This window comes from Aquarana catesbeiana, linkage group LG11 (assembly GCF_042186555.1).
Source record: "Aquarana catesbeiana isolate 2022-GZ linkage group LG11, ASM4218655v1, whole genome shotgun sequence".
NCBI lineage: Eukaryota > Metazoa > Chordata > Amphibia > Anura > Ranidae > Aquarana > Aquarana catesbeiana.
In genome coordinates this window covers 25,963,569-26,095,699 of record NC_133334.1, presented here as the reverse complement: position 1 = coordinate 26,095,699, position 132,131 = coordinate 25,963,569, and the positions used below count along the sequence as shown (strand labels likewise).

Below are 132,131 nucleotides of genomic sequence, written 5' to 3'. Positions count from 1 at the left end.
TTAATAGCCATAGTATGTGGTTGTTAAAAAATGGGACTGTTTTCATATGTGCTTTATATTGGCCATTAGACATGTGCATGATGAAATATTTTGTTTCGGAATTTCGGTTTCATCCGAAAAATGTATTTATTTAGTTACCCCCGAAATTCATTTTTATTTATTTTGTTTCGTTAAAAAATGCATTAGTACGAAAATCCAAATTAATTAAGGTCGAATCAGTCAATTGAAGGCTTATGGTGTCTGTCGAATGTTCTAAGAAGATTCGACGAAGCAGCTAAACTGTACGATGCCGCGATCGTACATTTCCGGTCCAATGCTCCGCCCACAAGCTATAGAAGAATTCTAATGTTTGACTAGTAATAATTAGAAATATTTTTTATTACTGATCAAACAACATTAGAATTCTTCTATAGCCTATGGGAGAAGCATTTGATTGTAAATGTCTGCTTGCGGTGATCGTATGTTTTTAGCTGCTTCATCGAATCTTCCTGTCGAACGGTATTACACATAAAGTAAGTTGGCTGTACATGTGTACTTAAAGTGATTGCAAGGGTTCGCGTTTTTTTTTTTTTAAATAACAAACATATCATACTTGCCTCCACTGTGCAGCTCGTTTTGCACAGAGTGGCCCCGAACCTCCTCTTCTGGGGTCCCTCTGTGGCTCTCGTGGCTCCTCCCCACATCAGATAACCCCCTAGGAGAAGCGCTCTCCTGGGAGGGTTACCTTGCAGGCTCGCTCCCGAGTCCAGAATTCGCGTCCATAGACACAAATGCCGGTCTTGGGCCCGAAACTCGTGTCATGAGATTTGATTGACAGCAGCGGAAGCCAATGGCTGCGCTGCTTCAATCTATCCAATCAAGACCCCGTGGAGAGAGGGAGCGCATGTCTCCTGCCGACAGAAATATGGCGCTCAGGTAAGTAAAACGGGGGGGGGGGGCTGGGGGGGCTGTGACTACAAGGTGTTTTCTCACTTTAATGCATGGGATGCATTAAGGTGAAAAAACACGAGGGTTTACAACCCCTTTAAGTTCTAGCTATTTTACTGCTCCTCCTCTTTGGTTACAATCAGCCAATAACATTCATCTTCATCATTTTACTTCCCCCCACTCATTCCAGCAGCGACCACTAACACCTCTTTTACTATTGTCTCTACAATGTCAAATCTTTTCTCTATATGTCGAATAATCTTGGACTAATAGATTTAGGTTAGGTTTATTCGACCGCAGGTTCGATAGACACAGATCGCTATTGTCACCGTCATGTCGACTCTTCTATCTATCTATCTATATAGAACTGTTGTCGTGACGATACGAAAATATAATGGATACGAAAATAAAGCATTTTTTTTATTACGGATCTTTCGGATTTCGGATTCTGCGCGTTCGTTATCGTTTTGTTAAAACGAACATGAAAATCCCAGAAATTCGGGCGAAAATGCATTCAGACGATAACGAATACACATGTCTATTGGCCATTACCCAACTGAGAACTCTGGAAAGTGTGGATTCTGAACCCTAAGTGGCCCTAAGAGAGTCAATAGATGGCTCCAAACATGTCCATATACATTCACAATGTGCAGTGTGTGTGTGTGTGTATATGTATGTATGTGTGTGTGGGTGTATATATATATATATATATATATATATATATATATATATATATATATATATATATATATATATATAGATGAGCTCCTGCGTGTTCACACAGCCCACGTGCAGAGCCCGCCAGGAAGTCGGCACGGCGCTGCGCTAATCACAGGCAGTAAGACATTTTCCCGATGCGCGGCTGCTGAGATCGGGAAATGTCTCATTGCCTGTGATTAGCGCTCGGCTGTGCGAACACGCCGGAGCTCATCCGTAATATATATAGAGAGAGAGACCGAGACCAATAACATCTATATTTATTAAGTTTAAAGATTTGTTTGTTTGGATACTAATATTATGAACTATTTTCGGCACTATCGATAATTTGATTTAATATATCTGCTGGGGCTAATTGTGCAGTATTTTATCTCGGATAAAAAGCTTTAGAGCATTGGTCCCCAACCTTTTTTTCACTTGTGTTTTCTGTGGAAGCTCATTTTCATTAAATTGAAACCTATATTAGGGGAGGGACACAGGGTGAAGTAGGGGGTGGGGCTAATAGTGGCACATGTAATGTGTTATGGCAAATTGTGGGTGTGACCAAAGTGCACTAACAGTGAAGGGGACTGGATTGCCTAATGCACAGAGTACAGGGGTATGGAGTGTGTATTGTAGGGGTTAGGGGTGTGTAACGCACAGTGTGCAGGGGTCAGGAGTTAGTAATGCACAGAGTACAGATTTTACAACATGCCACCCACCTCCTTCTGATTGTTCTCCTGGATGGCTGGTGGCATGGCATTTCCAGCTTGTGCCACCCAGGTTACCAGGTATTTTTTTTTTGGGTGGGGGGTTAGTAGTACCCACTTTGTGGTGCATGAGAAAGGGAAGAGGGAAAGTAGGTGCAGATAACATGGAGACTGGCATTAAGGTGGTGGATGGGGAAGACCAAGAGTGGTTTCCAACTAGGGGTATACATATACCCATTTTTCACCAGTATAACCACTTTTTGCACATTTGGTTTGTACTTGATAAATCAGAATATTTAAGTATTAAATAAGACTTCTGTATTGTATTTACACTGCTTGTAAATGGAACTTGCTCAACGGCATATTCACGGCTGGCCCAAGACATTGTGCTGCCTGGGTCCAAGAATAAAATGCTGCCCCCACCCCCTCAAAAAAAAAAATACGCCCACCAAAAGGCCCCCACATTAATTATTTTATATCATAATTAAAACTAAAATTTAATTCATCAGGAAGTCAGATTTACAGTAAATGCAAAAGCACCTTGTCTATATGCAAAATTATATGACATACCATTATGAAGGGAAATGCCTCAATCTGAATAAATAAATAGAGGTAGGGGTGGGTACCATCATCCTATGCTTACAGTGATAAAGGTATGGGGAATGCCAGGAGCTACTCCAAAAAATGCCCCATGACAAAGGGAATGTTGATGGACTATCTCGGTACCCAGGGAATGGACAATTGGATATAAAAAAATATATATTTTGTTAAAGAAAACAAACTTGATACACATTAATACAAGCAATATATAAAAATTGGTTACATACAATAGCAAGATAATACAGACTAAGCAGTGGGAACCCCACAATGTAGTGGAGCCTCCGGAGATGTAGGTCCAAAACGTGATCCTCTACATGTTTCGCAAATTTATTCGATTCTTCAGGAGGAATTGACCTTATACATCTATGAAGAAATAAAGTCTTACAATTAAATTTGTCACAAAATAGTAAAAGGAGGGGGGAAGGGGGAAGAAAGGGGAAAAATATACTAATACAAAATAGATACATTGATGCTTGGAGTAAGTTTGTTACAGTCGGGACTGGCTTACCAATGGGAACCCAATTCGGGGTCACGGACGGCACAAATTTGAGGCACCTAAAAAATGGGTAACCCCCCCCGCAGTGAACACGGGGGGCACTGAAGGGATACGGTAAGGGAAAAAAATGTATTGATATTGTATGATATAATATAACTGATGTGAATAGGACCAAAAACACACAAGTAGAAGAGAAGTAAAGAGAAAGAGTGGGAGGGAGGGGAGAAAGGAAAAGGGAGGGGAAAAAAGACACTGAGTATAGGTGGGGATGTGATGGGGGATAGGGAAAGGTGGGGGAAGGAAAGGCAGGGGTTGGGGAAAGGAGGAGTTAGGGACAGGTTGAAATAAAGGAGGGAAAGAGAGGGCAGTCGGGGAGGGGAAGGGGGGGGAGGGAAGGGAAATAAAGGGGGGGGTAGGGACGGACAGGAGGGGGGGTGAAAAAAGAGCGAGGGGAAAGAAAAAAAGGGGGGCGGGGAAGTGGGGGGATAGGTGGGGGAGGGAGGGGGAGAAATGAGGAATAGGAGGGAGTTGGAACGTGAATAAGAACCATATAAGCACTGAAATTTAGACCCACCCAATGAATGGCGTATGATGAGTGAAAACCCGGGGATCAGGAACAATGTTCAACTCAACGCCACTGCAGCAATAATGGGGAGAAGGACTATGCCCCAGGCAGGTCCAACATTCAGGACACTGCCACTTGGTAGTATCCCTGCAGAGGTAACCTGAAAAAAAATAAAATAATAGATATAAGCAGGAGCACTCCTACACATACAGTACCATCGTTAACAAGGGGAAAAGTAGCATCACAGCGGGATGCCGAGTTAAAAATCTACCTTAGTGGTGCTGGATTGGGTGATGTCCCTGGATGGCGGCCATCTGCAAGTGAGGGCCGCCATGGACGCATCCTTATAGTGCCTCCAATCAGGAGCACAAGCTTGGCACACCTATTTTTGTGCAGTTTCTCCCATTCTTCTTTGCAGGACCTCTCAATCTCCATCAGGTTGGATGGGGAGCGTTGGTGCACAGCCATTTTTCAGATCTCTCCAGAGATGTTCAATCGGGTTCAAGTCGGGGCTCTGGCTGGGCCACTCAAGGACTTTCACAGGGTTGTCATGTAGACACTCCTTTGATATCTTGGCTGTGTGCTTAGGGTCGTTGTCCTGTTGGAAGATGAACCTTTGCCCCAGTCTGAGGTCCAGAGCGCTCTGGAGCAGGTTTTCATCAAGGATGTCTCTGTACATTGCTGCATTCATCTTTCCCTTGATTTTGACTAGTCTCCCAGTTCTTGCCACTGAAAAACACGCCCATAGCATGATGCTGCTACCACCATGCTTCACTGTAGGGATGGTTTTGGCCAGGTGATGAGCGGTGCCTGGTTTCCTCCAGACATGACACTTGCCATTCGGGCCAAAGAGTTCAATCTTTGTTTCATTTGTTTCATCAGACCAGAGAATTCTGTTTCTCATGGTCTGATAGTCCTTCAGGTGCCTTTTGGCAAACTCCAGCCGGGCCGTCTTGTGCCTTTTACTGAGGAGTGGCTTCTGTCTGGCCACTCTACTATACAGGCCTGATTAGTGGAGTGCTGCAGAGATGGTTGTTTTTCTGGAAGGTTCTTTTCTCTCCACAGAGAAATGCTGGAGCTCTGTCAGAGTGACCATCGGATACTTGGTCACCTCCCTGACTAAGGCCCTTCTCCCTCAATCACTCAGTTAGGCCAGGTGACCCGCTCTAGGGGGAGTCCTGGTGGTTTCAAATGTCTTCCATTTACGGATGATGGAGGCCACTGTGCTCATTGGAACCTTTAATGCTGCAGAAATGTTTGTGTACCCTTCCCCAGATCTGTGCCTCTATACAATCTTGTCTCAGAGGTCTACAGACAATTCCTTGGACTTCATGGCTTGGTTTGTGCTCTGACATGCACTGTTAACTGTGGGACCTTATATAGACAGGTGTGTGCCCTTCCAAATCATGTCCAATCAAGTGAATTTACCACAGGTGGACTCCAATTAAGTTGTAGAAACATCTCAAGGATGATCAGTGGAAACGGGAGGCACCTGAGCTCAATTTTGAGTGTCATGGCAAAGGCTGTGATACATCTGTACATGGGATTTATTATTATTGTGACAAATGAGAAAACTCAGATATGCGCGCCCCTCTGGAGTCTTCACCACTGCGCTCAAATGCCAGGTAGAAGGGTGCTTACCCCCTACAAAAGAGAAAGTCCTAATAAAATGACTATAAAGCTGCCACTTTAAAAAAATATATATACTGTGCAAACCTTTCTATTGCTAACAAGTAATCCTGGGCTGTAATGGTACTTGCAAGTCAGAAAAAGTGGCGCTAAATGGCGGTGTAACTCCTAGCTGGTGCGAAAAATAATAATCTAGTGTTCCAACAAACAATGTGTGCACATAAAGTGACAAACATTCATGGAAAATCTCATCAGTGTGAGAAAAATGAAAAAATACAAAATCCCTGTAAAGGTGTATCATACACACAGCAATATATATTGTATGATGATATAAAACGTGAACTATAAATAATAACAGTCCATAAATATTCCCAAGGCAGGACACCGTGCAGGAAAGGTGAGGTATCTGGAAACAATCCACCAATTCACTCAGTGTTAGTGATTCCTCTCCCCTTGAATTCAACACTCACCAGCTCCATATGCCTCACACTCTCGTGTTTTGGCAATAAGGCATAAGTATAAGGTTGGTCAATGGAAGGTCAAAGGATCCAGATTCTTTAATCATCCAAGTGTCACCTCAATTCATAGAAAGAACTCAAAATAGTGTGATACCGTAAAACATATAAAATTTTTCAACTTAAAACTTCAATCATTACACTCACAAGAACAACTCTTGATTCAAGCCAAACTGACACTGCAAAGCAAATCCAAATCAAACCGAATCCTCCTCTGTGAAACGCCCAGCACCACTGTGAAAATGAGGGTCACGGCGGACCTCAAGAAGCAGCGATGGATAAGTTCTCACCCCTCTCCGCTGACAATCTAAAGATGTGGATCACCTGCTGGCAACACAGCCCGGGGGGCAGCTCCTCTGAAGCGTTTGAAGGCTCCCACCGATGCACGGAGATCCGCAGCCAAGTCCCGTCCGTCACTACTGATTACTGATAGGTGCCGTACAGCCACGCCCCGACATGTTTCGTCATATCAGACTTCCTCATGGGATTGGCTGTACGGCACGGCACCTCCTACCCTTATACTCCTTGCGTCTTTCGACGTAATAGTATGCAAATCTGTGTTCGCATTCCCAGATGCCTCTGCGGCCCTCAAAAGCAGCGATGCTGGGCCGATCACGTACATCAGAGAGCAGCTAAACTGTACAAATATCTTGAAGGTAACTAAGCAAAATATAATCAAATATAATGCATAGATCGGGTATTGAAACTCAAAAATGGTGAGACAAACTCATTTAAATCATAAATCTCATTCGTTGAGTCATAATCGGCAGTATATCACCAACCCATTGATTGAACACTCCCCATATGAAGTATAGAATCATAGATCAAAAGTGTTGCATAATAGAGTTACCCTAGCGGTTTGTAATATATGGTCAGACGAAGCAGCCCATACATTACCCGACCATGGACATACATCGGGGCATTTTCCTGAATAAATCCATCATTCCCCCTAGCTAGTAATAAGAACTCACATGAGTATAATCATAGCTCATTCCCTATATCTACGTTCATAGGTGTGCGCAGCCTAATGCATTAGGGTGTGCACCCTTAAGCTCAAACACACATGCGTGTGTATGTATCTACATATATATGACTCCAGCACATTGATCTCCCTGCTGGCACAGTGAAAGAGAAAAAGATAAACGCTTCTCTTATGGCAGATCCGGTAAGAGGGAGATCTTTCCCATGTTCCTGTTGCTACACAGAACGATAACACTAATGCGCATGGGGGGATTAGGGTGTGCCTGGGCACACCCGGCACACCCTGTGCGCACGCCTATGTCTACGTTGTATACCAACTATAGTGTATAAATAATGTTAAATCCTTAGTGAATAGTTGTGAATCACTAAAGAGTTATCATGCTGTTGACCAGTAGAGTGAGTCCTCTAGTGGTGGAAGTGAAAAATGTCTCCTCCGTGTTTCAAAAAATGATTTCCATTAAACTGAGCCACACAATTACCCCCCCTTTTTTTTTTTTTTTTTTTTTTTTTTAAGTGAAAACATAGCCCCCTAAATATATTAGTGAGCTATGCCACTGTGAATATTAGTGATGGCGCACTGTGCCTAAACATATAAATATTAATTGGCCACTATTTCAGGTGGCGCTTATATATAGAAAACAAAAGTGAGTGATAAAACAAAACAACCAAAAACCGTTATAGAAAAAAGACAGTTGTTTCTCTCAATAATAATCGAGTGTAGTGAGTTCTATAGAGGAATGTGTAGAGAGAGATGTAAAGACAAATTCCCTTGGGTATATGGTTCAAACGTCACTGATGAAGCAGTTCAAATCTACCTCAATATTCAGGCCCCTAGGGGCAAGGCTTTTCAGACGAAATATCCATAGGGTCTCTCTTTGTGAGAGATCCCTAACTCTATTAGACCCTCTCCAAGCTGGATAAACACAGTCTAATCCACAAAATTGTGCTAGGGAGGGGTCTTGATGGTGTTTCTCTCTGAAGTGTAAAGATACACTATGGTATTTATAACCATTTTTGATGTTCGTGAGATGCTCAGATATTCGAATTCGGAGTAGTCGTTTCGTCCGACCAACATACAGTAACCCGCACGGGCACCATAAGAGGTAGACAACGTGTGAGGAATTGCACGATATGTATTCCTTGATCTCAAAGTTTTGCTGGTCTGTGCTAGTGACAGTTGTCATCCCCCTATTGGACACCCTCACAGTTCTGCAACATACACATTTCCTACATGGGTAAAAACCCTGTAGGTTAATTCTTAAAGTTTGTTGCCCTGGTGGGTCCAGAATCTTTCTTACCACTCTATCCCCAAAGTTTGGAGCTCGTTTGTAAACGAACCTGGGTGATGAGGGTAAGATTTGGCCTAAGTGTCTATCCCTTTCCAAGATGTGCCAGTGCTTCCTAAATATTGCCTCAATGTCCTTGTACTGGAAATGGAAGCCTGTGATGAACCTAATTTGTTGTTGGGTACTTTCTTCTGGTGGGCGCCTACTTCTAAAACACTGGTCTCTTGGTATAAGTGCTACTTCCTGTATTGTATTATCCAGTCCCTGTTCACGGTAACCCTTTTGCATAAATTTGTCCTTTAGTAATTTGACTTGGGTGTAGTAATCCTCCAGCTCGGTACAATTTCTTCGTACCCTGAGTATTTGTCCCTTCGGTATATTACGAATCCAAGTGGGGTGGTGCCCACTAGTGATGGTTAAATAACTGTTGCGATCCGTAGGTTTGAAATACGTCTTAGTTTTCAGACCGTTGGTGTGTATTTCTATAGTTAAATCCAAAAAGTTGACAGAAGTGTCGCTAATTTGGAATTCTAATTTAATGCCATTGGGGTTATTATTCAAATGTCCCAGAAATTCGATCACTGACTCTCTGGATCCCTCCCAAATGAACATTAAATCGTCTATGAAACGACGATAAAACTTCAACTGAGGCCTATGGGTGCTGAAGACTCGTTTGTCTTCCCACTCAGCCATAAACAGGTTGGCGAGGCTGGGAGCATATTTAGCTCCCATTGCCACGCCAACCTGTTGTGAAAAGAAAAAACCGTGGTACCAAAAATAATTATGGGACATGCAAAAATCCAGGGCATGTCCCAAAAAACGTTTTTGCGTGTGGGGGACTTCATCCCTCCTGCTGAGTGCCCAATTAAGTGCCAACAGAGCATCCTCATGTTTTATGATGGTATATAATGAGGATACATCAGCCGTTACCAAATAAGTCTCTATTCCAGGGTTGATGACTACTTCCCTTAAGAGTTGTAACAGGTCTGATGTGTCCTTCAAATAAGCTTTGGTAGTTAGAACGCTGGGCTGCAGGAATTTGTCTAAATATTCACCCATACGTGCCGTGACAGAACCAATCCCGTTCACAATAGGACGGGCCGGTGGTGTTTGTGCGTTCTTGTGGATTTTCGGCAGTGTATAAATGATGGGGATCCTGCATGTTGAGGGCACTAAGTAACGTTTCTCTTTATCATTCAGAGCCTTAATCTGGTGACCCCATTCGACCAGCGCATTCAATTGTGTTCTGTAAGCTTCCGTTGGGTCTACTCCCAGTTTCTTGTATGTGATTTTAGGCAGGCAGACGGAGACAACCCAAGAAAAAGACCGAGGGATATGTAGAAACGGGTATATATAACTTGAGTGAAGCTAAGCTAAATGAGAAGGAATTAAATATCTTACACACTGGCCTTAAATGTGCCCCTAGGAGAGTGATGAATAAGTTTGAAACCTACATTGATACACATAAATTTATTAGAACACTCAATCTAAAGAAGTATTTCCTCAGCCACCCTGTGGAATCAGGGATTAGAGCCAATGTAGGAGGGCAGAAAATTGACAGTGGGCTTAAGAACAAGTCAATCTTTAATCCACAATTATCGAACAACCACTTCATAGAGGTATTCAAGCATTTGGTGTTGAAAGACATTGATGAGCTCCCTGTTCAGAAAACGGTAAATCCGAGGTATATCAAAGATGGACTAAAATCATTGGAAGATAAGAAAAATATCATCATCCGCCCGGCGGATAAGGGGGGAGGAGTCGTTCTGTTGAATAAAGAGTTCTATCACCATCAGCTTATGGAACTCTTGGGTGATAAAATCACATACAAGAAACTGGGAGTAGACCCAACGGAAGCTTACAGAACACAATTGAATGCGCTGGTCGAATGGGGTCACCAGATTAAGGCTCTGAATGATAAAGAGAAACGTTACTTAGTGCCCTCAACATGCAGGATCCCCATCATTTATACACTGCCGAAAATCCACAAGAACGCACAAACACCACCGGCCCGTCCTATTGTGAACGGGATTGGTTCTGTCACGGCACGTATGGGTGAATATTTAGACAAATTCCTGCAGCCCAGCGTTCTAACTACCAAAGCTTATTTGAAGGACACATCAGACCTGTTACAACTCTTAAGGGAAGTAGTCATCAACCCTGGAATAGAGACTTATTTGGTAACGGCTGATGTATCCTCATTATATACCATCATAAAACATGAGGATGCTCTGTTGGCACTTAATTGGGCACTCAGCAGGAGGGATGAAGTCCCCCACACGCAAAAACGTTTTTTGGGACATGCCCTGGATTTTTGCATGTCCCATGATTATTTTTGGTACCACGGTTTTTTCTTTTCACAACAGGTTGGCGTGGCAATGGGAGCTAAATATGCTCCCAGCCTCGCCAACCTGTTTATGGCTGAGTGGGAAGACAAACGAGTCTTCAGCACCCATAGGCCTCAGTTGAAGTTTTATCGTCGTTTCATAGACGATTTAATGTTCATTTGGGAGGGATCCAGAGAGTCAGTGATCGAATTTCTGGGACATTTGAATAATAACCCCAATGGCATTAAATTAGAATTCCAAATTAGCGACACTTCTGTCAACTTTTTGGATTTAACTATAGAAATACACACCAACGGTCTGAAAACTAAGACGTATTTCAAACCTACGGATCGCAACAGTTATTTAACCATCACTAGTGGGCACCACCCCACTTGGATTCGTAATATACCGAAGGGACAAATACTCAGGGTACGAAGAAATTGTACCGAGCTGGAGGATTACTACACCCAAGTCAAATTACTAAAGGACAAATTTATGCAAAAGGGTTACCGTGAACAGGGACTGGATAATACAATACAGGAAGTAGCACTTATACCAAGAGACCAGTGTTTTAGAAGTAGGCGCCCACCAGAAGAAAGTACCCAACAACAAATTAGGTTCATCACAGGCTTCCATTTCCAGTACAAGGACATTGAGGCAATATTTAGGAAGCACTGGCACATCTTGGAAAGGGATAGACACTTAGGCCAAATCTTACCCTCATCACCCAGGTTCGTTTACAAACGAGCTCCAAACTTTGGGGATAGAGTGGTAAGAAAGATTCTGGACCCACCAGGGCAACAAACTTTAAGAATTAACCTACAGGGTTTTTACCCATGTAGGAAATGTGTATGTTGCAGAACTGTGAGGGTGTCCAATAGGGGGATGACAACTGTCACTAGCACAGACCAGCAAAACTTTGAGATCAAGGAATACATATCGTGCAATTCCTCACACGTTGTCTACCTCTTATGGTGCCCGTGCGGGTTACTGTATGTTGGTCGGACGAAACGACTACTCCGAATTCGAATATCTGAGCATCTCACGAACATCAAAAATGGTTATAAATACCATAGTGTATCTTTACACTTCAGAGAGAAACACCATCAAGACCCCTCCCTAGCACAATTTTGTGGATTAGACTGTGTTTATCCAGCTTGGAGAGGGTCTAATAGAGTTAGGGATCTCTCACAAAGAGAGACCCTATGGATATTTCGTCTGAAAAGCCTTGCCCCTAGGGGCCTGAATATTGAGGTAGATTTGAACTGCTTCATCAGTGACGTTTGAACCATATACCCAAGGGAATTTGTCTTTACATCTCTCTCTACACATTCCTCTATAGAACTCACTACACTCGATTATTATTGAGAGAAACAACTGTCTTTTTTCTATAACGGTTTTTGGTTGTTTTGTTTTATCACTCACTTTTGTTTTCTATATATAAGCGCCACCTGAAATAGTGGCCAATTAATATTTATATGTTTAGGCACAGTGCGCCATCACTAATATTCACAGTGGCATAGCTCACTAATATATTTAGGGGGCTATGTTTTCACTTAAAAAAAAAAAAAAAAAAAAAAAAAAGGGGGGGGTAATTGTGTGGCTCAATTTAATGGAAATCATTTTTTGAAACACGGAGGAGACATTTTTCACTTCCACCACTAGAGGACTCACTCTACTGGTCAACAGCATGATAACTCTTTAGTGATTCACAACTATTCACTAAGGATTTAACATTATTTATACACTATAGTTGGTATACAACGTAGATATAGGGAATGAGCTATGATTATACTCATGTGAGTTCTTATTACTAGCTAGGGGGAATGATGGATTTATTCAGGAAAATGCCCCGATGTATGTCCATGGTCGGGTAATATATGGGCTGCTTCGTCTGACCATATATTACAAACCGCTAGGGTAACTCTATTATGCAACACTTTTGATCTATGATTCTATACTTCATATGGGGAGTGTTCAATCAATGGGTTGGTGATATACTGCCGATTATGACTCAACGAATGAGATTTATGATTTAAATGAGTTTGTCTCACCATTTTTGAGTTTCAATACCCGATCTATGCATTATATTTGATTATATTTTGCTTAGTTACCTTCAAGATATTTGTACAGTTTAGCTGCTCTCTGATGTACGTGATCGGCCCAGCATCGCTGCTTTTGAGGGCCGCAGAGGCATCTGGGAATGCGAACACAGATTTGCATACTATTACGTCGAAAGACGCAAGGAGTATAAGGGTAGGAGGTGCCGTGCCGTACAGCCAATCCCATGAGGAAGTCTGATATGACGAAACATGTCGGGGCGTGGCTGTACGGCACCTATCAGTAATCAGTAGTGACGGACGGGACTTGGCTGCGGATCTCCGTGCATCGGTGGGAGCCTTCAAACGCTTCAGAGGAGCTGCCCCCCGGGCTGTGTTGCCAGCAGGTGATCCACATCTTTAGATTGTCAGCGGAGAGGGGTGAGAACTTATCCATCGCTGCTTCTTGAGGTCCGCCGTGACCCTCATTTTCACAGTGGTGCTGGGCGTTTCACAGAGGAGGATTCGGTTTGATTTGGATTTGCTTTGCAGTGTCAGTTTGGCTTGAATCAAGAGTTGTTCTTGTGAGTGTAATGATTGAAGTTTTAAGTTGAATAAATTTTATATGTTTTACGGTATCACACTATTTTGAGTTCTTTCTATGAATTGAGGTGACACTTGGATGATTAAAGAATCTGGATCCTTTGACCTTCCATTGACCAACCTTATACTTATGCCTTATTGCCAAAACACGAGAGTGTGAGGCATATGGAGCTGGTGAGTGTTGAATTCAAGGGGAGAGGAATCACTAACACTGAGTGAATTGGTGGATTGTTTCCAGATACCTCACCTTTCCTGCACGGTGTCCTGCCTTGGGAATATTTATGGACTGTTATTATTTATAGTTCACGTTTTATATCATCATACAATATATATTGCTGTGTGTATGATACACCTTTACAGGGATTTTGTATTTTTTCATTTTTCTCACACTGATGAGATTTTCCATGAATGTTTGTCACTTTATGTGCACACATTGTTTGTTGGAACACTAGATTATTATTTTTCGCACCAGCTAGGAGTTACACCGCCATTTAGCGCCACTTTTTCTGACTTGCAAGTACCATTACAGCCCAGGATTACTTGTTAGCAATAGAAAGGTTTGCACAGGATTTATTATTATTGCAAGGATTTCAAACAAGCTTCTTTCACCCATACTGATCCTAATATTCTTATCATCTCTAGTAACCATGTCCTCCCTTAATATCATTTCCTGGAACACCAGGGGATTGAACTCCCCGGTTAAGCGCTCCCTGGTGTTCCATTTCATTAAAGCTTATAACCTACATATATGTGTGCTCCAAGAAACGCACCTAATATGAAGTAGGGTTCTGGCCCTTAAAAAACCATGGGTGGACTACCACTACTACTCCACACACTCCAGTTTCTCCAGGGGTGTTACTATCCTGATACTGAAATCCCTTCCTTTCCGGCTCTTGGATTTGGCCCTGGACCCTGATGGACGGTATGTTATTATTCATGCTAAAATATACTCTCTAACGTGGACCATTGTGGGCTTGTATTTGCCCCCGCCGGCTTCCTTGTTGGTGCTCAATCAGATCACCGGCAAAATGGCCGACTTTGCATCTGACAATAATATCATACTGGGTGACTTTAATTTGGTCCCTGACGCGGTTCTTGACAGATTGACGACTGCGGGACATCATTGCCCTGGGTTGGCTGAGTGGGCGGATACCTATGGCCTGACAGATGTTTGGAGGTGGAGACACCCCCAGGCCAGGGCGTTTACATGCCATTCGGCCTCTCATAGAACCTTTTCCCGTATAAACTTAGTCTTTGCTGGGAGCCCGGTCCTCCCACGCGTCACAGACATACAAATATTGCCTAGGGGAATCTCCGATCACGCACCCTTGCTGTTGTCATTGGACCTCTCCCTGGGCTCAGTAGACAAGATATGGAGGCTCTCTAGATTCTGGATTTCAGACACTGCTGTGGACTCCCAATTCAGAACTGAATTGATTGACTTTTGGGCGGTTAACGTAGGCTCAGCTGACCCAAAAGTTGTGTGGGATGCCTTTAAGGCCACGACGAGGGGACATTATAAGACCATCATTGCCAGAGTTCGCAGGGAGCGTAAGGCAGACTTGATAAAGGCTGAGAGAGAGGCGAGTAGTGCTGAGGTTCTTTTTGTTCGTACTCGAGACCCTATACACTATTCACAGTTACAACTTATGACGAAGGAGGTTATTCGTCTCCATACCTCTCTTACCCAGAAGAAAATGCTGGCTCAATCCCAACGGATCTTTGAGCAGGGAGAGCGGTCAGGCCGTCTGTTGGCCTGGCTCTCTAGAGAGCAGGCGGGAGGGATGAGCATCTCACATAACAGGGACTCCTCGGGACAGCTGACCCACATACCAGAGGGGATCAATAGTTGTTTTGCAGAATTTTACGAATCCCTCTACACATCCAGGGTAGACTATGAAAGGGAGGATTTGGTGGCATATCTAAATGACATCGATATCCCAATTCTTACGGTAACGTATTGTGACAAACTCGACGCCCCAATTACGTCCTTAGAGATAATCCAGGCACTTAAATCAATGCAAGCAGGGAAAACTCCGGGACCCGATGGCATCCCTGTGGAGTTTTACAAACAATATGCTATAGAACTAGTTGATAAACTTCAGGGCCTCTTCTCTGCATCGACGCGCCTCGAGAAACTCCCGGACACAATGAGTGACGCGATTATAGTGGTGATCCCCAAGCCAGGGAAAGATCCCACATTATGCTCCTCATATCGCCCCATATCCCTTCTGAATGTGGATGCAAAAGTACTGGCAAAAGTTTTGGCCAATAGGCTTAATTTGGTCATTACTGCCCTGATTCACAGGGACCAAACAGGCTTCATGCCCGGAAGAGGCACTGACATCAATATCAGACGCCTTCATACACACATAGACAGGTCAGACGAGAAGACTAAAGGAATGGTGGCCTCACTCGACGCGGAGAAGGCTTTTGACTGCATCGAGTGGGGCTACCTATGGGAGGTGCTCTCACGATTTGGGTTTGGCCCGGGTTTCACGAACTGGCTCCGTATGCTATACCGTAGTCCTTCAGCTAGAATTCGTACCAACTATCAATTCGTTCCCTATCAGGGAAGTTCCAATTATCTCGGGGCACGAGACAGGGTTGTCCCCTCTCCCCGGGCTTATTTGCTCTGGCAATGGAGCCCCTGGCTATATTGCTGAGGGCGGATCCTGGTGTAAGGGGTCTCCAGGTAGGTCCAATCGAGGAAAAGATATCGCTGTATGCGGACGATGCTCTGCTTTATTTAGCGGACACGTCGTCCTCTTTACAGACTGCACTGGAACTAATTAATCGATTCGGCAGGTACTCAGGGATTCGCATCAATTGGGACAAGTCGGTTCTTTTCCCGCTCCATCCCTCGACCCCTAGGGTGCCACATCCGCAGCTCAAATGGGTAGATGACTTCAAATACCTAGGGATTAAAATTAGTGGTAAAGTCCAGGACTATTTGGAAAACAATCTGCGACCACTCATGACACATCTAACGGATGGTGTGCTGCATGGCGTTCCCTTCCATTGACCCCCATCGGCAGAGTCAATCTGCTAAAAATGATTTACCTTCCCAAATATCTATATTTCTTCCGCAATACCCCCATTCACATCCCCAAGGCTTTTTTCTGGAGGTTAGAGAGTCTGCTGATATACTTTGTCTGGGCGGGGAGGCCGCCCAGGGTGGCCAAACAGATCCTCTATCTACCACTTTCGGGGGGTGGACTGGCACTGCCGAATTTTCAAATTTATTATTGGGCGGCTGTCCTGGTCACGATTCGGTGGTGTTTCTCCCAGCCCGCACAGAACCCAGCGGTCACTCTGGAAGCAGCCATTCTGGGATCCTTCGCTGCCCTGAGCAATCTCCCGTTTCGTGGACTTAGGGCCAGTTCATCCATGACAACTCTAATGCGAACCCCCGTGAGGGTCTGGCAGGAGGCTAGGAAGAAATATGCAAAACCTAATCACATTTCACCACACATGCCCCTTTGGGGTAACCCTATGCTTCCTCACTTTTATAGTATACCGGACCCCTCTCTGTGGGCAAAGAAGGGAATCCTTACCTTAAAACATATAGTTCAGGACGGTAGGCTTATGACTTTTCAGGCTTTGAGGCAGTCGTTTGCTATCCCGTCCTCCTTTCAATTCAGGTACTGGCAGCTGAAGCACGCCTTTGAAGCCCAGTTCCCTGCCCCCCTCTCTTTGGAACCTGACTCCATTGAACGGGTCCTGATTTCCAGTGTGATGGGGAAACCTCTCTCAACTCTATATCTATACCTTACAGTGGAGTATGACACCAAATTGACTAAAACCTGGGAAAAGTGGAGGATGGATATTCTTTCTTTGGACGAGGAAGAGTGGAAGGAGTGTTTGATTTCCTACATTCCTTCCATGATCGCTGCAAAAGATAGATTCGTACAATTTAAGTTCCTACACAGAGCGTATTTCACCCCACAGAGATTGGCGTGCATTTACCATCAAAGAGATCCCAACTGCCAAAGATGCAGGCAGGAGGTGGGCACCTTCTGGAACATGGTCTGGTCCTGTCCCAAACTCCGACCCTTCTGGACTGAAGTGGCCTCCACACTGGGCAATGTCACGGGTTTAAATGTACCGGTTGATCCTCAAATATTATTACTCCATTTGGAAGATGTTGAGGGAGATAGGTATAGTAAATTGTGTCTTACCTTCTCATTATATTATGCTAGACGTGAAATTTTACTCAGATGGAAACTGGTAGAGCCTCCTACTCTAGCCTCATGGAAAAGGTCGGTTAACTTGGTACTCCCTCTATACAGAATGACATATGAAAGTAGGCAATGCCCAGGGAAATTTGATAAAATCTGGTCCTCTTGGGTAGATGCTTCCGGGGACCCTGAACCCCCTACGCCTTAATTATGACGCAAAACACCTTGGAGCACATTTTCTATCCCATGTTTATTCTCCTTCTGTCCTGGTCCCCCCTGGTCCCCCCATTGTTTGTAGAATTTTGAGGAAAATAATGAATTTAATCCATTTTGGAATAAGGCTGTATCATAACAAAATGTGGAAAAAGTGAAGCACTGTGAATACTTTCTGGATGCACTGTACTTTCTCCTTAGGTTTATTTCTCGGGTTAAAGCGTTCCACTCAAAAGGGAAAGCTCCACTTGTCTGCCTTCTCCCCCTCCCTGCCACATTTGCCACCATTTGGGGGGGGAGCAGGTACCTGGTTTTGACAGGCACCTGCTTTCACTTTTCGCTCAGTTTGCCCCCCCACTGCCAGGCCCATTCACAAAGCCCAGCACACTTCCTGCATGCACAGTTGGGAACCCACATGGACAGTAGGGTTTCCCCTTAGTCAAGATGGTGAGGCCAGCACCCGATAGCCTTGGGTGAGGACATTGTGGGATCCCTGGACAGGTAAGTGTCCTATTGTTGAAAGTCAGCAGTTACATTGGAAGGAGCCTGGAGCTCCACTTTAACTTTAATTTGAGTTTAAGTTTTTGCAGACGCATAGGCAGATATTGTGCAGATCATGTTCCCGGATGCGAGTATAGGCAGTGAAGGGATCGCAATCCTTACACTGGCTTTCAATCACCCAATGAATACAATTCAAATACTAGCAACAACTTACAAAGCCATTCACAGCTCTGCACTGAGCTACATCACCAACCTCATCCCAAAATATAACCCAAATGTCCACTCTGCTCCACCCAAGACCTCCTGCTTCCTTGTCACATCCTCCTATGCTCACCTCCAGGACTTCTCAAGAGCCTCTCCCGTCCTCTGGAACTCTCTCCTCTTTTGTCCTCCTTTTTAGGCGATTCTGAAAACTTTTCAGGTAATCCTATCTCACCTCCACCTAATAACTGAACTGTTACTTTCTCCATTAACCCATCCCTCACAGTTACTACCTTTTACATCACTTGCCAGATTTTCTGGTTGGAAGCTGAACAGTGGGAACTTTGAGTGGGAAGTGAAAACCAGTTTTTCGTTTGACTGCTGAGTGCAACACACTCCTGATCCCTGTATTCTGAGCAAAGTGCACTCTTGATCCCTACATTCTGAGCACAGTGCACTCCTGGCCCCTGCATTCTGAGCACAGTGCACTCCTGGCCCCTGCATTCTGAGCACAGTGCACTCCTGGCCCCTGCATTCTGAGCACAGTGCACTCCTGGCCCCTGCATTCTGAGCACAGTGCACTCCTGGCCCCTGCATACTGAGCACAGTGCACTCCTGGCCCCTGCATTCTGAGCACAGTGCACTCCTGGCCCCTGCATTCTGAGCACAGTGCACTCCCGGTCCCTGCATTCTGAGCACAGTGCACTCCCGGCCCCTGCATTCTGAGCACAGTGCACTCCGGGCCCCTGCATTCTGAGCACAGTGCACTCCCGGTCCCTGCATTCTGAGCACAGTGCACTCCCGGTCCCTGCATTCTGAGCACAGTGCACTCCCGGTCCCTGCATTCTGAGCACAGTGCACTCCCGGTCCCTGCATTCTGAGCACAGTGCCAATCCAATGACAGCTGATCACGTGATGTAAACAGAGAATCGGTAATCGTTTTTTTCTTCTTCTGTTGCTGACAGCGTGAGAAAAAAAAGCTGACCACCGGCTCCTGCTGAAGGGACATCGGTCCCGAGCAGGGAGAGGCGAAGCCGCCTCATATGTACCCACCAATCAGTGCCCACAAGTACATCAGTGCCACCTATCAATGCCCACGAGTGCCACCTATCAATGCCCACCAGTGGTGCCTCATCAGTGCCACCTAGCAGTGCTGCCTATCAGTGTCGCCTACCAGTGTCGATCAGTGCCCATCACTACCACCCATCAGTGCCCATCACTGCCACCCCTCAGTGCCATTGCCAGCTATTAGTGCCACCTATTAGTGCCCTTCAGTGCTGCCCATCAGTGCCACCTCATCACTGCCCACCAGTGCCGCCTATTAGTGCCCATCTTTGCCACCTTATCAGTGCCCATCAGTGCAGCCTATCAGTGCCCATTGGTGCAGCCTCATCAGCGTACGTCAATGAAGGAGAAAAATCCCCTGTTTGCAAAATTTATTAACAAAATATAAAACGTTTTTTTATTTATTTTTTTTAATTTGTTTTTTTTTTATTTAAAAAAAAACCAAAAACCCAGAGGTGATCAAATACCACTAAAAGAAAGCTCTATTTGCGGTGGAAAAAAATGATAAAAACTTCATTTGGGTACGGTGTTGTATGACGGCACAATTGTCATTCAAAGAGTGGCAGCGCTAAAAGCTGAAAATTGGCCTGGGCAGGAGGGGGGTTTAGGTGCCTGGTGTTTAACTCGGCAAGTTGAGTTTGGTACGTGGCATTGCCCATCGAACCTGCCCACTGAAGCCAATGAGACTGTGTTTCAGCCGCAATCCAAACGCTCCTCTTGTGGTTGTGGCGTGGTCTTTCAATGCATAATGCCCGTTTGGCTGCCAAGAGAAAAAAAAAACAGGCATCAAGGAGGCGGCAGTATCACCTCATGAAGCCTGCTAACAGCCTCTGTACAGCAATCCACTGTGGATCCCTTTTCAGAGGGGCAGTAGGGAATGGCAGTTGTGTGAATGAGCCTTTTTTCCTGTAGTGGAGTTCAATGCTTATCTATGCAGCAACAAAGCACAGGCATGCCATGACTATCAGCAGCTGCATCAGATATCATGAAGAGGTACTAAAGCTGCCGATTCTGTAGTTGGATCCAAATGCTGCAAAAATCTATTTCTTGATGACAAATCACTCAGAATTTCAGCAACATGGTTTTTAAATTGAGTGCAATTCATTTTATTTAGCAACAAACACTGCTATGGCATTGCTAATGTAACAAGGATCTTACTGTCACAGCCGCAACATCTTTTACTCAAAGTTAGATATTCATTAAGGGTCCTTTCACACTGGGGCTTGGGCGTTGTCGGTGGTAAAGCGCCGCTATTGTAAGCGGCGTTTTACCGTCGGTATGCGGCCGCTAGCGGGGCGGTTTTACCGGGGGGGGGGTGGTTGAACTGTGCTGGCATTTTATGGCCTTCAAAACTGTGATAGGCAGTGAGGAGTGAAATCAAAAATTCACACCCTTAGAAACCCTGAAGGCAGTGATTGGTTTTTGGGGTCCCGTATGCGGCTAGGCTCCCAAAAAGTCTCGCACATGTGGTATCCCCGTACTCAGGAGAAGCAACAGAATGTATTTTGGGGTGTAATTTCACATATTTCCATTGCATGTTTGAACAATATATCATTTAGTGACAACTTTGTGCAAAAAAAATAAAATAAAAAATTGTCTTTTTCCAAAACGTCTTTCAGGACAGCACCCTCCTCCCTCCACCCTCCTCCTACAGGAAACACCTCATTAATTAAGTCTTTAATTGGAGTCCTCCACGTTGCCTCGTTCTCGCCCTGATCTCTCAGGGCTTCCTGGGAGGTTCTCACCTGTTAGGTCTTTTTTTGTGCTAGGAGAGTGATCCTCTCACTTGCCTCCCAGATGGACGGTCCCGTGGGTTCCCTCTCCCTCTTCCGTGCTTGGGGAGAGCCTGTACGCCTGGGAGTGCTGCTTCCATTTTTTTTAGCCAGATAGGCGGTCGTCCTCCCTTCTATGCTGACTGCATTTGGGAAAGAGCGGTGGCGGCCGCCATATTTCTGGTGGCAGAGGAGCGCCTCAGCCACGTCCTGTAAGGAAGAAGCAGCACTTCTGGGTCGGCGTGCGTGTCATTTCCAGCCGCAAAGCGTAGAGGGCAGGGTCACCTGGTGCCCTAATTCCAGTTCCAGGTCAGTGCAGCGGCGTTTTTGAACCTGGAACCGTTCGTTTCACCACGTGTCTGCAGACAGCTATGGATAGCGATGCAGCGGATAAGGGGGCAAGCCAAGGCGTCAGCAAGGCTAAGGTAAGGGACTGTGTCCTCCTATTACTCTGGGCCGTTTTCTCCTGTGGGGGGGTTACTTACCCTTTCCCTCCCTCCCCCCACCCCCCATCTCCCTGGGAATGTATGTTGCAGTGGCTAGTGTTAGTATATCTGCCCAGCAACAGGAGATTTTTAGGTGGTGGTGGCTTGCTGGGCACATGGAAGTAAGATGTTATCTTCCTTAGTGCACCTGGGTGTTTTATTTGCGCTGTATAGCAGCCTTTTAAGCGTGGTTCCTTGTCTCTTTTCTGTTTGTCCAGGCCAAAGGTTCTGCCCAACCAGTCAAAAAAGGTGCCCTGTCTGCAAAGAGAAATTAAGCGATGTTTGGAACAAAACGCTTTGTGCAGATTGCATTGCAAATCTAGTCAGAGAGTAATCACTATCCTTGTGTGGCGATTTGGTTACTCAATAAAGGATGAGCTCCGGGCCACCTTTCAAGCTTTTAGGTCAAACCTAAGAGAGGAACCAGGTCCCTCAAGGGATCCTTCAGTTCCACAGCCATCTTCAGAACCCCAAGGCGGCTCTCAAATAATTTTGGGGGGTCCGATATCCCAGGACACTTCCCCAGGGTCAGTTTCCCTCGCTCCAGATGAAACAGATTCTGAGGAGGAGGAAAACGAAACAGATGCTGCTTCTAAGTACAAAATGTCGGTAGATGCAACTTTGGGGATAGAAGAGGAAAAGAAGGAACTCTCCCTGCATGACCGCATGTATGCTGGTTTAGGAGATTCAAAAGGCCGTTCTTTTCCAGTCCATTCAGTTATTACCGATATGATCAAAAAAGAGTGGCTGGAACCTGAGAAAAAGCCATTCTTTTCCCGGGCTCACAAGAAAAGATTTCTATTTGAGGAAAATCCTGATTCTAAAAGGAACAAGGTTCCAAAATTGGACTCTGCCTTTTCTCAGGTCTCAAAGTCTACGGACCTCGCCTTTGAGGATATGGGCACTCTAAAGGAGCCCATGGCTAAAAGGATGGACCTGCTTCTTAAAAGAACCTGGCAATTGATGATGAACAATCTAAAACCGGCAATGGCAACAACTTGTGTTGCAAGGAATTTAGATCACTGGGTTAACCATCTGAAGGCCCATCTTACAGCGGATTCCTCAAAATAGGAGATTCTAGACTCCTTTACAACTCTGTCGGCAGCAATATCATATATTGCGGATGCGTCTGCGGAGTCTATCCGCTTGTCAGTCAGATCAGCAGCTTTAACTAATTCTGCCAGGAGGGCCTTAGGGCTGAAGACTTGGCCAGGGGATGCTGCGTCTAAAAATAGACTGTGTGGTATTCCTTTTGCAGATAATCTGTTATTTGGTTCAGAGCTAGAGTCCATTCTTGACCGGACGGCAGATAAGAAGTAGTTTCCGGTCAAGAAGAAACAGGTGCAAACCCGTAAACGTTTTTTTCGGCCCCAAAAAGGGCAGCAGGAAAAAACGCAGGGCAAGAAGAAGCCATGGTCTTCTCAGAAACCCAAAGGTAGGAGTGAAGTGCTCTTCAATCCTCCTGCGACCTCCGGAAAATCACAATGACTCCGTCAAGGTCGGGGGAAGACTCCAAGAGTTTCTTCCTCAGTGGAGAGCCATCACTTCAAACCAGTTTATTGTAAACATGCTCTCCCAGGGGTATGTGATAGAGTTCACAGAAGAACCTCCAAAAAGATTCTTGATGACAAGCGTCCCAAGGGATCCGGTCAAGGCTTTCGCCATGAAGTCCCTAATTCAGGAACTGAAAACCCAGAAAGTCATGTTCCGGTCCCGACAGGGGAGTTCTTCTAGGGTTTCAACTCGCATGTATTCCTCGTTCAGAAACCTTCAGGAAAGTTCCGCCTCATCTTGAATCTCAAAATGCTCTACAAATCAGAGTACAGAAGGTTTTGAATGGATTCAATTTTTTCAGTAAGAAACCTCCTGTATCAGGGGTGCTACATGGCATCAATAGATTTACAAGATGCCTACCTCCACATTCCTATTGCCGCCAGGTCACAGAAATATCTGAGGTTAGCACTGAAAGAAGGGAAGAAGGTGGTACACCTGCAATTCAGAGCACTCCCGTTTGGTCTGTCATCATCCCCCAGGATGTTCACGAAAATAATGTCCGAAGCTTTGGCGCCCCTGCGTCTAGAAGGTATCTCAGTTATTCCTTATCTGGACGATCTGCTGTTCTTTGCTCAGACCAGAGAAGGTCTTCAAGAAAACTTGCTCAGAGCTCGTCTTCACCTAAAGTCCATAGGGTGGATCTTAAACCTTCAAAAATCAAGTCTGATTCCCTCACAGGAAGTGTTATTCCTGGGTTTCCGTATCAATTCTTTGGAACAAAAAATTTTTCTTCCAGAGGAAAAGCAGAGAAAGTTGGTACAAGTGGTGTCACTGCTACAGTCCAATCAAATTCTGTCTATCAGGAGCGTCATGTCAGCTTTGGGAACCTTGACCTCTTCCATACCGGCCGTTCAGTGGGCAAAGCTCCATTTCAGACCTCTGCAAAGTTTCTTGTTAAAAACCTGGAATCACCAGCAGGATTCACTAGATTCTAGTAAAGACACTAGACACTAGTAAAGATCCCTACATCGGTGAAAAGGAGTCTTTGGTGGTGGAAGAACCAGACAAGATATTCAGAGGGCCTGTTATGGTCCTTCCCAACACAGGTGAGGTTAACAACCGATGCTAGTTCCTGGGGTTGGGGGGCTCATATGAACAGTCGGTGGGCCCAGGGCTCGTGGTCCACAAAAGATGCACCGAGGTCCTCAATTTGGAGGGAACTAAAAGCTATAGAGATAGCCTTACTGACCTTTGCAAAAGAAGTCCAGGGACAGCATACTTAGATCCTGTCAGACAACACCACGGCGGTGGCCTACATAAACAGACAGGGGGGAACCAGAAGCAGACTTCTGCAAAACCTAGCAAGAAGCATTCTAAGTTGGGCAGAGCTCCATACTCTATCCTTGTCCGTGGTCCACTTAAAGGGGACCATAAACAGGGTAGCGGACTTCCTCAGCAGGAACCAGGTATTAGAAGCGGAGTGGCAATTGAATCCAGAGGTCTTCTATTTGATCGTGAACAAGTGGGGGCGCCCAAGAGTGGATCTCTTTGCGACCCAGGAAAACTCACAAGTGTCTCGTTTCTTCTCCCTGAACAGGAACGAGGAATCACTGGGAGTGGATGCTCTGGTGCACAATTGGAAATTTCACCTCTGTTACGCACTCCCCCCGTTTCAGCTTATCCCTCGGGTCATAGCAAAAATCAGGAAGGAGGATACAACAGTGATCCTCATCACTCCTTTCTGGCCTAAAAGGCCTTGGTTTTCATCCCTTCTTCAGATGCAACTAAAACCGTATTGGCACCTTCCGTTAAGGAAGGACGTTCTGTTACAAGGTCCTCTGCTTCACCAGGAAGTAGCAAAGCTAAAACTCATGGCTTGGCTACTGATGAACAGCTCTTGAAGAGAAAAGGTTTCTCAGATAGATTGGTGGCTACCCTCCTATCCAGCAGAAAGAAGGTTACAAGAACAATATATTCCAAGGTTTGGAAAGTCTTCAACTCCTGGTGCACAGCATCTGACAGATTACCAAAACAAATTTCCTCTGTTCTGGAATTTCTGCAAGAAGGAGCGGACAAGGGCCTAGTGGTCAGCACCCTCAAGGTTCAAGTTGCTGCGCTGGGGGGATTTCTAGAAAAATCTATTTCATCAGAACCCTTAACGATTAGATTCTTCAAAGCTCTCACCCGGTCTAGACCAGTGGTGATCAAAAGCTGTCCAGCATGGGACTTATCAGTTGTTCTACAGGCCCTGACCAGGGAACCTTTTGAACCCATTAATTTAGCCTCCCTGAAATTAGTTACTTTAAAAACAGTTTTTTTTAGTGGCTGTTACAACAGCTCGAAGAGTCAGTGAGCTGCAAGCCTTATCAATCAGGGAGCCATTTTTTTCCATTTTTTTCAGACCGAATTGTTCTGAAGACGGATCCTAATTTTTTACCGAAGGTCGCTTCGGTCCAGAATCGAACGCAGGAGATAATACTTCCTACCTTTTGTTCTAATCCATTGGGTAAGAAGGAAGAATTCCATACTCTGGATGTTAAAAGAGCAGTCTTGAGTTACTTGGAAAACACTAAAGACTTTAGATGTTCAGATGCTCTGTTTGTTTTATTTTCCGGTAATTAAAAAGGAAGACAAGCTTCTAGAGGAACCATTGCCAGATGGTTGAGAATGGCTATCTCAGAAGCCTATTCCCTTACAGGTCAAGACAGTCCAGTGAATGTCCGGGCTCATTCTACAAGAGCTTCGGCAGTGAGTTGGGCAGAAAAAGCTGGTGCCACCCCCAAACAAATCTGTAAGGCAGCTACTTGGACAAGTCTGACAACCTTTGCCCATCATTATAGGTTAGACCTCATGACGGCTGGGGACCAGGCTTTTGAAAGAATAGTCTTACAGGCTGTTGTCCCACCCTAAATGGAGTAAGTCTCGATTATCCTCTCGGGTGCTGTCCTGAAAGACGTTTTGGAAAAATGCAAGTTAGACTTACCGGTAACTTGTTTTCCAATAGGCTTTCAGGACAGCAGTAACCCGCCCTTTTGTTATGCTGTTGCTGTAATACTATGATATAACTGTCGCTTATGTGTTGCAGCTGGGGCTGGAGTTCTCTACAAACAACTGACGAGGCAACGTGGAGGACTCCAATTAAAGACTTAATTGATGAGGTGTTTCCTGTGGGAGGAGGAGCCATGATCTCTCGGGTGCTGTCCTGAAAGCCTATTGGAAAACAAGTTACCGGTAAGTCTAACTTGCATTTTTCCTGCAACTTGTGTCACAATATAAAATATTCCATGGACTCGACATGCCTCTCAGTAAATAGCTTGGGGTGTCTACTTTCCAAAATGGGGTCATTTGGGGGGGTTTTTAACTCTCCTGGCATTTTATGCACAACATTTAGGCCCCTTTCACACTGGGGCGGTGGGGGCGTCGGCGGTAAAACAGCGCTATTTTTAGCGCTGCTTTACCGTAGTTTTTGCGGCGGTATTCAGCCGCTAGCGGTGCGGTTTTAACTCCCGCTGGTGGCCAAAAAAGGGTTAAAACCGCTCGCATATCGCGGCTATAGCTGCGGTATTGCCGCGGTATAGCCGCGCTGCCCCATTGATTTCAATGGGGAGGAGCAGTGAAGGAGCGGTGAATACACCGCTCCTTCACCGCTCCAAAGATGCGGTTTGCAGGAGTTTTTTTGCCAGCGCACCGCTTCACCGCTTCAGTGTGAAAGGGGCCTAAATGTTGTGCATAAAATGCCATGAGAGTTAAAAACCCCCCCAAATTACCCCATTTTGGAAAGTAGACACCCCAAGCTATTTGCTGAGAGGCATGTCGAGTCTTTAAAAGCCTTTACATGTTACCACTTTAGACACTTTAGATTTACAGAGGAAGTATACTGCAAAAATTACTGCCCTCGATCTGACCTTCGCGGTGATACCTCACATGCATGGTGCAATTGCTGTTTACATTTGACGCCAGACCAACGCTTGCGTTCGCCTTTGCGTTAGAGCAGGGGGGGGCGGTGCTTTTTTTTTTTTTTTTTTGCTTTTTTTATCTTATTTTTAAACTGTTCCTTTCATTTTTTTTTTAAAATCATTTTTATTATGTCAGGGAATGTAAATATCCCCTATGATAGCAATAGGTAGTAACGGGTACTCTTTTTTGAAAAAAATGGGGTCTATTAGACCCTAGATCTTTCCTCTGTCCTCAAAGCATCTGACCACACCAAGATCAGTGTGATAAAATGCTTTCCCAATTTCCCAATGGCGCTGTTTACATCCTACAAAATCTAAGTCATGAAATGCTCCTAGCTTCCGGTTTCTTAAGCCATAGAGATGATTGGAGCCATTCTGGTCTCTGATCAGCTCTATGGTCAGCTGGTGGAATCACCGGCTGCATTCTCAGGTTCCCTGTTGGGACAGGAGAGCCAGAGAAAAACATGGAAGATGGTGGGAGGGGGGGCACATTCCCTCCCACTGCTTGTAAAAGCAGTCTAGAGGCTAATTAGCCGCTAGGATTGCTTTTACATGAAAGCCGACCTCTGGCTGAAAATGATACCTAAACCTGCAGGCATCATTCTGGTATAACCACTCAAAGTCCATACCAGTATGTTGCTGGTCTTTTTTGGGCATATATTGTAATCTTTTTTTTTTTTTTTTCATGCAGCCTGTGGGCTGCATGAAAAAAAGAGATTGATTGGTGGGTATGTCCACCATTAGAATACCTCCCTTCATCCACCCACTTCTAATGATGGGCATACATGCACCATTTATATATGCCAAAGCATGGGGGTATCCGCCCCAAAAGTTAGGAGCAAATCGCTCCTCTGCCAATGCTGCCCCCACGCTTCGGCATACATCACCTCCGCTGGAGTCACGGCTTTATGTATCGTGGGAGAAAAAATGCTGTCAAGATAAAGAAATCCGCGCTGCAGCTGAATGGCGTACCTGAAAACAAAAAAATGGTTAACAATAAAACACAGTAAACAGTAAAGTATAAAAAATTGCATACCTGAAAAGCAAACATGATAAAACATAATAACAATAAAACATTGCAGAATAGAGTACAGTAAAAAAGAGCAGAACAATAGAGAGAGAATAGAGAGAGAGAGAGAACAATAAAACGACAACTATTTTTGTTTTTTTTTATTTTATATATTTTTTGTGTTTTTTTTTTTTAACACTTTTTTTTGTAACTGTAACTTTTATAACTGTAACCGGTTCCAGGTTCGGGTCTCTCAAAATGCGATGGCATCTTGGGAGACCCTGTGAAAGTGTGCCTAGTCTGTGCAATGCTGTACCCTACGCTAATACTCAACTAGTGAATGGTAGCGTTCAAAACATTCACCAATGCAAAGACCAGGATTTGTCAGGACAGGAGGGACAATAATAGCGGGTATCACGCCTATATCCGCGCTTGCTGCAGACACGACATCTTTTTTGGGGGGTTCGTTGGGTAGGGGTACTCGGGAGGACATAAAGAAAATGGCTCTCATGTCGCCGACTGCATTTGGTTGGGGATGTGAATGGGGGAAGTACGGGTGCTGCAGAAGTGGTGGGTTCCCAATTAGGATTGGTCGATGCAGCAGGAAGGGCACTATGGGCACGACGGCCTGTGTTTGTCTTTTTCTTGGTGGCAGCGGGACACTACTTGTGCTTGCCACCTCACCAGCTTGAACTGCACTTATGGGACTCGCCACGTCACCAAGTGTTACTGCAGTGCTGGTTTGACTACGACCGGGGTGTACTAAGCCGCTGGTGCTTGCCACTTCACCAAAACGCTACCAAAAAAACTGATAGCGATCGCAGGGATCAGGCCTGACTCTGCGAATGCTGCAGTTATGCGTTTAATGTTTTGTAAGTGACAGTGATTGATCGATACTGCACTTGGGTGGGCTGGGCTGGGCCGGGCAGAGGGGCAAAACGCAGGTGCTAGCAGGTATCTGGGCTGATCCCGCTAACACTGTGTTTTTGGGGTCCCTAAACTGCTGGGGACACTAGTATAGATCTGATCGGATCAGATATTGATCCGTTCAGATACTATACCACTAAGGGAGGTGTATGCTGCGTGCGTGGGTGTTAGCGGTACTGGCGCCAACCTGACGCTGCCTGGGGCGACGCAGACCCTATCTGACCCTAAAACCTAACTTATATCACCGCCGGGCGATCAGGGGGCTAAACCTTTATTAGGTAATAAACGGCGGGTGCCCTGACACTATAAAAGATAAACTAACTAACCAGCGTCACCCGTAACAGTTATACGGTGATCACTTTTGAAAGGGTTAACTAGGGGGCAATCAAGGGGTTAAAACCTTTATTAGGTAGTATATGGGGGTCCCCGACGCTATAAAACGCTGACGGCGAACCTAAATATTTACCTCCCTAACTAGCGTCACCAGTGACACTAATACAGCGATCAGAAAAACGATTGCTTAGTGACACTGGCGACGGAGGGTAATCAAGGGGTTAAAACTTTTTTAGAGGGGGTTAGGGGGGTACCTTAGACCTAAAGGGGGCTAACACTAACTGCCCTACCACTTCTAACTGTCACAAACTGACACCAATGCAATAATCAGAAAAAAAATAAAAAAATGCTATTGGTGTCACTGTGACGGGGGGGGGGGGGGGGTTGATCAGGGGGTGAAAAGTGTGCCTGGTGTGTTTTACTGTGTGTGTTGTGTTGGTGCACTCACATCGATGTCTTCTCTCCTCTGCGCCGGAACGGAAAATACCGAGCCGAGGAGCGATGACATCACTTCCTCTGCCGCTGTTTACTATACAGCAGCAGAGGAAGAATCTCATTCCTGGGGAGCGATCGCGAGGGGGTGGCCACAAATGAGTGGTCTCCCCCTCAGCCTGGATAGCTCCCCTAACGAAGCCGACCGCCTCGGGCACTGGGGGGGCGCGATGCGCCCCCCGCCCGCGGGAGGCAGATCACGTACCAGGTACGTGATTTTGCCTGCCCGTGCCATTCTGCCGCAGTATATCTGCATTAGGCGGTCGGCAAGTGGTTAAAGCTCAAGTTTATTCTGTTTATATTTGCCTTTTCCAGTCCCCCCTCAACAAACAAATATATATTTTTTAGGCTCAGTTTTAGGCTCAGTGATATCACTGGTTCTTTATGGTTCTCTATGCAATGCTGGCGGATCATGGCTGGTGGGAGGGATCGGCAGGGTTTTGTAAATACTATAGCTTCCTGAAAACATCCCAGCACCCCCTGCCTCAGTAAACCTCTTTAACCAAGCCTCTTTTTTAGATGTGGTGTTAACAATTTAAAAACTTTTTTTGTTGCTAGAAAATTAGTTCAAACCCCCAAACATTATACATTTTTTTCTAACACCCTAGAGAATAAAATGGCGGTTGTTGCAATACTTTCTGTCCCACTGTATTTGCGCAGCGGTCTTACAAGCGCACTTTTAAAAAAAAAAAAAAAACACTTTTTTTAAATAAGACAACAGTAAAGTTAGCCCAATTTTTTTTATATTGTGAAAGATAATGTTACGCTGAGTAAATTGATACCCAACATGTCACGCTTCAAAATTGCGCCCGCTCGTGGAATGGCGACAAACTTCTACCCTTAAAAATCTCCATAGGCGACATTTAAAAAATTCTACCAGTTGCATGTTTTGCGTTACAGAGAAGTTCTAGGGCTAGAATTATTGCTCTCGCTCTACCGATCGCGGCGATACCTCATGTGTGTGGTTTGAACACCGTTTTCATATGCGGGCGCTACTCACGTATGCGTACGCTTCTGCACGCGAGCTCGGCGGGACAGGGCACGTTTACATTTTTTTTTTTCTTATTTATTTTACCTGTTACTTTTTATTTTTACACTGTTTTAAAAAAAAAAAATGTGTCACTTTTATTCCTATTACAAGGAATGTAAACATCTCTTGTAATAGAAAAAAAGCATGACCGGACCTCTTAAATATGAGATCTGGGGACAAAAAGAGCTCAGATCTCAAAAAAAATTTTTTTTTTAAAATGGCCCTTTTAAGAGCTTTGGGCGGAAGTGACGTTTTGGCATCGCTTCCTCCCTGCAATGGTATGGAGACGGGTGGGGGCCATCTTCCTCTCACTTGTCTCCATGTCAGCCCAGGGGACATACGCGATCGCCTCTGCCACTGCCGACAGGCTCCGGTAAGCGGCGGAGGGCACCGGATCGCGGCAGGAGGGGGGCCTTTCTCCCACCGCTGATAAAAGTAATCTCGCTGCGAATCCGCTGCAGAGACCACTTTTATCTGGCGGTGCGGAAGTGGTTAATTGGAGTTCCACCCAAAAATGGAACTTCCGATTTTCAGAATCCCCCCCCCTCCGGTGTCACATTTGGTACCTTTCGGGGGGGCAGATGCCTGTCTAATCCAGGTATTTTCTCCCACTTCCGGGCATAGATAGCCGCAGTACCTGCAGATATCTACGCCATATCCGGCCCCTCCTCTGCCCCCCCCCCGCTGTCTTCTGGGAGACACACATGACCCAGAAGACAGCAGGGACCTGTGGGATCGCACAGCGCGAGTCGCACATGCGCAGTAGGGAATAGGGTTACCACCTTTTCTTCAAGCCAAACCCGAACACTTTAGCAGCGCATGGTTAAATTTTTTTTTTGTAGTACATTAAATTCATTACCTGCAATGCAATGAACGGCAATTTTTTATGTCGTATACACTATACATATAGTTTTGTGATTAAATAACATTTCTGGAGGGTATGATGGGGGCAGTATGTACGGGAGAGGAGTGCGGAGGGTATGATGGGGGCAGTATGTACGGGAGAGGAGTGCAAAGGGTATGATGGGGACAGTATGTACGGGAGAGGAGTGCAGGGGGTATGATGGGGGCAGTATGTACGGGAGAGGAGTGCGGAGGGTATGATGGCGGCAGTATGTACGGGAGAGGAGTGCGGAGGGTATGATGGGGCAGTATGTATGGGAGAGGAGTGTGGAGGGTATGATGGGGGCAGTATGTACGGGAGAGGAGTGCAGAGGGTATAATGGGGATGGCATGTATGGGAGAGGACTGCGGAGGGTATGATGGGGGTAGCATGTACAGGAGAGAAGTGCGGCGGGTATGATGGGGGTAGTACGTACGGGAGAGGAGTGCGGAGGGTATGATGGGGCCAGTACGTACAGGAGAGGAGTGCGGAGGGTATGATGGGGCCAGTATGTACAGGAGAGGAGTGCGGAGGGTATGATGGGGGCAGTATGTACGGGAGAGGAGTGCGGAGGGTATGATGGGGTAGTATGTACGGGAGAGGAGTGTGGAGGGTATGATGGGGTAGTATGTACGGGAGAGGAGTGTGGAGGGTATGATTGTGAACAGTATATACGGAAGAGGAGTGCGGAGGGTATGATGGGGGGTAGTACGTACGGGAGAGGAGTGCGGAGGGTATGATGGGGGTAGTACATACAGGAGAGGAGTGTGGAGGGTATGATGGTGGCAGTATATACGGGAGAGGAGTGTGGAGGGTATAATGGGGGCAGTATGTAAAGGAGAGGAGTGTGGAGGGTATGATGGTGGCAGTATATACTAGAGAGGAGTGTGGAGGGTATAATGGGGGCAGTATGTAAAGGAGAGCAGTGTGGAGGGTATGATGGTGGCAGTATATACAGGAGAGGAGTGTGGAGGGTATGATGGGGGCAGTACGTACAGGAGAGGAATGCAGAGGGTATGATGGGGGCAGTATATACGGGAGAGGAGTGCGGAGGGTATGATGGGGCAGCATGTAAAGGAGAGGAGTGCGGAGGGTATGATGGAGGTAGTATGTAAAGGAGAGGAGTGTGGAGGGTATGGCGGGGGCAGTATATATGGGAGAGGAGTGTGGAGGGTATGGGGGGGCAGTATGGGGAGGGATTACTTGCAGTGTCTGTCGGATGACCAGGGAATGATGTCCCTCAGCTGGGGGGTAAGAAGCAGCTCTGAGTGATATCTGTATGAAGTGGTCTGGGGTGATGTAAGCTGGGGGGGAGTTGGGGGCTGAGAAGTGGTCAGATAGTAATGTCTATAATAAAAAAAAGCTATTGTGGTCATCTACTAAAATATACAACAATACTACTCAATGAAAACAATCTGTTATAAGATGCTATGATGTCATTTACAAGAAATCAATGGACGTAATTTTCAGGAAATAATTGGTGTTATGTTTAATGTTTAGAATGAAAAAGTTATATTATCGAATTAGAAATGAAATCAGGAGAGGAGATGATTTATTGCAAAATAAGCTTAAAAGAAGAATGGGTTTTGGAGTTGCAAACTCAAATATATTTTTAATAATTGTTACAAATGAAAATACATCTGGAAATATTAGATCAAAGACAGAGTATTTGTGATAGCAATTACGTATGGGTGATTAGATATGAAATATGGTAATTATTCATATTTCAGAGGGGAATGTTATATTCTTAATATTCAAAATTTAATTTAGTTTAAAAAATATATCTCTGACGAGTTCCCCTGTAAAAAAATAGTGTGAATGTGAGTTTTCTGAGCTAATAATCTACAGATGGTGACATTTGAGTCCTCAATTTCAAGAAGTTGTCAAATTATTTTTGATTGATATAACTGATTGTATTTTCATGAAGGAATTTCTATGTAATGGATATCTATGTTTAAAAAATTATATGTATACTCAGCCTGTGAAGGGTCGATTCCCATCCCCCTCTCTTCCCGTGTAAGAGTCTGGAGCTAATTAGACATGATGGTCAAATTTTACACACCCTTGACTCCCACCCTTGGATGGGAGGAGAAGGGAGAGTTTGGTTTTGGGCGCATATTTTGACAAAGAAAACAGACTTGATATAAGGAGAGATGCTCTTTGGAGAAGCTCTCTTTCACAGCTCTTCCATTTCTTACACACTTCTTCCAACATACAGACAACTGCTCTCAGAACAAAGGAAACAGCAGCCATCTTTTAAGCATCTTTTAAACACGTTTTGAACTTTATTTTGAAACAAACTAACTTTATCTCATATTTTTAATCATATTTTAAGCTGCCTTAATTTTGCATGTTGAACATACAACTATTGAAAGCATTTTTGTAACTTTTTGTTTGAAAATAAATCACACATTTTGATTCAAGCTGACTCAGAAATATAATTCAGAAATTTGTCGCACAATCATCATTTCAAAGCTTTTGCAATACTAAGCTATTTTTTCACTTGGCTCAGCCAGCCTTACTCAACTTGGCGGAAGTTTTTTTTTTGGAAACAGTTTCATATTCGGTGAGTAGAAAGCCATGGATTGTGTTGATTTTTTAGCAAATGAAAGTAATTTGGAGTTTAAAGGTTTAGCCAATCATGTATCAGATACTCTTTTGTGGAAATCTATGTATGAGCAATGCCTACAGGCAAGTACTGAAATTGATAAGGCTAGATTCTCATTAGCTAAAACAAAAAAGAAATTGCGTAATGTAATGAAGTTAGTTACGGTTTTTAATTCAATGGTTTTTGATGTGCCAGAAAAACATATGATTTGTGTAGTGAATAAGTCAGGAAGTCAAAATGTATCAGAAAATGCACAAACACATGAGAATTTATATATTAACAATTATTGACTGAGAAATGTGAAGTGGAACAGAAAATGAATGAATTATTGGAATGGTTTAAACAAAGAGAAAGTTGTATTGCCTTTTTGACTCAGAAAGAGGTTGAAAATGAGAATATTATAAATTTGTTTAGAAAGGAATTAAAGGAATTTCAGTCTTCTGCACTTGCTCAGTGCCTCTTGAACGTGAAGGAAAGTCAGATGCGAGTGTTAATGATGTTGCTATGGTGGGAATCAATGTTGGAGATATGATAAATGAAAGTGTGGTAAATGCGCTTGACATTGATTCAGGAGTTGAAACAGTGGAGACTTCTGAGGATTCTATTGTTGTTAGTATTTCCTCAGACAATGAAAGCGTGAAGTCTGTTGATTCCAATAATAGTAATGTTAAACAGAAATGTAAGTTTTCATTGCCATATGCTCAGGGAAAGGTTTATGCAGGAAGACCAGCTCTCAGATGTTTTGTTTGCAAACGAGGGTCACATAGCCAGGTTTTGTTTGATGGCTAATAATGATATCCAAAGAGGTTGTATTATCCAAAAACTATACCAAGACGTTATGAGGTTTATTGTGTGAGATGGTGTAGTAATTTGAAGTATAGAGGCCATAATAATCAAACCTATTTCCCTTTTAAGACCCAAATGCAGAGATTGCAAACTGAAAATAGTCAATTAAGACAGCAAAGGCATCACTGTGTAGAATATAGCACTTGGAGAAACAATGTTAGTAGTCCTTAATGAACTGCATGGATGGTAAGAATTTTATGGTTAATGTTTCTTTGCTATGAATAAGGTTTTGTAGTGAGTTTCAGAGATTTGGCTTTTATGTTTGGAATATTATAGAGGACCTTGATATATTTTTAGGAGGATCTTGATATATTTGTAGTATTTTCAAGGATAATCCTCTGAATTATTATTTTTGTTTTAAATTGTTTCCTTGTTATGATTATTATGTTTTTTATTTTTGTTTTGTTCAGGTGGATAAATTGAGAGGTTTAGTCCATCTGAAAGAGGGGTTAATTAGCAGCTTTGTACTCAATTAGCAGTTGAATACATTTTGTTTAAGACAATAGTGAGTTAGCTGTAGGCAATAGAACAGCAGACACATTAGCTAAGGAAGCAGCTTTGTATGGAGAATTAGTGATTCAACCTGAATTGGTTTCAATTAATGCTGTGAAGAAAACAGACACACAGATTTCATCATTTGCAGAGGAACAGAAGAAGTGTCACTTTTTCTTCTCTTAAGATCTTCTTTTGTTTGTGAAAACTGGATCTTGTGTCATTACTTAGATGGGTTTCTGCGTCCTGTTATACCACAACACCTACAGGTGGAATTCACTAAATTCAATCATGACAGTTTAGGTCACATTGGTAAGCAAAAATTGCTTGAAATTCTTAAAGAGAAATTATATTGGGACAAAATGGAAGAGACAGTAGACAGTGTAATTAAATCTTGTCTAATTTGTGCACAAGTGAATTCTAGACCAAAGGGTCAGAAACCTCCTTTACAAAGAATTCCTCCAGCAGATGGACCTTGGTGTTCTATACAAATAGATTATATAGGGCCATTACCATCAGGGAAAAATGGATTCAGATTTGCATTTGTTTTAGTTGACATTTTTTCAAAGGGGATCGAGATTCTTGCAGTACGCAAAGATGATGCTTTAACAACTACTGGGGCATTGATTAGTCATGTTTTTCCAGTTTGGGGTATACCAGCAAACCTCAGTAGTGACAGAGGATCCCATTTCACAGGTAAAACCATGCAGGCAATGTGTAAAATCTTGGGAATAGAACAGAGATTTCATGTACCATATCATCCACAGTCTGCAGATATTGTGGAAAGAATGAATAGAACTATCAAATCCAGAATTGCAAAAATGTTGTTAGACAGGGGAAATACTTGGGTTGATGTTGTTCCATTCATTTTAATGAGTGTAAGAAGCACAGTTTCTTCTGCTACAAAGTTTTCTACTCTATTGTCTATGTCACAAAGAGAGGCAATAGAGAAGTCAAAATGGTTGCAGATGTTACAGGACAATCTGAACAGTATTTTGCCACAAGCAGCTACTGTATGCAAAAAATGGTCTCTCCACACATTTCTAAGTTTGAGAAAGGAGTTCAACTTATGATAAAAAGTTTCAGGAAAAGTGGACCGTGGCAAAGTAATTGGGAAGGTTCATTTGACATCTTGGATGTTCAAGGTGTAATGGTACAGGTCCAAAGACCTCTCAATTCAGTGAAAAATGCACGTAGACAACAAAAAATGTGGGTACACACTGATCAATGCAAATTGTATATACCGAGATAATGATGCTGCATTTCTTTTTTCAGGAATAAATTCTAAAAATCTAACCTGGAGAAATCGTGGATTCCAAAAAGAAGACTTATCATCATCCCAGGATTCATCTTTTCTCTAGTGACAATTTTATCTGTGGTAAAATATATCAAACTATTCCAGCTATGCAGAGGTTAACAGGATTGAAGATTTACACAACAAAAACATTACATTATTCAGAAACAAAAGAGATGTAGACATTGATATCAATATAGATGACAAAAGTGATAGACATTGATATTAATATAGATGAAAAAAATGATAAAAACACTGATATCAATACAAAGGACAAAAATGATAAAGATATTGATATTAATGCAAATGACAAAAATCATGATTTTAAATATGTTGATATTAATACAGCTGAAGATTTGTATTGATATGTATGCGTAGGACAGGGATATGATTGCTGTATGCAAACAAATTTTGTTAAAATGCAAGGATCTAATGCATTATAGACTAAACAACAGAACCGGAACTTTTAAATGTAATATATTGGGAAGGAGTTTCTGGTCAATATTTGTAAAAGGTAATGTAATTCAACAATTTGGTCTGCAGATGTTGATAATAATATGTCAAGATCTGGAAAAACACTTTATCCCTTAGATCAATTTTATTATCTTTTTCAGAGTTTTGTAAAAATATTATATCCAGAACATTTAAATATAATAGAAGATGAAAAAGGGGACATTGTAAGAACATGGGATTTTAAAGTAATAAGGAAAATAGCTTAAATAAGGGTAGTAAAATTAGTATTTATGTGGTAGATATGATTGTTCCAGAAATAAATGTGTCTCCACAATCTTTAAAAATCATTGAAGACAAAGATAGTTTGCATATGATATGTAATACAGAAATATATTTACCTCAAAATTCATTGGTAACTGATAGGAATAGTGAATTTTTGGGAAGCTGTCTTCACAGTTCTACTATTATAATTTATAAAGGGATTTTTGGTAGTGTGAATTGGATCAATGATACATGTGTTCATCAGTAAATGAGTGTATCTTTGAATGTTGCATATCAATAGGAAATTATCCGGTGAAATGTGCTAAGGCAAGTGTTGTTGTAGTGTCTCCAAGGAAAACTCCATGTATTAATAAGGAAAGCGTACCTGCTAATCCATTTCAGATTGACTGTTTCCAATCCAGAACTCTTTTGAGAGAGGGAAAGTTTATCATTATATTGTGGAACTTTAATGTTTCAGAATGGAACGTTTCTACAAGGTTTCCACCATGTCAAGGACATTTGGTTAATATGGAATTTGGTATTGAAAGATGGTTTGGAATTTTAAAATAATTGCGCAAGCATTTCAGAGTGGAATAACTCCTCTTGGCATTTTACAGAATTTACCCAGAGAGAATGTATATGCTATAAATCATACAGATTTATGGGTAAATAAATGGATAGGATGCAATCAGGATGTATGTTATAGTTCTTCTATGATTCCAATAGCAGGGAAAGAACAAATATTGGTTCCAGTTACTGTCTTGGGATTACCTGTCAGCAATACACAATTATTATACTATAAATTACAGTATACAGATTTTGCATTTAACAATGAAAATTCTGAATTAGAACAATTAGATCTGTCATCATGTTTACAATTCCAGTCTACTGTTATTTGTCTACCCAATCAAGACAAAAGTATATTTCATTTTTGTTATCATAATCATACATTATGTTCAGCAGGAATAGTAAAATTTGAAACTATTTCTGAATTAATTACTCTTGTAGATAAAAAGAAGGTTTGTTTTCAGATCATGTCAGATACAGAAAGGGTTAAAACTTTTTTCTCAAATCAAGGCTTGTATTGTATAGAAGGAGACATTGTAGCAATCAGTGTTAATGGGTTGAGAACAAATTTAACAAATATGCTTATGAAAAATATAAGTGCTCTTCCCACACAATACAATATATCTCAGATAGATGAATTTCCATGGGGAAAATGGGCAAATGTAATTTAAAAGGATAAAGGTTTATTGATAGCTTTAGCTAATCAACTTCAGAATGCAGAAATATTGTTTAAACATGAACAAGGTCATTTACAAGAAATATCTCATCAATGGTCAGAGTTTTCAGGAAATAATTGGTGGAAAAAATTCAGTAATAGTGTATCAATTTGGGGAAAAACTTCAATAACTTCAGCAGCAGGAAATATTTGATCACATCCTATAGGTATTCTTTTTATTATTATTATGGTATTCATTATATTCCAGTCATGTTTAATGTTTAGAATGAAAAAATTATATTATCAAATTAGAAATGAATTTAGGAGAGGAGATGATTTATTGCAAAATAAGCTTAACCACTTGACAACTCGGCACTTAAACCCCCTTCCTAACCAGACCAATTTTCAGCTTTCGGGGCTCTCACAATTTGAATGACAATTACTCAGTCATACAATGATGGTGACAACCTCTATTGGTCAATAAGTTACCTGGGTGTAAACAATAAAGGTATACTTTGCAGTGTACAATAGTGGTGATACCCTCTATTAGTGAATCAATCACCTAAGTGTAGCACGCCTCTATTATTCAATAGGTTACCTGGGTGTAAACAATAAAGGTATACTTTGCAGTGTACAATAGTGGTGACACCCTCTATTAGTGAATCAATCACCTAAGTGTAGCACACTGAATTAACAGTGAACCACAAAAGTATATAAACCTGTAAACTTAAAATAAAACATTCAAATGTATAGTGTGACCATATGAATTAATACACACATATAAATGTGACAGCAACTTGAAAAATGAACACGTGCAAATATTTCAATTCATGCTTCAAAAGTTAGAAACTCCATATACAGTCCATGAATGAAAACAGCCTCCAAACAGGCTGCAGGTGATGAAAAATGGTGACGATAAAATATAAATCAAATGTCCCACACAGATGATTCCTCAGTGATAAATGTCAAATGATGAGTAACTTTGTGCTTCTTCCACCTCACCACCGTGCCAGTGAATCACACTCTCCAGACATACACTCACCGAGATACAATGCCAGCATTCTCATGCAAGGCAAAACACGCTCTCTTTACCACACTCCAGGGTAAATAGGGTATACGAGGTTCATAACGATGGTATTCAATGGATCCACATAAAAGAAAATAAATGCTCCAATAGTGTAATTCAGCAACAACAATTTATTAAAATCACTGCAATCCTCACACATAGCACTCACATTGTGTAAACGTAAAAAAGGCACAGAAAGTGTAATCAACAGCAAGCCTCAACTTTGTGGATTAAACAATAACCAATGGTCACGGCGGACCCGAGGTGTGCAGCTGCTGGGTATGCTCTCACCCCTCCCTCGGGATACCTCCATCCCTCCGTGCGCTCGTAATCCTATCCTCCTGTGTGGCCGAAGGCATGTACGTCACAACTCACAGCCACGCCCCCGACATGTTTCATCATGGATAGACTTCTTCATGGGATTGGCTGTGTTCGCTGCCACTCAACCCTTTTATCTGCTCTAAAATACACGCCCACTGGGTTACGTACTGCACATGCGCACACCTCGCGTCCCCGTGCGCTGGATACAATGATGTCTCGTACAGCAGATACAAGTAGGAATCAGGCACATGAGAAAATTCTAATAATGATTAATACAATAAACGGAATCTAAGCAGTCTACCCAAATAATATGCTTATATAAGTGTAAACCGCAATATCCTAAATACATAAAAATGCCATTACAATACCAGCCAGCAGTTACAGTGATCTTTCACACGGTTAACCCGCTGCCTAACTCAGAAGGTGGTTCATATAGCAAACCCATTGCAGGGTACGGAGACTGAGATCGAATATTAACTGGTCTGGGCCCACTCATTTCCCAGTCATAATACATAAAAAATATAAATAAATAAATAAATAAATATAAGGCTACATTCCTCCTGTATACCACGATTTCAATTATATTCAAATTACATAAAAATGCTGAACTAAAAGAGAAAAAATTTAAAAAATCCATAAGAGTTAATATAGATCCTCTAATAAAATATAAACCATATGATCCGATGTTGAATTCCACTTAAGGGATAAGTGTAAATGTAAAATATATAAATGGACTTCTAAAAAAATGAATAAATATCTATGTTACATAAATATTCTATAAGGATACCAATTAATCAAAACAAACGAAGGTTACATACAATTATAACTAACCCCTCAGGTAAGTACTGAACGACGATCCATAACCCACCTTATGTAGGTATTCAATATTCAGTGATTACCAGGGTAATAACCGAAAAACGTATAACACACATATGAAATGTCTGTTTAAAAACAGGCTCCCTTCTCTCCCCTGCTCTTTGGGACTACTACCTTTCCAAAAACTATGAAGTATAACACCAGACGTATATTCTGTGATAAACGGGATCGAGGTTTTGGAGTTGCAAACTCAGTTACAAATGAAAATACATCTGTAAATATTAGATCAAAGACAGAGTATTTGTGACATGAATGACATATGGATGATTAGATATGAAATATGGTAATTATTCATATTTCAGAGGGGAATGTTATATTTTTAATATTCAAAATTGAATTTGGTTTTAAAAAATATGTCTCTGAGGAGTCCCCTGTAAAAAATAGTGTGAATGTGAGTTTTCTGAGCTAATAATCTACAGATGGTGACATTGGAACTGAGTTCTCAATTTCAAGAAGTTGTCAGATTATTTTTGATTGATATAACTGATTGTATTTTCATGAAGGAATTTCTATGTAATAGATATCTATGTTTGAGAAATTATATGTATACTCAGTCTGTAAAGGGTCGATTCCCATCCCCCTCTCTTCCTGTGTAAGAGTCTGGAGCTAATTAGACATGATGGTCAAATTTTACACACCCTTGACTCCCACCTTTGGATGGGAGGAGGAGGGAGAGGAATGGGAGTGTTTGGTTTTTGGTGCAAATTTTGACAAAAAAAACAGACTTGATATAAGGAAAGATGCTCTTTGGAGAAGCTCTCTTTCACAGCTCCTCCATTTCTTACATACTACTTCCAACATACAGCAAGCAACATACAGACAACTGCTCTCAGAACAAAGGAAACAGCAGCCATCTTTTAAGCACATGTTTTGAACTTTATTTTGAAACAAACAAACTTTAATGTAACATGTGTGTAGTAGAGAGAGTACAGCAATGTAACGTGTGTAGTAGAGAGAGTACAGCAATGTAACATGTGTGTGGTAGAGAGAGTACAGCAATGTAACTTGTGTAGTAGAGAGAGTACAGCAATGTAACATGTTTGTAGTAGAGAGAGTACAGCAATGTAACGTGTGTAGTAGAGAGAGTACAGCAATGTAACGTGTGTAGTAGAGAGAGTACAGCAATGTAACATGTGTGCAGCTGGAGTACAGCAATGTAACATGTGGCGTGCAGTAGAGAGTACAGCAATGTAACGTGTGTGCAGCTGGAGTACAGCAATGTAACATGTGGCGTGCAGAAGAGAGTACAGCAATGTAACATGTTTGCAGCTGGAGTACAGCAATGTAAAATGTGTGTAGAGAGAATATAGCAATGTAACGTGTGCAGCTGGAGTACAGCAATGTAACAAGAACAGTGATGGAATATGGGGGTAGAGGTGTGTGTGTGTGAGGGGGGGGCACTGTACTTCATATAATGGGGCGCCTCTGTGTGTCCTGAGCAGAGACAGTGTACTCATAATGGGTGCCCCCTGTCATGTGGATTAGGGGGGCTGCGCTCATATTGAGAAACCCCTGTGTATCCTAAAGGATGGGGGGCACTGTACTTATAATGGGCACCACCTGTGTGTCCTCAGGATGGGGACCTCAGTACATCTTGTAATGGGGGACCCCCTATATGACCTGGGGATGGAGGTTTTATACACCTTGTAATGAGGGGCACACTTTGTGACCTGGGAACGAGGACTTATTGTGCTTTATAATTGGGAATCCCCTCTGTGACCTGAGGATGAGCATATACACTGCCACTGTATACATGGGCAGGGAAAAGGGTGGGGGGGGGCAGAAAAATTAGGTTTTGCCTAGGGTGTCAGAAATCCTTGCTCCAGCCCTGTGTAGATGTTGGATGTTTGATTCTTTGCGGCCTTGCAGTCTCTGGTGAGTGCTACCACTTTGACAACCTGCGCTGAAAGTGATGAAGGGAGTAGCTGGGTTTCAATCACTTCCTCCAATGTTATTATCGCATATGCCATTCTTGGGTACTCCATCTTTGTACAGGCGTGAACCCTCTGCAAACAGGATCAGATCAGATTTTTCAAGAGGAGTGTCCTTTACTGGGAGATTTGCTGCATTTCTTCTTCCATTTCTTCTCTCTCTAGGAAAAAGCTGGCAGGATTGATTGTAGTACATATTTTCACTTCTATTTCTCCTAATTCAAGCAGGATTGCTTCATACTTGCTAAGCCTTGCTGATGACAAATGTTTTGTCCTTGCTCTTTTCAAGATTTAATTAGCAAATTTTTTCATAACATCCGTTCTAAAGCATATCTTCCCTTTTGTACAGCACTACTGGCACAGGTTGCAGCTGCAGTTTTCTTTGTGTTCTTGCCACGACATGGATCTTGGTGCATCCACCAACCAGATCTATTTCATGCACGGTTTGAAAGGGTTTGTGGTCAACAGGGCAGGATGAGGAGGTTTCACACCATTTAAGAATGCAGGATATACAGAGCATTGCTCCCTCTAGAGCACGAGCATTGACTTAAAAATGAATGGAGGTCAGGTCAGTAAAATTTTCTTCTAGCAGAGGTCCAAATCAAATCAAATCAAATCAAATGTTTGCCCGATGGCTCATAGTCTTCACAGCCTCCCCTTTCCTCTTATATCGCAATACCGTTCTGACATCAGTGTCCTCAGTTGTCCCTGCACATCACAGTCCCCCTTTCACTACAGTGTCCTCGGCCCTCTTTCAATAAAGTGTCTTCAGCCCCCCTTCACTTCACCCCCCCCCTTCCTTCACTGCAGTGTTCTCATCCCTCCTTCTGCTAACACTCCCCTTCACAATACTGTTTCCAGCCCCCTTTACACCACCCCTCCCTTTCACAGTAATGTCTTAAGTACCCCTTCATATCACCCCCCCCCCCAATCCTTCACAGTAGTGTCCTCAGCCCCTTCCCATCCCCCCCTATATCCTTCACAATAGTGTCCTAAGCCCCCCTTCACATCACCTCCCTCTCTTCACTGTCCTACCTTACACAGGGGGCGGAAGGCAGAGCAGATCTGGATGGAAGGTGGGAGCTGCACAACTTTTCATGTTAACAAGCTGGAGATTGTTTCCTGCACCCTAGCATCAAATCACATATTTGTTACCTTGAAAAGTTAACTTGGACAGCTTCTGCCCTCTGTCCAGAACTGTCCTGCCTCCCGCTATCTGCTCTGCTGTGAGAATGACAGCAGTGATGGCTAGTGGGGAAGAACCACCTCCTAAGTGGTGCAACTGTGGCAGTCCAAATGGGACTGTTTTGGATCAAAACTTTGTTTCTGTCCCCCTGGCCAAATTAACCTTCAATGTAAAAGTGTGCACACTTGAAGCAAATTACTGACACATACACGAGTTCAGTAGATTGATACTTCTGCTTTTATTACTTCCTGGACCCCGGCTAGTATACCGTGAGCTGGATATTTTGTTATCAAATATCAAATAAGACAAGCGTATGCAGACCACAAGATATACATATTCATTATTGTGACAAAGTATAAGATTTTAGCTGGCAGACATCTAATTGAATATGGTTAAGGCTAATAGCTGAAATCAGAGATAAGCACTTATATCTACACGGTTATATTTGAAACAGGCATTTCACCATAACACTCCTAATCACATCCATTACAGTTCCCCCCTTGAAATGCTTATTTCACAAGAAACTGTCCCTCACACTGGAGAATCACCTATACCCGGCCCATTTCCCTCTGCAACTCTTTTAAGCTGTATGTAGAGAAAGGGCAGTGACTAGCTCACCACCCCCCTCGATACAACTGGCGAAATGCAGCCAGGTGCTATCTGTCCCTATAGCCCTACGGTGTTGCATCTCGGAGGAGGGTGACTGTAACGGAGTGCAACACGTAATTCTCATCATAGGTTTCATCAAGCCTTACATAGACATCATTGTCATCATCTGGGATCTCTTGATTCACGAATGTGGGGGTAGTTTGATCAACAGCCTTTTCTACACACTTCCTGATACAGGGGAGAACACAGCAGGTTATGGCAGCCATTACCAGGATAGCTATTCCTATCTGGGTCAACAATCCCTGCCATCCTCCCTTTATCTAGGTAAAGTACTGATCCCAGGGGTTGTGAGCCCTGAATTCTGTTTAAAATCTTTGGACAGGTCCTCTAGTTTCTGGATGGCTAAAGTCACTTTACTATTTGGGCCGGTGTTGTCTGGGATGTAAGTGCAACATGTGCTTGTCTCGGGGATCATTTTACATACACCCCCCTTCTCAGCCAGGAGCATGTCTAAGACCATATCATTTTGGAAGATCATGTGTGAGGCCGCTTCCAACTGTTCGGCTAAACCCTGGAGTGCATCTCTGGTGGAATTGACAAATCTTTGTTAGTTATAGTAGATGTAATTTATCCAGTCTACATTCCTATTCACAGTGATAATGGGAATCAGTGACTCAAAACCTGCTGCTACTTGGTCTCTTGCTTTAAACTCATCTGGGACCCCCCTTAGGACCCCCATGGCATCTATGTATACATGGGGGTCAAAACTTCCTGCTGGGGCACTGCTGCATCTTCTTTTGGGTTTGGGTACATCGCTTGCTTCTGGCTCTGGGTTCTCTGAGAGAATATGCAGGGGCATTATGGCTTTAGCCATTGCACATTCTCCTGTCCACTGTCCTGTCATTCTTCTTCTAATTGTCATGCCTCCACAGATCCAGTACACGTCCCCTAAGGACTGAACTTGATTTTGCGCTAGATCTGCAGACACCTCACTGTAAGACTCACAATAACCTTTGGTGAAATTTCCAAGGGGCTTTCCCGCTCCATGGTACTTCCCATAACATGTGTAATTGCCAGGATATATGGTGATACCTTCCACTGGCTTGGGAGCCTTAGTGACTATGGGGTACTCTTTTTTTCCAATGCTCACACAGGGAGTAGTTAGTGGTTGTGTTGGTAAATAGGCTAAAGACACAGGTCTCATGTTCTGGGAGTATATTAAGGGGCACTGTTCCTAAATGTGGTTTAGCCCCCCCACACACATAACAGTTGGTCTTATTGTGCTTCCCTGCATTGTACCTCATCCATTCGAGCCACAAGTTGACATCTGAGAAACCGGTTTCTGAAGCCATGGTGTCCTCAAAAGTAGGGTCTGCTATGGCCACCATGTCCCCTAATGTTTGCATGTGAGGCTTTAGGGGGTTAGAGTTGGATGTAGATTGGGGAACTGTCCACTCTGGGTTATTGAATATGTCTTTCAGTTGGAAAGGTTTTCTAAAACCGTAATCCCCATTTCCCCACCATAGGCCCAATACACAGGTCCCACTGTCTCCTAGGCTGGGATTCTCAATGGTCAGTCTGAACTCTTTGGTGAAGTATTGATCTGTGTGCTTGTTGATTGTCATTCTTATGCCCCGTACACACGGTCGGATTTTCCGATGGAAAATGTCCGATCGGAGTGTGTTGTCGGAAATTCCGACCGTGTGTGGGCTCCATCGGACATTTTCCATCGGATTTTCTGACACACAAAGTTGGAGAGCAGGAGATAAAATTTTCCGACAACAAAATCCGTTGTCGGAAATTCCGTTCGTGTGTACACAAATCCGACGGACAAAGTGCCACGCATGCTCAGAATAAATAAAGAGATGAAAGCTATTGGCCACTTACCCATTAATAGTCCCGACGTACGTGTTTTACGTCACCGTGTTCAGAATGATCGGATTTTCCGACAACTTTGTGTGACCGTGTGTATGCAAGACAAGTTTGAGCCAACATCCGTCGGAAAAAAATCCTAGGATTTTGTTGTCGGAATGTCCGAACAAAGTCCGACCGTGTGTACGCCCTATAAGAGTGACTTCAATATGTGTCAGTGACACATACATACACAGTCATGGGACCTAATGCTCTTTCATTGGACCGGACACTGTAATCAGTACCTGGAAGTATCTTCCTATAAGGGGATATGAAAGTGGCAACGTGTGTTGGATGAATTATACCAGAATTGGGTTATGCCATCTTTCTGTTTGATGGCTACTTCTTTGTGCCTGAACAACAATCACAATAAAAAGGATAAACTGGATCATGGCTTGGTCTCCTCAGCCTCTTCCTCGGGCACAGGACTTGCGGTGAGAGGCGTGTATCCGCGAGTTCCTTCCGGCCACTTTACTGATGTGGTAGTTGTCAGAAGGACTTGGAACAGACCATCATATCTGGGTTCGAGGGTGTGTTTCCTCACAAACTTCTTTACCAGGACCCAGTCACCTGGGACCAGCTTGTGCAATCCTATACCTAACTCAGGATCTGGAATGGAAGAAAACACTTGCGAATGGATACGGGTTAATTCTCGAGATAAAGCAGTCACATAATCAGTTAATACTTCAGATTAGAGCTTCAACTGTTGTGGGAAAAAACAACCTAGACTGTGTACTGAACCAAACAATATCCCATAGGATGACAAACCAAGATTTCCCCTTGGAGTGTACCTAACACTGAACAAGGCAATGGCAAAGGCAATGGGTAGGCTGTCTGGCCAACTCATTCCTGTTTCCTGAGACATTTTCAGCATTCTAGACTTTATTGTGCCATTCAGTCTTTCCACCTTCCCACTACTCTGAGGAAGGTATGGGGTGTGGAAAGCTAGTGTGACCCCTAAGGTTGTCCATATCTCCTTGGTTACTGTGGCCTTAAAAGCCGGCCCCTGGTCACTCTCTATAACCTCTGGGACACCATATCTGCACACTCTATTTCTGTTAAAAGTTAGCTGTGGTCTTCGCTGTCATGTTGGTAACGGGATAGGCTTCCGGCCTATGTGGCAGACACAGTCTCCTGTTTCTCCTTGAGGTGAGTCCTGTTTACAGGAAGGTTTTGTAGAATCATGGCAGCTTGCACAGTCTCTTCGGGGCTGTCTATTGGGTCATCCAGGATAGGTGCATCCATTAAGTCCTTGATAGCTGCACTGTGTTTTACAGGTGTTCCTGCTGCTGCCAGGAACCCTCTGGTTTTCCGGATGATCCCAAAATTTCCTTCTGCCAATTTGCATGCTGTTTCACTGACTGTCGGTAAGTCAGAGGTTCCCCCCTCGAGAAGAGGAAGGAGTGGATGGATTAAGGGTATCACATCGGTGGATGGTGATGTTATTGGGGAGAAGCAAGGAACACTGAAGTCTGAGGTGTCTTGCTGAGGACAGGTGTTTGGGCTGTACTTGGTTCAGTATGGCAGTTATGTCATGAGGGGCATTGGGCTGCACAGACGGCTTTAAGGCAGGAGGGTCCCCCCCTGGCCACTGAGTCCAGTTGACAGGAGTGATACCCTGAGTCTGATATCATGGGCCTGAGCCAAAACTCCTGTGGCATGTCCTTGACTCTCTGAGACAAACAGTTTGAAAGTCTTTTAGTCCCAAAGCAGAGGCTGTTGAGAGTCTCTTTCAGAGTTTCAAAATTGTCCACAGCTTCTGGAGAAAGCAGGATAGATTTCAGGGCATCATAAAGGGATTGCTTGACCTTGAGGCAAAGGGATGCCCTTGATTGCAGCAACTCTTTCTTCAGTGAGATGTCAGGTGCCTTGGGAGATGTAGAGGCCTAGGAAAATCACCTTCTTTCTGGACGTTTTGCTTTTTAAGGCCTTGCAACCTTGCTCAACCAGGTAGTGGAGGAGGCTTTCAGAGTAGATTGAGGCAATCACAAGCGGGAGGTCATCTACATACTGAAAGAGTACTATGTCTGGGTGTAACTTCATCCAGGTGTCCAGAATGAGGGCCATTGCTTTGGCAAATTGGGAGGGGGAGTTCTGGGCACCTTGTGGTATAACAGTCCAGGTATAGCTGGCAGGTGAAACAGGCTTGCCTGAATCCTTGTGGAGAAGCTCCATGTGATCCAGAGAGGTAGGCGAGGTGAGGGGTCATGTCCCTGGTACTGGGCGCTTTCATGTGGACCACGGTTGGGGCATGGTTGACTGTGGGTGAATTTCCATGGGCTTCGGTATTCCCTTCTGAAGTGGCTGGGTCTTTCGCAGTTGTAGCAGACACGTGGAGTTGGTACTGGTGGGCGCAGATAGGGTGTGTCAGAGGCCACAATGAGAGGAGCTACTCTCTACTGCTCTGTGAGGATTCTGGACCTAATAACTACTAATAACAACATCTCAAGCGCCAAGGTTGTGGGTTCTCTATACTCAGACCCTTTCGGATTGACTCTTTAAGACCTGAAATAAATGCGGCAGCTAACATGTGTCTATGCGCTCTGTTCAGCACGCTAAAACCCAAATCAGTAAACTTCTTGTACACATATTGGCTTCAGGCGTTTTAGAGTGGAGATGTGAATCATCTCCATACAGAATACATTTTTTTTTTGTTTTTTTTGTAGACTACAAAACGCTCAGATGTGAATGGGGCCTAAGTCTAGCACATAGATTTAAGCAAGGAAAGCCCTTCCTCTTTTGCTCTTCTGGCATAACGCCCAGAATACATAAACTTTATTTATAATACTGTTAAATATTGAAATTGAACATTTTAAACTCCCCAATTATTGCTAATACAGCTTAAACACAATTAAAACCAAAAGAAACACCTTTTAGCTTGAATAATGCAAGGGTAAGCAATCACAACTAAATTCAGACTCTGACTGAAATATTCAGAAATATAAAAAACTACGAGAACCCCCTATCGGGGCTTTAAAGCAGCCAATGAAATGCAGTATGAGTAGTCAAAAAAGTTGGTTTTATTGGTAGATGTTTAAAGTGGCTCGTTAAATATCAACTGCTGGTGTTTCATGTCTGCTCATTAAGTGTTTTATTAGAGATCTTTTCCGTTCTCTCTCTCTCTCTCTCTCTCTTTCTCTCTCTCTCTCTCCAGTGTCTTATTAGAGATCTTTTCAGTTCCTCATCTCTACATTACTACTGTGTATTTCTATTCAGTTCTCTCTCTCTCTCTCTCCTTTTTCCTGTGTCTCATCTTCTGTTCATATACCAAGAACTGTGACATGGGAAACAAGTTGGCTAAGCCCGCAGAAGGCAGTTTGGCCTGTGATTTGGTTTTAGAAGGGGAGGGAGAGGATGCTGTGAAAAAGGTAAAGAAATTAGCAAAAGTGTGGGATTGATATGCATTTGGGTGGGAGATTACAAGTAGATGAATGTCGTACTGTTTTTGAAACGTAAATAAAGTCTGTTGTCACATTATGGGTTGCTACGAGCAGCAGATGCTTGGTTTAAGGTTGCAAAAGCCATTCATGAGGAAGGCTGGATGGAACAAGAAACAAACCAAAATGGTGAAATTGTATATGTGTATAGAAAACTAGAAAAGAGGAAACCAAGTAGTCAGCCACCGCCCTATAATAGCGTCTGGTCCCCAGGAAGTAGACACTGCCCTTCGTCTACCGCCCCTCTGTTCTAAGTGACACCTCCCCCTGTAGCCACACGCCCTATGCCACCCACATGTTTCCAGTGATGGAGCATAGTAGCAATCAATGTAGCATTTTAATTAAATAAATAATTTATGTATAGGATGTAGAGGTCGACCGATATATCGGCCGGCCGATATATCGGCCGATATTTGGCGTTTTTTAATTAATCGGCATCAGCCGATTGTGCTGATAAAAAAGGCCGATTGTAACTTCAGCCATGACTTGCAAATGACTTCTGTAATAGAGTCAATGCAAGTTGCCTGAAAGTTATCTTCTCTCCTCCTCTGGGCAGCCTGCCAAGTCTGATAAGAAGATACATTTGTATCTTTCAGGTTCTTTTTATCAATAGACTGAACTCTGTGTGTAGAAGTTCTCAGTTTAACTATTTAAAGACTAAATCTTTTCTGACACTTGTTGCTTACAGGTAAAAATCCTGTATTTTCTGCTAGAAAATCACTTAGAACCCCCAAACATTATATATATTTTTTTAGCAGAGACCCTAGGGAATAAAATGGTGGTTGTTGCAATATTTTATGTCACGCGGTATTTGCGCAGCGGTCTTTCAAACGCAATTTTAAAAAAAAAAAATACAGTAATGAATTAAAAAAAAACTAAGCAGTAAAGTTAGCCCATTTTTTTTTTCATCCAAAAGTTTTGATTACCTGTTTTTGTGTATTTAATATTTAAGATTTTTCTAAATTATACATACAAGTGAACTGATTGGAGGTTTGTTTTGTTTAATGTTTAAATGTAAAAAATTTTCTGTATCACTTAAGGTTGCTTTCACACTGGAAAAGGGACAAAGAGGGGAGGGGGGAAACATTTTTCCCTTCCCCTCTTCCCCTCCCCCCTCCCCTTTTTTTCCCCGTTCCCTTCCTTCTTCTGCCTTTTGCATCCGTTTTCCCTGCATACCCATGGACCCACATTCCAAACAGAATTTTACTGCCCCACAACAGGGGAACTTCTAATCATTTGGAGGAGTTAACTGACCCCTCGCTTCTTACCTTGTTTTTAGCACCAACGCAAATTCACCTGGGTGCAGTTCGGGCCGTCCGCTCTCCCTTCCCCCCCCCCAGGGTGTGGGGGGTATGTAGGCGTGATCCCTCGCAAGGCACATTTGGTCTACTGCATTTTGCATTGTTTCTAATCACGGGTATTGTCCATTGCAATTTTTATGCTGTATCCAGTTCATGTCCTGACTTGAATAGTCAGAATTTTATAGTACCTTACCAATATATTTTTTGTACCAATAAAACCAACTTTTTTGACTACTCATACTGCATTTCATTGGCTGCTTTAAAGCCCTGATAGGGGGTTCTCATAGTTTTTTTATGCACTTATGGGGTGTGCATTTGTCTACACTCATGTGAGTGCCTTTCGTTGATCAAATTCAGAAATATTCAATACATCCTATACATAAATTATTTATTTAATTAAAATGCTACATTGATTGCTACTATGCTCCATCACTGGAAACATGTGGGTGGCATAGGGCGTGTGGCTACAGGGGGGGGTGTCACTTAGAACAGAGGGGCGGTAGACGAAGGGCAGTGTCTACTTCCTGGGGACCAGACGTTATTATAGGGCGGTGGCTGACTACTTAGCTTCCTCTTTTCTAGTTTTCTATACACATATACAATTTCACCATTTTGGTTTGTTTCTTGTTCCATCCAGCCTTCCTCATGAATGGCTTTTGCAACCTTAAACCAAGCATCTGCTGCTCGTAGCAACCCATAATGTGACAACAGACTTTATTTACGTTTCAAAAACAGTACGCCATTCATCTACTTGTAATCTCCCACCCAAATGCATATCAATCCCACACTTTTGCTAATTTCTTTACCTTTTTCACAGCATCCTCTCCCTCCCCTTCTAAAACCAAATCACAGGCCAAACTGCCTTCTGCGGGCTTAGCCAACTTGTTTCCCATGTCACAGTTCTTGGTATATGAACAGAAGATGAGACACAGGAAAAAGGAGAGAGAGAGAGAGAGAGAGAGAGAGAGAGAGAACTGAAAAGATCTCTACTAAAACACTTAATGAGCAGACATGAAACACCAGCAGTTGATATTTAACGAGCCACCTTAAACATCTACACGTCCCAACACGAAACCCAAATTCCTCACTCTAGCTTTCTCTGTCTCTTCGTACTCTTCTGGTTGCTGAGGTTGCAAGGAGCACCTTTGGGTTTCCTGTCCTCTTATTCTAGCCTCAGCCTCAATAACTTCCAATGACTTGCCAAATGAAAATTCCACTGGATTCCACTGGATAATGTACCATCAATTGCGGGGGCTTCCGGCATCAGAGGTTTGTAGCCAAGAATGGACCTCTTATAACCTGGTTCTACTTTTTTGAGTGCCAAATAGTCCACAGACACACCTAGGACATGCCATTACCAACAACAATTAATGCGATGACTGGAATGAAATTTGGGATTGTTCAGATCCTCACAGGATCCCCATGCCACCGCTGGGCGTATTCCTGACGCCCCCTCCTGATCCCCCGTGCTTTGCCACACAATTATTTATTTTTCCCCAGGAGGAGTTTGACCACGTCCTGACGCCCTCTCCTGATTCTAAATTAAAAGAGTTATTCCCGCGCTAACAGGTATAAAATCTAATAATAGTACTAAGGAGAAGCTGCATGCACCGGATACAGGTGCAAACCGAACCTTAAAGGGTCATAAAAATATTAAATGGTGCTGCGCTAATCCTGGACACCCTTATTAAAGGCCTTAGGGTGATAGTAAGTGACTAAAAAGTGGTAAAACAGCAAAGAAGTGTTGGCAACAGCCATAAAAAATCTCATAAATAAACATTAGCAGTGCTGAAAACAAATAGATGTGAAAAATAAAATCACTACAAATTCACTCATCATAAATAGTGCCATAAAATAGATCATTAGTCCATAACTGTAATCATGTGCAAAAAGAAACAATGGTGTCAACAATCATCACATCATAACACGGAGTCTGTGTGACTCAAATTAAGTAGCACAAAAAATAGCACATAAAGTGACAAGGTGCAAGGTGAAGGGGATGAAAAAATAAATAAATATAAACCAGTGCAATGTTCAGGGATTGTCCGGAACTATGGCAGGCAATATTAATAAATAATGTGACTTGGATAATTAGGCATGCACCGGATGTGACAGTAAAAAAAGTCCTTTTTAAATAATAGTGGTAGCGTCCTGGCATGCAACAGTCGCTCCGCGGTGCTTGACGTAAATCACACGGTGCTCAACTTCGTGTAAGACCACTCATGTAAAAGATGGCCCCTTACCTTGAGGCAATAGGGCAAGCTCATCTAACCAAGGTCTTTACAAGGGTCCTCCTTGAAGTAATGGAGCAAGCACATATGACCAAGAATCTTTTAGGGGGGTCCTCCTAGGATGCAGAGACCTGTCCTCGCGGTCCTAATTACAGGGGGTGGTTCCCTCGGTAATACAGGGGGATAAAAAACACGGGGAGCCCCAATAGTGCAATACTATTTAAACCAGTAGCTTTATTAGGTAAAACAAGGGTACTCACATAAAAACACAAAATATTGTTCCTATCTCCGACGAGCGGCGAGCTCGTATCACTATCACAGCATGTAGAGCCTGTCCCGTCCTTACGCGTGACGTCACACCACACGTGACTTCATCAGAGGATGTCACATAAAACTCCTCCTGACAGAGATGGATCGAGCACCAGTCACTTTGCCCTTCCTTGCTGACAGTGCGGGAGATGAGGGAAGGCATGTCCCACCTAATTGGCCGCTTAGATCAGCTGGTATATAGGATGGGCGGGCGCATAGTACACCCAAACATGGCCGCGCCGTACGATCCCCAGGAAAATGGCCGCCGTAATGTTAACCATAGGACTCCGGGAAAATGGCCGCTCATTAGCGCCCATTATAAGACTATTTAAAGACATGATTCTAGCCTGTACTTATCCTCTGATGAAGTCACGTGTGGTGTGACGTCACGCGTAAGGACGGGACAGGCTCTACATGCTGTGATAGTGATACTGTGATACTGTTTGTTATAAAAAAAATCCAATAAACTCAATTTTAGTCATACATTTAGGCCAAAATGTATTCGGCCACATGTCTTTGTAAAAAAAATGTCAATAAGCATATATTTATTGGTTTGCGCAAAAGTTATAGCGTCTACAAACTTGGGTACATTTTCTGGAATTTACACAGCTTTTAGTTTATGACTGCCTATGTAATTTCTTGAGGTGCTAAAATGTCAAAATCAAAAATTACGCCCTTAGAAAGCCTGAAGGCGGTGCTTGGTTTTCGGGTTCCCGTACGCGGCTAGGCTCCCAAAAAGTCTCACACATGTGGTATCTCTGTACTCAGGAGAAGCAACAGAATGTATTTTGGGGTGTAATTTCACATATTCCCATGGCATGTTTGAGCAATATATCATTTAGTGACAACTTTGTGCAAAAAAAAAAAAAAATGTGTCTCATTCCCGCAACTTGTGTCACAATATAAAATATTCCATGGACTCGACATGACTCTCAGTAAATAGCTTGGGGTGTCTACCTTCCAAAATGGGGTCATTTGGGGGGGTTTTGAACTGTCCTGGCATTTTATGCACAACATTTAGAAGCTTATGTCACACATCACCCACTCTTCTAACCACTTGAAGACAAAGCCCTTTCTGACACTTTTTGTTTACATGAAAAAATTATTTTTTTTTGCAAGAAAATTACTTTGAACCCCCAAACATTATATATTTTTTTAAAGCAAATGCCCTACAGATTAAAATGGTGGGTGTTTCTTTTTTTTTTTTACACAGTATTTGCGCAGCGATTTTTCAAACGCATTTTTTGGGGAAAAAACACACTTTTTTAAATTTTAATGCACTAAAACACACTATATTGCCCAAATGTTTGATGAAATAAAAAAGATGATCTTAGGCCGAGTACATGGATACCAAACAAGACATGCTTTAAAATTGCGCACAAACGTACAGTGGCGACAAACTAAATACATTTTTAAAAGCTTTTAAAAGCCTTTACAGGTTACCACTTTAGATTTACAGAGGAGGTCTACTGCTAAAATTACTGCACTCGATCTGACGTTCGCGGTGACACCTCACATGCATGGTGCAATTGCTGTTTACATTTGACGAAAGACCGACGCTTGCGTTCGCCTTTGCGCGAGAGCAGGGGGGACAGGGGTGCTTTTTTTTTTTTTCTTTATTATTTTTTTGCTTTTTTGTCTTATTTTTAAACTGTTTCTTTCATTTTTTTTTTTTTTAATAATTTTTATTGTTATCTCAGGGAATGTAAATATCCCCTATGATAGCAATGGGTAGTGCAATAGGTAGTGACAGGTACTCTTTTTTGAAAAAATTGGGGTCTATTAGACCCTAGATTTCTCCTCTGCCTTCAAAGCATCTGACCACACCAAGATCGGTGTGATAAAATGCTTTCCCAATTTCCCAATGGCGCTGTTTACATCCGGCGAAATCTAAGTCATGAAATGCTCATAGCTTCCGGTTTCTTAGGCCATAGAGATGTTTGGAGCCACTCTGGTCTCTGATCAGCTCTATGGTCAGCTGGCTGAATCACTGGCTGCATTCTCAGGTTCCCTGTTGAGACAGGAGAGCCAGACAAAAACACGGAAGACGGTGGGGGGGGGGCATTCCCCACTGCTTGTAAAAGCAGTCTAGAGGCTAATTAGCCATTAGGATTGCTTTTACATGAAAGCCGACCGCTGGCTGAAAAGAATGATACCAAGATGATACCTAAACCTGCAGGCATCATTCTGGTATAACCACTCAAAGTTGTGAATGGCGTACCTGAAGACAAAAAAATGGTTAACAATAAAACACAGTAAACGGTAAAGTATAAAAAATTGCAGACCTGAAAAACAAACATGATAAAACATAATAACAATAAAACATTGCAGAATAGAATACAGTAAAAAAGAGCAGAACAATAGAGAGAGAATAGAGAGAGAGAACAATAAAACGACAACTATTTTTTTTATTTTTTATAATATATATATATATATATAAAAATTTTTTACACTTTTTTTTGTAACTAACTTTTATAACTGTAACCGGTTCTAGGTTCGGGTCTCTCAAAATGCGATGGCATCTTGGGAGACCCTGTGAAAGTGTGCCTAGTATGTGCAATGCTGTACCCTACGCTAATACTCAACTAGTGAATGGTAGCGTTCAAAACATCCACCAATGCAAAGACCAGGATTGTCAGGACAGGAGGGACAATAATAGTGGGTGTCACGCCTTTTTTGGGGGGGTTCCTTGGGTAGGGGTACTCGGGAGGACATAAAGAAAATGCCTCTCATGCAGCCGACTGCATTTGGTTGGGGATGTGAATGGGGGAAGTACGGGCGCTGCAGAAGCGGTGGGTTCTTAATTAGGATTGGCGAATGCAGCAGGAAGGGCACTATGGGCACGACTAACCTGTGTTTGTCTTTTTGGTGGCAGCGGGACACTACTTGTGCTTGCCACCTCACCAGCTTGAACTGCACTTATGGGACTCGCCACGTCACCAAGTCTTACTGCAGTGCTGGTTTGACTATGACTGAGGTGTACTAGGCCGCTGGTGCTTGCCAGTTCACCAAAACGCTACCAAAAAAACTGTTAGCGATCGCAGGGATCAGGCCTGACTCTGCGAACGCTGCAGTTATGTGTTTAGTGTTTTTTAAGTGACAGTGATCGATTGATACTGCACTTAGGTGAGCTGGGCTGGGCCGGGCGGAGGGGCAAAACGCAGGTGCTAGCAGGTATCTGGGCTGATCCCGCTAACACTGCGTTTTTGGGAACCCTAAACTGATGGGGACGCTAGTATAGATCTGATCGGATCAGATATTGATCCGATCAGATGCTATACCACTAAGGGAGGTGTACGGTGCGTGCGTGGGTGTTAGCGGTACTGGCGCTAACCTGATGCTGCCTGGGGCTGGTGCTTGCCAGTTCACCAAAATGCTACCAAAAAAACTGTTAGCGATCGCAGAGATCAGGTCTGACTCTGCGAACGCTGCAGTTATGCGTTTAGTGTTTTGTAAGTGACAGTGATCAATCGATACTGCACTTGGGTGGGCTGGGCTGGGCCGGGCGGAGGGGCAAAATGCAGGTGCTAGCAGGTATCTGGGCTGATCCCGCTAACGCTTCGTTTTTGGGAACCCTAAACTGCTGGGGACGCTAGTATAGATCTGATCGGATCAGATATTGATCCATACAGATACTATACCACTAAGGGAGGCGTATGTGGGTGTTAGCGGTACTGGCGCTAATCTGACGCTGCCTGGGGCGATGCATATCACCGCCGGGCGATCAGGGGGCTAAACCTTTATTCGGTAGTAAACGACGGGTGCCCTGACACTATAAAAAATAAACGAACTAATCAGCGTCACCCGTAACAGTTATACGGTGATCAGTGGTGAAAGGGTTAACTAGGGGGCAATCAAGGGGTTAAAACATTTATTAGGTAGTATATGGGGTCCCTGTCGCTATAAAACGCTGACAGCGAACCTAAATATTTACCTCCCTAACTAGCGTCACCAGTGACACTAATACAGCGATCAGAAAAATGATCGCTTAGCGACACTGGTGACGGGGGGTGATCAAGGGGTTAAAACTTTATTAGGGGGGGTTAGGGGGGTACCCTAGACCTAAAGGGGGCTAACAGTAACTGCCCTACCACACTAACTGTCACAAACTGACACCATGCAGTAATTAGAAAAAAAAAAAAAACTGCTAGGTGTCAGTGTGACGGGGGGGGGGGGGGGGTGTGTTTTGTGTGCCTGGCATGTTCTACTGTATGTGTGTGTGTTGTGCACTCACATTGCAGTCTTCTCTCCTCGGCGCCGGAAAATACCGAGCCGAGGAGAGATGACATCATTTCCTTTGCTGCTGTTTAGCATACAGCAGCATAGGAATGATTCTATTGGCCGGCTACAATCGCGAGGGGGGGGCCACGAATGGATGGTCTCCCCCTCACCTCCGATTGCCGCTGGACAATAGCGGACCGCCTTGGGCACAGGGGGGGTCTGATCGGACCCCCCGCCCGCGGGAGGCAGATCATGTGTATGTATGTGATTCTGCCTGCCCGTGCCACCTTGCCGACGTACATCCGCGTGAGGCGGTCCTTAAGTGGTTAACTGGTTCTTAACTCTTGCAATTCTGTTTCACATGAAGGGATAGGGTAAGCTGGCAGACATCTAATTGAATATGGTTAAGGCTAATAGCTGAAATCAATATGGAAATAAGTACAGCGCTGCACCAAACAATATTAAAAAAGAAAGAAAAATGTAGTATACAATTAGCAGCTGACACACCTCTAGACACAGGCAAAGGCAAAAAATAGTAAAAAATATAGTGTAGCGCTATGTGTATATGTAAACAGTGAATCAGTTTTACCTTATCGGACAAAAAAGTGTTGAAACACTAGGTGATACAAATTAACATAAGAAGTGACTACAGTGAATAAATGACGTGAATCAATAATATGAAATTAGACAATGAGTTTAAAAAAACATACATATGTGGCAAATCAAATAATATAGTCCATAAAAAATTGACAATTATATTGATGATAAATAGTGGAATAGAAAACCACCACCAAAAAGTCCATAAGAGTTAAAGTGCTAAAAAATGAAAAAACTCCCAGGGTTTCCACATAAACAGAATTGTTCACTTCTGGCAGATGAATAGGTAAGAAATCACAGATGGGTGGAGGATCAAAATAAGTGGCAGGACCATCACCGGAGCATCAAAAGAGGCTTACCAAAATCAGATGACTTGAAAAGACATACGTCTTACAAGTCTCAGAAAGCTTAATGACCACCAGGTCTGGCGAGATGAATCGTCAGATTATCCTCAGCTTCCAAAAGGGGGGGGGGGTCTCACCACAGCTTTAATTGTCCCCAAGACAGTCCAACAGGCCCAGTGGATGTTTCAAATATCATGCGAGAAAAAAAGCTCACATGGCATGATAACGTTTAAAAACATCAATTTATTAAAATAGTAAAAAGAGAACACTCACATGGTAGGAGATCAAAAACAGCTCATATAGAATCAATCGCGGTAATCGTGAGGGGTCCACCCGACATGTTTCAGCTACAAAGCCTTCATCTGGGCCGACCTTTGTAGCTGAAACATGTCGGGTGGACCCCTCACTATTACCGCGATTGATTCTATATGAGCTGTTTTTGATCTCCTACCATGTGAGTGTTCTCTTTTTACTATTTTAATAAATTGATGTTTTTAAACGTTATCATGCCATGTGAGCTTTTTTTCTCGCATGATATTTGAAACATCCACTGGGCCTGTTGGACTGTCTTGGGGACGATTAAAGCTGTGGTGAGACCCCCCCCCCCCTTTTGGAAGCTGAGGATAATCTGACGATTCATCTCGCCAGACCTGGTGGTCATTAAGCTTTCTGAGACTTGTAAGACGTATGTCTTTTCAAGTCATCTGATTTTGGTAAGCCTCTTTTGATGCTCCAGTGATGGTCCTGCCACTTATTTTGATCCTCCACCCATCTGTGATTTCTTACCTATTCATCTGCCAGAAGTGAACAATTCTGTTTATGTGGAAACCCTGGGAGTTTTTTCATTTTTTAGCACTTTAACTCTTATGGACTTTTTGGTGGTGGTTTTCTATTCCACTATTTATCATCAATATAATTGTCATTTTTTTATGGACTATATTATTTGATTTGCCACATATATATGTTTTTTTAGACTCATTGTTATATTTCATATTATTGATTCACGTCATTTATTCACTGTAGTCACTTCTTATGTTAATTTGTATCACCTAGTGTTTCAACACTTTTTTGTCCGTTAAGGTAAAACTGATTCACTGTTTACATATACACATAGCGATACACTATATTTTTTACTAATAGCTGAAATCAGAGATAAGCACTTATATCTACACGGTTATATTTGAAATAGGCATTTCACCATAACACTTTAATCACATCCATTACAGGGACAGTGACTCAGTCTGGACCTGAACCGTGGTCCGCCATTTAGTGATGCCTGCTCTAGGGCAATATCCTGACTTGTTGCAGCAGTGGTCAGAAATGCACCCTGCACCCTCCACTGTGTATACAGGCTGGAGAGTGACAGGCAGGATCAAGAGTAAAATTCCCCTTCTGAGCAGTCTTTGCCCTTCTGGTAGGCATACCCCCTAGGAGGCCTTCAGAGAAACTTCTTCTCTAGACAGGTGGACAACAGTACTGGATCTGTAGAGCACAAATCAATGTTTTGCATCCTATGCGTAGGTAAGCACCTAATGCGGAGTCCAGTGCCCAGGCAGCAACATTACAGGCTTCTTCCTGGCGAGGTTTGAGTATGGTTCCTCCAGGACAAACCAAGAAGTAACTTTTTAAGAAGCTGCTATTATAGAGCCCCAGTGATGAAGACTTTTGCAAAATAAAAAAATGTCTTCATAAAAAAAGAATTTGATTCCAAGAAAGGTATCCTGAGACATTGTCTATAAGTGGCATGTGGCCATCTCTCACCACTAAAATTTGGCCGCTGTTTTTTTTACCTTTTTCAGCTTTTAATGCCAATCGTTCCTGGGAGGATAAACAAAAACACAAAAGTTTAGGTATTATATCAGTTGCAAAGCAAAACAACAGGCTCACTTTAAATAGTAGCCCCACCAGCTGTACATGCTCCCTTTCCTTTAGTTTCCCCTCCACTCTGTTCAACCACCTGCAGCAAAGAGAAGGAACCCTAGACCAAGTTGCAAACTGGAGTGTGCACAGAACTTAGCAGCCAATCACCAAGCACCAATCCTGTCACTTGAAAGGGAGGAGAGTGTATTGGATACAGCATAGGTGTGCGCAGCCTATTGCATTAGGGTGTGCACTCCAAAGCTCAAACACACTCTACTGATCACTCACCATGTTCATTCAGATAGGGAAGGGTTGATAAATTACATATTTGCCAGCCCCTTCTCCCATTCATCCTAAAACATCCCCGCAGCAACATCCGGTGGTAGAGGAGAGCAGGAAGCCGGAATCGCTGCGGGGGGAAGGGGGGGCACAAGGGCAGTAGAAAGAATCTGTGCTGCACACCCTATGGGATACAGGGAAGTAGTGGGTAATTTCTTTGCTCCCAATGGCCAACCAGAGGAGCTTGAGTTTGAAGGGTGTATTTCTCTGGGGTTGAGTTACTACAGGTAAATAGGCTGTTCTCTTTGCAAGGGAAGTTGGATGAGGTGAATCTTTGCTGATCTCCATTTTCCAATCATGTGCAAGCAAAATGCTATTTTTTTACATTTTCCTTGATTTCCATGATTGGGTATCCTTTGCAAAATGAAATTTCACCACATTCACTAAGCTCTGAGCAAAATTACCTCACATTGTAAACATCCTATTTAGTAGATCAACCCCTGTATGCTTCAGGTAGAGACTTTTGGATATGTCAAGATACCTGCATTCCTTATGAATACTAAGAGTGCTGCACAAATAAATTGTCCGTTCAATAATTAGTAGGTAGGAGATGAGATCACCAGTGGATAGTCAGACGCCTAGGATAAGATCAGAGGTGACTAAAATCCCTTCACTATATATGGATGGCCCCTCACCTGCAATCTTCGACCTGAAACAGGTCACACAGCATGTAAACCATACATAAGGTAAGCTGAAACAGGCGATAATGACTTCTAAAGTACTCCCACTCTCATCAGATGGCATAGATGGAATATGTAAATAAAGCATAGACAATATAGTGCTCTCTGTTTCTTATACTTTATTGCTAAAATAGAAAAAGACTATTGCACTCACAAATCGGAGCAATCAGAACCGAGTGTCGGCTGGATGGCGTGTGATCGTGAACAGGCTGACAGCCGCGGGTGACGTCATGCGCTCCTGGCCCCCGTACGCGTTACGTCCTGTGGGTGGGACTTCATCAGCGTGGGGCGGGATACACAACGACGGCCCGCATTGTTGATAAATAATGGCATGGTAACCAATGCTCCAATCACAGCACTGGTACAATTATCCAGAGGACGCAAGCCTGCACGTCACTCCGGCTACACCTACTGAATTAAAAAGTTTAAACCGCTCAACCTCTCACAGGGTAAAGGGGCTATGAAGGGATTACAGCCCAAGAATATCGCTGGAATGAAAAACCCCCCACGCACTAGAGAGGCAATCAGAGCTGGTTAATCATCCCTTACTTAAAGGGAAAGTTTAAGCAATTTGATTGCACAAAATCGCTAAAAATCGCTAAAAATATGCATTCCTTGCCATACACTTTGGTTCCTCCCTCTGGTTACTACGTCACTATAGTGCACAGCAGATATGTATGGGCCAGTGGAAGGAACCACAGCTCACAGTGGTGTCCTTTTATGAAGCAGTGAAATCTATTCACTGCTTCGTTCTCCGGCATTCACAGTGGAGATCTTTCTCCTCTGTGTGATGAATACAGGAGGGTTTCCGCGCTCACGTACTTAGGTGTGCAGCCTCCCCTTGAACAACCCTACTAGAGGGTGGTTAATAGTATGGAGAATTTTAAGATAGGGGTAAGTGGCGCTACCTATAATGGGGGATCTATTGTGATAAGTTGTGCTAAATATGTAATTAAGGGCTCCCGCTCAGCAGCAAGAAAACTTTTGTGCATAAAAGTGTCCTCACCTCTTGTGTGAAAGGGATCTAATCTGTAGAAGTCCCCTCTACATTCTGTATAGTAAACCAATTATTCATCAATACATAAAAGGTGAGAGCTCATAGACCCGACAAGCATATGTTCAGTACCCTCCAACCATCCAAAAACGTTAATGTTGGTGATGGGAGGTATATTAAATAATCAATACTCCATGTGGGTGATTAGTGAAAAAATATTATAAAATCATACGGGTGTGAGGATCTAGTCCACATATGAAAAAAAATATATATATATATATATATATATATATATATATATATAATTCCAACAAAAAAAACTCCAATTCCAAAAAAAAAAAAAAAAAAATATATATAAATAAAATACAGTTCCAAAAATATATATGTCTATATAAAGTTCCAGCAAAGAAATGAATTTCTAGTGTTCCAACAGTGTTCTTTATAATTGGTGACTTTCGTGCAGATAACCAGCTAGTATCCAGTGACTTGCGGTGCTCCCCCTCAAGGATCCCCACTCACCAGCTCCCTGCACCCCTGCAGGGTTAGTAGGCATGTAGTATTAAGCCTTGGTATGGTGTCCTTGATTCCAGTGAGGTTGTTCCTGGGTACTCCCGCTCCAGACACAGAACCGATCCGTAGTATGGTCATCCACATAGGAAAGGAAACAGGGCTCCCGTAGTGTATTACGTTTTAAAAAATTCTTTATTAAAAAAATTGATTGCCCAACAACTCGGGCTAATATATAAAAGTAAATAAACTAAAAAACTAAATAAACCAAGCCAGAAAATCACACTGCGTATAATGGTAAGCGCAGAGAGAGCTCGTGGATGCCAAAGCCATCAGCTGAGCGGCGTGCGCCTCAGCTGCGTTCCACACTCTCTTCCACTTCTGCGTGTGACGTAATCGCGTAGCTCCGCCTTACGCGTTTCATCATCGACGTTATCAAAGGCGTAGCTAGCGTACCTCATACTCAGCTATATGTAGGCAAGCGGGCATACCGAGTTCCCACATTGCTCCTCCCATGGGCGGATTGTTTGCTTGTATTACAAATCCTTTCCTAACGGGTTGGCCCATTGTGGTTAAGGGGTTTTAAAGAATTAATAAAGTATGAAACCTTATATCCCCGCTTGCCATCATAAGGGGCAGACATGTATATTAACACAATATGCTCTTATGCAAGAATGATAAGGTTAATCCATGTACTGTTATCTTTCCACCTCATTCAAACTATTCATTTGGGATATACCACTTCCTTAGTCCATAGAGCTGAATTATAAAATCATAGGGGAAACCAATGAAGCCAGCATGGGGTTGGCATTGTGCCCCTGTTTCTTTCCTGGGTGACCCCACCCCTATGGGGAGACAAGAGCCCGGAGAGAGAACACACCCCAACAATAGGTGGGAGCATACCCAGGAAAGAAACAGGGGCACAATGCCAAGTTACCCGGAAAGAAGAGGCAGACAAGAGGAAGGAGAGGAGGTAGGAAGAAAAAGAAGGAGAGTATATTAGGGAAAGTGATTTTTAACCTTAGCAACTCCACTTTTTCAGTTGAAGAAATCAGGGTGTTGGATTTGGGACTCAAGTTTGCCCCTGAAAAACGTTAGATAAATTTGAAATTTTTATAGACCTGCAGAAGTTTATGAGGAAACTCAACCTCAAAAAACACTTTGCTCTAAACCAAGAAGCCAATACTCGGGAGGCTCCTGAGTATATACAAACTAATTTAAAAAATAATTCCATCTACAACCCAAAAACACCAGAGAGTCAATGCCTGAATGCATTCGAGAAGATGGTGGAAGAAGACCTAAGAAACTTAAGAAGGAAGGACAGAAAAGGAAAACATGTTTGGGATGCCATTAAGAAAATAGGGGAACGACATGAAGTAGTCATAAGACCAGCGGATAAGGGGGGAGGACTGGTTGTCCTGAACAAAAAGGACTACCAGGAGGAAATGGAAAATCTGCTAAAAGTAGAAAATACCTATAAGAAACTAAAGAGTAACCCCAAGAAGAAATATGAGAAGAAATTGAAGACCTTCATTGAGAAAGGGAAAAAAATGGGGATCTTAAATGTAAAAGAAGCTGAATACCTGTTTTCAAAATCTACTAAAACCCGAGTCATGTATTATACGCCAAAAATACATAAAATATAAGTAGAGGGGTCCGCGCTTAGGACAGTGTGAGAGCTGCTGCCTATTCCTGATTGGTATCTCAAAGGATCCAATAATAGAGTAAAGTGGTAAGGGAATAAAGACGGCGCTGCCCTCAATATGATTGGGTGCTATAACCTAATACGGTAAATGAACCTGAACTAGGTGTTCATAGTGCAATTTCACCAAATTTTGCAGAAGTAACCAAAAGCGAAAGATCCAAAAGATCAAAAAACAAAAGACAAATGCCGTAACCTCAGTGCATACGACACTGCTACATAAAGTGAAATAAAATAAAATAAAATAAAATAAATTCCCCCAGTGGGTTAAATAGTTATTTCAAAATAGAGTAGTACAGTATAAGTGAACAGTGGTTGAATAAAAAATTAAGTTTCCTCAAAACTCAAAAGTTTTGGGACAAAATGGCGCCAGGGGTGCTGTGAAATAAGTGATAATAAAAAAAGTTTTTAAATTGAATATATATGTAGTGTTACTATGGTCTCCGTGTGCCGTTATCATGTGTATATAAGATAATGCTACAATTTCCAGAAGTATTAAGACACCATGGCGTATCTGAACCAAAAAAACAACTTTTGTGAACCATAAAAAACTTAATTGTGGCACACTATTAGCACACTCCCTGTGAGTTAAATGCAGTTATATAGAAAAGCATACAGCAGCCATAAATCCAGTTTAACAAATGCATATGCAGCAATCATTAGCTCCTAAAAGGTCCATGCAAGGGGTCATACATAAATGACCAGGTGGGGAAGACAGAGTCCAACAATATAAATGCTGTTAATTGTATCCTTGGGGACACACTGCAGTGACTTCCGTGCCTTTCACTCAAGACGGTGACTTTCAGGTGCTCACCCCCCAATGATATCCCACTCACCAGAGATGATCACCCTTGCAGGGGTACCGAGCGGCAGAGTGGGTGTCCCACGGCAGGTGATATTCACTCCGAGTGTGCTTCCCTTCCTCTACAGCTTTCGGTCCTTACAGCTACTCCAGGAAACAGATGTATTCTAATGTGGTCAGGATATTCCAACGATTTGCCAACTTCAACTCTCCAGTATACCGGAGAAAAAGAAACACAAGGGGGCCTCCTTGGTGAAGTACGTTGTATAAAATTTATTGCACATAACCGTTACAGAAGAGTCCCATTGCAAATGTTCACAGGCTACAAGCCAAAAAACCAAAGTGAAAATTTAAAACAAGCACCGCTGTGTGCAGGGTTGGAACCGGCAGCGAGGATGGTCGTGCGTTCCACCGTGCGTTCCAGCCAGCACTTCCGGGTATGACGTGTGAGCGTGACTCCGCCTTACGCGTTTCGTCATAGGACGTTTTCAAAGGCAGGTTTTCAAAACGTCCTATGACGAAACGCGTAAGGCGGAGTCACGCTCACACGTCATACCCGGAAGTGCTGGCTGGAACGCACGGTGGAACGCACGACCTTACTCGCTGCCGGTTCCAACCCTGCACACAGCGGTGCTTGTTTTAAATTTTCACTTTGGTTTTTTGGCTTGTAGCCTGTGAACATTTGCAATGGGACTCTTCTGTAACGGTTATGTGCAATAAATTTTATACAACGTACTTCACCAAGGAGGCCCCCTTGTGTTTCTTTTTCTCCGGTATACTGGAGAGTTGAAGTTGGCAAATCGTTGGAATATCCTGACCACATTAGAATACATCTGTTTCCTGGAGTAGCTGTAAGGACCAAAAGCTGTAGAGGAAGGGAAGCACACTCGGAGTGAATATCACCTGCCGTGGGACACCCACTCTGCCGCTCGGTACCCCTGCAGGGGTGATCATCTCTGGTGAGTGGGGTATCATTGGGGGGTGAGCACCTGAAAGTCACCGTCTTGAGCGAAAGGCACGGAAGTCACTGCAGTGTGTCCCCAAGGATACAATTAACAGCATTTATATTGTTGGACTCTGTCTTCCCCACCTGGTCATTTATGTATGACCCCTTGCATGGACCTTTTAGGAGCTAATGATTGCTGCATATGCATTTGTTAAACTGGATTTATGGCTGCTGTATGCTTTTCTATATAATTGCATTTAACTCACAGGGAGTGTGCTAATAGTGTGCCACAATTAAGTTTTTTATGGTTCACAAAAGTTGTTTTTTTGGTTCACATACGCCATGGTGTCTTAATACTTCTGGAAATTGTAGCATTATCTTATATACACATGATAACGGCACACGGAGACCATAGTAACACTACATATATATTCAATTTAAAAACTTTTTTTATTATCACTTATTTCACAGCACCCCTGGCGCCATTTTGTCCCAAAACTTTTGAGTTTTGAGGAAACTTAATTTTTTATTCAACCACTGTTCACTTATACTGTACTACTCTATTTTGAAATAACTATTTAACCCACTGGGGGAATTTATTTTATTTTATTTTATTTTATTTTATTTTATTTCACTTTATGTAGCAGTGTCGTATGCACTGAGGTTACGGCATTTGTCTTTTGTTTTTTGATCTTTTGGATCTATCGCTTTTGGTTACTTCTGCAAAATTTGGTGAAATTGCACTATGAACACCTAGTTCAGGTTCATTTACCGTATTAGGTTATAGCACCCAATCATATTGAGGGCAGCGCCGTCTTTATTCCCTTACCACTTTAAAAAATACATAAAAGAATGCACAAACCACCAGGTAGGCCCATAATAAGTGGGATCAACTCCATTTTTTCAAGATTAGGAGAATATTTGGACAAATACCTGAAGCCACTAGTCCAACAAGGAAAATCCTACTTACGAGATAGTCAACAACTTATCCAGGAACTGCAAGAAATCAAAGCCTACATATAGCTGAGTATGAGGTACGCTAGCTACGCCTTTGATAACGTTGATGACGAAACGCGTAAGGCGGAGCTACGCGATTACATCACACGCGGAAGCGGAAGAGAGTGTGGAACGATGCTGAGGCGCACGACGCTCAGCTGATGGCTTTGGCGTCCACGAGCTCTCTCTGCGCTTACCATTATACGCAGTGTGATTTTCTGGCTTGGTTTATTTAGTTTTTTAGTTTATTTACTTTTATATATTAGCCCGAGTTGTTGGGCAATCAATTTTTTTAATAAAGAATTTTTAAAAATGTAATACACTACGGGAGCCCTGTTTCCTTTCCTATGTGGATGACCATACTACGGATCGGTTCTGTGTCTGGAGCGGGAGTACCCAGGAACAACCTCACTGGAATCAAGGACACCATACCAAGGCTTAATACTACATGCCTACTAACCCTGCAGGGAGCTGGTGAGTGGGGATCCTTGAGGGGGAGCACCGCAAGTCACTGGATACTAGCTGGTTATCTGCACGAAAGTCACCAATTATAAAGAACACTGTTGGAACACTATAAATTCATTTCTTTGCTGGAACTTTATATAGACATATATATTTTTGGAACTGTATTTTATTTATATATTATTTTTTTTTTGTTGGAATTATCTATATATATATTTTTTTTTTTTTCATATGTGGACTAGATCCTCACACCCGTATGATTTTATAATATTTTTTCACTAATCACCCACATGGAGTATTGATTATTTAATATACCTCCCATCACCAACATTAAAGTTTTTGGATGGTTGGAGGGTACTGAACATATGCTTGTCGGGTCTATGAGCTCTCACCTTTTATGTATTGATGAATAATTGGTTTACTACACAGAATGTAGAGGGGACTTCTACAGATTAGATCCCTTTCACACAAGAGGTGAGGACACTTTTATGCACAAAAGTTTTTTCTTGCTGCTGAGCGGGAGCCCTTAATTACATATTTAGCACAACTTATCACAATAGATCCCCCATTATAGGTAGCGCCACTTACCCCTATCTTAAAATTTCTCCTCTGTGTGCCAGCTTATGAAGCGGAGTAGATCGCTTCACCTTTGGAGGAGTGAAGCAATCTACAAATGCTTCAAACATGCTTCTAACGCCCCCTGATACTGGAATCTCGTGAGACCTTACAAGATTACAGTACCAGAAATTCACAGAAACACAGAGATGTCAGTTTATTAAGCAGTGATAAATTATCACCGCTCAATACACTGACAGACGGTGTGGTTAATGTTAAAAAAACGAGTCCCCCTACATTATATATTTATATATGTATACATGCATATGCACACACATTATATATATATATATATATATATATATATATATAAAAATGTATACACATAAATATGACAGGGGACATGCTAATGAGGGCTTTGTTTAATAGCCCAGCCGGTATTTATTTAGGTTTATTTATTAGCAGAGGCGGCTCTCTAATTAGGCGAAATAGGCGGTGGCCTCAGGCCTCGCAGTCATAGGGGCCTCGCACAGCTGGCTAGTTTACCTAATTAGAGAGCCGCCCCTTCCAGCAGCAGAGATCGCCGCCATCACACAGTCCTGTATCCCCTCACTTTGCTACAGGGAGAGATACGGGCTGCGAGTGAGACGTGTGATCGGAGCTCCGGATCACAGACACGGAGAGCCGCTCAGTGTAGAGCTCTGACAGATCTCCCCCCTCCCCCTGCTGCCCGCACAGCCAGACAGAAGAGGAGAGAGAGCTTCTGCTCCTCCTCCTCCTCCCGCCCTCTCCTCCTGTGTCTGCCCCGCCCACTCTCCTCGGCAGTGTTCTCTGTTCTGCCTCAGAGAAGGGGATGTGTGGGCGGAAAGATTCAAGCTGAAGACCAGCAAACAGAAAAGGACAAGGGGAGTCTGATCCATCCATCCATCCATCCAGTCCCTCATGCCTCCCAGTGATTACACTGATGTAGGGGATGTTCTTCCTTCCCTTCCGTCTCCACCCCCTTCTCTTTCTTTCTTTCCTTCCTTCTATCTTTCTATCTATCTATCTATCTAGCCTTCCATCTTTCTTTCCTTCTTTCTATCTCTTTCTTTCCTTCTTTCTATCTATTCCCTTTCCCTTTTCCTTCTCCACCCATCCCCCTTTTATTTCTCTCTTTGTGACAGCCTACCAGAATAGGTAGGATCTGTGAGAGCAGCTTCCCTGTGCAGCTCTGCTTGAGGAAAATATATCTTTATTATGCCCACTTACCTACCCCCTGTACTGTCCACTCCCCTATACTGTACCCTCCTAATACAGTTCATTTTCATCCCTTGAATTTTTTTTTCCCATTATGGGAGTGAGTGGGGCCTCATGTCTAAGTTTTGCCTAAGGCCTCACAAAGTCTAGAGCCGCCTCTGTTTATTAGCACTATATCAACTCTGTTAGCACATGTATTATTTCACTAGCAATTGGGCAAGTACCGATTGCAGATTTATTGTAAATTGCACTTTATGTATAAGGTTTATGGGGAACTAGCAGTTTATTTGTGGATTGCACCCAGTGTACACCAATATTCACTACCCATGTCATTTATGGATTTAAGTATTTCAGTATTGCACAGAGCACTTTACATATAGGATATTCATGGTATAGCACATTTTTTACCAGCGCTGTATATGTTTGTTTTATAATTTTTAAGTACTTGTACTTTCTTACAGCAGCAGTGACATATTATTTAGTTTATTGTCGCTAGCGCTGCTCTATTCACATATTTCATGACAGGGGACATGGTTACAGTGTTGGGGGGTCTGAACGAGGTAGAAAGAAGTTAAAAACCTTCTTCTTTCCTCCTCAGATCCCCTGGGATTCTCTCTTCACTCCCCGATTCTCCACCTCTGAGCTGGTGAATCTGGGAGTGTGAACTCTGACACAGATCGCCAGTGAAGCGCTGAGATCGCAGCTTCATAAACTGCCCGTTACTGTGTCATTCAATGAGGATTCTCCATGTGCAGAGATTATCGGCGAAGAACAAGTTCAAACACTTCTCCCCATGATTATCTCTGTTTCATAAACTGTTTATGGACTGTGATCAGCGGCGATCCTTGGGATCACTGCTGATCACTGCTTCATAAACGGACACCAGTGAGTGAGCAGGCATCCAACACAAAAGTGTTGAATGGTAAAGATTCTGCCAGAGGCAATAGAATCACTGCCTACAATCAGAGAAAAATGCGCTGCGCTTAGGTATATATCATTGTGTACATTCACCCTACTGGTACCATGTGCACTTAATAAAAAAGTGCCATGTGCACGTGATGCAGATCTAAAATCAATTCTGCATGTATAAACCAATATATCAAAAAAGTGAAAATAAGTGCTATATGTAATAAATCCAAAGTGCAATGTGCAAAAGATTGATAAACTCTACATATACAATTAAATAAATAAACGCAATGCACATTTGTTAATCAATCATAATGAAATCAACTCAGCATGTATCAATCAATGTGCCAGAGAAGTGCAACAAGGTGCCATATGTAATAAATCCAAAGTGCAATGTGCAAATAATAGATAAACTCTGCATATATAAATGTAATGCACACTCACTAATCGATAATATTCAATAAAATTAAAACGTGCACTATAAATATTATATCATATACATAACTCCAATAAAATCATATAAGTGACAGGTGATAAAAATATATATACATAGAACCATATGAGTGATATGGATATGATGAGTGCATAAAGTGCTTCGCAGAAAAACATCCAATTGCTGAATCACAGTGCCCAGATCATGCCGTGATGTGCCTCGGTGACCCCCAAAGTGGTTGCGCTCACCTTAGAGCACCATAGTTTTTCTTTTGGAACTTTTTCACTACACACTGCTATGTGATGTTATACTGGAGGAATTTTCACAAATAAGGACAATAATTGTCTCAAGCATCACATATCACTCATATGGTTCTATGTATATATATTTTATCACCTGTCACTTATATGATTTTATTGGAGTTTTGCATGTGATATGTATATGATATAATATTTATAGTGCACGTTTTAATTTTATTGAATATTATCGATTAGTGAGTGTGCATTACATTTATATATGCAGAGTTTATCTATTATTTGCACATTGCATTTTGGACTTATTACATATGGCACCTTGTTGCACTTCTCTGGCACATTGATTGATACATGCTGAGTTGATTTCATTATGATTGATTAACAAATGTGCATTGCGTTTATTTAATTATATACGTAGAGTTTATCAATCATTTGCACATTGCACTTTGGATTTATTACATATAGCACTTAGTTGCACTTTTTTGATATATTGGTTTATACATGCAGAATTGATTTTAGATCTGTATCACGTGCACATGGCACTTTTTTATTCAGTGCACATGGTACCAGTAGGGTGAATGTACACAATGATATATACCTAAGCGCAGCGCATTTTTCTCTGTTTGTATTTACTGCACGGCCATGAATACGTGATCTGCGTTTGCAGCTGGGCATTTATATTCATATTTAGTTGATTCTCCATTAAGGCATTGGATTATTGTGGCTCGCAAGATTTCTCTTTTTTATTTCAGAATCACTGCCTGCTGGAAAAGTATGTCTCCTTTAGCGGGCAACTTTTTGCCAAGGGCCCCTCTACACCCTTTTCCCTAGAGGGTTGAGCCTAGGGAGAGAGAGGACAGTAGAATATCCAGAGCTGGGCAAAAGCTGTTTCACAGATCTGGGGCTGTCTGTGTTTATCTGCCGGTCTGTGGCCTATAACTAAGTGAGTATATAATGGGCTAAGCCAGGAAAGAGGCTGGAACATGATGTGATGCATGGATTTGGTGTTGTGAAATCTTTTTGAAACTGTTAGTACTCCTTCTGGACACTGTCGTATAAGGAGGCCTGAAGCCTGCTAGTGGTACCTGGGCTGGTAAAGTATTCATCTCCTTTGATTTTTCATTTAAAGCAGGAGAGTGTCGAGAAGCCACCCCATCCACTTGTGTATGGCCAGACTTGCCTGTCTGTGAAATCTGAAGAGATTAACGTTTTGTTCCTGAATAAATGTAATTTTTTTCTTAAGGACATAGAAGGTACCGTATATACTCGAGTATAAGTCAAGTTTTTCAGCACATTTTTTTGTGCTGAAAGTGCCCCCCTCGACTTATACTCGAGTCAAGCACTTTTCTGCAGCAAAAAATTTCATTTTCCGAACTGACTTTGGGGCCCCTTATCTCAGGGCCACTTCCGAGATACAGGGCCCCAAAATCGGTTCGGAAAATGTCATTCTCTGCTGCAGAAAAGTGCTTGACATTTTCTGAACCGATTTGGGGCCATGTATCTCAGGGCCACTAGGTGCTAGGAACCCCAAATTTGGTGTGCAAACCCAGTGGAACTGGTACCATAACATATCCAAAGCTGGGGTTTCTAGGACCAAGTGGCCCCGAGATACGGGGCCCCAAAGCCGGTTCAGAAAATGTCATTCTCTGCTGCAGAAAAGTGCTTGACATTTTCTGAACCGATTTTTGGGGGCCTGTATCTCGGGGACACTGGGTGCTAGAAACCCCAGCTGGATATTTTATGGTGCTAGTTCCACTGAGTTTGCACACGAAATTTGGGGGTCCTAGTACTAAGTGGCCCCGAGATACGGGGCCCCAAAGTTGGTCAACTGTGTCCATCTGCAGCAATGTCATTTCGGGACCATTTGGGTTCAGAGACCCCAAATTTTGGCTGCAGCTAGGGGGCATCTAGGAACCCTTAACTACGGAGTTTGAAGTTCGGGGGACCTATGGCTGCAAACGGGCACAGTGAGGCTGCAAATGGGCATTGTTGACCCTCTTTTTCCACTTACAGTAGCTGTGCATTTCTCACCCTCGTCTTATACTCGGGTCACTAAGTTTTCCCATTTTTTTGTGGTAAATTAGGGCCTCGACTTATACTCGGAACGACTTATACTTATATGGTATTTATTTAGTATACTATTTAAACGGGAAAAAAAAGATATTTTTTAGTTTTTTTTTTTTTTTTATTACTGTAATTTGTATCTGTAAACTACGGTATTAAACAAAGGCACACTGCCTTCTGCAGATCAAAGTTTCAAGCCCACATTTGATTACTATGTGCTCTTTTCCCTTTTTGGAGACCTAACTCCAAATACTTTGTAAGTTCCCTGTCACTCCTTTACCATGCTTACTATCAGAATAGCATCAGAATATGGCACACTCATGTGTATGCTTCAACATGCAGGCAAAGGTCTGCCACTTAGACCTACTTTTACCTTGCATTTCCCTTGCTGACCTAGCTAGTTCCTGAATTTGGCTTGTCTCTGCTGATTCCCTGCTATCACCTCAGCTAGTCTTCAGACCATGACTAGTTGCTATCCTGCTTGCTGTCTGTCTTGACAGTTGCCAACCTTTGTTTCAGACTTTGCTTTCAGCTTTCTGTGTGTTCCTGCCAGCTGCTGTGCCAGTCTGTACCTCTGTAGTGACCACTATGCTCTTCAGTGACATCCTAATCATTCTGAGCATCTCACACTCGAGCTACATCACAGCTTCTACCAGAATTCATCATCTGCAGATGGGACATTCAACACTTGTGCCACTCTGTGCCCTTTTACCCCCTAGCCTCCATTTTAGGTACTTTTAGACCAGCAATGTAAGGGAAGCCCTCATCATTTTTTTACCTCTAACCAGATACATAATTACAGAAGTTTAATGATAACCTTTTCCCTGCCACTTTCTAACAATGTTTGGACATGATGATTGACTGCTCAAGCCAGAGGACTGTATATTGAGAGTAGAGGAAGGAAGTCATATGTTCCCCCATAGCTAGAATTTCTGGCTTTCTGAGGGACCCTACACGCTGAACGGATTGGCAACACTAAAGTCCCAATAACATGAAATTTGACCTCCAACCCCCTTCCCATGCCACTCCTGTCCTGCTCTACTTACTCTGCTCTTCCAATTTCCATTCACGAATTTCTGGATTTAGGAGACTCGTGTGGTCAACTTGACACCTCAATGTTTTTCCATTGTCCTCCTTCTCTGGTACATACATTAGAATGGACGAAGCGCTGTACAGACCATCATCATCAATATGTAATTCAGAGTCCGTTGTAGGTAACTCATCTTTCTCCTTGAACCATTTAATCTCTATAGTCTTTGGGTGGAAGGAGTGGACTCTGCAGGAAAGCTTCATCTGCTGACCAACATTTTCAGAGGTGATCTGTTCCACAACAGGCTGAGCTGCAAATATAAAACAGAAAATTTGGAAGGGTTTTTAGTAGGTACTCTGTGCTTTGCTGTTTTTACACATCACCCACTGGTGTGAGGAAAGTTGCAGCATATAGATTACAGAATGGCATTAAAGAAAAATTCCAAGTATACATATTTTTACATAGTTACATTAGTCCAGCTTGGATTAATGTAACGATGCATATACCTATCTCTGTGGGATCCCTATATTAGCTGGAAATCGCCATAGTAGACACCACATCTACAGTGATCTCCACTAGCTTCTGGGTCCCGTGCTGAGCGGCTGTCCTACTGAAAAGTGAACACAGGAGGCGGTTCGCTCCGCACTTGCGCCATGCTCGATTGATGCAAAGTGTTCTTCAATTGACTAAGGTGGCGAGGCGAGCAGTTGTGTCACCCTTGTCTTCTCGTTCAATCAGAGAACGTTTTGCATCCACTGAGAACATGCAAAGCCTTCTTTGAATAGTGCCTGTGTCGAGCGAGCAATCTCCTGCATTCACAATAGAGCAGGGCAGCCACTCAGCACGGGATCCGGAAGCTAGTGAAGATCACCAGAGTAGTGGTGCCGACTACAGTGATTTCCAGCTTACACAGGGATCCCATAGGTAAGCTGTAACTATGCTTATACCATACCTGTAGTAATAATAATTGGCTCTTCTCAGAACTACACTCTAATGCCCCGTACACATGGTCGGTTTTTCCGACGGAAAATGTGTGATAGGACCTTGTTGTCGGAAATTCCGACCATGTGTGGGCTCCATCACACATTTTCCATCGGATTTTCGACACACAAAGTTTGAGAGCAGGATATAAAATATTCCGACAACAAAATTCGTTGTCGGAAATTCCGATCGTGTGTACACAAATCCAACGCACAAAGTGCCACGCATGCTCAGAATAAATAAAGAGATGAAAGCTTTTGCTACTGCCCCGTTTATAGTCCCGACGTACGTGTTTTACGTCACCGCGTTCAGAATGATCGGATTTTCCGACAACTTTGTGCGACCGTGTGTATGCAAGACAAGTTTGAGCCAACATCCGTCTGAAAAAAATCCTAGGATTTTGTTGTCGGAATTTCCGATCAATGTCCGACCGTGTGTACGGGGCATTAGAGTGTGATAACCTATCAATCAGTTTTTGACTATTTGTGAACTATGAAGATGTGTTTCCTGGAGTGTGATTAAATCTGTGTGAGTTTACAGTTTATGCTCTTTTCGATTTTGCTGCTGCTCTGGAGTTTCCTTTGTCATATGACCTGAAAGTAACTATTGAGTTATCCATAGCACTGTGTCAGAACTGTAATATTGGTTACCTTATTTAAAGTTAATCCCTTGCTTGCAACCGTTAGGAAGGGTCTTGAGTGGTGGGATCATGGGAGTAAGCCTAGACCTTGAGGGCTATATCCTCTGAGCTGGAAAGGGAGCTGCTGATCTATTGAAGACCTACCCCATGATGTTTTCTGAGGGACAACAGAACTGAGGATACTGGAGCTGAACTAGCACATTTAATGGTCTTTTTCTACAGTCTCATACATGGTGCAGAGAAAACATAGGAACCCCTGCTTTGTTAGCAACCATCCAGGGACTGTTGGCTTTGAAGAAATAATACAACTTTGAGTATTGTGTTTACTCCCTTCTGTTCTACAAGTACTGATATAATTGTAAAATATATCCAAAGCAAAAACCATAGGTGTGCGCAGGGGGTGTGCTAGATGTGCCTGGGCAGAGGCGGCTCTCTAATTAGGCAAAAAAGGCAGTCGCCTAAGGCCTCGCGCTTCCAGGGGCCTCACAGCCGCCTAATTTGCCTGATTTGTGCGTGGGAGAATGGGAGGGAATGTCCTTGGTCCGTGTCTTCAAGCTGGCAGGGTGAGCGGGCCGGACTGCTAAAGGATCGCCGAGGAGGTGGAGGCGGAGCTGCCGGCCGCTGCTGAACATGCCAGGAGGTAGGGGCGGACTTGCCCGGGGGGCAGGGGAGGCCTCGTAAAAATGCACGTACTCCGTGACACCCGCCGGCTGGCGCTACACTGTCTGGGTTATATTTGCAGCACAGAGCGGTGCGACCGTGCGAGTAAGCAGCTTAGTGATATGACATGAGTCCAAATGAACCGATGCATTCACTGTCTTCCCTGTCAGGTGGAGTGATCTCTGCCCGACAGGAGTTTACTAGTCCCGCCCGGCGTGATGTCATTCACAGACCGGGACGCGGGAGAGTGCTGCTGCAAAGACCTGCGAGGAGCCAGTGAAGCATCTGCAAAAGCAAGTAAGTTTTCAGAGGCTAAAAACCTAACCTAAGGCAGTGTTGTCACAGTGGCTTTGCTGTGCTAACTGCCTGAAGTGAGTAACTTTTTTGGGGGGGGGGGTTAATTTACAATGGTATTTTTAATATGCAGCATGGAGGGGGTTAATGTACTGCCACTGGTCACTGATGCATTAGTGATCAGTGGCAGTTAATTAACCCCTTTGTGCTGCATTAGTGACACCAGCGTCAGTGTTAATTGACCCCTATTTGGTACAGCATGAAAGGGTTCATAAACACTGATACTGGTGTCACTAATGCAGCACAAAGGGGTTAATTAACTGCCACTGATCACTAATGCATCAGTGACCAGTGGTGTATTTGATACTGCTCACCTCCATACACTCCGCACCCCTCTCATATACATACCACCCACCGCCAGACACTCCGCACCCCTCTCATGTACATACCACCCAACTCCATACACTCCGCACCCCTCTCATGTACATACCACCCACCTCCATACACTCCGCACCCCTCTCATGTACATACCACCCACCTCCATACACTCCGCACCCCTCTCATGTACATACCACCCACCTCCATACACTCCGCACCCCTCTCATGTACATACCACCCACCTCCATACACTCCGCACCCCTCTCATGTACATACCACCCACCTCCATACACTCCGCACCCCTCTCATATACATACCACCCACCTCCATACACTCCGCACCCCTCTCATATACATACCACCCACCTCCATACACTCCGCACCCCTCTCATATACATACCACCCACCTCCATACACTCCGCACCCCTCTCATATACATACCACCCACCGCCAGACACTCCGCACCCCTCTCATATACATACCACCCACCGCCAGACACTCCGCACCCCTCTCATATACATACCACCCACCGCCAGACACTCCGCACCCCTCTCATATACATACCACCCACCTCCATACACTCTGCACCCCTCTCATATACATACCACCCACCTCCATACACTCTGCACCCCTCTCATATACATACCACCCACCGCCAGACACTCCGCACCCCTCTCATATACATACCACCCACCGCCAGACACTCCGCACCCCTCTCATATACATACCACCCACCGCCAGACACTCCGCACCCCTCTCATATACATACCACCCACCGCCAGACACTCCGCACCCCTCTCATATACATACCACCCACCGCCAGACACTCCGCACCCCTCTCATATACATACCACCCACCTCCATACACTCTGCACCCCTCTCATGTACATACCACCCACCGCCAGACACTCCGCACCCCTCTCATATACATACCACCCACCTCCATACACTCTGCACCCCTCTCATGTACATACCACCCACCTCCATACACTCCGCACCCCTCTCATGTACATACCACCCACCTCCATACACTCTGCACCCCTCTCATGTACATACCACCCACCTCCATACACTCCGCACCCCTCTCATGTACATACCACCCACCTCCATACACTCTGCACCCCTCTCATGTACATACCACCCACCTCCATACACTCCGCACCCCTCTCATGTACATACCACCCACCTCCATACACTCTGCACCCCTCTCATGTACATACCACCCACCGCCAGACACTCCGCACCCCTCTCATATACATACCACCCACCTCCATACACTCTGCACCCCTCTCATGTACATACCACCCATCTCCATACACTCCGCACCCCTCTCATGTACATAGCACCCAACTCATACACTCCACACCCCTTTTGGTTTCTTTAGTGAGATATCAGGGGTCTAAACGGACCCCTGAAGTTTCACTATTGAGACAGAGAAAGGGACTGAGGAAACACATTCCCCAGTTCCTTTCTCTGTAACCTCAGCTGCACTGCAGATGAATAAACAGGAGACAGAGGCTCCTGTTAATTAATAAACTAAAGCATAGTAAACACAGTTTATTGTGCTTCAGTTATGAATGAACACAGTAAGTGATCAGTATTGATCACTCACTGTTCTTTTAGTAAAGATAGGGGCTGGTAAATGACATTTACCAGCCCCTTTTTCCCGCCTCCATCCTGAATATCCCCGACAGCAGTCAGCAGGAGAGCAGAGGAGGGAAGTCGGCAGCGCTGTGGGGGGGCACACCGTTATTTTTTATCGCTTGAATTATTTTTCCCATTATGGGCGTGAGTGGGGCCTCATGTCCAAGTTTTGCCTAAGGCCTCACAAAGCCTAGAGCCGCCTCTGTGCCTGGGAACACCCTAATCACTCGATTGAGAAGATTTGCTGTAAACACAACTGGAAGTGTTAGGAAATCCCCCTCTCTAGTTCTGTCTTGATGACCATTTATAAATTTTGTATTTCCCATCACCTCAACAGAGACAATGATAACCAGGACACATAAATTGAGTGAACTTCCCCAGGTGAGCCTTCAAAAAAAAAGGAAAACAGAGATTCCAACCCTCCTATACCTTATCAAAAACTATTTAAAAAGTTTTGACCTAGGATACATTTTTTTTTTTTACAAGAAAGACCTAGGATACACTCAAAAGAAAAAAAAAAAAAATCCAAGGACAGGACAAGGTACGATGCATGCCAACCAAGGATTCCTTTTGAGATTACAAAACCCCTCTTGTGTGAAGACAGAAGTTCTTACACCAGTGGTGGCCCGTGCATTTAGGGTGTACGGCCCCCCCTCTCTCCTGCCACCCCCGTCTAGCACCAATAGATAGATTCATGAATTGCATGAATCTATCTATCGCCGCTGCTGCCACCCCCTATTTAGGCGCCCGGCCCCTTTTCGGGCGCAGGGCGCCTGAATTACAGCGGCAGGGGGTGTTTTTGAAGCACCTGATTAGAGCCATAGGCTCTAATAGGCGTAAAAAAGGTGACCTGCGAGCGCCATGTTGGGCGCTCGCAGGTCACTCAGCTGTGTTAGAAAAGTGAATGACTATTTGCTTTCCTAACACTAAACCGCCTCTCCACCAATCAGGTGCTCGGATCTGTTAACCGTCACCTGATTGGCTGAAACAACAGGCGCTGTGATTGGACGCCAGGCGTCCAAGCATAGCAGAGAGTGGGAGAAGAGATCGAGGAGCTGTCCCACCGAGACAGTTAAGTGCAGACGGCAGGCATGGCGGAGGGCACACTGGCATTATTTGATTTGGCACAGTGGCTGCGTTTGATTGGTCACAGTGGGAGCAATTGATGGGCACATTGGCTGCATTTTATGGGGCACAGTGCCTGCGTTTGATGGCACAGTGGCGGCAATTGATGGGCACAGTGGCTGCGTTTGATGGCTGAGATTCATGGTACAGTGAGGCTGCAATTGATGTTTTTTTTTCAGAATTTTTCAGTTTGTTTGCGCCCCCCAAAAATTTTGAGCACCAGCCGCCACTGTCTTACATGTAGATCCCATTTTTCTTAAATAGTGGAGGTTCGGTTACTAATCATTTGCAAAGAAGCCACAAAGAATATTTCCATTTGTGATAACAAAAGGTCTTCAGAAATAGATATTTACTGACTCAGCTTCTTACCTGTAATTAATGTCTCATAGCAGGGCTTTAACATTTTTCCTATTGCATTGTAGGAGACCTTGCAGGTGTACTTCATGCCGTGATCCTCTTTAACCTTCGCCCTGAACTTCAAAGAGCTGGATGACTTGAGCACATTACCCTCGTGTGGTACATCTCTGGTTTCTGTATGTGTATATCTTGTGTCTTGTATATTTCCATCTTTATATATAACTTGTTTCTCTTTCAGCCAAGTAATCAGTAAAGGTTCCGGATCACATTTAGTGATATCACAAGTCAGAGTCACCTCTTCCCCGTGTTTTAGACATTGCGGGGCCGTAATATGAGCTGCGAAATAATCTAAAAAAGGAAGAAAAGAAACTTATAAGACACAATGCACAATAAAGCAACGCCAGTTATCTGAAACTGTCTTATAAATATTCAAGAATTTCAGCCAAGAGCAATTCATATTCTTCCACAGTGCTCAGGACCCTCTCATATTGGGGTTGATTACTAAAAGCAAATAGACTTTGCGCTTTCCATAGTGCAGTTGCACTCTGGGAAATCAGTTGCACCAAAGCTTAGTAAATGAGGAGAAGCTCTGCTGACTTCCATCATCTAATCATGTGCAAGCAAAAATTCAGTTTTTTTTATTTTTCTTGCATGTGATTGGGTATTCTTTGCAAAGTAAAGCTTTACTTCATTTACTAATCTCTGGAGTAACTGCACTTGCAAAATGCACAGTCTATTTGCCTTTAGTAAATCAACCCCACTGTGTTTGAGGCCAAACACTGCACTGATTAATGTGCTGTGTTACATCAAATAAAGCTCCCAGTACATTGCAGGAATTTAGCACGTTACTCCATAGTTGAGACTCGGGGGGGGGGGGGGGAATGATCTTCTCTGGAGGATAAAGTGACCATAACGGGGTCATTATACTCATTTTAAAGCTGAATTCTAGGTAAGGATTGTATTGCATAATTACATTGATTCTGTATGGAGTATTATAAGTATGCATGTGCCAGACCCAGTGGCAGCCTGTAATGCAGGGCGTAGGGGTGCCGCCCCCCCCATCCATGCGTTCGTCCCCTTAATCTACATGCGGGGCTCTGGACGCATGGATTCCAATGGGATTTTTTTTTTTTTAGAAGCACCAGAGGCTCTAATAGGCTTCAAAAAAAGGGTGGACTCTGGGTGCAGTGCACTTGTGTGACAATAGCGAATGAGTATTTGCTATTGTCTTCCTGATTCTCCTCCCGGCCAATCAGGAATCAGCTCCTGGGACCTGATTGGCCAGGGAGTCTTAGGACTCCCAATCGTGTCTCAGGACAATTCCTGTTCAGCCCGGAGGAGAACGAAGAGGAGGACTGGCTTTTTATTCCCCCTGCCTCCTAAAGGTTAGTCTCTGCCGCAGTCCAGGGAGGAAGGGGTCCGGTGCTTGCCTTCTGCTGTTTATCTCCTGTGGGGGGGGGTGTTTGTGGCGATCACCGCCTTCCCCCATCCGCCGTTCATCTCCCGCCTACAGGGTTTTTTTTGCGGCGATTGTTCACCGTTCGTCTGCCACAGGGGGGAGGGGGTGGGGGGTTTGCTTGCAGTGATCGCCTGTCCAAAGGGGGGAGGGGGGAGGTGGCTGGTGTTAGTTTGCCATTTAGCACAAGTCGCCACTGGTCAGACTTGAGGGACTGCTTTGGAAGTGGAGAATCACTGTAGCAATCACCCCACTACTACAGTGAATTCCGGTTCTGTCTTCCAGGTTCTGTGACCACATGGGATCGCTCACTCAGCATGGATGCCATTCAGAGAATGCTTTGTATTTTTCTTAATGAATGCAAAGCGTCCTCTGTTAAGACGAGGTGGACAGGTGGGGTGGTGATATCACAAACTTCATCTCAAGGAACACTTTGAATTCATTGAGAAAATGCAAACTGTTCTGTGAATGGTGCCCATGCCAAGCAGATGACCTCCTGTGTTCAGTAAGCAGCAGGAGCTCAGTGGGCTGAATAACTACAAGGAGCAATTGTAGTGAAAGTGAGAGAACTGTTACACTTTGTGTTAAGAACTGTTAAAGACTGTTGCCATAGGAGACAGCATTCCTACACATGCAGATGTGGCGTCTTGCTGGATGCCTTTCCCTGCATGGCTATCCTCTTATTGAAGTCTCCGAGTCTGCCAATTAATCTTGCAACTATCTAAGGGTTTCCTGGCCCTAACCCTCTCTCCCTCAAAAAGTTTGTTAAGTAGAATAAACTTTCTTTTGAATTCAAGAAGTGTCTGGCGCCCAATAACTTTAAGTACTCTGCACCCACCATGCCTCACAATCTACTACAGAAGGATGTCAGCTGTCTTTGGCCCTGGAGGTTCTCATTAGACCGAAGGAGGCCTGGGACCTGGCTACAGAAGTTGAACTAGTAAATTCTGCTGGATAAAACAAAAACTGTGTCTGTCTTCATTTCAGGCTGCAAAGGGAAAAACATTTGATTTCAAAAGGGGGGGGGGGGGAGTCTTTTGGTTTATTTGCAATTTCACTTTTACTTCCAAGCAGCCACGGGTAAAAAAATAGGGGGGAGTTGTCTTTGGGAAAAAAAAACCTATAAACCATGCGCTTACTCCAAAAAAGTCATAGATGTAAGCAGCTAACACAACAAATAGAAAATTTGTAATAAATCATATGTAACCAAGTGTAGCGCTAAAAAATGAGAAAGAGAATATTGCTATACCACATATAATAGCAAAATGAATTGTGAAAAGATAGTGTTTTGTATACTTTGTGAACATTCATACATATAGAACACTTATGTTATAAAGCCTTAGGGTCACCAAAAGTGATAACAGGATGTAAAAATGGCAATAAAGTCCAAAACTGAATGTGCAGATACGATGAACATAAATTTTGCAATGGTGATAAATTCCAAAACATATACTCGTGAGAGATTTCTGTATGTAATCCAACATGTGCTGACAAACACTTGTGCGAAACCGCCACCTAGGATGACTGGAGGCTTACCAGAAAGTTGGGACCCACCTAGCATACGCTATATGGGTCAAACAGGCTTGGATTGCTCACTGGCAATGAAGGTAGGGAACCAAGGGCTGGTGAATGGTGAAGTTGTAACGTTGCTATCCCAAAGAGGTCTTCTTCATATGGAAGCTCGGACACCAACGGACATTACCCACATGTACCCACATCTCTCACGAGTATATGTTTTGGAATTTATCACCATTGCAAAATTTATGTTCATCGTACCTGCACATTCAGTTTTGGACTTTATTGCCATTTTTACATCCTGTTATCACTTTTGGTGACCCTAAGGCTTTATAACATAAGCGTTCTATATGTATGAATGTTCACAAAGTATACAAAACACTATCTTTTCACAATTCATTTTGCTATTATATGTGGTATAGCAATATTCTCTTTCTCATTTTTTAGCGCTACACTTAGTCTTTGGGAAATGAAGATACAGACAGTAAAAAAGAAAAATCTTGTCCTCATGTAAGTTCTAACCCTTCTTCCAAATGTGGAGTTGTTTTTCTATATGTCCCTGTTGGGAGTGATTTCCAATCACTGAGTGTCCTAACATATACATGCAGGCAATCTTTTCCAATTTTTTATACAGTTATATATCTCTCTAACTTACCTCCTTTGATGTTCAGTTCCTGGCGTTTAGTGAGAAGAGTTTTCAGAGAAGCGTGTTTTACTTCTATGACAAGTTCAGCCCCTTTATCTTTCCTTTTGTCCGGAGTTATACTTATAGGACAAAGACAATTAGAGGAAAAGAAAGAAAAATTTGGTTTTAAAGGTTGTATTATTTCTTCCTGTCCAAGGAGCTCGATTCCTTCCCCTCTCTTTGGGTGATTTACATCATCATAATTCTGGTCTTGTGGTGTCGGGTATTTCCAGGAACCAATTTTTCGCCGTTGATCACCTCTCTCCAGATAGGCATTTATCTCAATGTTTCTTGGTTTAAAGCCTGACACCATCCAGGATAGATTGGCACTCTTCCCATGAATCAGATTATCTATTCCAGCAATGTCCAAAATCTTCGGTGGTACTACAAGAGGAGAAAATGAGAATTTTAGTAAGAGCCTAAGTAAGAACTGTAATGCCCCGTACACACGGTCGGATTTTCCGATGGAAAATGTCCGATCGGAGCGTGTTGTCGGAAATTCCGACCGTGTGTGGGCTCCATCGGACATTTTCCATCGGATTTTCCGACACACAAAGTTTGAGAGCAGGATATAAAATTTTCCGACAACAAAATCTGTTGTCGGAAATTCCGATCGTGTGTACACAAATCCGACGGACAAAGTGCCACGCATGCTCAGAATAAATAAAGAGATGAAAGCTATTGGCCACTGCCCCGTTTATAGTCCCGACGTACGTGTTTTACGTCACCGCGTTCAGAATGATCGGATTTTCCGACAACTTTGTGTGACCGTGTGTATGCAAGACAAGTTTGAGCCAACATCCATCGGAAAAAATCCTAGGATTTTGTTGTCGGAATGTCCGAACAAAGTCCAACCGTGTGTACGCCCTATAAGTCTAAAGCGCAAAAGCAATGACCATTGGTTCTGGGGGGTCTCAACTGCAGCCCATGATACCACCAAAGGGTCACATACATAATGTTCAATATATGTAATGCTGATGTAGTACCCTCTTGTGAACATAGTTGGGTAGTGTAGATAGAGACTTGTTAGAAGCCTGGGTGTGAGTCAGAGGGTTTACTTTAGGTCAGGCTGGAGGGCTCTGTAGGTCAGGAGAAGTTTCTAGAAGCTAGTGGGCGACGGCCAGAAGGTTCTGATCTGAATATTTATGGAAATCTGGCCAATCCCCAGGCAGGAGACCTGGCAGGATGGCTAAACCAGCCCATACATTTCGAGGAGTCTGGCCAGCAGGGGAGTCAGTGGAAGATGAAGTGCTGCTGTGTGTGGCCTGGAAGGGGAGAAGGGGAGTTCTGCCTCTAGACTGGAGGTTGAAAGACAGAAGGAAGCTGAAGGAGGATCGCCACCACCCTGCAGCCCACCCGGCCAATCCAGTCGCTTCTCCTAAAACCAATCTGGTCTCAGGACCCACTTCCTGTCCTGATTGGCTGTGAGAAGCAGGAAGACGATATTCCTGGGCTCAGGACACAGTGCTCTGCCCTCCGAGCCCTGCCTTTTTGAAGCCAATTAGAGCCTTAGGCTCTAATCATGTGTTTCACAAAAAAATTTTAAAAAACCCTTGTAAAATGCTATGCTTCCGGTGCCCCATATGGAGATTAGGGGTCGGCACATAGAGATTAGGGGGGCAGTGCCCCTGGGCCCCTTATGGATGAGCCGCCGCTGTTTAACTGCTTGCCACCCAGCCACCGTGGTTAAACAGCGGGAGGTTGGCTGTCCTGCGCGAATCGCTGTAGCTGTGCAGCGGCTCGCGCAGTTGTGGGCGGGCGTGCGCCGCCGGCAGCTTGCTCTTGCACATGCTGCAGGAGCGTGCCCGTGGGTCAGGCGGGCTCGATGTCCGACAGGGGCCCGCGATCGCCTTGTACACAGGCAGAATGGGGAACTGCCTTTGTAAACAAGGCGATTCCTCGTTCTGACAGGAGACATGTCAGAGATCTACTGTTCCCAGTGATCTTGGTCACGTCCCAGTGAGCCTATTCCCTCTACAGTTAGAACACACCCAGGGAACACAGTAAACCCCTTGATCGCACCCCCTAGTGTTAACCCCTTCCCTGCCAGTGACATTTATACATTGATCAGTGCATTTTTATAGCACTGATCAATGTAAGAATGTCACTGATCCCCAAAAAGTGTCATTTGGGGTCAGATTTGTCCGCAGCAATGTCGCAGTACCGCTAAAAATCGCAGATCATCACCATTACTAGTAAAAACTATTTTTAAAAAAAGTCCCTAAATCTATCTCATAGTTTGTAGATGTGATAACTTTTGTGCAAACCAATCAATATACGCTTATTGCAAAATTCCAAAAATATGTAGAAGAATATATATCGGCCTAAACTGATGAATAAATTAGTTTTTTTATATTTTTTGGGGGGATATGTTTATAGCAGAAAGTAAAAAAAAAAAAAAAAAAAAAAGTGAAGTGGTTAAACACCATGGCCTACCTGAGTATTGTTGCTGACCATGTCCATCCCTTTATGACTACAGTGTCCCCATCTTCTGATGGCTCCTTCCAGCAGGATAATGTACCATGTCACAAAGCTCCAATCATCTCACCACTGGACAATGAGGTCCCTGTACTCCAATGGCCTCCACACTCACCACATCTCATCCTATAGAGCACCGTTGGGAAGTGGTGGAATGGGAAATTCCCATCATGGATGTGCAGCCGACAAATCTGCAGCAACTGTGTGATGTTATCATGTCACTATGGAGCAAAATCTCTGAGGAACGTTTCCAACACCTTGTTGTATCTATCCACCAAGAATGAAGGTAAAAGGGGGTCCAACCCGCTACTAACAAGGTGTACCTAAAAAAGTGGCTGGTGAGTGTATTTTTATCAGATATAAAAGACCCAAATGAATGCGGAATAGTACCTCATTAAATGCTTACATATGTCCCTCAGGGACGTGCGGTGAGGTGAGTGGCTGGTGAGACACTGGCTAGTATCAGAGCCAGATACACACAGGTTACATACGCCGCGATCGTTAGAGTGAGAACAATCATTTTAGCACTCCTCTGTAACTCTAAACATGTAATCTGTAAAAAAAATGTACAGCGTCACCTATGGAGATTTTTAAGTACTGAAGTTTGGAGCCATTCCACAAGTGTGCGTAATTTTAAAGAGTGACATGTTAGGTGTCTATTTATTCGGCGTAATGTCATCTTTCACATTATACAAAAAAAATCAGGAATCAGGCTAACTTTAGTGGGTTTTTTTTTGTTTTTTTTTATGAAACAGTTTCTTTCCAAAAAAAATGCGTTTGAAAAATTGCTGCGCAAATACCGTGTAACATAAAAAGTTGCAATGACCACCATTTTATCCCCTAGGACAGGGGTGTCCAATTTTTTTTCAAAGAGGGCCAGATTTGATGAAGTGAACATGCGTGACATTGTTTGAACCATTAAAATTCGGTCTAAGTGTGTTCGTTCGAGCACTAATACAATGCCCAACAAGAATTCTCTTGCCTTTGTGGCTGTGTGTGGCGAAGAGTCCAATGATGAGCTCTGGCGTGTTATTTGGATATACCGTATTTATCGGCATATAACACGCATCTTCACTGTGAAGCAAAATAAGGGTCAGTGTCCATCAATGCAGCCTAATCAGTGCCCATCTGCAGCCTCACCATTGCCATGAATGCAGACCCACCATTGCCATGAATGCAGCCCCACCATTGCCATGAATGCAGACCCACCATTGCCATGAATGCAGCACCCCCACCATTGCCATGAATGCAGCACCCCCACCATTGCCATGAATGCAGCACCCCCACCATTGCCATGAATGCAGCACCCCCACCATTGCCATGAATGCAGCCCCCCACCATTGCCATGAATGCAGCCCCTCCACCATTGCCATGAATGCAGCCCCTCCACCATTGCCATGAATGCAGCAACCCCACCATTGCTATGAATGCAGCAACCTCACCATTGCCATGAATGCAGCCCCCTCACCATTGCCATGAATGCAGCACCTCCACCATTGCCATGAATGCAGCACCTCCACCATTGCCATGAATGCAGCTCCCCACCATTGCCATGAATGTAGCTCCCGACCATTGTCATGAATGCAGCCCCACCATTGCCATGAATGCAGCACCCCCACCATTGCCATGAATGCAGCACCCTCACCATTGCCATAAATGCAGCACCCTCATCATTGCCATGAATGCAGCTCCCCACCATTGCCATGAATGCAGCCCCACCATTGCCATGAATGCAGCACCCCCACCATTGCCATGAATGCAGCACCCTCACTATTGCCATAAATGCAGCACCCTCACCATTGCCATGAATGCAGCCCCCCCACCATTGCCATGAATGCAGCCCCCCCACCATTGCCATGAATGCGGCCCCCCCACCATTGCCATGAATGCAGCAACCCCACCATTGCTATGAATGCAGCAACCTCACCATTGCCATGAATGCAGCCCCCTCAACATTGCCATGAATGCAGCACCTCCACCATTGCCATGAATGCAGCACCTTCACCATTGCCATGAATGCAGCTCCCCACCATTGCCATGAATGCAGCTCCCCACCATTGCCATGAATGTAGCTCCCGACCATTGTCATGAATGCAGCCCCACCATTGCCATGAATGCAGCACCCCCACCATTGCCATGAATGCAGCACCCTCACCATTGCCATAAATGCAGCACCCTCATCATTGCCATGAATGCAGCTCCCCACCATTGCCATGAATGCAGCCCCACCATTGCCATGAATGCAGCACCCCCACCATTGCCATGAATGCAGCACCCTCACTATTGCCATAAATGCAGCACCCTCACCATTGCCATGAATGCAGCCCCCCCACCATTGCCATGAATGCAGCCCCTCCACCATTGCCATGAATGCAGCACCTCCACCATTGCCATGAATGCAGCAACCCCACCATTGCTATGAATGCAGCAACCTCACCATTGCCATGAATGCAGCCCTCTCACCATTGCCATGAATGCAGCACCTCCACCATTGCCATGAATGCAGCACCTCCACCATTGCCATGAATGCAGCTCCCCACCATTGCCATGAATGCAGCTCCCCACCATTGTGATAGGGATATTCCTGCGCTACCGTAAATGGAGAGAGAGCATGGAAAATAACAAAAGCTAAAAAATGGACAGCTGCATGCACCAAAACTGGGGACAGACAACCCCAACTATGACAAATGAATAAAGGGAGGGGGTGCTGATCTAACCAAAAAGGTGGTGGGGGTGTAGAAGGTCTCTCAATGGGTAGTCCGTAAAACAAGGGTTAGAGGGATGCTAGAATCAACATGTCATGTTGTAAATCATGTGTTTGAAGGACCAATCGATAGAATATAATGCAATGCAATGTAGTAATAAATGTGAAAAAAGCACAGGTGCCAGTCAGGCTATGATGAGCTAATAAAGCTGAAATAACATTTCTGACATACCCTGGGACCATAAATAAAAATCGCTAAAAGTTGAGTAAATAAGTAATCTATATCGAATAAAATACCTGTGGAAAAGGGCATGGAAAGTGCATAGTGCTATAGAACCCAATCCTCTAAACTAAGTAGCAAATATCTCACACTGCAGAAACCAACAGTGCGTGATCTTCTATATATAAACTAATTGTACCGCTACTCCCATGTACATAAAAAACGTAAAACAAGTGATGCAAAAAATATCTAGTGCATAAAACATGTGCCAATCAATCCGCAAAATAAATAAAATGAAAATCATCTAGTGGTAAACACATAATTAAGTGCAATCTTAAATATCAATACATAGCGTGCAAAAAATGCATACAAAGTGCATCGTGCTAAGTGATAAAGTGATCTAAATTCACACAATGTGCCAACAGTGTGTGATACCTCTGTGTAATATAACAGTTACCAATACTAAATTAAAACACAAACAGAGTGATAATGTTCACAAGCAATAGTAGAAAAATCCTTTGGGGTGCATCAAAAGGATTTCACTGTGCTCAAAAAAACAACTAAAAGGTGAAGTGCCAGAGGGGTGACAGACATGTAAGTCTTCTTCGTGTGCAAACACACTTAAGTGAGCAGTGGCCCCTTACCTAGCGGTGCTAGGTAAATCGCAGTGATCTACTAGCAGATGATGGTAATCTTTACTCGGGGTCCTGGGCTGCACTGCTTACACGCCTGCTGTTACCCTGTCAACTGCGGGCCAGTGTAGTAGGCTGTGGTCTTTTGATGTTGATCCTGGACCAGCGCGGGTCCTAACTCCACCTCCGTGCCTCACATATAAGTGTACCGATGGTAAAGGACAAAGGGGTACCGCATAGTGTGATAAAGTTTAAACCATGGAACTTTTATTCAAAATAAATGCAGGTACTCACATAAAAAATGACAGATCAATGCTACAATCCTACGAGCGGCGAGCTCGTTAGCCTCTGTCAATCAGAAGTGCCCAATCCGTCCCTACGCGTGACGTCACCAATCACGTGACTTCTTCAGGGGAATCAGAAGTGCCCAATCCGTCCCTACGTGTGACGTCACCGATCACTGGACTTCTTCAGGAGATCAATCCCTGAAGAAGTCACGTGATCGGTGACATCACGCATAGGGACGGATTGGGCACTTCTGATTGAAAGAGACTAACGAGCTCGCCGCTCGTAGGATTGTAGCATTGATCTGTCATTTTTTATGTGATGGTCCTTTACCATCGGTACACTTATATGTGAGGCACGGAGGTGGAGTTAGGACCCGCGCTGGTCCAGGATCAACATCAAAAGACCACAGCCTACTACACTGGCCCGCAGTTGACAGGGTAACAGCAGGCGTGTAAGCAGTGCAGCCCAGGACCCCGAGTAAAGATTACCATCATCTGCTAGTAGATCACTGCGATTTACCTAGCACTGCTAGGTAAGGGGCCACTGCTCACTTAAGTGTGTTTGCACACGAAGAAGACTTACATGTCTGTCACCCCTCTGGCACTTCACCTTTTAGTTGTTTTTTTGAGCACAGTGAAATCCTTTTGATGCACCCCAAAGGATTTTTCTACTATTGCTTGTGGACATTATCACTCTGACTGTTTGTGTTTTAATTTAGTATTGGTAACTGTTATATTACACAGAGGTATCACACACTGTTGGCACATTGTGTGAATTTAGATCACTTTATCACTTAGCACAATGCACTTTATATGCATTTTTTGCACGCTATGTATTGATATTTAAGATTGCACTTAATTATGTGTTTACCACTAGATGATTTTCATTTTATTTATTTATTTTGCGGATTGATTGGCACATGTTTTATGCACTAGATATTTTTTGCATCACTTGTTTTACGTTTTTTATGTACATGGGAGTAGCGGTACATTTAGTTTATATATAGAAGATCACGCACTGTTGGTTTCTGCAGTGTGAGATATTTGCTACTTAGTTTAAAGGATTGGGTTCTATAGCACTATGCACTTTCCATGCCCTTTTCCACAGGTATATTATTCGATATAGATTACCTATTTACTCAACTTTTAGCGATTTTTATTTAAGGTCCCAGGGTATGTCAGAAATGTTATTTCAGCTTTATTAGCTCATCATAGCCTGACTGGCACCTGTGCTTTTTTCACATTTATTACTACATTGCATTATATTCTATCGATTGGTCCTTCAAACACATGATTTACAACATGACATGTTGATTCTAGCTCCCCACCATTGCCATGAATGCAGCACCTCCACCATTGCCATAAATGCACCCACCACCACCACCACTGCCATGAACATTTGGGGCCACAAAAGATATATATGTCCAAATTACAAGGTGGGCCGTTTGAAACCGGAACGCAGGCCGGACTTTGGACATGCATGCCCTAGGGCGTCTGCTAAAACAATATATAAAATGTTTGGGGGTTCTGCATTATGATTTTTACATGTAGGAGAGAAGTGTCAGAATTGGCCTGGCTGGCAAGGGGTTAATTACCATAAGCAATATGCAAATACATATTATATATTGTTTTTAAGGTAATTTACTAAATTTTCAAAAACTGTACTCAAGCAGGTGGCTTAACGAACAAATTACTGAAGTTTGAAGTTCCAACCAGTAATTTCACAGTAAATAAATAATTAAATTATAACATATAGTATAATAATATACAGTAAAACCTTGGTTTGAGAGTAACTTGGTTTGAGAGCGTTTTGCAAGACAAGCAAAACTTTTAAATAAATTTTGACTTGATCTACAAGCGATGTCTTGATATACAAGTAGTGTCATGTCACAGCTGAGTATAAAAGAGAAGAGAGGTGCCTATAAGTGTAGCAAAATGGTTACATTTAATGAAGGTACAACATTTCACTCACATGGATCACATGGTTGATGATTAAAACTGGTGCATCTAAGTATGGAGGCATCCGGGGTAAAGCTGTCCACATAAACCATCCTCCGCACCATCGAAGTCGTCCCTTCCACGCTGCGCTCCACAAGCGGTTCAAGCCTCGCTTTCAAATCACTCTACTGCAGGGTAGTCTTCCTGGTCAGGATTGCAGACTGACAGCGGTGAGAGCCGGCGGTGTGGAGGATGGTCTATGTGGACAGCTTTACCCTGGATGCCTCCATACTTACATGTGCCTCTTTCAATCATTAACCATGTGAGTTGCTAAATGTTGGACCTTCATTGAATGTAATCATATTGCTACACTTAGTGGCGCCTCTCTTCTCTTTTATACTCAGCTGTGACGTGGCGCTACTTGTATATCAAGACATCGCTTGTAGATCAAGTCAAAATTTATTTAAAAGTTTTGCTTGTCTTGCAAAACGCTCTCAAACCAAGTTATTCTCAAACCAAAGTTTTACTGTATATTATTATACTATATGTTATAATTTAATTATTTATTTACTGCTGGATCCTGCTGGATTTTGCTTCTAATCCCCTTGTGGAGGCTTCCATTTGTTGGTGGACATTTTATGGTTACACAACCATCACATTGCTATAATCTTTTTATATGGACTATAAACTGAAGGACCTATGAAAAAATGGTTGTGGAACAAATCATTTGAGTTTCCATTATTTCTTATGGGAAAATTCGCTTTGATATACAAGGGCTTTGGATTACAAGCATATTTCTGGAACGAATTATACTCGAAATCCAAGGTTTTACTGTATTTAGCTTGAATATAACAGTATATTTTCAGCAGGCAGCAGATTCTCATTCTCCCTCTTAACTGTGTGAGAAAAACATGGGATTGTGGGTAAATCTTATACACTTAAACACGTTTTTTCCTTGTAGTTAAGAGGGCTGGGCTGGAAGGGAGTAATTGTCTTTTAGACACACCCCCTTCTATGACAGTGCAGTGAGAGGTGTGCCTCCACTGCAGCATTTTTATTGGACAGCTTGGGCCAATGGTACTTTACCATTGGTCCAAGACTCCAAGCTGTTCATTGAGCTCAGTGCCTCTAACAAGAAGTGAGGAGAGGCACTCTGAGCTCATCCTCTCAGTCTGCTGCAATCAGAGTGTGGTAGCTTGTATTTAAACCGGCCGCTCTGTATGTAGCTTCTGACAGGCTGCGTAAGGAGCCCAATATATCCAGAACCATAGGTGATAGGAGCCCCATATTTTGACCAATGGTGGGGTAGGACTTCAGCTACCTACCCCCTAAATCTATGAGCTACGACTCTCGAAGTCGATCATTTTATTATTTTTATATTTAATTTTTTTTATTATTTATACCTCACCTGCCTCCCCTGACTGCATGTCCCTGCTGTCCCTGGGTTTGACCTAGAATCAGCCTCTTACAACAGAGCCCAGACTCGGAGAAGGAGAAGCCGCAGTGGGAGCTAATTAGTTGTGCTGTATTACTCATGTGCTATTAAAGCGGACCTTCAGTAATTTTTTCATCTTTCCATCTATTAAATCTTCTGCCCATGTTGTTGTTTTAAATTGGGATAGTAAAACATTTTTTTTTCTGCCAGTAAATATCTTATACAGCCCACTTCCTGTTTCTTGTCTAGTAAAATGCCTAGGCTTATCACATCATGCACAGCTCTCCCTCTCACTCTCCTGAGAGTTTGCCAGGAAGGGAGGGGGGATGAGTTATAAGAGGGCCAATGAGAGCTGCAGAGCTGGAGGTGTGCCTCTGTGTAAATCCAGGAAGTGAACAGGCAGCAGCTTCAGCTGCCCACAGTTAGAATAGTTGCATCCAGACTCAGTGGAGGGAGATTTCTGCAGCATATTTGGTAAGTACAGAATCACATTATATATAAAATAATATGCAAAGTGGTTGGAGGGAAGCTTCGGAATGGCAAAGATGTTTTTATTACAAATTATGTGAGCAGACTGCAGTTTCTCTTTTAGGCCCTTTCACACTGGGGCGGTGGGGGCAGTAGCGGTAAAGTTTTAGCGGCGCTTCACCGCTGTTATATCGGCGCTTTGGCGCCGCTATTCAGGTGGGAGCGGGGCACCTTTAACCCCCCTAGAAGGGGTTAAAAGCGCCCGTGTAGTGCCACTGCCGAAGTGCTTTGCAGACGCTTTGGCAGCGCTGCCCATACATTCCAATGCTGTATACACCGCTTGCAAACCGCCCCAAAGATGCTGCTTGCAGGACTTTTTCTAACGTCCTGCAAGCGCACCGCCCCAGTGTGAAAGCCCGAGCTTGCAAATGAGGCATTTTTCAGGCACTATTTTTAGCGCTAAATCACCTGAAAAACGCCTCCAGTGTGAAAGGGGTCTAAGTTTTGGCCAATTTATGTAGGATATTTTATATCTATATACAGTTGTGCTCATAAGTTTACATACCCTGGCAGAATTTATGATTTCTTGGCCATTTTTCAGAGAATATGAATGATAACACAAAAACATTTCTTTCATTCATGGTTAGTGTTTGGGTGAAGCCATTTATTATCAATCAACTGTGTTTACTCTTTAAATCATAATGGCAACAGAAACTACCCAAATGACCCTGATCAAAAGTTTACATACCCTGGTGATTTTGGCCTGATAACATGCACACAAGTTGACACAAAGGGGTTTGAATGGCTAATAAAGGTAACCATCCTCACCTGTGATCTGTATGCTTGTAATTAGTGTGTGTGTGTATAAAAGGTCAACGAGTTTCTGGACTCCTGACAGACCCTTGCATCTTTCATCCAGTGCTAAACTGATGTTTCTGGTTTCTGAGTCATGGGGAAAGCAAAAGAATTGTCAAAGGATCTGCGGGAAAATGTAGTTGAACTGTATAAAACAGGAAAGGGATATAAAAAGATATCCAAGGAATTGAGAATGCCAATCAGCAGTGTTCAACTCTAATCAAGAAGTGGAAAATGAGGGGTTCTGTTGAAACCAAACCACAGTCAGGTAGACCAACTAAAATTTTAGCCACAACTGCCAGGAAAATTGTTCGGGATGCAAAGAAAAACCCACAAAGAACTTCAGGTGAAATACAGGACTCTCTGAAAACATGTAGTGTGGCTGTTTCAAGATGCACAATAAGGAGGCACTTGAAGAAAGATGGGCTGCATGGTCGAGTCGCCAGAAGAAAGCCATTACTACGCAAATGCCACAAAGTATCCCCCTTACAATACTCCAAACAGCACAGAGACAAGCCTCAAACCTTCTGGCACAAAGTCATTTGGAGTGATGAGACCAAAATTGAGCTTTTTGGCCACAACCAGAAACACTACATTTGGAGAGGAGTCAACAAGACCTATGATGAAAGGTCCACCATTCCTACTGTGAAACACAGAGGTGGATCGCTGATGTTTTGGGGATGTGTGAGCTACAAAGGCACAGGAAATTTGTTCAAAATTGATGGCAAGTTAAATGCAGTATGTTATAAAAAAATACTGGAGGAACATTTGCATTCATCAGCCAGGAAGCTGCACATGGGACTTACTTGGACATTCCAACATGACAATGATCCAAATCTCAAGGCCAAGTCAACCTGTCATTGGCTACAGCAGAATAAAGTGAAGGTTTTGGAGTAGCCATCACAGTCTCCTGACCTCAATATCATTGAGCCACTCTGGGGAGATCTCAAACGTGCCGTTCATGCAAGACAGCCCAAGAATTTACAGGAACTGGAGGCTTTTTGCCAAGAGGAATGGGCAGCTTTCCCATCTGAGAAGATAAAGAGATATCCAGCATTCAAATTCCTCCCCTACCCAACATATCAGGTCCAACACCACACTCAAGACTCTCCTCCTTTTGCCCAGTTACCACAGATGAAGTTGATAAACTCCTCTCCATGGCCCACCTTACTACCTGTCCCCTGGACCCTATCTTCTCTCAATTACTGCGACCACCTTCCCACTCTATCCTCAAATCCCTAACCCACATCTTCAACCTCTCCCTCTCCTCCGGCACCTTTCCTTCCCCGCTCAAACATGCACTGGTTACCCACATACTCAAAAAACCCTCACTAGACCCCACCTGTTTGAGTAACTTAAGACCCATCACCTTTCTCCCGTTTGCCTCCAAGCTCATCGAACGTCTTGTTCATGACCAAATGAGTCGCTACCTCACGGACAACAACCTTCTCGACCCCCTACAGTCTGGCTTCCGCCCACAACATTCTACTGAAACTGTCCTACTAAAACTCACCAATGACCTAATAACTGCTAAAACCAATGGCCACTACTCCATACTCATACTTTTAGACCTCTCTGCTGCCTTTGACACAGTTGACCACCTGCTCCTCCTCAGCAAATTACACTCCCTTGGCCTTCGTGATTCTGCATTATCCTGGTTCTCCTCCTACCTATCTCAGCGCACTTTCGTCACTTACAACTCCATCTCCTCCGCTCCCCTTCCTCTTTCTGTTGGGGTACCCCAAGGCTCAGTCCTTGGGCCTCTCCTATTCTCACTCTATACCTCTTCCCTGGGCCAGTTGATAACCTCCCATGGCTTCCAATACCACCTCTATGCCGATGACACACAGATCTATCTCTCCACTCCTCAACTCGCCCCCTCTATCTCCTCACGGATATCAAACTTACTGAATGACATATCGTTATGGATGTCACACCACTTCCTCAAACTTAATCTTTCTAAAACTGAGTTTGTTATATTTCCTCCTTCACGGTCCCCCTCCTGTGATTTCACCATTAATATCAACAACACAACCATTGGTCCCTCCACACATGCCAAGGTCCTGGGTGTAATCCTTGACTCTGACCTCTCCTTCAGCCCCCACATCAAATCACTAGCTAAATCCTGCCGCCTTAACCTCCGCAACATCTCCAGAATTCGACCCTTCCTGACTAACGACACCACAAAGCAACTTATTCACTCCTTGATTATTTCCCACCTTGACTACTGCAACTCTCTCCTTAATGGCCTACCCTTAAGCAGGTTTTCCCATCTTCAGTTTATTATGAATGCTGCTGCTAGACTAATACACCTCACTAATCGATCCGTGACTGCTGCTCCTCTCTGCCAATCCCTTCACTGGCTTCCCCTACCCCACCGTATAAAATTCAAAATGCTAACCATAACATACAAGGCCATTCACAACATCGCCCCCATCTATATCACCAACCTCATCTGCAGATATCGCCCAAATCGTCCCCTCCGCTCCTCCCAGGACCTCTTGCACTCTAGCTCCCTTGTTAGCTCCTCCCATGCTCGCCTTCAGGACTTCTCCAGAGCCTCTCCCATCCTCTGGAACTCCCTGCCCCAGTATGTCCGATCAGCCCCTACCCTGTCCACCTTTAGGAGATCCCTGAAAACTCATTTATTCAGGGAAGCCTATCCCACACCCACCTAACAACTGTCCCCGAGCCGCCCCCATCAAATCATTCTCTGCAGCTATTACTTTTTGTACCACCACCCCCCTCCCTTTAGAATGTAAGCTCTACGAGCAGGGCCCTCCTGTACCTTTTGTATTGTACTGTAATTGTGTTGTCCCCCCTATACATTGTAAAGCGCTGCGTAAACTGTTGGCGCTATATAAATCTCGTATTATAATAATAATAAAGAGCCTCATCCACAAATACCACAAAAGACTTCAAGCTGCCATCGATGTTAAAGGGGCAATACACGGTATTAAGAACTGGGGTGTGTAAACTTTTGATCAGGGTCATTTGGGTAGTTTCTGTTGCCATTATGATTTAAAAAGAGTAAACACAGTTGATTAATAATAAATGACGTCAGCCAAACACTAACCATGAGTGAAAGAAAAGTTTTTGTGTTATCATTCATATTCTCTGAAAAATGGCCAAAGAAATCATAAATTCTGTCAGGGTATGTAAACTTATGAGCACAACTGTACATATACAGTTTTTTTCATGTGAACATAGGTGTGGACTAGGCTTAACACAGCTGGCACATGCCTTGTCTGTATCTCTGTTGGCTGTTCTGAAGTCTAAATAAATGCATCTCTCTGGATGAACCGAACTGTTGCGAGAATAACTTATAATAATCATCCCACCACTATATCACTACATTAAGGAGCATGCTGATAGGAGGAAAGAGTGTTGTGACATAGAGATGAACCAATGAATCTGCTGCTTCTTCTTTCAGTCTTGTCACAGACTTGGGGAGAGACAAGACATGTAGGTGTGACTAAACTGCAGCAGAGGAAAGTCAGGCCTGTATTGATAGACAGAGCCGTTTGTGTGAATCTCAGGACTGGATGGACAGAAATACAATCTCTTTGGGATGTAAGACAAGCACCCTTATAATGTACTGTATTTCCTCTGCTTTTAGCTGTTTGTCTAGAGTTGCATAATAGTGATTTACTATGCCTTGTGGCAATGTGTGCATTACGGGAACACAAAGAGGTTGATTTACTAAAGGCAAATAAACACTCTGCAAGTGCAATTGCTGCAGAGCTTAGTGAATGAGCAGAAGCTCTGCTGACTTCCATCATTCAATCATGTGCAAGCAAAAATGTTGTTTCTTTAAATTTCCCTTGCACGTGATTGGGTAAAAGTGCAAAGTGAAGCTTTACCTAATTTACTAAGCTTTGGAGCAACTGCACTTGCAGACTGCACAGTCTATTTGCCTTTAGTAAATCAACCCCATACTTGTCAAGCTGGCCTGAACAAAAAAACAAAAATTAAATCATTGTAAAAAACGCGAAGGACCCATTCACATTACCTTGTTGCAAATTTATGGCAACCCCACACACTATGGGGTTGATTTACTAAAGGCAAATAGACTTTGCACTTTATATAGTATAGTTGCTCCAGAGCCTAGTAAATGAGGAAAAGCTCTGCTGACTTCCATCATTCAATCAGGTGCAATCAAAAATGCTGATTTTTTTTTTAATTTTCATTGCATGTGATTGGGTATTCATCGCAAAGTAAAGCTTTACCACATTTACAAAGCTCTGGAGCAACTGCAAAGTGCACAGTTTATTTGCCTTTAGTTAATCAAACCCGATGTATTGTGCAAGGCTGAAAAGTCTACATGCATGATTTGTGGTCCATTGTGGTGCATTGAGCAATCCATTCAAATGAATGGGCAACTGTAATGCAAAACATGGTAATACATGTGCAATTAAAGAGGTTGTAAACCTCCCTGTGTAATTTGTACCTATAGGTAAGACTATAATAAGGCTTATCTATAGGTCCTGTAAACATCTCCTAAACGTGCGCTGTTTAGGAGATATTTACTGTATACTGCACCAATGATATCATCGGCAAATGCGCTCTGAAGGAACGTCCGCCCGTGCCATTTCTTTAGGAGCATGTGACATGACTGGCGGCATGCGTGGGAGTGATGTCACGCGGCTCCGGCCAGTCACAGAGCCTGAGTCTGCGGCACCGGAAAAAAGACGGGCGAACATGGATGTGGCCTGCAGCGGGGAAAGCGCGGGCTTAGTTTGCAGGTAAGTGTCACATAATGTGCTAGTATGCAATGCATACTAGCACATTATGCCTTTTATTTTACAAAGCAGAAGAAAGGAAGAAAAACCCACCAGGGTTTACTTCCTCTTTAAAGCACTGCAGCTGACCAGACTGGTTTAAATGGGCCAGGCTGATAATATAGCAATTAAAAATAAAGTAAAACTGACCAAAACCATTATAGCTTAACTTTAAACAAATAGGAATGGTACTTACATCTCAGGAAATACAAAACTAATGATGCAATGAGTATAATCACAGGGATAATTACAAGAAATGTTATTATTGAAGGAAGATGACTTGTTGGAGGTGGCTCTGTAATGACAAAACAGACCATCAATCATTATTGTGCAGAGAAATGTTCACAATGACTACGGTACTCAGTTTTTCTTTTAACATTATATTGACGAACAGTCAGTTACCTTTCACTTTAACAGTAAAACTCTCAGAGTGGTCATTCTTCATGGATCTGTGACTGACAATGCAGAAATATTGGTCTCCATCTTCCTGTACGCTCGATGGTTTCACAGACATCAGGCTGATCACATTAAATGTCCCATCACTGGTCTTTGTTGGCACGCTGATACAGGTCTCTCTATCCAAGGCTGAGCTCTCAGAGGAGGCACTGTGCTTCTCCCATCTAAGGCTCGGTTCACACTGGGGCGACTTGTCAGGCGACCTAGTCGCCTGACAAGTCGCCTCCCGTTCTGTGCTATGGAACCGTTCTAATCGGAGCGACGCAAGTCGCTCCGACTTAGAAAAAGGTTCCTGTATTACTTTGGGGGCGACTTGGGGCGACTTGCATAGACTTCTATGCAGAAGTCGTCTCGCAAGTCGCCCCGGCAGTCGTTTGCAGGTCGCCTCGCTGAGGCGACCTGCAAGTCGTGCCGCCCATGTGTGAACCGAGCCTCATTTTCACAGATTCTGGATAGAACTTATTTACGTAACATGTAACAGATTGCTCATTGCCAGGTGCAATCGTGACTTCATAATGAGACAAGGTGACAATTGGCATCGCTGGGAAAATCAAATAACCAAAATTAGCCATACTCACTGCACACATGCATCATAAATAGTGTAATGAATGCAAACAAAATCATAAAAGGCACAGAACCAGAAACCAAACCATCCAAATTGTAAGTTAAAAAAAAAGTAATTTCTCTCTAGAATGGAACCTCTTCCTCTCCCTCATGGCTGTGGGTCTTGGCTCCCATCTAGGTAAGGGAAATTTGTTTCTAATGCACACGGTTGAGGCTCTCATGCACAAAACATTTGGCTTTTTTGAGCCTTTACACATTTACTTTTCTACATCTAGCTGGGACAGTAGAAAACCTGAGCCTGGAACAATGCACACAATCACTTTAATGATATTATCTTCACATCAGAGTTTCCCCTTCACCTCAGAAGCCATCCTCTATATTAAAGGTCCTCCAATCATACCAGAAGCCCTCCTTTACATCAGAGGTCCCTCATCACACCAGAAGCCGTCCTTTACATAAGAGGCCTCCCATTACACCAGAAGCCCTCCTTTACATCAGAGGTCCTCTCATCACACCAGAAACCACCCTCTATATTAGAGGTCCTCCAATCATACCAGAAGCCCTCCTTTACACTAGAGGTCCCTCATCACACCAGAAGCCACCCTATATATCAGTGGTCCTCCCATGACACCAGAAGCCCTCCTTTACATCAGAGGTCATCTCATCACACCAGAAGCCCTCCTTTACATCAGAGGTCCTCTCATCACACTAGAAGCCACCCTCTATATTAGCGGTCCTCCAATCATACCAGAAGCCCTCCTTTACATCAGAGGTCCCTCATCACACCAGAAGCTACCCTCTATATTAGTGGTCCTCAGATCAAACCAGAAGCCCTTCTTTACATCAGACGTCCCCCATCACACCAGAAGCTACCCTCTATATCAGTGGTCCTCTAATCATACCAGAAGCCCTCCTTTACATCAAAGGTCCCTCATCACACCAGAAGCCACCCTCTATATCAGTGGTCCTCCCATTACACCAGAGGCCCTCCTTTACACGAGAGGTCACCAATCACACACCAGAAGCCAGCCTCTATATTACAGGTCCTCCAATCATACCAGAAGCATTCCTTTACATCAAAGGTCCCTCATCACACCAGAAGCCACCCTCTATATCAGTGGCCCTCTCATTACATAAGAAGCCCTCCTTTACATCAGAGGTTATCTCATCACACCAGAAGCCACCCTCTACATTAAAGGTCCTCCAATCATACTAGAAGCCCTCCTTTACATCAGAGGTCCCTCATCACACCAGAAGCCACCCTCTATATCAGTGGTCCTCCCATCACACCAGAAGCTCTCCTTTACATCAGAGGTCCCCCATCACATCAGAAGCCACCTTCTATATCAGAGGTCCTCCCATCACATTAGAAGCCCTCCTTTACATCAGAGGTCCCCCATCACGCCAGAAGCCACCCTCTAAATCAGTGGTCCTCGGATCAAACCAGAAGCCCTCCTTTACATCAGAGGTCCCCCATCACACCAGAAGCTACCCTCTATATCAGTGATCCTCCAATCATACCAGCAGCCCTCCTTTACATCAAAGGTTCCTCATCACACCAGAAGCCACCCTCTATATCAGTGGTCCTCCCATTGCATCAGAGGCCCTCCTTTACATGAGAGGTCCCCCATCACACACCAGAAGCCACCCTCTATATCAGAGGTCCTCCCATCATACCAGAAGCCCTTCTTAACATCAGAGGTCCCTCATCACACCAGAAGCCACCCTCTATATCAGAGGTCCTCCCATCACACTAGAAGCTCCCCACTATATTAGAGATCCTCCCATTGCACCAGAAGCTATCCTTTGCATCAGAGGTCCCCCATCACACAAGAAGCCCCTCTCTATATCTCTATATCAGAGGTCCTCCCATCACACCAGAAGCTCCCCACTACATTAGAGGTCCTCCCAATGCACCAGAAGCCATCCTTTACTTCAGAGGTCCCCCATCACGCCAGAGACCACCCTCTATATCAGCGGTCCTCCCATCACACAAGAAGCCCTGCTTCACATCAGAGATCCCCATCTCACCAGAAGCCCTCCTTTACATCAGAGTTCCCCCATCACACCAGAAGCCACCTTCTATATCAGAGGTCCTCCCATCACATCAGAAGCTACCCTCTATATTAGAGGTCTCCAAAGGTACCTTCATCACATCAGAGTCTCTCCTTCACTTCAGAGTCCCCCCATCACATCAGAATCCTCCTATACATCATACATGAGCACCCAATCACATCATATTACCCCAACATACTCTCTTTATCACATCACAGTTCTCCCATCATCACAGAGTCCTCTCATCACATCCCCACATATTTGCTTCCTTGAATTCTGTGACCCGTAGTCACTATGCCCTGTGAGTAGGCACTGCACTGTCACACATTTTACAGAGCCCGCCTTCTAAACTACAGAGGTGCTGAGAGGAGGAGTTTCAGAAGGCGGAGTCAGTACAGGAATCACTGCTTCTGGGCAGCAAGGCACCATGGGATATGTAGTCCTTAGAAATGAAGGAGAAGCTGCAAAGCATGCATGGAATCCTGGAAGTTGTGAAAAGGGATTGCCAGCAGACAGGCAATGCTCACAACATGAAAGGTGGTTTTTCAAGTACGCTTATATTGGATTGTGAGATATAACTATTGTTTGTATTGTTATTTCATACTGCTGTCATAAAATGAAAGTGTGTGCTGTGACCATAGAACTCCTTTAGGGTATTAATCTTATGCATATTGTATTTAGCATTCTCGCTTACCTGACACCTCCACATTGTGAGTTGCTGTGAGTTTGTTCCCTGCAACAAATACATTACAGACGTACATTCCTTCATCGCCTTGCTGAACATTGTACAGGGTGAGACTGGCATTGCCTCTTTTAAATCCTGTCCCTTCAACATTAGAATTTTGTCTATATTGTGTATGGCGGCCATTTGTAAACAGATATACATTATCTTCACTTCCATTCGCTGACACCATATCCCAGCGCACAGAATCCGTAACCAGATTCAGATTCAGATCCTTTTCTGGTTGATCTTTGTCAGTAAGAACACAAGGGATTGTCACGTTCTGTCCCAGGAGCGCTCCAATGTATGATGTACTATCCATGATCTCCAATGCTGAAAGATAGCACAGACAAACATTAACATATTAATGCAAGCTACTGACATGAATGTTGCATTTGGAATTTATTAAAATGCAGTGGCGGCTGGTGCTCCATTTTTTTGGGGGGGGCGGCAAACATACCACCCGATTCCCCCCCCCCCCACCATTCGGTCGGTCAATCAATCGATCAAACCCCCAACCCCGCCCCGTTGCTCGGTTTAAAACCCCCCCCCCCCAATCGCTCGCCCGTCCGCCCACCAGCCCAACTCTAATGCCGCGTACACACAATCGGACTTTCCGCCAACAAAACCGTGTATTTTTGTTCGAAGGATGTTGCTCAAACTTGTCTTGCATACACACGGTCACACAAATGTTGGCCAACAATTCCGAAAGTGAGAACGCGGTGACGTACAAGACGTACGAGGAGCCGAGAAACAGAAAGTTCAATAGCCAGTGCGGCTCCCTCTGCTTGATTCCGAGCAGGCGTGGACTTTTGTGCGATCAGACTTGCCGACAACAACGTTTTGTTGGCGGAAAATTTGAGAACCTGCTCTCAAAACATTTCTTGGCGGAAAGTCCGACAGCAAATGTTCGATGGAGCATACACACGGTCGTACTTTTTGACAATAAGCTCACATCCAACAAAATGTTAACTATCATAATTTTATTGCTCTCAAAATATGCTCTGAGTGTTTAAAGCAGTATTAAATCCAAAAGAGAACATTTATTGTATTGCAGCTTACCAATTCTTAGATGTGATGGCTGAATGTATCAGTTCACATGGCTGAGACAAACCATTTAACACCGACAGGGGTGCTTGCAATGATCAGCATTTATTTATGTAAAACCTTTATCCCAAAAGGAAAATAAAACTCTGCTGTATCTGCTTATAAAGCGAAAGCTGAAGGTTGGCTTCAATTTGTTAGTGTATCTAAATCTGCTAATATATCTAACCCTCCCCTCCCCCCCAGACTGACAATGCAGCTGTCTGCTGTGCCTCCTATGCTCATTCCTTCAGTTGTGTCATACAGGAGGTGTGTTACTGGCCAGCTCACCAGGTGAAAACGAATGCACCCGCCACATCTAATGATTGGTAAGCTGCAATATATTACCTTTCTCAAGTAAAAAAAACACAACACAATATAAAAACTATTGTAGCGCTGGTATTTTTAATACAGACGCTATAAGTAAAAATGTAGTTGTCTGAAGCTGTAGTTTAGCTCAGACTGCAATTATTGTAAATTCTGGTTGGATGGCGCCCTATTATTTTGGCCAAGGTTGAAAATTGCAACAAGCTGGGTGTATTGAGTGCCTACTTGCCCGGAAACAGTCAGTGGGTGTGGTCTGCCCGCTGTGCCTTCTGGGAGAGGGTACTTAAGGCACAGACCCCGTGACAGGGAAGAGTTCCGACCTGATGGCCCTCCTGGCCTAAGGTGTGTCACTGCTGTCAAGTTTGTCTCGGGGCCGGCTGGCCCGAGGCGTCGCTACTGAAGGTAGGCCCAAAAGTCTTGGGGCCTACTGATTCAGGGATGGTCCTGTGCTGTCTTGCCTGTGGGAAGAAACCGAGCGACTGGAGAATCCAGGGGAGGACTTTTCAGGAGAGGACTGCGCAATAAGGCCGGTGCCTCTAGAAGAGCCTGGAGACTTAGTTGGAGGATGCATCCCGGGTCACATACCACACAGTACCGTAAGTTTGGAAGAAGGTCAAGCCTTTGATATTGCAACAAGTCACTAATTACCCAATCCTGTGGCAGAGGATTGTGTAACAGTTACACCAAATCTTAAAGTCTGTGGCAGAGACTATGACCGAGCATCACATCGGCTGCTAGGTCAGTGAGAGGTCTGTCCGGTGGTTGCTGAATCCAGTTATGGAGCTGTTGCCCTCTGGATCAAAGAGAGTGTTCCCGATCTGCAATTTCAAGGTACCTGAATTCCCCCTAAACCCTCCATCCCTCTATTGCATTTGTCTTTCTTAAATAAAGCATTGAAGAAAGAGACTGTGTGTCGGAGCTGAAATTACTAAAAAGAAGTCTTTAATGGGACCCCTAAGACAGATATGGTGAAACAGTAAAGGAACGGTAAGGCCAATCAAATACCAGCAGCTGCTTTGGGGGTAAGTGCTACACTGTAATAAACTATATATGAAGTATATAGAATAAAATTTTACATTGGAAGCAGGGATGTGCATATCATACTGCCCAGCGCCCAGGACATTTAGCCTTGCTGTGGGTAAGCAGCAGGGTATACCTTATGTGGTGCGATTTTCATGTCAGTTTTCAGTGTGGTTGTTCGGCGTTTCAGGTGCGATTCTAATATGATTTTGGTATGCGATTATAATAGCCCTTTGTTCAATGAGAATTTAGTACTGCCGCGATTTTCAGTCTGCCTTCATATCCTAGAAATGCCATCAATTCTCTTCTCTACAAAACTGCCTTCAATTCACTTCTATGCAAATCTGTCTTCTAGTGACTTCTATGCAAAAGTGCCTATGAATCGCATCCTATGTGAACAGTTATCTCAATATGCCACTATACTATATCCTGTGGGAGTTTGGAATGCATCGCTTCAAACTTGCTCAGGACCCCTTTTTTTAACTGGATAAAAATTGTACCGCAAAGAAGTGAATGCCCTTCATAAAAACAATGTTGTGACAGACCCACCTGGGACAGGGGGGCTTTTGGAGGGGACTGCAGGCTAGCCTCTTGCTTACTAACTATGGGCCCTGGCATTTGGGGGGGGCTTTATTCTTTGGGAGGTGTGTGCCTGGGGGGACATTTGGATTAAATTTACTTCGGATTCAAGTTCATGTCTCCCCAAAACACGCAGACTCTGGGAACTGGAGGACTCAGAAACATATTTGGGATCTCTATGATCAAACCCCCCTCCTAGACTCAGAGCAGATGTTAATATAATCTGCTCTAAACAACCTGATGCTGGGATCTCCTGCTATAGTCTGTTTATTAAGGTGTTATGTGTTTATTGTTAAAGCGGAGTTCTGCCGAAAAAAAAAAAATTAAAAGTCACCAGCTACAAAAAGTGTAGCTGCTGACTTTTAATGATCAGACACTCGCCTGTCCCACGGTCCAGTGATGCGGCCTCCCGGAGCCTCGCTCCTCTCCCCCTCCTCTCCACAGCGCCAGCATTCTTACTGTGGGTCCCCGGCTGTGGCTTCACAGCCAGGCATGCACTGCGCATGCGTGAGCCACGTTGCGCGCTGTGATTGGCCGGGCAATCTTCTGGGACCTGTGACGTGTCCCAGAAGATTGCAGGGAGGGAGGGGGTAGAGGTGAACTTCCTTCCAGCGCCGCTGAGCCCCGGGAGGAAGTGGGAGCTGGATGCCTCTAAAAAGTGGGTATCCGCCCCCCCCTCCCAAAAAAATGACATGCCAAATGTGGCATGTCAGGGGGCCACTTAAAGTTGAAGTTCCATTTTTGGGTGGAACGTCGCTTTAGGTCTGTGTGCCTTCTATGTGTGCATATCCATTGTTAATTGAATAAATTGAGTCACCTATTGTATCTGTCTGTTGGCTAATTTGGCTAACTCTTAAAGTTTCTGGGATTAGCCTTGTGTCAACTTTACCTTGTTATCTAACCATTGTGTAATGTTTTGGGTAATACTTGGTTTTATTGTTCATGTGATAACTGCCCTACTTTCAAAGTGTATAAAAACCTCTAATTCTGTTTAATAAACAGTCATCCTTTTGGTTTTCCCTCAACATTTGGTCTGTCTACAATGCTTGGGGTAAAAGAGCTGGTATTAGCCCTCAGTCTGCTGGAAGGGTTTGGAGGGCAGGAGGCACTGTTTTGTGGAAGCACCCAATCGGGGTGCCAAGATTCAGTCACATTTGGTGGCAATCGGTGGGATTCTTCCTACAGTCTGGAATAGCCAAACCACCACAAGGATCCGAGGTCTGGATAGCAGAAGAGCAGCGGTACAGATACCAGCTACAGATACCATGAAAGAGGAATTCAGAAGGAGGCTGAGAGCGATGCGGATACAGCATAGGAGACCAGCCCCATGGAAGGCTTTGGCTACGGCGGCCTCGGGCTGTTATACAAGAGGCTGTCCAAGGACCCTGACTTCAGGAGAGATCTGGAGTGGCAGTTGGAGGAAATCATAGACTACAAAGACCGGATGCTGAACATCTCGGAAGTGCTCTAGGCACAGGAAAATTTGGAGTTTCTAGCTGTTAAGGAATAGGAGCTGGAGAGCTGGGCTCCCTTTGCCGGGATTATCAGAAAGTACCAGCTGACAGCTCTGAAATCCCAGCTGAAATGTTGGAAATGGGGCAGAGTAACAGTTGACTTTGCCAACCTCCACCCGCAGCTATGGAAGTGAAGTTCTTACGGCAGATGCAGCAAGTGCTGACTCACATTTATGAACTTGTTTCTGCACAGGTAGAGCTTAGATGGAAGAATACATCTGTCCAGCAGCCGGATAAGAGTACAGGAGATGGAGCAGCCAGCTCATCACCCCAGCCGCAGTTCAAGGACCAGAGAGGGGAGGAAGCTGTCCTCCCTCCCAAGCCACAGATCCCAGAAAACATGAATTTAATTTAATTTTCATTGGAGGATGTAACATTTACTGAGCTTCCAATTGAAGTACTGACAACAGGGCAAAGCTTGACCTTTTGGCCTCTGTCATTGCCAACAAAGGATATATAACAAAGTATTGAGATGAACTTTTGATATTGACAAAATACTTATTTTCCACCATAATTTGCAAATAAATTCTTTCAAAAACCAGACAATGTGATTGTCTGGATTTGTTTCCACATTTTGTCTCTCATAGTTGAGGCATACCTATGATGACAATTGCAGGCCTCTCTCATCTTTTTAAGTGGGAGAACTTGCACAATTGGCGGCTGACTAAATACTTTTTTGCCCCACTGTATCTGATAGAACAGGGGCAGTCGGCCTATCTCCCCAGCAGCAGACCGAGTCCTGGAACAGTAAAGATCACAGAGCTGAAGTCAGTGGTGTATTTAGGTTTTGTGCTGCCCTAGGCCTGACTAAACGCATGCACCCCCCTAATTTAAATACGACCCACCCCATCCTACCGAGGCCACACCCCTTCCTGTTTAAGACCCACCCTATCATCTGTAAACAACACCCCTTCCTCTTTAGGCTCATTTGGCACCTTTCAGGGGGGAACGGGTACCTGTTTCTGACAGGTACCCTTCCCCACTTCCGGGAGACTGCGCTGTCCCCTCTGAAGTTTGCCCCCCTCCTCCTTCCTCCGCTGGGCCATTCAGAAAGTGCAACGCGCTTCGCACATGTGCAGTAGGGAACCGGTCGGTTTCCCTTACCATGAATGATAGTGGCAAAACCCGAGAGCCAATCCGAAAATCGGCTGAGGTGTCGACATCGCTGGATCCCTGGACAGGTAAGTGTCCTAATATTAAAAATCAGCAGCTACAGTATTTTTAGCTGCTGAGTTTTAATGCTATCACGGGGGGGGGGGGGGGGTCTCACTGTGCCCCATCAAACGCAGTCACTGTGCCCATCAAACGCAGTCACTGTGCCCATCAAATGCAGCCACTGTGCCCATCAAATGCAGCCACTGTGCCCATCAAATGCAGCCACTGTGCCCATCAAACGCAGCCACTGTGCCCATCAAATGCAGCCACTGTGCCCTCAAACGCAGCCACTGTGCCATCAAATGCAGCCACTGTGCCCCATCAAATGCAGCCACTGTGCCCATCAAATGCAGCCACTGTGCCCATCAAACGCAGTCACTGTGCCCTTCAAACGCAGCCACTGTGCCCATCAAATGCAGCCACTGTGCTATCAAATGCAGCAACTGTGCCCATCAAACGCAGCCACTGTGCCCCATCAAACGCAGCCACTGTGCCCCATCAAACGCAGCCACTGTGCCCCATCAAACGTAGCCATTGTACCATCAAACATAGCCATTGTGCCCTCAAACGCAGCCACTGTGCCCATCAATTGCAGCCACTGTGCCCATCAATTGCAGCCACTGTGCCCCATCAAACGCAGCCACTGTGCCCCATCAAACGCAGCCACTGTGCCCCATCAAACGCAGCCACTGTGCCATCAAACGCAGCCATTGTGCCATCAAACGCAGCCACTGTGCCCATCAAACGCAGCCACTGTGCCCATCAAACGCAGCCATTGTGGCCTCAAACGCAGCCACTGTGCCCATCAAACGCAGCCACTGTGCCCTCAAACGCAGCCACTGTGCCCTCAAACGCAGCCACTGTGCCCTCAAACGCAGCCACTGTGCCCTCAAACGCAGCCACTGTGCCCATCGAACGCTGCCACTGTGCCCATCGAACGCTGCCACTGTGCCCATCGAACGCTGCCACTGTGCCCATCAAATTCTGCCAGTGCCCATAACATTGATATACTTTATTAAATCACTGTACCTGCTGTCCTGGGGGTTTCCCTCGTGCTCCTCTCTCTCCTCCTGACGTCACAGCCCCAGGGCCGAGGAGAAGATTCACTGCAGGAAAGCAGTGCAGGGGAGGGTAGGTGGAGCTTAAGGCTCCACCTGTCACCTGTTGCATATGGGGGGCGCGAGTGACACACGCCGCCCCCCCCGCATGAGAGAAAGCCCCCCCACCCGTCTGACTGATTCCCAGCTCCCGCTGCCTCCTCCCGCACACTTGCAGCCCACGGCGGCCGGCTTTCTGTAGCGGCGCCGCGGTGTATGGGCGTGCTTGTCAGAGAGTAGGGGGCGTGAGATACACGCCCCCACCCTCTGCCAAGCACGCCCATACACCGCGGCGCCGCTACAGAAAGCCGGCCGCCGTGGGCTGCAAGTGTGCGGGAGGCGGCAGCGGGAACCGGGAATCAGTCAGACGGGTGGGGGGACTTTCTCTCATGTGGGGGGGGCGGCCTATTTTGCCGCCCCCCGCAAAGTGCCGCCCTAGGCCTAGGCCTTGTCGGCCTAGGCCAAAACACAGCCCTGGCTGAAGTGCTAACAGGCAGGCAGACAGAGGGGCTTCGACCTCTGCTCCACACCTGCTGACAGCAACTCTTTCCCTGCGGCCAAGAATGGAGACGTGGGTTCACTCTAGCTGACTAACGCATGTCCAGACAAGGTGGAGGTCTGGGATCTGGTTAGTCTACTTTTGAAGGGGGAGAAATGTGACAGACCCAACTTGGACAGGGGCTTTTGGAGGGAACTGCAGGCTAGTCTATTGCCTACTGACTATGGGCCCTGGCGTTTGGGGGGGCTCTATTCTTTGTGAGGTGTATGCATAGGCGTAACTAGAACTTTCAGGGCCCCGATGCAAGAAACCATGAAGGGCCCCTCTGACCCTCGGCTGGGGCCCTTCCCACTGCCCTTTAGTCCTGTTGCAGGGCCCTTTATTACAGTCCCGTAGTGGGACCCTTTCACATGTTCTGCAGTGGGCCCCCTTCTTGCTGTCTTGAGGCTACCCCACAGTGGCAGAACACCAGGGCCCAGTCGCATGGGCGATCTTTGATACCCTGGCAGTTCCACCACTAGTGTCAGTAGTTTTTATTTTTGTTATTTTATCCAGGGGTAGCAGGACCTAGGTCAGTCATAGTAGGTGGTGTAATAGTAGTAGTAGTACTAGGTGCAATTAATACTTTGTTGACCCTCATGGGCTCCTCTGCCCCTCCCCCTCTTCTGGGACTTGTAGTTCGGCCTTTTCTGGATCCCATGACAGGTCCTCTGCCCCTCCCACTGACTTGTATATGGCTCAGGAACAGAAAGGCAGGGCCGGCTCAGTGATAGGTGTGAGGTTACCAATCTCGAATTCCTTCCCCAATGAGAGGTCCTCTTTACCCCTCCCACTGGCCAATGAAAGGTTCAGGGACTGTCTGCTCCTCTCCCATGTTACCAGACCGTCATATCTCACTCTCTGCCTCACGCCCCAGCCCCTCCGATGGTTCCTCGCACCCTGCTGGGTACTATGGATTTCGGTCAGCGAATGAATGCGAGCAGAGCGGGGAGGTGGCGCAAGAGGCAGGGGCATGGCAAGCTAGACACTGCGCACAGACCCAGCAGCAGGAACTGGATAGGAGGGGCAGCGGGGGTGACAGTCAGAGAAACTGAGCCCCTACATTTTCAGGGAGAGGAGGATAAGCAGGCTTTCAGTGGCTGCAGGATGAAAATGAAGGGGCTCAGTTCCTCTGTATATCACCCCCCTGCCATCTCTCCTATGCAGGTGCATAGGGGAACCGCACGGGCCCCCTGGAGCATTTAAGACCCCTGAGACCCCTATAGCTATGCCTATGGGTGTATGCCTGGGGGGACCTTTGGAGTAATTTTACTTCGGATTCAAGTCCATGTCTCCCCAAAACACACAGACTCTGGGAACTGGAGGACCCAGATACATTTTTGGGGCCTCTATGCCCAAACCAGCATTGACTGCCTCAACCCTCTCCTAGACTTAGAGCAGATGTTAACCACTTCCTGACTGGCTCAAGTACATATACGTCGGCAGGATGGATCTCCTGCGCAAAACGATGTACAGGTATGTCGGCTCCCCCGCAGCACGGTGGGGGACCCGATGCGCGTGGCTGGCGGTCGCGATGACCGCTTGCCACCCGCGATCGCAGGCACGAGGCACAGAACAGGGACCTGTGTGTGTAAACACACAAATCCCGGTTCTGTCAGGAGAGGAGAGACACATCGCTGTTCCTAACTTTAGTTAGGAACAGCGATATGTCTCCTCCTCTAGTCAGTCCCCTCCCCCCACAGTTAGAACACATGCTGAGGGCACACATATGACCCCTTGATCCCCTTCCCTGCCAGTAACATTTACACAGTAAACAGTGGCCATTTTAAGCTCTGATCGCTATATAAATGTCACTGGTCCCAAAAAAGTGTCAAAAGTGTCCAATCTGTCCGCCGCAATGTCGCGGTCCCGATAAAAATCGCTGATTACCTCCATTATTAGTAAAAAAATAAAAATAAAAATGCCATAAATCTATTCCCTATTTTGTAGACTCTATAACTTTTGCACAAACCAATCAATATACGCTTATTGCATTTTTTTTTTTTTTTTTTACCAACAATATGTAAAAAAATATATATTGGCCTAAACTGATGAAGAAATTTGTTTTAACCACTTCCAGACCAGCCGCCGCAGTTTTACTGCAGCAGGTTGGCTCCCCATGCACGAAACCACGTAACTATACGTTGGCTCGTGGGGTCCGGATAGCAGGCTGCACAGCGGGGATGCCGATGCTCGTGGCTGACTGTCGCGATGACCGCCGGCCACGAGCGGTCGTGACCAGGAGAGACAGAACAGGGATGAGTGTGTGTAAACACACACTTCCCTGTTCTGTTCTGGCAGGAGTTACAGATCGTGTGTTCCTATTAACTAAGAACCACGATCTGTCACTTCCTCTAGTTAGTCCCCTCCCCCTTCAGTTAGAATCACCTCCCAGGAAACACAGTTAACCCCTTTACTGCCAGTGACATTTTTACAGTAATCAATGCATTTTTAATCTCACTGATCGCTGTATTAATGCCAATGGTTCCAAAAATGTGTCAAAATTGTCCGATGTGTCCGCCATAATGTCGCAGTCATGATAAAAATCGCTGATCGCCGCCATTACTAGTAAAAAAAAAAAAAAAATAATAAAAATGCTATAAATCTATCCCCTATTTTGTAGACGCTATAACTTTTGCGCAAACCAATCAATATACGCTTATTGCGATTTTTTTTCCCAAAAATATGTAGAATACATATCGGCCTAAACTGAGGAAAAAAATTTTTTTTATATAGTTTTGGGGGATATTTATTATAGCAAAATGTAAAAAATAATGCGTTATTTTTTCAAAATTGTCTGTCTTTTTTTGTTTATAGCGCAAAAAATAAAAACCGCAGAGGTGATCAAATACCACCAAAAGAAAGCTCCATTTGTGGGGAAAAAAAGGACATCAATTTTGTTTGGGTGCAACGTCGCACGACCGCACAATTGTCAGTTAAAGCGACGCAGCGCCGAATCACAAAAAGTGCTCTGGTCAGAAGGTAAATTCTTCCAAGGCTGAAGCGGTTAAAAAAAAATTTGGGGATATTTATTATAGCAAAAACTAAAAAAAATTTTTTTTTTTTTCAAAATTGTCGCTCTTTTGTTGTTTATAGCGCAAAAAATAAAAACCGCAGAGGTGATCAAATACCACCAAAAGAAAGCTCTATTTGTGGGGAAAAAAGAACGTCAATTTTGTTTGGGTACAACGTTGCAGGACCGCGCAATTGTCAGTTAAAGCGCCGCAGTGCTGAATCGCAAAAAGTGCTCTGGTCAGGAAGGGGGTACATTCTTCCGGGGCTGAAGCCCAAAAAACATTCGGGGATATTTATTATAGCAAAAACTAAAAAAAATTGTTTTTTTTGGGGTTTTTTTCAAAATTGTCGCTTTTTGTTGTTTATAGCACAAAAAATAAAAATCCCAGAGGTGATCAAATACCACCAAAAGAAAGCTCTATTTGTGGTGAAAAAAGGTCGTCAATTTTGTTTGGGTGTAACGTCGCAGGATCGCGCAATTGTGAGTTAAAGTGATGCAGTGCCATATCGCAAAAAATGGCCTGGTCATTAAAGAGTGTAAAACATTCCGGGGCTGAATCAATAAGCTCAAAACAAATAAACACCGTACTGCTTTGTCACTACCTTGTTGGATTTGGTATCTGTGCCTGAGAGACTGATTATCCCAGGGAGCTTTGTACCTGCTGCCTGTAGGCATTTGGGAGGGTATAACTGATCGGTAAAACCTTGGAGAAAGTGGCAGATATGTCCTTATTAGATAAGGCACCTCATCCCAAAGTTTATTTAAAAAAGGGAAGTAGAGGAGATAGGGATTATCGTGGTGCCAAAACAACTAAATCAAAAAATTATTCAAATGGTAAATTTATTTATGTAATAAATAAATGTTACTATGTAATAAAATTTATCATTTTAATAATTTTTTGATTGAGTTGTTTTGGCACCGTGATAATCCCTTTGCCACTTTTACATGCCGTGTTTAGCGACATTCTTGAGCGTTTGCGTTTTAGAAGCATTTTAGAAGCATTTTTTTTTTTTACATTATATCCCTAATCTGTAAAATCTGTTATCTGTAGAAAAAAAAATGCTTCTAAAACGCAAACGCTCAAGAATGTCGCTAAACACGGCATGTAAAAGTGGCAAAGCGCACGTTTTTAAACGTCGCTTACTAGCTGTCAAGTTCCAGCGCTCAGGAGAGGTTTTCGAACGTTCTGTGTACATGAAGCCTAAATACAATACATTTGGAGTTATTTCTGGAGGACACGAATAGTTAGGTGTGTCTGTTTCCTGTTTTGGTGAAATAACTCTCCTCTACTCTTATAACCACTTCACGCAAAACGCCGTACCCGTATGTCAGTACTTTGACGCTAAATACCGGGCTAATGGCAGCAGCTAGCCCGATATTTTCGGCAACGCCATGCGTTTCTCTTTAACCTGTTCCCATCCCTCCTATAGTCAAATGTATAGTGCCCCTGGAAGACGTCAGGTGTGACGAAACGGCGTAGGGAGGAGCGGCGTGCTGACGTCACCACACACTACCACGCTGATCCTGATCCAGCATATTGAAGCCGGCCGGCCTTTGTTTTTACGAGCCTGTGTTTTACAGCATAACTGTAAGTGCAATTCTTTTTTATCTTAATAAATTGTGTGAAACATATCACGCTATGGAAGCCTTTTTTGTCTATCCATTTATGGGGGATGAGTGCCCAACCACTGCTTAGAAGACCTATGGTGGAGAGACACATTGGGATCCGTCCTTGCCAAGACCCGAGGCTGGGGTAGATAGCCACACGCCTATATGATCTCCGTAGCAAGAGATCAAAGGAGCTGGTAAGGGGCAGCATTTATATTGGTGGAGGAACCCTTCTGTCACCACGTCCTTCTGGGTGTTATAGTCGTATTACTCACATCGCATGGATGCTTGTCTCACCCATCTCTGAAGGAGTATTCTGCCAGTGAACTTTTTTCCCTTTCCCTTCATACTTTTGGAATGGACTCAATTCACTCATTATTCCATGTTATATTTATTTTGTTTGATGTGGTTTAAATAAGTTTTCTCACTGCTTGTCACTACATTACGGGTGCATAACCCTCACACTGAGAGGTGATTTAATTGTTTCATCCTCATTCATTATACTAGTTTTTCAGCGCAGCTACTTTTGATAAATGTATAGTATAGTCTATTAGATTGTAAGTTTTTCTGAGCAGGGCCCTCTTAATCCTCTTGTATTGTATTGTATTTTATCTGTATTGTCTCCCTTTTATATTGTAAAGCGCTGCGTAAACTGTTGGCACTATATAAATCCTGTATAATAATAATAATAATAGTATATCGTATAGTCAAATGGCGGCCGCAAGGTGTCTCCCTTATCCTCCGCGGCCGTCATATGACGTCCCCAGCTTCCCGGCCGCTAGGGGGTGCACGCGCGCCCGCCGCGTCACTCGGGAGCCGATGTGCATGGCCACGATGTCCGCCAGGCAACCACTATTGCCGGTCACAAAGTAGGGACGTGGATCTGTGTGTAAACACACAGATCCACGTTCCTGTCAGAGAAGAGGAGACCGATCATGTGTTCCCAGTACAGAGGAACACCGATCAGTCTCCTCCCCCAGTCAGTCCCCCCCCCCACAGTTAGAATCACTCCCTAGGTAACACATTTAACCCCTTGATCGCCCCCTAGTGTTAACCCCTTCTCTGCCAGTGACATTTATACAGTAATCAGTGCATTTTTATAGCACTGATCGCTGTATAAATGTGAATGGTCCCAAAATAGTGTTAGAACTGTCCGATCTGTCCGCCGCAATATCACAGTCCTGACAAAAATCGCAGATCGCCACATTACTAGTAAAAAATAAGAATAAAAATGCCATAAATCTGTTGGCCCAGCTATATAATATATGCTTAAAAGATGGCAAACTTCCCGACTCAATGTATCATGCATATCTGACTTTAATATACAAACCCCCTAAAGATCCAACCTCTTGCGCCTCGTACCAGCCAATTGCATTGCTAAATAACGACTTTAAAATTTTGACCAAATTACTTGCTCTACGACTATATCCCCTACTACCTTCAGTCATTGATTCGGATCAAACTGGCTTTATGCCCCATAGATCCACTGATGTCAACCTCAGAAGGTTATATACCAACATACATGCCCAACACCACAACACGGGTTCGAGAACTATAGCCTCACTAGACATAGAAAAGGCTTTTGACACCATAGAGTGGCCTTTTCTTTGGGAAACATTGCGTAGAATGGGGTTCCCCTTGTTGTTTATTCAATGGCTCCAGGTATTGTACAAATGCCCCACTTCATCGGTGAGATTGGGGGGTGGACTATCGGCTCCCTTTAAGCTCACTAGAGGAACCCAGCAGGGCTGTCCTCTCTCTCCAGCCTTATTTGCCTTAGCTATTGAACCGGTGGCGGAGGTGCTACGTACGTCCCCACATATTAGAGGTCTCCTTATTGGCTTGCTGGAGGAGAGGCTGGCCCTGTACGCGGATGACATGCTACTGTTCCTCAATGATGCTGGTCCATCCTTGCAGGGTGTTCTGAACGTGTTAGACACTTTCGCAGTAATCACCGGACTAAGGGTTAACTGGTCCAAATCCATACTTTTTCCGATAGACCAGGCGGCCAAAACTACTTCCCCCCCCAGACTGTTCACTACAATGGGTGGAAACTTTTAAGTACCTGGGGGTTCATATATCCACCCAAGTATCAGATCTTATATCACTTAACCTTACTCCTATACTCTTGGACACTAAGACAAAACTTAAATCGTGGAGTAATTTACCTCTGTCAGTCTGGGGACGAGTAAATCTCCCTAAAATGAAAATTATCCCCAAATTCACATATTTGTTCCGCCACTCCCCTTAGTGGATACCCACATTTTTTTTTTTAAAACTGAATCAATTGTTCTCATCCTTTATCTGGGGCTCCTCACCACCCAGGTATCGGTTGTCGACCTTGATGCGGCCATCAGCGCAGGGTGGTATGGCATTTCCTGATTGCTATAAATATTTTCTAGCTACCCAACTGGTGACAGCGGCCTGGTGGCTGCACCCTGACAAAACTAATTCATCCACAGTCCTAGAGGCCACGATAGTGGGCTCGTTGGAAGCCCTAAAATTTCTGATATTTAGAGGCCCTCAAGCCCCATATCCTTTGACACCCTCTATGCATACCACCCTGCGGGCTTGGCGGGCAGGCCTAGCTATAGAAAAGTACTAATCAACCGAGATCTCTCCTAACACCCCGATCTGGCTGAACCCTACTTTGCCACACATTTACAAACTTCCAGACCCCTTCGCATGGACCAAATATGGTATAAAAATCCTTTCCCACATAGTGTCACAAATGTCATTATCTCCCCTTTCACACCTTTATTCTATGTATAACGCGCTTCCTACATCATTGTTCAGTCGGGGCTGGAGAAGACACTTAGAACTAAGTGTGCAGAGAAACCTACCTCACCGCTATATGCAAATTTGGTCTATGTGTCTCTCCCACCTCTAGATAAACTCTGGTCTCGCTGGCAGCTTGACATACCCTCACTGGACAATGATGATTGGGATGATGTCTGGGATTTTCCTTTCAGCTCCTTAGTTTCTATGCGGGATCGGCTGATCCAATTTAAGATAGTACATAGAGCGTACTTTACTCCACGTAGACTCAATAAAATGAACCCTACATGTCCCTCGGAGTGTTGGAGATGTGGAATCTCCCCAGGAGATTTCTCTCATATTTTCTGGCATTGCCCTAAAATTCAGAAATATTGGAGTGAGGTGCTTGACATGGTAAATAGAGTCGCATCAACTACACTACCACATGCCATGGAAGTCTGTCTTTTAGGGCTAATCGAAACACTTGTACCAACAATAGCAAAACGCACACTGGTCGGGTTATTGCTATTCTATGCCCGGAAAAATATTGCCATACAATGGAAGAAGCCCACCCCCCACTTCATTGACACAAAGGAAAAGTCTGGTTAATAATAACCTTCCTCTATATAAAGACACATACTTCAATAGAGGGTGCCCGATGAAGTATGATAGAGTCTGGCGTACATGGTTGGATGAAGTGGAAACAGCTTGTTGAGTCTCTAAAATAATATGATAGGGGTTGAGAATAATTAAAGTATTGAGTTTTTATTCGTTACAACTGGGGGAGAGGACTTGACGTCTCAAGTGACTTCTAAATGGATACAAGAAGAAGCAAGCCATGGGTTTAGCTCACTATAGGATAAATAATACAAATTATAGTATTTTGCCATGTGATGTGTATGATACCTTGTATAGGCACCACAGTTTTTGAGTTGTGTATGTATTGTTTGTCTTGAAAAATGCAATAAAAAATAATTAAAAAAAAAAAAAATGCCATAAATCTATCCCCTATTTTGTAGGTGCTATAACTTTTGCGCAAACCAATCAATATACACAATATACGCTTATTGTGATTTTTTTTTTTTTTAAACAAAAATATGTAGAAGAATACACATCGGCTTAAACTGAGGGGAAAAAATGTTTTTTTTGTTTTTTTTTTAAATTGGGATATTTATTATAGCAAAAAGTAAAAAATATTGTGTTTTTTTTTCAAAATTGTCAGTCATTTTTTGTTTATAGCGCAAAAAATAAAAAACACAGAGGTGATCAAATACCACCAAAAGAAAGCTCTATTTGTGGAAAAAAAATGATCAAAATGTAATTTGGGTACAGTGTTGCATGACCGAGCAATTGTCATTCAAAGCGTGACAGCATTGAAAGCTGAAAATTGGCCTGGGCAGAAAGGGGGTGAAAATGCCCGGTATTGAAGTGATTAAAGGGGTTGTAATAAATTAAAGATTGTCCTTCGTGCTGGTGGATGATAAATAGTGAAGTGGCCAAATAATAAAAGAATGGGTAGTGGTAAAAGAAATAAGTAATAATATTGCCGCAAAATGAGGGTGTTCACACCAAACACTTAATAAACTGAATATTTAAATACACTTCGCGCAATATTAAGCAAAAATAAAGTGCATATTATAATGTGGAACACTGGTGACTGATTGGTGTTAGTGCTAGGATCAAGGATCTCTCTTATGCACTATAGTGATTACTGCTAGTTACCTATAAAGTGATGGTTAAATATTTGCAATACATACTACAATAGTAAACATGCCACCCTGTAACTAGCATGCAAGAAAAAACAATGGCAAATTCTGGTGGTTCAGAAAACCCATACAGTCTTCTATAGATGCTAATTCAATATAAAATATTATTAATACCACCCTATAATCTGCATAAAAAATACGTGCATAAAAATGATTCCTAGTGTATAAATCGAATAAAATCTTCTAAAATCCACAATCAAAAAAATGTGCAATAAAACATAAGTGTAACCTTAAAAGATGTACATTCCAAATAGTGCAAAAAGTCCGTTATGGTGCTAACAATTTAGTGCAGGTATTCAAGTGACAAAGTGCTTTAAACAAAGGTAAGTGAATATTTGTATATAAACAAAAACTGTGAAAAGTTCTTCTTATTTGATGTTAAAATTTTAAGTGTGACAAATATGTATCCTTCTGCTGCTGGTGTCTCTTAATATGGTCTCACAGAACCCTCACCTTACATTAGTAGTAATCAGGCATTCAGTAGTGTGTCTTTAAGGTGTGGGAGTGGTCTCTGGCAGCCTTTTCTTTCTTTGCTATTTTCTCTCCTCCAACGTTCCCTCTATACAGCTCCGCTCCAGTAAACTTTACATGCACATGAATTTTAATGGCATCCCAGTCTTAGTCTGTAGGGTTCAATATTGAGTTGGACCCCCCATTTGCAGCTATAACAGCTTCAACTCTTCTGGGAAGGCTGTCCACAAGGTTTAGGTGTATGTGTATTCTTCCAGAAGCGCATTTGTGAGGTCAGGCACTGATGTGAAAGAGAAGGCCTGGCTTGCAATGTCCCAGATTAATTGAGGAGACCTAAGCTGATCATTTGGGTCTAGGCAGGACTTGGCTAGAAAATGATGGCATGGGTCAAAACTTGGACATGTGGCATCCTGGTGATCAACCTTGAGAGTATTTTATTGGTCCAATATGAGACAGATACTTTGATCTTGTGACCTGTCACATCCAGATCACTGCACTACTGGAACCTGCTATTTCGTGTGATCCAGTTTAGATAATGTAAGTATGCAGTGCATGCATTTTCCTTTTTTTGTCAGATTGGGTGCTCTCGGGTGTCCGTGTGAACTGTGGAACTTAAGGGGTTTATTCACTGCATTGTGTAAAAAGGTTCCTTGACACTATATGGACAGATTCTTCCCTCCTGCACTGTCTATCTTGGCAAGGCTATATAATACAGTGAGGGTAGCCGTCCTGCACATGCTCAGTTTAATCTCTATTGCTGGACAGAACATTTCCTGAACAGAAAATGATCAGCTTAGGTCTCCTCAATTAATCTGGGACATTGCAAGCCAGGCCTTCTCTTTCACATCAGTGCCTGACCTCACAAATGCGCTTCTGGAAGAATACACATACACCTAAACCTTGTGGACAGCCTTCCCAGAAGAGTTGAAGCTGTTATAGCTGCAAATGGGGGGTCCAACTCAATATTGAACCCTACAGACTAAGACTGGGATGCCATTAAAATTCATGTGCATGTAAAGTTTACTGGAGCGGAGCTGTATAGAGGGAACGTTGGAGGAGAGAAAATAGCAAAGAAAGAAAAGGCTGCCAGAGACCACTCCCACACCTTAAAGACACACTACTGAATGCCTGATTACTACTAATGTAAGGTGAGGGTTCTGTGAGACCATATTAAGAGACACCAGCAGCAGAAGGATACATATTTGTCACACTTAAAATTTTAACATCAAATAAGAAGAACTTTTCACAGTTTTTGTTTATATACAAATATTCACTTACCTTTGTTTAAAGCACTTTGTCACTTGAATACCTGCACTAAATTGTTAGCACCATAACGGACTTTTTGCACTATTTGGAATGTACATCTTTTAAGGTTACACTTATGTTTTATTGCACATTTTTTTGATTGTGGATTTTAGAAGATTTTATTCGATTTATACACTAGGAATCATTTTTATGCACATATTTTTTATGCAGATTATAGGGTGGTATTAATAATATTTTATATTGAATTAGCATCTATAGAAGACTGTAAAAGCCCTTGCACACTGGGGCGGGGGGCGGCGTCGGCGGTAAAACGCCGCTATTATTAGCGGCGTTTTACCGTCGGTATGCGGCCGCTAGCGGGGCGGTTTTACCCCCCACTAGCGGCCGAGAAAGGGTTAAATACCACCGCAAAGCGCCTCTGCAGAGGCGCTTTGCCGGCGGTATAGCCGCGCCGTCCCATTGATTTCAATGGGCAGGAGCGGTAAGGGAGCGGTATACACACCGCTCCTTCACCGCTCCGAAGATGCTGCTAGCAGGACTTTTTTTACCGTCCTGCCAGCGCATCGCTCCAGTGTGCAAGTCCTCGGGGCTTGCACACTGGATACACAGCAGCGGCACTTTCAGGGCGGTTTGCAGGCGCTATTATTAGCGCAATAGCGCCTGCAAACCGCCCCAGTGTGCAAGGGCTCTATGGGTTTTCTGAACCACCAGAATTTGTCATTGTTTTTTCTTGCATGCTAGTTACAGGGTGGCATGTTTACTATTGTAGTATGTATTGCAAATATTTAACCATCACTTTATAGGTAACTAGCAGTGATCACTATAGTGCATAAGAGAGATCCTTGATCCTAGCACTAACACCAATCAGTCACCAGTGTTCCACATTATAATATGCACTTTATTTTTGCTTAATATTGCGCGAAATTTATTTAAATATAAAGGGGTTGTAAACCTTTGTGTTTTCACCTTAATGCATCCTATACACTGTGCAAGTGTAAAAAAGAGGTTCGGGGCTGAAGTGGTTAATACAGGCTCATTACACTGACATTTAGGGACACATGCACACAGGTGATTTAGCCCATGTGGGTTCAAATCCAGCATTTTTGTACGCATGGGAGGTACATCTATCGTCAAAATATGACAAGCTGGACACTGTCCCGAGTGGCACTTATGTTTAGGGTCATATGCGATCTGAGACCCAAACACATACAGCCTCATGGCCCGTACACACGATCTGGAAAATACCGCTTTCGACGCGTTCATACGATAATCGGATCGTTGAGCTTTCGAGAGCCGATCACGACAGTTCATCCGATATAATTCGATCGGACAAGCATGAAAATTTTCCTGGTATCGTATGATTTTCGATTAGTCAGTACAGTTGTCGTCCGAAAATACAATACAAATACAGTACAACACATGACATCACTTCCCATTTTTTTTTTTTTTTTCTGTCGTACGAGAATTTTCGTGACTTTAGTAACCTATTCAATATCTACTTGTGACTATTAAGTGAAAAAAAAAGTCGGATGATCTGTCGTCCGATTTTCGGATCGTGTCCATTAAACGCAAGTGCCTCCCGGTCCTGCATCCAACCACATCCAGCAGCTGCGTATCTCAGCATCTCAAACATTTTGACAGGCAGTTGGCAGCAGGGCTGGACGCTGCGCCTGTACTTCCTGGGATCTGATGCACAACATGCCCACAAAGATAAGGATAATAAAGTCATGCCAACTTAGGCTCTATTCACACCTATACTTTTTTAGTGCTTTTTGCATTTTGCAGGTTTGCACTATAGAATGTGCTCCATAGGAAACCATGTTGAATGGACTGTAGTGCAAATCTGCAAAAAGCACTAAAAATGCAATAGATGTGAATCAGGCCTTACCGTTAACATGGGATACTACACAAAAATATGGCCGCTCTGTATAGTTCTGTGTCCTCACACTTACTATTAACCCTTTGCTCACCCTGACAATGCAAGACACACTCACCTGTTTGTGAATGGCACAGGAAGGGAAAGCTGATTAGAAATAGAACGATCATTGGTGTCCATCGCTGGGACTTTTCCCCGGGACACATCTTGCTGAGACCCTTCTATTGAGGCCCTATGTGAATCGACTGAACCCCACCCTGAGAGTTTCACGGCGGACAAGGAGACACGACTTTCACTTTCATTTCTATCAGAGCAGTCTCTGCTGCTGTCTACAGCAAATTCCTTGTACTGCAGTCAGCAAAGAACATTTAAAGCAGCAAACCTTTTTTTCAGTCTAGGCACCCTTTAGAATTGCACACAATCCTGGGGCACACCGGTCTGAGGGCTCGTTCACCCCAGGAGGTGCGTTTGAGCACGTGTTCTTTTTTTTTTTTTTGTAAATTACTTTTTTTATTAAATTTTATGACATACAAACAATCAACAGCCCGCAAAAAGCGGTAACAATTACTGGATTACAGAGTAAAAAACATTCCAGTGTAGAACAATAGAAGGCATAGAAAAGCATCAAAAGAACCCCCCCCCCCCAAAACCAAACCCACAACAAACACAAAAAGGGTAATGACCCAGCCCTGGTGTAGTCTTGCCTAGACAGATATGTCCACCACATTACTCTCCAGCCGGGGGGGGGGGTGATTTATTGCGATTCTGTGCGGTGACTCTCTGCTCTGTCTTACAGTAGAATATCGGCTCATGCGGTCCTTTCCTCACTGAACCCCCCCAGTCCCTTCACCAGGAGAAGCAGTAACCTCTATGCACATACAAAAGCCTCCCGTTGAGATAATCTTTACATTAGTCTCTGGCACTCCAAAAAAAAAAAGAAAAACACTTATCCTTCAAGACTCCAAGGTCAGTGAGTATATCTGATAATCAGGGCCGGACTTACCATTGGGCTTGACTGGGCTCAAGCCCATGGGCCCCAACCAATAGGGGGCCCCGTCAGCCCGAGCGGCCGAAAGCCACCAAGAGCCGCCGAAAGCCGCCAAGAGCCGCCGAGAGTGGCTGAAAGCAGCCGAAAGCTGCCGAGATACACAGGATATCCTGCTCTGTATCTTGGCGGCGCCATTTTTAAACTGAAAGGCTACACTGACAAGGCTGCAAATGACACTGACAAGGCTGCAGATGGACACTGATAAGGCTGCATTGATGGGCATTTAAATGTAAGTTTTTTTTCCTTAAACTTCCCTCCTAAAAGTTTTTTTCCTTAAAATTCCCTCCTAAACTTGGGGTGCGTATTATACGTCGATAAATACGGTAATTATCATTTTATCCATTTGTATTGCTTTTATTAATCGTGGACCCAGGACGAATACCAGTACAGTATCCCCCACTTATACTCTTATATATTATCTACTTTTGTGAGTAGCCATTTGGCTGTTTTGTCTTGTCCCATTAAACAGAAGTTCTTTAATACTGCACTGAGTCTGGGGCACCTTGTCCTTTTCTATTTCTGTTTTATAGAGCTGTGCACATGTATAGAAGGGTAGGGCCCGAAAGTGACTCAAGCCCAGGGGCCCCCACCACCCTAAGTCCTGCCCTGCTGATAATGTAGTTAGTCCGAGACTGTGTCCACCGAAGTCATCCACCCTCCCCAGACCTTATCAACCTTTGTTAAAGCCCCTCTGCTCAGTTAGGTAGCTTTATAATATGGTACTGCTTTGTTGACCAGAGACTTCCAGGCCTCCAATGTTGGGGTAGACAAACTCTTCCACGATAGGACAATTCATTTTTTTAGCATAAAACAATAATAGGGTGAGAAGAGTTGCTACAGCCCTAGTCTTGGCCAAAGGTTGAACCAAATGCAACAAGCATACTTCAATAGACAGTGGGATTGAAATAGAGGTGACCGATCTAATACATTGCATTATGGCTTGCCAGTATGTTTTAATATGGGGGCAGTCCCGAAATAAGTGCATAAAGTTCGCCATAGGCGTTGAACATCTCCAACATAAAGACTGTTGGTTCCCAAACATTTTCGCTAATCTAGACAGGGTGAGGTATGTTCTATGTAGGAATTTGTAGTGAATTAACCGATCTCTGGTAGAGACTAAATAATCGAAAAGCTGTCCCCCACATGTCGTCCCAGTCATCCCTGTCTAACCCTGGGGCCTCCGCCTCCCAGGCAAGTCTGCAAGGTTCCATTAATTTAACAGGTTCCTGGAAAAGATCCTTCTATAGGCTAGAGACTGGTTTAACTAAGGAGTCACTGTGCGTCAATTAATTCTAAGTCACTAGGGTCAAGGTTTAGGGGTTCCCTGCCAAATTGAGAGTAAAAAGCATGTCGCAATTGGATGTATCTGAAGAAGTATGAGTTGAGTAGGGTGAGACGCTCCTTGAGTTTATTAAATGACATTATAGTGCCATTTAGTACAATATGCTGTAAAGTTTTGACCCCATACTTAGTTCAGACAACAGGGTCTGGGTAATCATAAAAGTGTACCAAATTGGGATTTTTCCACAGTGGTAAGTTGGGGGAGAACCTGTTCGCACTGGACGACGGCAATCCCTGGGTCACATTCCATGCCCTTATCACAGAGCGCATGGAGGCAGTCAGGGAATATGGGGACTTCACACCTCTGTAAATCAAGTGTGAGAGAGCCTCATAGGAGCCCACACAGGCCGCCTCCAGGGACACCGAGGCGTCATCTGGGGGAGAAGTCAGCCAGCGGTGAGCTACTGTCAGTTGGCCAGCTAGGAAGTATTTGTAAAATCTAGGTACCACAAGACCCCCTTCCCCCCATGGCTGCTGAAGTATGGTCAATTTCAGGCAGGGAGTTCCCCCCTGCCACAGAAAGAAGGAGAGCATACTGTCTATTGACTTGAAAAGAGATTTTGGGATCCACACGGGGGAATTTCTAAGGACATACAGTAGCAAGGGCAGAATTTTCATTTTGAACAGGTTTATCTTCCCTATGAAGGACAGTGGAAGGTTTTTCCAGGCGTGGAACTTTTTAGATAGAATACCAAGTAAAGGGGAGAAATTAAGGTTGATGAAATCGGTCACCGAGTTTGTGATTAGAAGCCCCAGATATTTAATCTGGCTCACCCATTGTAAGGGATTATCAGGATAAGCTTGTCCGGGCACAGGATGGGACCGTAAGGGGAGTATTTTAGACTTGGTCCAATTCATTTTAAGGCCAGCAACCCCCGAGAATTTGCCTAGTAGGAACAGCGCTGCCTGCAGAGACGGTCCAGTATCTTTAATAAATAACACTAGATCGTCTGCATAAAGGGCCGTAAATTTCAGTCAGGTGACAGTAAGACCCTGTATCTGCGGGGAAGAACGCAGCGCGATCGCAAGAGGTTCCATGACCAATGCAAAAAGTCCTGGTGAGAGCAGGCACTCCTGTCTGGTGCCCCTGAACACTGGAAAGGCATCTGATACCCCGCCATTAAGACGGAGGGCTGCAACCGGATGGTCGTACAGCAGCAATATCCACTGAAGGAAGGTGGGGCCAAACCCCGTGCGGTGCAATACCTGTGTTATGTACCCCCAATCAATGGAGTCAAAAGCCTTTTCCAGGTCAAAAAACACCAGGGCCCCCCCGATGATTCTCCAGTCTCTAACTGAGTATGTGTATACACCCTCCGGACATTGATATCTGTGGCCTTTTTAGGCATGAACCTAGTCTGGTCGGGGCGATATTAGATGATGTATTATGTTCATAAACCGATTGGCAAGCATTTAGTAAGAATTTTGAGGTCCATATTGAGCAGTGCTATAGGCCTATACGATGAGCAAGAGAGAGGGTCTTTGTCGGGTTTAGGCAGTGGCAGTAAGACCACATGGGCCTCGTAAAATCAGGTAGGTAATGTACCTGTTTCTAAACAGTTCTCATAGAGTTGTAAGAATCTGGGGGATAGGAGCTCTAAATGTTGTTTGTACCATTCAGCGGGAATCCCATCAGGTCCCGGCGACTTCCCATTCGAAACAGAGGCAACAGCCGTCACCAATTCTCTGTCCGTAAAAGGTGCCTCCAAACTAGTCACCACCTCGGCTGGTAGCACCGGAATCTGGAGGGGGTCCAGCAGATCCACCAAAACCTAATATTCATACGATGGGACAGAAGCATACAATACAGTGTAATAAGAGACAAATGCCCGCTTAATGCCCTCCCCATCTCTCGCAAGAGTGCCCTCAGGTGAGTGAACGGAGGGGATTGCTGTATGGATCCGAGCATCAGCAGTCAGATAGGCTAGTAACTTCCCATTTTTGTCCCCTTTTTCAAACAGTGTTTCAGCTCTGGTTTTGAAGTTGCATTGAGTGAGATTTTGGAAGTGCACCAGTAACGCTCTTCTGGCCATCTGCAACTCAGCCAGGGAGGAAGGGGAGGGTGTATCAGCATGAGTCTTTGCACATAGTATTTCATGAGCTTGAAGCTCTTCAGAGGTGGAGTTTTTCTCTGCCCTGGCAGCCTTAATGGTCAATACATACATCCCCCGGGTGGACATCTTATATGCATCCCACACTACAGGCCTGTCCGCTGTGCCTTCAGTATGGTCCCAATAGTCATTTAACTGTGGTGAGACCAAGGACTCCACTGAGGGCTCTGCCACCCAACCAGGATGTAACCTCCACACTCCGCTGCGTCTACCAGAGGTAAGAGTCAATATAACCGGTAGGGGGTATGATCTGAGATTCCACCGGCCAGGTAGGAGACCTCATTGACCTGGGGCAGTAGAGCTGGGTTGGCAAATGCTAAGTCTATACGTGAGGAGGAAGTGCTGACATGGGAAAGATAAAAGTAACCCCTCTCTCCGGGATGTTTCCACCACCACACCTCCTCCAAAATCGCTGAGTCTGCCCAGTATCCCAGCTCCAGGTTGCGTGTTCTCCTTTTTGCATGTTCAAAATCATTGCATTTTTAATGGGCTGCTCTATGCATGCAAAACATGCACAACGGCGCAGGCATGATTTTTAAAGTTGCGCTGCACCAAAAAGCATTTTACAGTAAAACCTTGCTTGTAATCCAAAGCACTTGTATATCAAAGCAAATTTCCCTATAAGAAATAATAGAAACTCAGGTTATTTGTTCCACAACCATTTATTCATAGGTCCTTCAGTTTATAGTCCATATAAAAAGATTATAGCAATGTGATAGGTTGTGTAACCATAAAATGTCCATCCACAAATGGAAGCCGCCACAAGGGGATTAGAAGCAAAATCCAGCAGGATCTACAGAGTATAAAACAGAAGAGAGACGCCTCTAAGTGTAGCAATATGTTGCTAAATGTTGTAGCTTCATTAAATGGAACCATATTGCTACCAGAGGCACCTCTCTTCTCTTTTATACTCAGTTGTGACATGACGCTACTCTTATATCAAGACATCGCTTGTATATCAAGTCAAACTTTCATAAAAAATGTTGCTTGTCTCGCTAAACGCTCTCAAACCAAGGTTTTACTGTACTGTAGTACCATGCATTTTAGCATTTGCAAATGTACGTGAATTTGCTAGATGCATCAAAGGGGGGGCAGTAAGAATAAATGGCACCCTTGTGCATCTGACTACCCTGTGTGCTGCTTCCCCTAACTATCCTGTGTGTTTCGTCCCCTGACTATCCTGTGTGCTGCGTTCCTTGACCATCCTGTGCGTTGCGTCCCCTGACTACCCTGTGTGCTGCTTCCCCTGACTATCCTGTGTGTTGCGTCCCCTGACTATCCTGTGTGTTGCGTCCCCTGACTATCCTGTGTGCTGCATCCCCTGACTATCCTGTGTGCTGCGTCCCCTGACTATCCTGTGTGCTGCGTCCCCTGACTATCCTGTGTGCTGTATCCCCTGACTATCCTGTGTGCTGTATCCCCTGACTATCCTGTGTGCTGCATCCCCTGACCACCCTGCGTGTTGTGTCCCCTGACTATCCTGTGTGCTGCATGCCCTTGTTTCGTCGCATATGCCGACCCATCACATTTGGCTACCCGCTGGAGTGCGCATGCGTGACCCCGCCATATGCATTCCAACACTTATAAAACTTTTGTCACTTTTAACGCTTTTTTAAAAGTGTTTAAAAAAAAAATAAAAATAAAAAGTGTTAAAAGTGTTTTTGACACTTTTAAAATGCGCACTCCAGCGGGTAGCCAAATGTGATGGGTCGCCAGATGTGACGAAACACCCTGACTATCCTGTGTGCTGCGTCCTCCTCACCATCCTGTGTGTTGCGTCCCCTGACCATCCTGTGTGTTGCATCCCCTGACTACCCTGTGTGTTGCGTCCTCTGACTACCCTGTGTGTTGCGTCCCCTGACTACCCTGTATGTTGCGTCCCCTGACTACCCTGTGTGTTGCATCCCCTGACCATCCTGTGTGTTGCGTCCCCTGACTACCCTGTGTGCTGCGTCCCCTGACCATCCTGTGTGTTGTGTCCCCTGACTACCCTGTGTGTTGCATCCCCTGACTACCCTGTGTGTTGCGTCCCCTGACCATCCTGTGTGTTGTGTCCCCTGACTACCCTGTGTGCTGCATCCCCTGACCATCCTGTGTGTTGCGTCCCCTGACTACCCTGTGTGCTGCATTCCCTGACCATCCTGTGTGTTGTGTCCCCTGACTACCCTGTGTGTTGCGTCCCCTGACCACCCTGTGTGTTGCGTCCCCTGACCATCCTGTGTGTTGCGTCCCCTGACTACCCTGTGTGCTGCATCCCCTGACTACCCTGTGTTTTTGCGTCTCCTGACTACCCTGTGTGCTGCGTCCCCTGACCATCCTATGTGTTGCGTCCCCTGACCAGGGTTGCCAACCGCCAGTAAATTTACTGACAGTTTGTAAAAATTTGTGATTTTTTTTACAACTGCCAGTAAATATCAGGGGCTGATAATTTCATGCGGTGTTGACTTTTTAAGTGTAAATCAAGCAAATTACTTTGTTATAGGTATTGTCAGTGTTTCCATATCATGTTCATACTGTTCAAATATTTACCGTGTTAGTTTTAAATAGGAGTTCTGTAATTTCTCAAGTTGCCAGTAAAGAATGTGCTCTGCCAGTAAATTTTCCATGTTTTGTCAGTAAAAAATGCTGCGGGAGGTTGGCAACTCTGCTCTCTGACTACCCTGTGTGCTGCGTCTAGGGTTGCCACCTGTACGGTTTTCTCCCGGACAGTCCGGTTTTTGAATGATGTGTTTGGGTTTTCTTCTGCCCCAGACCCGGAAACATCATTCACATGGACTGCACCGAGAGTGACATGTTTCCCCGTCTCCTTGACAGCAGCTTGGTTGAGCAGAGTGTCAGTGTATCAAAGCTCCTCCCCTCCTCCTCTTTCTCTGTTCTGTACACAAAGGAGGAGGAGGGGGGAGGAGGGACACGCTTATATCAGGTCTGTAGAAAGTTTTTATTATGCTCTGTAGATGGAGGAGGGAGGGGGAGAGAGCGGCTGGAAAGAAGGACAAGGTAGAAAATAAGTGAAGTGATAGAGTAATTAT

The 132,131-nt window shown here is 44.0% G+C and overlaps 1 protein-coding gene across 1 annotated transcript; it reads right to left on the bottom strand.

Moving 5' to 3' along the window:
- Window positions 1–60,372: 60,372 nt before the first annotated feature.
- LOC141111892 (uncharacterized) lies at window positions 60,373–124,914 on the bottom strand. The gene is made up of 7 exons (XM_073604103.1): window positions 124,721–124,914; window positions 104,503–104,862; window positions 100,930–101,028; window positions 84,906–85,319; window positions 81,292–81,627; window positions 75,218–75,511; window positions 60,373–61,250 (listed from the first exon to the last, which is right to left on the bottom strand). The coding sequence occupies exons 1-7, from the start codon at window positions 124,806–124,808 to the stop codon at window positions 61,228–61,230; spliced, it is 1,614 nt and encodes a 537-aa protein (XP_073460204.1). The 5' UTR covers window positions 124,809–124,914; the 3' UTR covers window positions 60,373–61,227.
- Between the last annotated feature and the right edge of the window lie 7,217 nt (window positions 124,915–132,131).

What these genes read in the sequence shown, in the direction of transcription:
- LOC141111892 (XM_073604103.1), bottom strand. Translation starts at nt 124,808, where the DNA reads ATGTGTCCCGGGGAAAAGTCCCAGCGATGGACACCAATGATCGTTCTA. An exon ending in CCTGTGCCATTCACAAACAG is followed by an intron (nt 104,863 to 124,720) that starts GTGAGTGTGTCT and finishes GCTATCTTTCAG; the next exon opens with CATTGGAGATCATGGATAGT. An exon ending in AGTTTTGTATTTCCTGAGAT is followed by an intron (nt 85,320 to 100,929) that starts GTAAGTACCATT and finishes CTCCTCTTGTAG; the next exon opens with TACCACCGAAGATTTTGGAC.